General features: G+C 54.0%; 2 protein-coding genes across 4 annotated transcripts; both read right to left on the reverse strand.

Annotated features, from left to right (window-relative positions):
* Positions 1 to 1,571: 1,571 nt before the first annotated feature.
* On the reverse strand, positions 1,572 to 25,191 carry PADI3 (peptidyl arginine deiminase 3). Its single transcript, XM_036256350.1, has 16 exons — positions 25,066 to 25,191; positions 23,056 to 23,236; positions 20,531 to 20,603; positions 16,392 to 16,453; positions 15,323 to 15,440; positions 14,901 to 15,026; positions 12,707 to 12,885; positions 12,395 to 12,498; positions 12,195 to 12,306; positions 10,546 to 10,653; positions 9,056 to 9,207; positions 7,546 to 7,690; positions 7,359 to 7,461; positions 4,789 to 4,868; positions 3,426 to 3,551; positions 1,572 to 1,805 (listed from the first exon to the last, which is right to left on the reverse strand). Exons 1-16 carry the CDS (start codon positions 25,155 to 25,157, stop codon positions 1,572 to 1,574), a joined length of 1,995 nt encoding a protein of 664 aa, XP_036112243.1. The 5' UTR covers positions 25,158 to 25,191.
* A 2,261-nt stretch (positions 25,192 to 27,452) lies between these two features.
* Positions 27,453 to 62,407, reverse strand: LOC118626528 (protein-arginine deiminase type-1-like). 3 transcript variants are annotated; one of them, XM_036256348.1, is made up of 16 exons: positions 62,269 to 62,407; positions 49,225 to 49,405; positions 47,480 to 47,552; positions 46,812 to 46,873; positions 45,542 to 45,659; positions 45,288 to 45,413; positions 43,033 to 43,205; positions 42,782 to 42,885; positions 41,676 to 41,799; positions 41,177 to 41,284; positions 39,211 to 39,362; positions 34,925 to 35,069; positions 34,078 to 34,171; positions 32,493 to 32,572; positions 31,671 to 31,796; positions 27,453 to 29,181 (listed from the first exon to the last, which is right to left on the reverse strand). In XM_036256348.1, the coding sequence occupies exons 1-16, from the start codon at positions 62,358 to 62,360 to the stop codon at positions 28,948 to 28,950; spliced, it is 1,992 nt and encodes a 663-aa protein (XP_036112241.1). In that variant the 5' UTR covers positions 62,361 to 62,407; the 3' UTR covers positions 27,453 to 28,947. The 3 variants fall into 3 exon arrangements, with proteins under 3 accessions (XP_036112241.1, XP_036112240.1, XP_036112242.1); XM_036256347.1 differs by having other exon boundaries at positions 43,033 to 43,226; XM_036256349.1 differs by having other exon boundaries at positions 43,033 to 43,226; positions 49,225 to 49,323; positions 62,269 to 62,317.
* Positions 62,408 to 115,436: the final 53,029 nt, after the last annotated feature.

Raw genomic sequence — 115,436 nt, forward strand, 5'->3', positions numbered from 1 at the left:
GGGAGAAGCGGCGTTTGGAGAGCACTGCAGCATCTGCTCTAACCATCCAGAAGCAGCCTGGTCCTGGCCAGCTCACGGTTCCCGTTTTGCACTTCTGCAGAGAAGGGAGGGCTGGCCGGGTGATGAGCAGGGGAGTGACTTCCTGGGGCTCTGTAGCAAGCCCACCTGCCTTGTGTGGGGCTCCCGAGGCCTCCCCACGGGGAGAAAGGGGGTTCTGCGAAGGGCGTGCAGGAGGCCACCCCACACACATCGGCTTCCCCCATTGCCACACTCACGATGTTACCTTCCGGCCACAGCCCAGCCCCCTGCCCTGCCGTGCTCACTTGGTCCTGGCAGCCTGCATTTGACCCCTGGGCTTGCATTTATGTGCCCATGTCAGCCTGTGGCCAAGACAGAGCAACCTCACAGTCTTACCAAACTCTGGGCTCATCAGCCCCCAATTCCGGGGGGGCCAGGCAAGCACAGGCTTCAGCTGCAGGCTACTGTTCTCACTGTCATGTTCTAATCCCAGAGAAGGGCCCAAGTTAGACTCCAACCACTTGTGCTTCTGTAGGTTTATTAGCCACCGATGGACACACAGCTGGACCCACAGAGAACACATGCGTCAGTGACATCTGGAGAAGACCACCCGCTCCCTCCCTCTTCCTTGCCCCCAGAGCGTTCATTCACAAAGCTGTCCCGTTGCTGTCTCGGTGGGTTTGGCCCCTGCAGGCCCCTTCTGAGGCACAGCAGGGCTAAATCCTGCCAGGCGTGTCCCCTCCCGCAGAGGGAGGTCCCAGGGAAAACAAAGCACTTATATGTCATCGAGGATGTTTTCACCCCTGCACCCACCATCTTCCCAATCCCCAGGAATTCCCCAGATACTTTTTTGTAGAAAGCCAGATTTCTGAACGTCAGATGGTGGGGAGTTTATAAGGCTAAGGAACAACTATCATTTCTTCAACAGGCCCCCAGTGTACCTACTACGTGGAAGCTCATGCTGGGCACTGGGCGGGGTAGGGTTCAAGGTCTGGGCAGGGGCTTGGCGGTTGGAGGGATGGCCCCAGCCGAGCTACGTGGACCCCCGGCTTCCTCCCTGTGGGCGAGGCTCTGGGCGGACTCTCTCCTGTGGGGAGGGATCTGACTTTGGGGCTGTCCCCCTGCAGGGAGAGCGAGGCAATCCAACTGAAGCAGAATCATGGGTCCTTCCGCCATCAGGGCACACACAGGCAAAGGGGCAGGTGGGATACAAGGATGTTTCTAGACCTCGAAGTGAATTTGGCTCCAAATGAAGGATTTGGGGGTGAGGGTGTTTGGAGGAGCCCCCGTGAGTCATGTTGACCTGCATGAGAGGCCACAACAACAGAGGTCCTCCTTCTTGGAAGGCCAAGAGGAATCAAGCCTGAGACCCAGTGGGTTGCAGGTAAGGTGCGAACACTTGTAGGAAAAGGCTTCGGAGAGGGACGGGTCACCCTCGGCGTTCCACCTGGACACTTGGGGTCTCCTGACACTTACTCTATAGGGGCCTGTCTTAGTCTTTATTACCCAGGCTGATGTCCCACCCCAGGGGGAGAGACACCAGGGGCACAGGCTCAGGGCACCATGTGCCACCACTTGAAGGAGAAGGGCTGCCGGCGCACGTTGGTCCCGCAGTGCACCTCCCCGAGCAGCATGTGGTACGGGGTGAAGTCGTCGATGAAGGTGCAGTGGAGGCCCAGCGGCTCCAGCAGGGACCGCACCTTCTCCTCCAGGCAGCAGCGGCCGTTGATGATGGGCCCGAAGGGCTTGGGGATGCCCAGGTGCTTCCCCAGCACCAGCATGTTCACCTGCAAGGTGAGGTCCCAGGTCAGGGGCCGCACTTCGTCATCGGCTCCCACCCCGGCATCCTCACTGTACCCGGTAAGACCTGAGTTTGTCTTTCAGGCAACCTTGAAAATAGCTACTCGCCCTTTCGTGAAGTGGGAGAGGCACCTGGGCCGGTGAGAACTCCGGCCAGCTGCGCATTCCCATGGAGCATCTGCAGAGCCCACAGTACTTATTTCCCTGGCAACTGCTCCTCTCATTGGTGGAGTGTGGTGGCTGTCATACTTGTGCCACAGAATCCCGGGCCCTGGCCAAGCTGGACCAATCAGATTCTCCCTCTTGGGCACTTGAAGCTGACATGGAGGGAGAGTCTAGCCAATCTCTGCCTGGGTCTGTATCTATAATGTGTGGCCAGATTCATATCTGTCCCCAGGGACAGAGAAGCAAAGGAAGCCACGCTGGAGGAGGAAGGAGGAAGAAAGAGAGGGGATGAATGATGTAAACAGACACAGAGACCAGAGATGGTTCCAGGCGCCCCTATATTAGATCTTCCTCTCGCCGAAACGGGCTTAGGTGGCCCTCCGTGTCCTGCAAACACAAGAGTCTGAACCCACGCGCACGTTTCTGGGGGCGCGCACATCATCGCAAGGCCGCCTTAACCGTGCAGGAAGGAAGGGGAGTGATTACAGGTGGGGAAATCGAGGAAGGCAACACCGTCAGCCAGAAAGAGGAAGGAAGAAGGGGGAGGAAGCACCTTGGTGTGGACAGGCTGCTGCAAGGCTCTGATGGGAGGGTGAGTTCCTCCGGAGGACCGGAGGACGGAGGTGGGGTGGGAGGGGCCGCAGGTGGGGAGGGGAAGGGGAGGTGGAGAGGGGACCTGGGTGCTCTCCAGAGGTTCTACTCTAAGTGTGGGCCTCAGAGAGCAGCATCTGTCTCTGGGTCCTGGTTAGAGAGGTAGCAGTGTCTCGGGCCCTACCTCCGACCTGCTGAACCAGAACCCCTGGGATGGAACCCCAGTGGTCCAGGTGGTCCAGAGGCCAGTTCCAATTTTGAACCCTCGGGTCTCCATAAAAGGCTACTTCTTCCAGGAAGCCTCCTTGGATTTGCAGTCCTGCCTCTTAGGCTGGAAGTGCTTTGTCCAACCTCTGAACTGCCACATCACTTTATTAGACAAAATAGATCCCTGGGGCAGGTCCTCGGAGTGGGGACGCTTCTCCCTCCCCGGATCAGATTAGAAGCTCCTTGAGAGCAGGGAGCAGCCTTCATGCTCTCTGTGTCTCCCCCGGGCACCGTGCTATCCGGGGGATGGATGAACAGCTGTGTGCCAGGGGAAAGGGAGCGGAAAGGGCATCTCAGCTCCCCGCTGCTACCCCCACCTCATGTAACCATCCGTGCTCTCCGCAAATATCAAGGGGTCCCTGGGAGGAGGGAGGACTCTTCCCTGATGGCCCCCGAGCAAGGGGTTTGGCCAGTGACCATCTGTAGTGACCATGACAAGCAGCCAGCAGGGCTCCTCGCTTCTCTCTGCCACCCCACCAGCCACCGCAATACCAACCATGGCAGCGACCAAGCCTCTTGCCCCGCTGGAGAGGGGAGGCTTGAAGCCGGATCTGAGGAAAGCTTGTCAGCGATGGTGGACTCACCAAGTCCGGGAAGAAGGCCGCCGCCTTCTTCCTCTCCCGCTTGAAGAGCTGCGGGACGTCCACTATGTCCCGCTCCGCCAGGCCCAGCTCCCGCTTCAGCACCTCCCGGTTCCAGTCGATGCAGCTCTGGGGGAGGGAGAGGGTGGGGAGCCCCTGCCGGTGTGTGTCTGGTGAAGGAGGGGCTGCCCAGGTGCCTGGGGGTCAACCCCCACGCAAAGCTCATCTCTGCACCCCTTCGTCGAGGTACACCTGGGTCCCACTGCTCCCGGCCCCGCCCCACTAGCGGGGCTCAAAGTGAGAGCATCCCCGAGTGTTCCAGCCTCCACCCTCTCCCTTCTCTAGATCCTTCCCCCTTGGGAATCTCCTCGGATTCATGGTGAGCATCCCAGGGTCTACCTCCCAGCGGCCTGCCTTCCTCACTCAGGCGGCTCGCCACCCCCGCGCCCCGCCGGGCAGGCGCTGTCCCTGAGAAAAGCCTTGCATCTTGAATGCCACCTTGGCATTGTGCCTGCAGGACCTGGAGATTCTGTTTGTCCTTCCAGACACACCGTACGCCTTCCCTGCCCTGCGCCTGGAGGCCGAGCCCTGAGAATCGGGTCTCCCGTGCCCCTGGCTTCTGGTTGGGTTCCGCCAGTGGGGACACTGGCAGGAGGTGGGGGCTGGCCGGGGAGTGCGGAGGGGTGTTTGTTCCCCCAGCTGCCTCCCTGCCAGGTCACAGCTCCTGTCTCATATCCCTCCTTTCACGGTGACCTCTCCGGGGGTCAGTGACGGCTCCCTTGCCTTCAGGGGTGGTGGCCGCTCCCCTCTTTCTAGCCTGGGGAGAACGCACAGACATTGTTGACTTCCTCAAATGCTGCCTGTGCCTTGGTGCGTGTTCCCTCGATTAAACTTTTCTATCGTTATCCAGCTTGAGGTGTCATATGGGATCTACTGTCAGCCCCGCCCCCACCATGATGTAATGATGCGGTCTCAACACAGCCGCAGGGAGAGCCTTTCAAAGGCTAAGTCAGATCAGGCCCCTCTGCTCAAACCTGCACCCCAATCTCAGAGCCACAGCCACGTCCTAGTGATGCCCACAAGGCCTTGTGTGACCCCATCCACCTCCTGGCTCGTCCTCACACACTCTGGGCCCCATTGTTCTACTCAGGGCCACCCTCTGCGCTGTTCCTCTGCCTGGAATACTTGTCCTCCTCACATGCACATGGCTTGCTCGCTCATTTCTCTTGGTTCAAAGGTGGGGGTTGGGGTCCTCTGCCTGGGCTCGGTCCAGCCTGAGCTCCCATGAACTGTGAGCCTCTCAGACGTCCAGCCCCACCCCTGCCCCAGCCATGCCCACCTCCTGCTCATGGCCACGGCCCGGTACCTGCACAAACTTATTGTAGCTGATGAGGTTGTCATTGGAGAGGACCTGGTTGATGGAGATGGTTTTGACCTGCTCGTTACCTGTGAAGGCGAGAGGGACCTGAAGGCGGGGGCAGGGACAATCCCAGCATCGAGGGCCACCTGCTCTGGGAAGCAGCCAGGCAGGGGCCAAGTTCACAGCCACTGGTCTTGCTGAGTCAGCAGCTCCCTGACGTTTCTGGGCATTGGTAGGTATCACCCAGCAGAGCTCTGCTTGGCCACTGTGCAAGTCGGGGTGTGTGAAGGGTCGAGGGGGGAGCAGGGGACCGCAGTGCTACAAACTTGAGACCTTTATTTGAGTTCATTGGCAGTGGCAGCCCCTTTTATTGGAAATTTACTAATCCTCTCCCTCTAGGGCATTGGGTGACCGTTTCTCTTCTTTTGCCTAGTGGTGGTGGGGCTGGGTCACCCGCTGCCCATCAGCGCCAGCCCTGGGGGATGCCCATGGACCCTCTCCCTGCCCTCGGACAGGCGGAGCACGGAGCTCCCGGGAGGCCTGGCTTTCCCGCCTGCCTGGTGGGTGCCCGAGGAGACGGGACGGGACGAGCCAACAGCTCGCAATCCTCACAGCTGCCATTTATTCAGCTCTTACCAGGCGCAGGCCCTGAGGTCGGAGCTCCCCACTGGGCACCTCACTGAACCCTCACCGCAACCCCACAAGGTGTGCATTATCGGCCCCTTTGCAGGTAAGGAGGTGGAGGCTCAGACAGGCAGAGACGTGCCCAAGGTCTCACAGCTAGGAAATGGGGGGGGGGCTCATGATCAGACCCAAGCCCATGCTCACGAAGGGCCTCGAGACTCGACCAAGGGAAGAGATGGCTTCCTGGACCCAGTGCCAGCTGGGCACCCTCGCCCCCGCTGGAGCCGGGCGGCTGCGGTTCAGACCCGCTCCACGGCATTCTAGCTGAGGCCCCTGGGCCAGGCCTCCTAGGCAGTCTTGGGTGTCAGGGGGTGACAGCAACCCTCCCAGGCCCTCAGGAGGGTGCAGCATGGAGCCTGGGGCCGGGCACACAGTGGGTGAGCGCTGAGCCGCTCCGGGCTGCCCCGGTCACAGCTCGGGGAGTCAGCTCGCCAGGACAGCGTGGCGGCTGTGTGTGGCCGCACAGCTGTGAGTCCCCCTCTCCTTCTCGGCTTGGCGTTTGGAAAAACTGCTCAGCCTCTTCCTGGGCCTCGTTCCCTGCACACCTGGTAGGACTCCCGGCAATGAGTGTCGGCTCCCGCCTCCTGGTACGTAACGTCGAGACGTGAGCATTTTTAAGGTTTGGTCTGGGCTCAGAGGAGGCTAGTCACGGTCCCTCTGGGAGCATCGGGGTCCCGGGGCCGTGCTGGGAAGGTGGGACGGCAGTGAGCAGAGAGAAGGGGACCTGGGAGTTATAATTGGGAGCATTAAGTTCTGCAGAAGCAGAAATTCTGTCCAGAGCATTAGGCCAAGAAAATCTACCATCCCACCAGCCAAAGGTCTCCACTTTGAGACCCCGGGGCCCTTGTCAGAGAGGAAGGGTCCTCTAGGATCCATGCAGCCTTGGGATTTGAGAGCCATCCCGGCAAGCGTACCCGCACCTCGGCCCCAGCCAGCAGGGGAAAGGTACCGCTGAGGGTACTAAAATACAAAGCGTTTCCTCTCTTCTATGGTCTTTCTCTTGCCTTCCCTGACACGGTGTGTTTTACTTGCTAGTTGATGTCTCAGGACAGGGGGACACCTGCGGGGTGAGTGTAGATCCTCACAGCACTGGGCGCATGCGGAGCAAGTCGTGGGACCCTCGCCGAGCCGGACGTCCTCCCTTCCCACCAGCCCGAGCCATGGCAAACAGTTGATCTCCAAGGGTATTGCAGCCTCCACACTGGGACGTGCTAGGGGCCCGGATCGAGGTGGCTGAGAGGCTCACCCTGCCAAATTGCTCACCACGTGCCCCATGGAGCTGCCGGTGCAGGACAGGGACCACTGATGCAGCCCCACTCCCTGCCCAGAGGCAGAGGGGCGGGTGTGCCCAACCCTCACCACACCCAGGCTCCTGCAGGGGTCTGAGGACTGCAGCAGTCACCTGACAAAGACAGGGAGGGGGAGCCTGGGGCTGGGGCTCCGAGGGGCCGAGGAGCTGTGGCAGAAGGGACTCAACCCTGGAGGTGGCGGGAGATGGGACTGTTCATGGGGCCATTCGTGAGCCCGGGCTCCAAGCTCCCAGCAGGTGCTCCATTGACCAATCAGATTTCACTCACAAAGCACAAATCACTAAGAATTTCCAGACAGTGACACAGAGCATTAAACCTCAAGCACAGGGCCCTCCTGAGCAGAAGGCCTTATGGGACTAGGGGTCACATGCCCATGAAGCTGGCCATGTCCCCACTCTGTCCCTGCCAGCTCTGCCCAGCTGGGGCCCCGGTGGCTGGTGGAGCAACACGTCAGGTGGCAAGAGTGAGTGCGCCTGAATCGGGGGTCAGCCCTGCTTTACAATGTGCCCTCCCTCTCTCAAATCACAGTGTGCCTTGCTTTAGGGGGGGTTGAAAGATGAGATGAAGGACACTGGTACCCACCAACGACGCCCTCAAACAGGAGGGCCCTGCCGTGGCCCCATTTCCGCTTTTCCTGGAAGAGCTTGAAGCAGGCTCCGGGGCTGGCCAGGAGCATCCGGAAGCCCTGCGGGGAGACAGCAGGCTCGGCTGACCCCCTGGAGCCCACCCCGACCCGCACCCCCAACAGCCACGCCACCCGCGTCCTTACCTTCCCGTCAGGGGCAGGCACGAAGCTCAGAAACTCATCCACGTGGCCCACGGCCAGCCAGTCCACAAAGAGCTCCACGGGGGGCTGCACCCTCTGCGCGTGGAGGAAGTCCCGCACCACCTGGGTGACCCTGCGGCCTCTTGCCCTGGGCCCAAGGGGTCAAAGAAAGTAGTTTAACTAAAAAAAAATCTATGCAGAAATGGAAAGGCAAGAGTTCAAGATGTCTGCAATATCTACCCAAAAAACATGCATTGCCTTTGTAAGAAGGAAAGAATATATATACACACACACACACACACACACACACACACATATAGTCTTTATATATATAGTCTTTATATATATATAAATTCCACTCAAGGTGAGTTCTTGAAGAGGCAGACATAGGACAAGTCAATCATACCAGGTCACTCACACCAGGTCAGTGACCTACCCAGGTCTCGCCATACAGGCAAATCTTCAGACGCACCTGAGACCCCAACCTTACATTCTCCAAGAGCCTGACTTCAGCCCTGTATTCTATCCCCCATGGCTGCGTGGTCCTTCCTTGAGTTTATCTTACATCCCTCTCGCAGGGTCCTCACCCTCCTGTACATCAGTGGGGAGAGAGGTGGACGAAATCACCCCCGAGGGGCCTCATAGCCCCAGGACTTTGTGGTAGTGAATTTAAATCCCATTCTTCTTTACCTTCTGAGAAAGGATCCAATGGCATTACCCAAATGTCCTCTTTCTGTGAGATCACATGTTTGAGGGCCCTTAGGCCCCTCCAAAGCTTCTTGGGTCACCTGTTTTTATCCCAAGCCTGTTCTAACTGCTTTGCTGAATTTGGTTAGCTCTATGCGTTGGTCTATTGCACAGCAAATGACCATTACCGCAGAATTCCTTCTCTTTCCCATTGGGTTTACCGTATGATTCCTTCTCCTTTCCATCGGTACCCAGGTGTTACATGTTGAATAAGACATAATCTGTTATTCTGTGTGTGTGTGTGTGTGTGTGTGTGTGTGTGTGTTACTGTCATCCCACTTTTCATGTCCTATACCTCCCTTCTCCTGCTTGCAGGAGAAGATCTGATATTAGTCATTTACATCATAGTATAAACAAGTTGGGACTTAAATGCAATTTCTCCCAGATTTCTGTTGAAACCTAAAGCTTTTTCTTTTGCAACCGTTAATTTGTAGCAACATCTATTTATTTTCGGAATGGGAAGACCTAAGTCTAGTTATAACTTTGCATTCTGTGTTATCTTTCCAGTTAGCGCACCCTCTCTGGGCCCACTTGTAAAATAAAAGGGTTGAGTGACCTTCTGGGTTCATGCTCACACTAGCCTTCTCAAACTCCCGAGGTAATTGTGGGCAGTGTCTGATGAACAGCCCCTGCCTCCCTCCCGCCCCACCGCACCGGGACTACAACTTTATCACTCCTTTCTGGTTCTCCTTGAGGAGTGGAATAGTCCCTCACCGCCCAGCCACCATCACTACCCCCACCCTCAGCCTCCCTGCCCCTCGCTCACCCAGGCAGGTTGCCCCCAATGAGGATCCTCCCCAAGGGGTACTCTTTCCCGTTGGCCACCACTGGGGGGCTGACCTCCAGGTTTCCGAAGGAGTCCAGGCCACTCACAGAGCTGTCTCGTGGTTCCCGCGTCACGTAGCCAAAATCTGGACCCTGGTGGGGAAACTGAGTCAGGCTGGCTGAGGAGGGCGGATGGCTCACCATGAAGAGCTTGAAGCAACTTCCTGGGTTCTGAATTCCTTGAAGATGGGGCGGGAGTGGCTGCCCATTCTTCCGGTGGAAATACTGAGTCAAAGGCCGGATCCGATCTAGTCAGTATTTCATGTATGCGTGAGGACCAACATCGGGAAACACAGGCCCTTGGGCCCTGCTGCCATGTTAGAGCCTGTATTCCCCATGGTTACAGGGAGACAGCAGAGAGGCCTCTGGGTGCTCCTGTACCCCTGTTAGACACAGAGCCTGAGGCCATCACCACCCCCTTACTCTGCAGACTTTCTGCCAAGTCCAACCCAAGGGCAGGCAGCTGGCTGCTTTAGAGTGGCCTGTCCCTGGGGGGAAGGGGCTGGGGGTGGCCTTCTGAGCCTCAGTCTTCCAACTCTGGAAGAGAGAACTCTCCAGGGCCACCTCATTGAAGGATCTTAAGAGGTAAGAGCCCCTACCACCTGTGTGATCCAGTGGGGGATGGAAGGGGCCTCCCATTCTCGAGGCTCCAGCGGAGTCTCCCCCCCCTCCTCCAGGAGGTCCTAGTCAGCAACCACCATCGTCACAGTTTCTTATTACCAACAACACTAGCACGCTCCCTCTGCACAGACTCAGTGAAGCCTCGCAAACACCTGTGGGGGCGGGGAGACATCATTTTTACGGATGAGGAAATTGAGGTTCAGAGAGGCACAGTGACTCATGCAAAGTCACACAGCATGTGAGTAACAGAGCCGAGTTGTTCTGACTCCAAACCTGTGTTCTTAACAGCTGCACAGCCCTGCTTCCCCTGCCCAGTGCTGCCAGACTGAGCAAATAAAAAAGCAGAATGGTCTGGCCGGTGTGGCTCAGTGGTTGAGCATCGACCCATGCACCAAGAGGTCGCCGGTTCGATCCCCGGTCAGGACACATGCCCAGGCTGTGGGCCCGATCCCCAGTAGAGGGCCTGCAGGAGGCGGCCAGTCGATGTTCTCTCTCATCGATGTTTCTGTCTCTCCCTCTCATTTCCTCTCTCTCTAAAATCAATCAAGGAAAAAAATTTAAAAAGAAAACCAGACTCCCCAGTTAAATTTGAATCCCAGGCATACAACAAATCCATTGTAGTATAAGTATATTCCATGCCATGTTTGAGATATACCAAAAAGATACTCATTGTTTACATTAAAATTCAGCTGGGTGTCTCCTCTATTTTACCTGGCAACGCGACTCCTATTCTTAAAGATCGCGGTCCCGGTGTGGCCCTCAGGGTGATGTCCATCCACCCCAGGGCTGGGCTGCGCCCTGGACACTCACCAGGATTCTTTTGTAAGGGAAGTCCTGCAGTTCCCCGTTCCTGGGGGAGTCAAAGACCACCGGGAAGGTCTTGTGTGGCGCCTGGACATAGCCCAGCTCCATCTCGTCCTGTGAGTGAGAGAGATGCCCCGCTGTGGACAGTCGGCAACCCCCACGGCTGCTTGGCACTGAGCACTTTGGGGAAGACTGTCCACAGGAGTTCTCTGCCTCAGTGAGCTTTGCCCACAGGGGCAAATAAGGCAGGGATCACGCTGACTGATGGCTGGAGGAGTGGAGGCTCAGAGACAGGGTAGACTTGCTTAGGGTCACACAGCAAGACAGGTCGGGAATGAATGAGAACACGGACATGACCTTGAGGGTGTCCTCGTGCCGGCACACAGAGAAGGACTCAGGATGGCCTGAGTTGGACAAGTAAGCCGCTGGGCATCAGCCAACACCTCTGGCCTCCACCCGTGGTAATGAGGAGTTGACGGCTGGACAGGGCTGCGGGGACCAGAGGAGGTACAAATCTACCTCCGTGCCCAGGTCAATCCTGACCCCTCTGGTCCTGGAGGCCAAGATGGCTCAGCATAGACAAACTACATATCCAGTGAGAGGCGCACTAGCATGTGCCCTGCCCTGGGCTCTTTATGGGTAGTAACCTCATTGATTCTCATGACACGCCTATGTGGAGGCACTATTTTTACCCCATGTTGCAGATGAGGAAAGTGAGGAACAGAGAGGTCCAGTTATTTGCCCAACGGTGCACAGCTAGTCAGCAGCACAGCCAGAATACAATCCAACTTGTCTCACTCTGGGGTCCTGCGCTCAACCACCTCATTGGGTAAACCTCCAGCCATGACAGCTCCTTAGCTTGGCATTCCAGATCTCCTCCTTCAACTCTGACCCTTCACAGAAACTTGGCCCTGGGCATTTGCCCCCGAGAGCTCCTCAGGTGGGCAATGCCGGGGGGTTGTCAAGATGGAATGACACGGTGGTGATGATACCTGGCTTGCAGTGAGCACCCACTGAATGGCAGAAATCATTACGCATCCATTTGCCAAATCTGGTCCCGCTTGGATGCCCTTCCTCCTGGGGGTCATCACTGATCCTCCAGACAGAGGTGATGCCTCCTTGCAAACCTGGCTGGCAGTTTGCTGGCATCCCTGCTGTGTCTCAGACTGTAAGAGCTGGGATTTTGACCTTCCCATTGGGGGCATCAATGGCTTCTCAGCCTCAGCTCTATTGACATTTGGGCCAAACAATTCTTTTTCGTAGAGGCCAGAAGCCAGTGGTGTGCTCACCCTCAGCGGGGCAATTAAAAGTATCTGAGATGCTCAATATCCCTCTGGGGACGAGCCCACCATCCGCTGAGAACACCTGGTCCGGGCTGCCAAGGGTAGAACGTGTGTGCCCAGCCCGGTGCCGAGCCCAGATCCTGAGGGGGATGGGTGTTCAGTCCAGTGTTGGAGTGTTCCCGGGTCTCCAGGACGTTCTGGAGAATGGGGCAAGTCTGGGTCTAGAATTGGAGAAGCCGTGCCCTGGGGAGGCTGATCACAGAGCCCAGGTCCTCCTGCATGTTCCGTCAGCCTCCCTGCCCCCGGCCGGGACAGGCCAGCCTCCCCGTCCAGGACAGTGCCCCGGCTGGCACTGCCCGGTGGCTGTGTTACCTGGATCCAGCGGTCATTTCGGTTCTCGGCCTGCGGGCAGATGGTCAGCTTGCAGTCGGCCTTCCTGACCAGCTCCGCCACGGCATCCACGAAGCGTGTGTTGTTCCTCACGCTGCGGACAAGCCCGCGGAGGGAGGCTCAGGGCAGAACCGGCTGGGGCGCCACCAGGGTTGGAAGAACCCCCGGGTCCCCAGACTCACCGGCACACATACACCTCCAGGGGCGGCAGGGTGCTGGGTGTCATAATCCAGGGAGCCACACGGAACACGACCGTGTCAGTGAAGATAGGGGACTCAGAGAAATCCTGCAGGGGGAGAGCGGAGAGGACAGAGCCTGGCCTTGGGTCCAGAGGCCGGGGTGAGGCAAGAACTGGCGGCCCCGGGCAAGCCGCTTCATCACAGCTCCTGGAGAGGGACCAGCGGGCTGGCGAGCAGTCTAGGGTCTCACACCAGGAGTGCACGTCTCTCCCGGAGATGGCCCTTCTGTCACCTTCTCGGCCCAGCACCCCCTACCTCGTTGGAGTCGTCCAGCAGGGTGACATGGAAGAAGACAAGCCCTGCGAAGCCAGCGTCCGGGAAGGAGAGGCCCTCCACGAAGAAGCGCTCCTCGTTCCCGTGGAAGCGGGCCACCTCGTAGGACACCTTGTCCTGGCCAAGCACGTGCCTGTAGGCCTCACACGAGTCCTCGGGACCTGGGAGGGGACGAAGCAGCACCTGTGACTCCTGGTGGGCCTGGGGAGCTCGAGGATGGCAGGAGAGCTGTACGACCTCACCAAGAACACAGACCCGCCAATCCCTGCGTCTCACTTCCCACCAGCAAGGGGGAGAGATGCTTAAAATGCAGTGTGGGCCAGGCTGGGCTGGGGACAAGTTGGCGGCGTTTAATGAAGTCATGCATACCCCTAACCAGCAGTTCCACTTCTAGGTATCTGTCCTACAAAATACGTACACAGAGGTGTTCACTGCTTCTTTACATGTTCATTGAACAAATGTGTACTGAGCACCTACTATGTACCCATGAGGCACAGCTCTGGACTCAGGGTACAGGCATGAGCAAGGTCCCTGCCCTCAAGGAACCTACCGTAAAATCAACACACTGTCAACAACCATATGATCTAGGCAACCAGATAGGTTACAGCACCTCCGTGCTTCGGAATACTATGCAGCTGGGGAAAAGAATGAAGCAGACCAAATACACACACAGATAGAGGGGTCGAATATCTAGTTCAGTGAAAGAAACCAGTTAGAAAGCAGAATGTGTACACCACACACACACACACGGGCACATGCAGTGCATACAGAAAAGTTGGTTAGAACACATACCAAATCCCTAACAGTGAACACGTTTTAAGAGTCGGGTTTAGGGTTAGGGATAGAAAACTCTTAGTTTTTACTCTATATGCGTTTATATCGTTTGATCTTTTTTTTAAAAAAATGAGCATCTTATTACTTGTATACATTTGTATATTTAAAAGTTCTTTTAGCCCGGCCAGTGTTGCTCAGTGGATTGAGCATCATCCCATGGACTGAGAGGTGAGGTCCCGTTTCGATTCCCGGTCAGGGCATGTGCCCGGGTTTCGGGCTCAATCCCCAGTAGGGGGCGTGCAAGAGGCAGCCGATCAATGTTTTTCTCTCACATCAATGTTTCTATCTCTCTCTAAAAAAATCAATAAAAACATATTTAAAAAAATAAAAGGTCTTTTATTTTATTTTATTTTTTTTATCCTCACCTGAGGACATTTTTCCATTTTTTGTTAGAGTGGAAGGGGGAGAGAGAGAGAGAGAGAGAGAGAGAGAGAGAGAGAAACATCGACATGAAAGGGACACATCAAGTGGCTGCGACCCACACGACCCAACCAGGGCCGGGGACAAACTACAACCGAGGTACATGCCCTTAGTGGGAACCGAACCCGGGTCTCTCTCGACCACAGGCCGACGCTCTAACCGCTGAGCCAAACCAGCCAGGGCTAAAAGATCTTTTATATCGTTACTTGGACTTGCGATAATGGCACTGCAGCAATGTGAAGCAATGGACACTGAATCTGCAGGGACGATGCCCGTGGTGCCCGGGACTGGCTTAGACATACCTCAGGAAGCAGAGAGGACTAGATGAAGCAAGAGCCGAAAAGTGGTCATTGTTGAATCTGGGAGGTTGGCCTCGGGGGGTTCGTTACACTGTTCTCTCTACTTTTGTGTATATTTGAAATGTTTGAGAACAAAGATTTCTAAACATGCTCAAAATGTATTTTAGCCCTGGCCGGTTTGGCTCAGCGGTTGGAGCGTCGGCCTGCGGTACAGAGAGGCCCGGGTTCAGTTCCCGCTAAGGGCACGTGCCTCAGTTGCAGTTTGTCCCCGGCCCTGGTTGGTCGTGCGGGTGGCAGCCACTCGATGTGTCCCTTCACATCGATGTTTCTCCCTCTCTCTCTTCCTCTCTCTCCCTCCCGCTCTGTCTGAACAAAAAAAAAAATGGAAAAATGTCCTCGGGTGAGGATAAAAAAAAAAAAAGTATTTTAAACATTCATTCATTCATTCATTCATTCATTCATTCATTCATTCAATAAAACAACTTTGGGCCGCGGCTGGGCTGGAGATGCCAGCTGGCTGCTCCAGGACTCACGCATGACTGTCCCTCTGGCCGCCAGGGCAGCCTGGGAGCCTGGGCACGGCCCGCCCTGGCACAAGGCAGCGGGGAGGGCTGTGGACTCACCGCAGGCGTGGAAGACGCGCGCCCGCTTGGCGTCGTCGCTGGAGGTGTGCAGCACGAGCTTGTGGTCGTCGAAAAAGGCAGCGGGGCCCTGGGTCCGCAGGACCATGATGGACATATCTTCCAGGTCTGTGGAGCCAGACAGAGGATTTGGGGGAGGGACCTGGCCCACAGGCGCACAGTGTTAGCATCGTCCGCTCCCCTGGAGGGTGAGGAAGGTGGGCGCTTCTTCTGGCGCTGAGGATGTGGGGAGGGGCCGTTGCCACCCCGAGGCAGGTTTCCAGGGCCCTCACGGTGTGTCTGGGAGCTGGAACTCTGGCCCCAACTCTGCCTTCAGAGACATCCCTGTGGTCTGGTGTCCCTGCACGCTGGCTGAGCACTGACCCTGGACACCCAGGGACACGGGCTACCCTGGCCCCCCTCACCTTGCAGGCAGCGTATGTGCTGGTCACAGTTGTCCCGCTCATCACAGTTCAGATCGTCCCTGTCACAGTTCACCAGCAGGATGGCTCCATACCCGTCGGGCCCCCAGACCCACTGGCGCTGCCAAGGTCAAAGCAGAGCTGGTGACGGGGACTCGGACCAGACCTGCGCCTCCCTCCCCAGCAACCTCCTGGCTGGCCAACCCCACCCTCCCCCTCCCCCTAGCCTGCGAGGACAGGTGCACCTCCTGCTCGGGGAAACAGCAGTGGCTCCCGACTGCCCACATCATCGAGCCCACGCTAAGCTCTCTCGTGGCTGTCCGTGATGTGTCCCCAGCCAGTGTCCTCCTTCTCACAGGGGACTTCCTGCTTCTAAATCCATCCCTCCCTCCTGCCCTGGCTCCGGCGCCTCCTCCGCCTGGAATGCCCTCCCTCGGACATGCCTCAAGGGCCCAGCTCAAGTGGACTTTCTTCCAGAAAACCTTCCTCGCTCACCCGGCCCACCTGGACCTCCTCTGAACCCCGACTGCATGAACTCCTACTCTGATGCAGCCCAGGGTCCTTCCACAGTTCCCTTTACACCCAGATCAAGGAGTCAGCACACCAGGCCCACAGACCAATTCCAGCCCGTGGCCTGTTTCCGCAAATACAGTTTTACTGGAACACCATGATATTAATTTGTTTGTGTATTGACTATAGCTCTTTCACGCACTACAGTGGCAGAATCAAGTCGTTACAGCAGAGACTATGCCTTGCGAAACCTAAAATATTCTGTCTTTTTTTTACAGAAAAAGTCTGCTGACCGCCAACCTAGATTGAAAATCCAGAAGGACTTTTCCCCACAAAGCAAGGTCTGGCCCAGGGCTGGACACGCGTGTGCTTTATCATTCTTAGTGACGACTGTTCCCCTGGGAAAGAAGATCCTGGCCATGACTGGTTCCCGTTCGGCTCCCCTGACCGTGGCATCAGCTGGGAGGCAAAGGGGTACCGTAATGACCTCGCCTCCATCAACCCAGCCTGGAGCAGTTCCAAACTCCACACCCCTTTCTGGGCCCAGGCTAAGATGACCCACCTTGTTCACAGAGCTCCCGTTCTGCCTATCCTCACAGTTCAAGTCGCAATCCAGAGTGATGTCTGCAAGGGGAAGGCAGAGGGTAAGTCACCACAGGCTTCCCAGGAGGTCAACACAGCCCTGTGACCTTCACCTTTTACCTTTGCTCTCAGGGCTCACCCGGGGCTGGGCAAACAGAAGTCATTTCCAAGAAGACCCTGCCCAGAGGTGGGGGCATCTGGAGCCTCTTTCCCTGGGCTGGGAAAAGAAAGAGGTCTTGGGGAGGAAGCAGGGTCAGAGCAAAGGCCCAGGTCAAATGCTGCCTCCTCCAGGAAGCCTTCCCTGATCTCTCCCTCTCCCTCTTCTGTATCTCTACAGCCTTCACGGTCTGCGGCATGCCCTGCACTAAGCACAGGTTGGCCTAGACATTCTTGGTCTGTGTGAAGCTGCCTCATCTCCTTTGGATGGGGGAGTGAGCCTGGATTTGGGTCAGAAAGACGTGGATGGGAATCTGGACTCTGCCATCTGCCAGCTGCGGCCTGTCTGAGCTTCACCTTCGTCTCATTCTCTTCAAGTCCAGCCTCCATCCCACCTTCTTAACGTGTCTCCCTAGGACTGGGGAGACTGTAGAACACAAATGGGACATTTAAGGGAGAGAGGGAGGGGGAGAGGGAAGGAGGAAGAATTTGAAATCATTTTTAAATGTGAAAAGACACCCAACCACCACGCAACAAGTCATGTACCGTAATAGAATGTGGGCGAAAGAAGTCCCACCCAAAAGAATGTGGACCATATGATCCAGCCACAGGAAATTTCAAGAAAGGTAAAAATAGACGAGATTATTTGGGTCTGCATATTCAGGTGATAAAACCACTAAGAAAAGCAAGAAAATACTTGTCACAAGGTAGTGGTTACCTTGAGAGGAAAGAGGCCAGAGATCAGAGAGGGGTGTAGTTGGGGGACACTTTGGGGAGCTGGTCATGTTCTATTTCTCAACCTGGGCAAGGGCTGTTCAGGTGTGTGTTTTGTGACCATTTATTGATGTGTGCATAAAATAAAGCTTTATGTGTTTTCCTGTGTGTGTATTTTCCAGTGAACAAGGGTGTATGTGTGTGTGTGGGGGGGGGGGTTGAGGGGGGAGGCAGGGAGGTACCCAGCCTCAGTCCTAACTAAAGGAAGGCGAATTAAAGCAACAATGAGATACAACCTCTCTGATTGGCAAGGACTCCCACAGGCTGCTGGCAGGTGTATAAAATGGTACCGTCTTTTTAAAGAGCAACGTGGCAATATCTATCAAAATTGACAATCTAGCTTTGGCAGGTATGGCTCAGCAGTTAGAGTGTTGGCCTGCTGTCCAGAGAGACCCGGGTTCGGTTCCCACTAAGGGCACGTACCTCGGTTGCAGTTTGTCCCCAGCCCTGGTTGGGTCGTGCGGGTGGCGACCACTCGACGTGTCCCTTTCACGTCCATGTTTCTCTCTCTCTCTCACTCTCTCCCTCCCTCCCACTCTACCTGAACAAAATATGGAAACATGTCCTCGGGTGAGGATAAAAACAAAAAAAATTTACAATCTACATTTCTATAACTCATCAGTTCTGCTTCTAAAAGTGCCTCCTGGCCCTGTCCAGTTTGGCTCAGCAGTTAGAGCATTGGCCTAAGGACCAGAGGGTCACAGGTTCTTACCTGGATTGCAGATTCGCTCCCTGGCCCCAGTCAGGGTCGTGTGGGAGGCAACCAATCGATGTGTCTCTCTCACATCGATGTTTCTCTCTCTCTTTTCCCTCTTTCCCTTCCACTCTATCTAAAAATCAACGGAAAGATATCCTCAGGTGAGGATTAACAAAATAAATGAGTAAATAATAAAAATGCCTCCTGAAGATGGAGCATTTTCCTCTTTTTTGCAAATTGCTCTCCACGTGCTCGTACAATGCAAACTCCCACCCACCATGCAAGGAGCCCCCAGTTCCACATCCTCAGTAACACTAAGTTGAGCATCTTATCATTTGGGTTCTGATCACTGGGGCTGTCTTATGTAAATTGCTTGTTCATATTTTGCCTATTTCTATTCATTTTTATATTTAAAAAATTTTTTTAAAAGATTTTAGAGAGAGAGAGAGGAAGGGAGAGGGAGGGAGAGATAGAAACATCAATGAGAGAGAACATCGATTGGCTGCCTCCTGCATGCCCCCCACTGGGGATTTGACCCACAACCTGAGCATGTGCCCTGACCGGGAATTAAACCAGTGACCTCTTGGTGCACGGGTCGACACTCAACCACTGAGCCACACCTTCAGAGCCATTTATATTTTTTTTATTGAAGTTTTCCATAATCTCTTTACTCCAAGTAAGCCATCTACATTGCAAATTTCTTCTCCCAGTTCAGAGTTAGATGTTTTTTATTGTCCTTTGTTGTATTGACATTTTACATTTTAATACAGCCTAAGTTGCCCTGGCTGGTTTGGCTCAGCAGTTAGAGCATTGGCCCATGGACCGAAGAGTCACGGGTTTGATTCGGTAAAGGGCACATACCTTGGTTGAGGTTCATCCCCAGCCCTGGTCAGGGTCGTACAGGAGGCAACCAATCGATGTGTCTCTCACATCGGTGTTTCTCTCTCTCTCTCTCTCTCTCTCTCTCTCTCTCTCTCTCTCTCTCTCTCTCTCTCTCTCTCCCCATCCCTTCCACACTATCTGAAAATAAATAGAAAGATAGCCTCTGGTGAGGATTTTAAAAAAATGTAGCATAAGTTATCAATCTTTCTCCTTATGATCTGTGTCATTGTTTTGCCTTGTTAACAACAAACTTCACCTTGAATTTACAGATATTCTCTTCTAAAAGCCTTAACATTTTGATTTCACCTTATTTTTAACCCATCTGAAGTTTATTTTTTAGTATAGTATGAGATATGGTTCCAAGTTTATTGATTCTCATGTGATAACCCCCTGAGCAGGGGTCTATGCCCTGTTCTCTATTGATTCTATTGGTCTGTATTTAATCCTGCACCAATATCACATTGCTTCAAGTACCACAACTTGGAAGAAAGCTTTTGGTACCATGAATCCCTCCGTCTTGTTCTTCCTCAAAATTGTCTTGGCTATTTTTGCCCTTTGCTCTTCCGTATGAGATTTAGGATCAGCTCTATAAAGTTCTACTGCACAAACCATGTTGGATTTTGATGGGAATGCCATTGCGTTTAGCCTGTTTGATACTGTCCCAGAGCTGTCGAATCTCTGTTCTGTTGTTTCGTTTGTTTTGTCCTTTCTTTCTCTTTGTGTTTCAGTTTGGGTAACTGTTGCCCTGTCTTCAAGTTCAGCAATTCTTTCTTCAGCTGTGTTGAGTCTACCCATGGATCCATCAAAAGGATGTTTCATCTGATTTTTATTTCTAGCGTTTCCATTTGAATTCTTCTTATAGTTTTCATCTCTTTGCTGAAATTCCCCATCTGTTCATGCATGTCATCCACCTTCACCTCTACAGCTTTTAACATATTAATCATCATTACATTTTCTGTCTGATAGTTCCAACATCTGCATCATCTTGCATGGAGTTTATATATCAATTTGTGGGAAATTGGCACAAAAAAAATTTTTAAGTTGGAAAAAGCAAGGTCCAATTCCATGTCTATGTATGCTTCCATTTGCTTACAAAAGAGGGGAGTAGAAAGGTGTGCATGTGTCTACTTGTATAGCACAGCATGTCTCTAGAAGGATGCTGGGCCTGGGGAACTGGGAGTCCTACGTGAGGGGGAGAGAGGTTTACTTTCCAATTTACAGGTGACCCATGAACAACTTGGAAGTTAGGGGTGTTGACCTCACACATATAACTATAGTCAGCCCTCTGCAGACCCAGATTCCCAACTGTGGAGTGGACCCTTGAACAACACGGGTTTGACTTGCACAGGTTAACTAAACTATGCAGATCAAATGGGGGGAAATCCGTGTATAAATGGACTCGGGCAGTTCAAACCCACATTGTCTAAGGATCAACCATATATTCTTTTGTACTGTTTGAATTTCTTAAACGTGCATGTCTTTCTTTAATTAAAGAAATAAAACTGATTGATTTTGATAAGAAGATCCTTGTTCAGTGTCATTACCAACAATTCTCCATCCTGCCCTTGACCAAGGCCCCCGGCCATACCCTCAGCGTGGCCCCAACTTACCCACACAGGTGAGGTAGAGTACTGTGGATGCCAGGGGCAGGGGCTTGTTGCTGGAGAAGTAGGAAATCTGAACCTGTGGAGAGATGGGCCCAGGGCCATGTCAGCTGAAGCCAAGAGCCCCCCAGTCCCCAAAATACCAGCCTTGGGATAGCTGGCAAGGAGGGAAGGCGGTCTCAGAAGCCTCTGTGCACTAAACCTGTTGACTGGCTTTTCCTTTAGCCTTCTCTGTGCCATTTATTTTTTCCATGCCTCAGTTGGCCTGTTTGTAAAGTGGGAACTATTTCTTTTTAATTCTCACTCAAGGATATTTTTCTATTTATCTTCATATAGAGTGTGAGGGGGAGAGAGAGACAGACAGACAGATAGACAGACACCAATGTGAGTGAGACACACTGATTGGTTGCATGACCCCGACCAGTGCTGGGACTGAATCGCAACCGAGGTACGTGCCCTTGGCCGGAATCGAACCTGTGACTCTTTGGTCCACAGGCCAATGCTCTAACCACTGAGCCAAACCAGCCAGGGCTAAAATGGGAACTATTTCGAAGGGATTCTATGGAGACCTGCGTCCCGGTGCTGCCAACAACTACCATGTGATTTTGGCAGGCCCTTCTCCCCTTGGAGTCTCAGCCCCACCATCTGTAAAATGAGGAGTTAGACTGGGCAGGGTTTAGGGACTCTCTCCAAGCCAATGTTCTTATCTCTGGGACTCAGACAGGCCTGGACTTGAACCCAGTACCTCCGAGTTCTGTGACCTTGGTCAAAGCCCTTCAATTTTCTCAGCCACCCCAGTTTCCTCATCTGCAAAACGGGGACCACACAGATTCCTACCTCAGAGGATTATAGCGCAGCTTAAAAACAACACACGTAAAAGACTGATCTCGTCAAAAGTGCCCAAGAACTATCAGCTATTGTCCTTGGTGGGCAGGAGGCACAGCGTGAGGGCTCAGATTCCAGATGCCACACATGCAAATATCCTGGGAAGAGTTACTGTCTGCTCTGGGCCTCAATTTCCTCAGCTGGAAAGTGGGGGTAATAACAGTTCCTCCCCCGCAGGATTGATTATAGGTTGTGAGGACGAAGGAAGGAACTCATGGGACATGCTCAGCATGGAGCCTGGCCCACAGGCAGCACCCCATAACTGTCAAAGCTGGGGCTGAGGTGGTGAGGACGACAAAGCAGTTCGAGGTCAATGCATCAAAGCCACCGTCAACCCATGGGTCGCGGGACATTCTCTCCTATGGTTCCAACATCTCGGAGCCCAGATGAGGTCCTCGGAGCCAAGGAAGTTAGGGAGGGGAGGTGTCGTGTCCACACAGCCCCCAGCTCAGCAGGGTACCTCACAGGCTGCTGGGCCTCTTGCTCCGCCCTGGGGACTCCATCTTGACCATCACCAACGCTGCTACTCACCAGATACGTGATTTTAGGTAAGCCAGGCCTCTTCTTGGCCTCAGTTTCCCTTTCTGTAAAATGCTGACATCGAGTCCTGCCCCTCCTGTCTCACAGAGCTAGTGGGGAGGCTCAGCTCAGATGCATGGATGGGAACAGAGGCAGGAGCGACGGAGGGAACCTGCCCCAGGGGCCAGGCCGGTCTGTGTTGAATTCTAGCTGTCCTCCTGACTAGCCATGTGGCCCAGGACACTTTCTCTGAACCTTGGTAGCCCCCCCCTGTGAAACAGGGATCAGATCCTGCCTCTCAGGACTGTTGGGAGGGTTGGATGGGTCAGCACTCTTAAAGGGCCAGTGTTCCACATGTAAACCCGTGACTCCCATGTGCCAAGTCCTGGTTCCCATCAGCCATTTAAGGTGGCATCACCGGCGCCAAGCTCAAGGGCCACCCCATTGCTCCCACTTTCTAAATGTTGCCTGCCCTGGGGCCAGAACGTTGCCTATAGCTGGGGCTCCTTAAACTCACGCTTGTCAGCTGAGTGAGCAGAGGAGAGGGGAAGGGAAGCCATGAGCCTCTGAGAAGGGAATGAGGACAGGAAGAGTGGACGAGAGGAAGGAGAGGCAGCGGGGGGACATGTCACCTTGGGGAGGGGGTCTCCCCAGGACGCAGCATCCCTCCCCTGTCCCTGGCCCCTGCTTTGTCTCCTTCATGCAGAGTGGTGGAGATAACCTAATCAACCCTCTGCCGAAAGATGGGGAATCTGAGGTCCTACTTGCCAGAGGACACACAATTTGTGTGTTTAAAAAAACTATTTTTTTCCCTTTATTGATTTTTTTCAGAGGAAGAGAGAGATAGAAACATCCATGAGAGAGAACACTGATTGGCTGCCTCCTGCATGCCCCCCACTGGGGATGGGGCCGACAACCTGGGCATGTGTCCTGACCAGGAATTAAACCAGTGACCTCTTGGTGCGTGGGTCGGTACTCAACCACTGAGCCACACCGGCTGGACCACAATTGGTGTTTTTAAGTTGCAGACCTGGCAGGGCCTGTGCTACCCTGTGCTCCGGGGAAAGAGAGGGAGCTGGGCCCTTGTGAAGCTAGATCACTGCTCCCAGACCAGGGGACCCACTCACATGACTGTCGTTGAGGTCATTGCTGGGAGAATTCATGACCACGATGATCTCCAGTCCTGCATCACAGTGCCACCGTTTGGTGTCCGCATGTTCCCGGCCCCTCTCCAAGCTTGAAGAGACGTAGACGTCCACACCAGGAGTCCCATAGACCTCGAACATCTCTGAGCCCTCCGGCACTGACCTGGGAAAAGCAAGGAGCCATGGGAAGTGCTAGAGGGGGCAGCCCTTGTTCAGATGCTTGAGCTTTGGCTTAAACTCTTGCTTCCTCCAGGAAGCTTTCCGTGACCACCCCAGCCCTCTCAGATGCTCACAGTAAGCTCCCAGGGGTCAAGCCTGGACCCCACACGAATGTATACACAGCCTCGCATTCCAAGGCTCTGTGTTCACTCACGTTTCCCTTGTGAGTTTCCCAGGCATTACATGTAGAGTTAAGAACTCTGCAATGTCATTTGGCCCTGGGACTGTGTTTCCCCGACTCCAGCTGGTCTGAAGTCCTGTGTGAAATCAGTCTGTTCACCTTTTCATCGTCTGAGGGGTGCCCACTGCACGCACAGGCACTGCCAGGCTGAGGCAGATGCCCACAGCTCTCCCCAGAGCCTTCGATCCCACTGGGAGCTGAGGACAGAGCCCTGCTCAGGGCAGCCAGATGGGGCTCAGGGTCACAGGTCAGTGGAGTCCCGTGTCGGGAGGGCCACTAGAGCCGAAGGGACCAGAGGCGTCCTGGCGGACGCTGCGCACACACCTGGGGACGGCAGGAGCCGACAGGTTGCACTCTTGCTGTGTGCCCGTCCTGTTTGAGTGTGTTCCGTCTATTGTGTTATGTAAGCCTATCAATAACCCTAGGAGGTAGGTACTATTATTGTCCCCATTTTACAGATGGGGACACTGAGGGTAAGTAATTTGTCCAAGGTCATGGAGCTAGTAAGTGGCGGGACTGGGGTCCAAACCCAGGCCTCCTGGTTCCTGAGCCCACATTCTTACTCACCACCTCCCCAAGAAGAACAACAATAATCATAACCCCCTGCGGCCCTCATCCCCAAATGCTTATCCGGCCTATAAGTGACATGGCTCTGCCATCTCCCCTCCCAGCCCCATGATTACCTGTGTCCCAGCGCAGCCTCAGGGGCTGGGGCCCCAGAAGACTCCTCAAATGCTAAGAAGCCAGCTTCCTGGTGGTTCCCAGAGCCCCGCTCCTGAAACCCTGCCCAAACTCTCCTTTTCCTCCCGAGAGAGGGCGAAGGTGGGGCCTCATCTTCAGCCACTGGCCTTAAGGACATGGGCATACAGTAGGGGCATAATGCATGGGCACTGAGCGGCTGGAGGAAACCAGAGCCCTCCTCCTCAGTGGCAGACAGCTAAGTGCTGACCATGTGGGTTTAAATCCCGGCGTGGCCACTTAGTAGCTGTGGGGCTTGCAAATGGCTTGCCCTCTTGTGCCTCAGTTCCCTCATCTGTCACACAAGACGAAGCTAATACTGAACTTAGCTCTGAGGCTGTTGTGAAAGTGAAGTTCAAGAGTTACATTCCAGGGGCCTGTTAAGCTTTGAGAACAGTGCCTGGCACCAAGTGTTATCTAAGTAAAAGTAATTAAAACAAAAAGATTGACGCTCTGTTTTCAGGCTCACAGGCTGGGGGCGGGGGCGGGGATGGGCGGGATGTCTCGTCCTACCCTTGTGTGCTCAGCAGACCCTCAGCCCAGCCTGCAGGGTCCTCTGGGCAGAGAAAAGTGCTCAAGCCCCATGGCACCAGCACCCTCCAAGGCCTTGGCCAGAGCTCAGCCACGACAAGCCTCTCTACCCCTCTTCGGTCTCTCACTGTTCAAGTCCCTGGCTAGAGTCTTCAAGAAACCCAACTGCAAAGGCGAGGACCCAGGCTTCTGTGATTGACTGGTGTTCCAAGGCCCAGGCTCAGAAGAAGGCAGCGAGCCCTGAGGATGCCCTACCCAGCTCACAGGGAGAGCCCTGGGAGAGCAGCACCAAGGGCCTGCACACCCCGGCCTCCAGCTCTTACCCATAAATGTCCACGAGGGTCTCCACGCCAGCCACACACACGGCGCTGGTGGGATGCTCCAGGGACACACGCACGATCCTCTGCAGGGACATGCTGGCCTTGGACTGGGCTGGGGCCACAAAACCCAACACTGCCTACGCACAGGCCCCTTGGCAAGTGGTTTAAAAGGCCCTGGCCCTGCCCCTCCAGCCTGAGGTGCTAGCTTATTGGTTCAGTCCTGGAAGCCGAGCCCCTTCCCAGAACCAGGAGCTCAGGATTGGTGGGAAGAAACCTGACATTTGCATATGAACCTGTTGCTCCTACCCCAGCACTAAGGGAGTTAATTTCTTGCTGTAAAGGAGAGCAAGTCACCACAGGCACCTGACCAGGGCACCAGGGCCTGGGGGAGCGGGGTACAGATTTGTGCCCTATTGTTCTGGGTCCCTTCCTCGCTTTCCACTCTCCTCCTCCTCACCCCCCTTTCCTGCATTTTCAGAGACTGCATGCTTCAGTGGGGAGCTTCTCTTCCCTGCTGGGGGGCTGGTGGAATGCACATTCCTGAGCACAGCCCCAAGTCTGATACATCTGCATTTTTATAAGCACCCCAAAGAACTTTGATATACTTTGAGAAACACTGGCCTTTTTCTTAAGACTGTGGCTTTTAGAAGCAGGACTGGATGTCGGCCCTGCCACATCCTGGATGGGTGGCCTGGGGCAAGTCACTGAACTGCTCTGTGCCTCACTTTTCACATCTGATAAACGGTTGCTGTGCGGCTTAAAGGAGACACTGTGGGCAGAACTCTAGTACAGAGCTTGGCATTATTTCATTGTGGGTGTTGTAAGTGTTATTATTATCAGATCCCAAAGCCTCTGGAAGGGGTGAGTGATGAGGGCGAAAACCCTCTCTGACCAGGAGGAGCTTAGGATGTCAGAGGAGGAAGGTTCACTCTTCAGATGGGGACACCGAGGCCAGAGGGGCCATCTTGGCACTTGGAACAGCAGGAGCAAGGATTCTGGCGAGAGGAGTCTTGGGTTCAGACCCAGACTCCACCATGAATGGCTCTGTGGCCTTGGGGGTTTCGTCTCCTCTCTCAGGGCCTTGACTTCCTCACCTGTAGAAAATGTGGCTAATCACCAGCCCTGGCAGAGATAATGACAGGGACACACCCCGCCCACAGAGGTTTCGAAGGTGCTGAGCAGAGGTTTCCTCCCTTCTCCCTGGCTGTGCTGACAGTTTGAAGCAGGGCGGGGACCAGGATCCACTTCCGGGAGACCCCAGCTAAAGCACTAGCTGAATTCAAGGACCTCAGCAGGAATGTAAGCCTGGCAATTCTACACCCCAGTTTCTGAAGAATGAGTTCTTCTCAAGGAGGGCTGCTGGGCTGCTGGGCCCAGTGACAGCTTCACATTGTTGGCTGTAAATGTTTGTGGCTGTCTCCGCTCTGGATGAGAGTTGGAGCTCAGAGGGAAGTCCTTGTGAGCTCGTTTGGGAAATAGATACAGGAAGGGGGGGGCTCCCCCGGGCACTGGCCCACTGTGCTGGGGACAGGACCAGCCTCCTGCTCAGAGCCCCAACTCTCCCTTTGAAGCAGACCCATGCCTTTGTCTCTTCCCAGTTAATACCAGCTTTTAAGAACAGATCTGCGGTTCCTTCAGACTAAAGTGTCAATGACTGATGGCAAAAACATTTTGCCTCTTACTTCACAACAATAGCTAAAATAAAGTGAATGAGTGAGTAAGTGGATGTCAAAGGGTGCGATCCGAGGCAGCAGCAAGTGTGTCGGGTGAGAGGGGAGACAGTTCAGACCCCTGAAATCAGACCACTGAGTAACTTAGTGGCTTGAGAGGCAGAACTAAAAGGGAATCAGAGTGACATGTGGTCCCGGGCACCAGTCCTGCTGGGGACTCTCCCACCTCTGTCAACAGGCCCAGTCAGCTTGCCCTCTGAGAGATGGAGGAGATAGCCCAGGAAGGGAGAAGAAATGGAGAGGCGGGGCCCACCTCCCCTTGATAGCCATCTCAGCAGGGTAGTTGGCTCCAGGGCAATGGCATGTGCCAGCCACCCTCCTTGATGGATCAGCCTGCCCGCGGGCTGTGGTCCCGGGGTTCTCCCGGCCCGGCAGGAGCTGCTCCAAGGACCTGGTCGTATGGTGGGTAAACCGCCTGCCCTCCTCTCCACAGCCCAGCAAACAAGAGCTAAGGAGGCAGCCACTGTGAGACAAGCATGCTGACGCTTTTATTAATCAGAAAGGAGGTGAACAGTCACCTGGAACATTTCCAGAGGGGACATCAGTGTCCCCCAACATCCGCAGCAGCAATTCCAGCACTTCTCACACTCAGTGCCCCTCTAGAAGACTTGCTCCCCACCCTCCCCATCTCTCCGCCTGCCCCGTCCCCCCGCCCTTCCCTGGGGAGTTCCGACCCCGGCCACCACCCTTCACCCGTGATCTCCCTTCTCTTCTCGGCTCAGTCTAGGTTTCTTCGTGGTTATGAGCAGGCGGCGAGCAGGCTGGACCGGGGGCTTGCACACGGGGCTCCACAGAGCCTTGTGGAGGGGAGGGGAGGGTTCCCTGCCCGGGCCGCCTTAAACCAGAGCAGTTCCACGTTGATTAGTTTCCTAGTTGGGTTTCCATGGAAGCGGCTGACGACTAGGTGCTCTTAGACTCGATCTAGGTCTCACCAGGGGCCACTGAAACCCGAGGTGAAGGCCCAGGGGCTGAGGGCCCCCAGGCAGTGGGACCCTGCTGCCCATGCCTGTCTGGGCCACCTCTCACCCTGCACTGGCCAAGCCCGCCTGCCTGGCTTGTCCTGGAGACCTCACCCGGGCTGGTGTGTTAACCCCGGTGGCAGCTCCATCTCCCTTCTATCAGAGGGGACACAGGGCTGTCACGGGGGTTTACCCCCAGGTGGGACCCAAGCTACGCGCCGGGTCTCAGGGTTGCTGAGAGAGCCCGGGCGAGCCTTCCCTCCCACTGCCTGCAGAAGGAAGGGGAATAATTAGACACTATTAAAGGAAATTAAACCCCACCTTCAGAGATAACCTAATGGCCCCCCGCCCTCCTCTCACATCTGGGCCCCTCCCTGCTACATCTGGAAAGCCAGCCGCCTTGACATCCAGAGTCCAGGTCCAAGGCCCAGGAGCCCTGGGACGCAGAAGCCAGGCCCCGGCCTTTGCCCTTGCACCCCAGCCTTCTCTGCCCTCCGGCGCCACCCCTCCTGCCAGGCCCTCCTCCCTCTGATGCCCTCCCAGGCCGCACTCTGACCTCGGAGTCTTTTTGAGCCCAAAGCAACCAGCACTCATAATTAAAGTCTTTCTGAACAGATAATAAGCACCCTCTGAGGACAGAGTCGGGTACTAAAGGGTCCTGTTGCCTTTTTTCCTTTTTAGAGCAGGCTCTCTGAAGCTGCGTTCCCGTCTGTATTTGCCCGTGCAAACTCGGCTGAGGGAGGTCACAGCGCGGAGGACAGAAGGGTCGCAGGCCCCCTTCCTGGCCTTACTGGAGCCACAGGTGCCTAGATCCAGGGCCCTCACACCAGAGCCCAGGCTCCCCGGGCCCCATTCCTGGTGCAAACCCCAAGGACCTGTCAGGACAGAGGGGAGCCATTCAGAGCGGGGCGCCTGCCCAGGCCACGCGCCGCCATCCTTGAACACACTAGAGCCGCTGACCTCCAGACCCTCTGGGAGTGGTGGGCGGAGAGACGGAGAGGGAAGACCGGGGTGGCCCTTCTTGTGCGGTGTCCATGCCCGCGTCCCAGTGCCCGCGGTGGCCAGCACATTCGCAGGCACATGGGAGGTGAGCCCAGGGCTCCTCTGAGGGACGGGGGGCAGGTAGAGGTTCCTCGGTCTCACTCTGGCGGGGTTCCTGGCAGGTGGGCAGAGAGAACGGCAGGCCGGGAGCAGGCTCAGGGCACCATGTGCCACCACTTGAAGGAGAAGGGCTGCCGGCGCACGTTGGTCCCGCAGTGGATCTCCCCGAACAGCCGGTGGTAGGACAAGTAGTCATCGATGAAGGTGCAGTGGAGGCCCAGCGGCTCCAGCAGGGACCGCACCTTCTCCTCCAGGCAGCAGCGGCCGTTGATGATGGGCCCGAAGGGCTTGGGGATGCCCAGGTGCTTGCCTAAGACCACCATGTTGACCTGCAGGAGACAAGGCAAGAGGGAGGCCCAGCTGGCTGGGGACACTCTACACACGGGGGCCCCCTTGGGCCTGTGGCTCTGGCAGACTCATCCCCAGGGCCTGTCCCATCCTGGTCAGCATTCCTGGGCCACCAGGGCTGGGGCTCACTCAAGAACGAAGGTCTAGTCTGGCCAGTGTGGCTCAGTGGTTGAGTGTCAACCCATGCACCAATAGGCCGCCGGTTCGATTCCCGGTCAGGACACATGCCCAGGTTGTGGGCCAAATCCCCAGTGCGGGGCATGCAGGAGGCGGCCAATCAATGTTCTCTCTCATCGATGTTTCTATCTCTCTCTCCCTCCCCCTTCCTCTCTCTCTAAAATCAATAAAGGGAAAGAAAATGAATGAAGGTCTATGGAAGAAGAGAAGAAATAGATTCATAGTTGGTGGAAGAGAGGATTAGCAACCAGCAGGGTTATCAGAAACATACATGGGGAATTTATACAGATTAAAGACACACCTCCCTCTAACATTTTCTTCCATCTATCAGAAAATTGCCGTCGCAACTTGGTTAGGACAAGATTTTACCGTCGTCTGTCAGAAATGTGTACAACGAATATGCCATCCACACGGTCTGCAGCATGAATGCCCGTGTGTGTGTGTGTGTGTGTGTGTGTGTGTGTGTGTGTGTTGTGCACTTGTTCAAGGCACAGCTGGCTCAGATGGCCCTGGAGGCCCTGATCATTATTACCATGTTCTGAGCATCTGTTACGCGCCAGCTACACCATCACTAACCCTTGCAGCTGCTCTGAGGCTGTGGATTGGACAGGCTGCGTGACACCATCAGGGCCACAGCTGAGAAGGGGGGACTGAAATGTGGTTCAGATCTGACTCGTGCTCTTTATCCTCTGCCAGAAGGTAGCCCTTGGGCAGTGTGGGGGCTGAGAAGTTGGGGCAAGGGGCTGGGAGCCCTTGCAGCACCTGGGTTTGTCTCTGGTGGCATCTCTGCGTCCCTGTTTGGGGGCCCTGCCTGCTGCCCTAGAGGTGGGGAGGGGACGCCTCCCCAGGACAGGGTGTGGAGGTTCCTGAGAGGAAAACTCTGCCGCTGACTGATGGCCAGAGGGGCTGCCCTGGGTGTCTGAAGGGGATACGCTGGACCCGCTGTCCGGAGGGCAGTATTGGGTCCTCTCAGGGTGGGGTGGGCTGCCCTGGACTCTGTGACCTCACGTTCTCCAAGCCGGAGCCCCTCACCCTCAAGTCCTCCCTGCAGAGCCATCAGGCTGGGGCCAACACTAGGCTGGGGGGTCTCGCAGGGGCAGTCCCGTGGCCTTGGCCCTGAGCTACCTCAGTGAGCACTAATGGGCCAGAACATGCCAGGGGAGGAGGGGCAGCCGGAAGACTGGGGGGAGGGAGAAAGGCCGGATTCAGAACCAGGGCAGCACAGGTGGGCCCCCCCCAGGACGACGACCCCGGGGACTGGAGGCCCGCTGGGGACCTCAGCAAGCCAACCACTCTCCTCCGAGGACCTCAGTCCCCCATCAGACAAACGAGGGGTTACCTGAGCACCCCCTGAGGGCCCTGCCAGTGAGGACAGACTGGGATCCTTTAGCAGGTGTGGGTAAGGCCACGGCCAAAGGAGGGCTGACCAAGGTCATGGGCTCTGGCCTACGCTGGTCGGCCCTTAGAACTGCGCGCCCAATACCGTAGCCACTAGCCACACGTGACTGTTCAAATGAAATGAAATAGAAATAAAATCCCGTTGGCCACATCAGCCACGTTTCAAGTGTCAAGTAGCCACCCGGGCCCCGTGGCTCCCATGTCACATTGTGTGAATATAGAACATGTCCATCATCCCGGACACGCCTCAGAACAGTGCTTCTCAACCAGGGCTGATTTTGCCCCCCAGGGCATTTTTAGTTGAAACAAGGGGGTTGCTCCTGGCATCTGGCAGGTGGGGGACGGAGATCCCTCCATCCTTTCCCAAGGGAATAATGGGCACTTAGACCAGGACTGGCCGATAGCATCGCTCAGGCCCCGCCCAGGGGCCTCCTGGTGAGCTCACCACCTCTCACCTGCTTGTCAGCTAATGACAGCCAGGGAGGTGGCCGCGCCTGCCCCACCTGCCCGACCCAGGAGCCCCACTGGGGAGCAGAGCAGGCAGCTGAGGCCCCGAAAAGGAAGCCGGAAACATTTAGAAGCAAACCATACGTCCTTTTTCCCTTTAGGGGGGAAGACTGCCCTGCCAGGCGGGGCTGCCCTGTGCGCCGTGGGGTATTACGCAGCATCCCCGCCCCCACCCCGGTGCCCGCAGCACACCCCTCACTGTGGCAATCCAGACGCCCAGGCGCACAATGGCCCGGGGTGAGAACCGCGGATGGAGAGCCCCGGATGGAGAGCCCCGTGTCTGCTCAGCGGCCACCCGCCTCTGGGTCACCTGAACGCCTCTCTGGAAGCCCACTGACTCCCGCCAGGCCCCTGCCGGCCCCAGGACCTGGAATAACCCCGCGCTCACCATGTTGGGGAAGAAGGCTTCCGCGTACAGGCCCTTCAGGTGGAAGAGCTGCGGGACGTCCACAATGTCCCGCTCCGTCAGGCCCAGCTCCCGCTTCAGCACCTCCCGGTTCCAGTCGATGCATTTCTGCGGGAGGACCCAGGCTGGCTGAGCGCCCCCGTGTGCAGCCTCTGCGCCCTCTAGCTCCCTTGATCTTTGTGCCATTGCTACCCCCAGGTGGGGAAACTGAGGCTCGAGTACTTGCCCTAGGGCACAGGGCTCGGAAGTGGGAGAGCTGGGATTTGGAACCAGGCAATTTCTGGTTCCAGAAGCCCCTGCCACTACGCCACACGGTCCCAGGCACAGCGTGGCGTACGCCCCAGCCCACCTCAGCAGTTTAGGAGAAAGTGGGGTGAATACGGGGCAAGGAAGCCAGCCCGCACCCGGCATGGGACAGGCATTAGCCCTGCCCCCTCCTGAGACCCCCGTCCACCCAGTCTCTTCACCAGGCCTGCTGGACTCCCAGCACCCCACCCCCGCAGGGCCCTACTTTCCCACCGCATCTTCCTCATCTCACCAGGCCTCTGAGTGAGAACTCAGCGGTGCCTCCCTAGAAGCCTACTCGCTCCCCAGAGCAGGACCCGATCGCCCTGCTCAGACTGGCATGGCCGTGTCTCTCCCTCCAGACTGTGGGCTCCCAAGGGCAGAGGCCCTACCCGACCCACAGGTCTCAGCAGCCCCAGGACAGTCAGAGGCTCAGGGCGGACCCCCTCACGCCTGCCCCAGTTGTCCTCCCAGGAGGGCGGGGGACCCCCGAGAGCAGGCAGCAGGCCTGACCCTCACCTGTACAAAGAGACTGTCCCGCTGGAGGTTTTTGTCCGCCAGCATCTCATTAATGCTTCTCTTCACCTGGTGCTGTAACCCTGCAAGGAAAGAGGCCGTGCATGGGCTCGGGGGGTACTGCCTGGGGCCGCCTGGGCCTGGGCTTCCCACTCAGGGCCAGAAAACCCTCCCACTCAGTGCCAGGGTCCGAAGCAAGGATGGAGAAAGCCAGAGGCGGGGAACCCTGAAAGGATCGGGGTAAATCCGAAGGATGGGCCCTAACCCCTTGGGAGGGAACTCCTGGGCTCAGGGCCTAATAATTTCAGTACAGCCACCATTTCTGAATACCCATCATGCCCTGAGCCTCCTACTGAATTTATTTATTTATTTAGTTAGTTAGTCCTCACCTGAAGGTAGTTTTCCATTGATTTTATTTTTTAATTAAAAAAAATTTTTGTCTTTATTGATTTTAGAGAGAGGAGGGGAGAGGGAGAGATAGAAATATCGATGAGAGAGAACATCGATTGGCCGCCTCCTGCATGCTCCCACTGGGGATCGGGCCCACAACCTGGGCGTGTGCCCTGACCGGGAATCGAACTGGTGACCTCTTGGTGCAGGGTCGACGCTCAACCACTGAGCCACACCAGCTGGGCTTTCCATCGATTTTAGATAGAGTGAAAGGGAGGGAGGAAGAAAGAGAGAGAGAGAGAGAGAGAGAGAGAGAGAGAGAGAGATTGGTTGCTTCCCGCACAACCCAGACCAGGGCCAGCGATCAAATCTACAACTCAGGTACGTGCCCCCCAACTGGAAATCGAACCCGAGACCCCTCGGTCCTTGGGCCAGCCAAACCGGCCAGGGCTGAATCTGTTATTAACCTTTAAAACAGTGCTAGGTAAGGTTAATTATCCCCGCCCCCAATTCAGCAAAGAGGAAACTGAGGCACCGAGAAGTTCAGGACACACCCGTGACGTCACAGCCAGCAAATGGCAAGACCAGGGTTTGAACCGAGGTCTACCCAGGCCCCAGGCTGCTCCGCCTTCCTGCCAATGCTCCATTTCTCAGCTGAGAACACTGAGGTCCCGGTGGGGGAAGGAAGGTGCCCGAGGGGACCAGCCAGGCCCTTGGACGGGCTGTCAATTCCCAAAGGAGTGTCCACAGAGGGGCCCTGACCGCCCACCTGGCCCCTTGCCTAAGCCCCTGGCCCTGCTGCTCCCCGCGCCTCAGCCCCGGGAGAGCCACTTCTCCGAGTCAGGGTTTCCTCCTTTGTGTAAAGGGAGAGGGAGATCCGAAGGGGTGAGAGCAAGCAAGTGGTTCTTTGCTTCTCCTGGGTGTGGCCAGGAACCGCCCAGGGTATGGAGGGCGCCCCCTGTGTGTGCCTGGGGCAGAGCGCCGGCCGCTGGGCTTCCCTTCCCTGGCCCGAGAGGGAGAGCCCGGGTCCCTGGCTCCCACGGGAGACAGTCAGGAGAATTAGTGACGTCAGGCCCTGAGCTCAGAGATCTGCAGACAAAGGGCCTGTACATTGGGCGCAGTCAGGAAGGGCATCCACAGGGCCCGGGGCAACGAGAGGGCAGCGTCCGCACAGGACGCCTGGGCCGTTGGCACTCACCATCAAACTGGGCCGCCTCCCCGTACCCTTCCTCCTTCTTCTCCTGGAACAGTTTAAGGCAAACGCTGGGGCTCGCCAGCAGCAGCCGGAAACCCTGGCACAGAGGGAGAGAGGAGGGCTCAGGGCACGGGCTCCCCCTAGATGCAGGAGACCCCAAACTCGGGAGGGGCTTGAATCCAGAGGCCAGGACACAGGGGCACACGCAGGCCAGTCCTCCCCACCTCGGGGTCACCCACCGGCCACAAAGACTATCAAGTCCTCTAAGCTGGTTCACGTCTCCAGACCTTTGTCCTTGACTTTCTCCCTGCCTGGTGGCCCTTCCTCACTTTGTCCACCTGGGAACGCAGCCCCTTCCCAGGCTGCTTGCTCCCTGAAGGCTGTGCCCTTCCTGGCCATCTCTGCAAGGCAGTGGGCTGACGGGTTAACAAATTGGCCCAGAGCCCACGGTCTGGGTTTGAATCTTACCCTACCAGTTAACTGCCCTTCTGAGCCTCAGTTTCCTCATCTGCAAAATGGGGGCAACGAGAATGGTACCCACCTCATGGGGATTGAATGAATTAAAACACGAACACACAATGGGTGCTCAGTAACTGTTACCAATATTATCAGTGTGGATCAGAGGAAACACCCCGTAAATGTGAGAATGAGTGTATGAGTAGGGAGCGGCTGAAGGCCCTCCTGACCTGAGCTCTGACCTCCCTCCTCCAAGAAGCCCTCCAAGATTAATGCCCCTGGCCCCAAGGGTGCCTTGACTCAGAGTTCAGTGTGGATGCAGGTGTTGAGTTGGTTCCAAGTAGCTTTGCCCTGTATTGTCCCATCAGCACAGACAAGAGAAGAGGGGGCACACCTTTTGGTCCGAGGTAGGCACAAAAGTCAGGAACTCGTCCACGTGGCCCACGAAGAGCCAGTCCGAGTAGAGCTCCACGGGCGCCTGCACCTGCTGGGCCTTCAGGAAGTCCCGCACCACCTTGGCCATTCGCCGCCCGCCGGACCTGTCGGGGCAGAGAGTGGCCATCACCTCACGGTGACCTACGGGCATGGGAGTCAGATTCAGGGCCCCGGTGTCTTCCACACCTCGGATGTAGTTTTTGAGGAGGTAGCACGCCGGAAGGAGGTAGAATCTGCATTTTGACCAGCATCTTAGCGGATACGTGCATGAGCACCACCGCTCTGTTCATTTTGTGGCTCTTGAGAGGAAGTCCGAGCATTTTGAAACCACCCTTTATTAGCAGAGAGGGGAGGAGGAAGGGACTAAGAACCGGGAGCAGGGGAGCAGGAGCTGGAGTCCCAGAGCTGTGGGTGCACAGGGACCCTGTCCCTGCTTCATGGAGGTAGCAGCTGAGGTCTAGGAAGTTCACGGGGGTGACTTGTCCAAAGTCAGAACAATATATTATACTTTGGGTACTTTCCGTCTTTCCTTGGCACACATAACATGTGCAAACACATGCATAGAGGATTTATTTCAGTATGTTTTACAAAACAGAGATCACATTTCTTGCCCTTGCTTGTCGGTTTAAGGAGATATGGATGAACTCCAGACTGCATCCAATCTGGCGGTTCTACCTTAAACAGAACACATTCCAGCATTTCCCAGGCTCCTCTTCTGCAACCCCAGCCAGCGGCACCTCCTTCATCTACATAGTCCCAGTGGCTTGTCCCTTTCCCCATTCTCTCTACTTTCATCCTTGTTCCTCTGCAGTCTAACCAGAGGGAGGCTTTTAAATATGTCAGCTCATGTCCCTCCCCTGGACAAAACCCTCACATGACTCCCCTCTCACTAACTGTAAATGCAAAGTCTTCACAAGGACCTGCAGAGTCCCACCAATCCCAATGACCCCCCTCCCGACACTCTCCTCTTCATTCCCTCAGTTCCAGCCATGCTGGCCTCCTGCTGCCCTTCGAACATACCAGATACATTCCTGCCTCAGGGCCTTTGCATGTGCTGTTCTTTCTACTAAGAATCATTACCCACTTCCCATATCCCCGCGGCTCACTCCCTCACTTTTTTCAAGTTTAACTCAAATGTTACCTTCGTTCACTGTGAGGCCTTTGAAATTGCAGCAATACCTCAACCAGCTTTATTTTTTTCTACACCATTTGGTAGTATTTGGCACGCTTGATATCTTCTTTATTGTCTGGCTCCAGGATGCAAGCTCTAAGAAGGCTGGGATTTTTGTCTACGTTCACTCAGTGTCTCTTACATAGTAGATGCTAAAAAATATTTGTGAATGATATGAATTCTTTTGAACAGCTGTGTGATAGTCCTGGGTCTCTATAACTCGAAAACGTCACGGACAAAGACTAGAAGGAAGACCCAACAAGCAGTGACACATGACAACGTTGCTTTGATTTTAGGGAATGGGATTGGGGGGAATATTTTTCTTGTATTTCTATTATTTGAGTACAGTGCCAACAATTTTTAAAGATTTCTTTAAAAATCAGTGAGATGGTAGAGAAGAGTTAGACTTTAGAAATTGTTTATGAGCAGAAAGGAGCAGGAATCAGAAACACAGAAGGTTGAGGAAGGCAGAGTCCCTCCGAGGAATGCTCTGCAGCCATCTGCCTGGAGGCGGGGCCAGGAACCAGACAACAAACCTGGGGCGGCATCGGACCTGTCTCTGAGTTACATCAAAGCTGCCACCAGGAGGCAGAATTGCACAAAGATTGTTTTAAATGTGAGGGCAGCGTGATGAACCCAAGATAAAGAATGGGAGGGCATTTGTTGAACACCATGTGCCTGCCTGAGACTCTCACACCAACTATCCTTTTTAATTCTCATGATGACACTATGATATGCATACAAATGACAGGTTCCAGTCATGATCTGATTTCTGCCCTGCCAAGCTCTCGGATCTCATCCCTCATTATGCCCCCTTGCTCATTCTGCTCCAGCCCCACCGGCCTCCTTGCTATTCCTCTAATATCTCTGACATACTCCTGCCTCAGGGCCTTTGCACAGGCTGTTTCTACTCTCTTGCACATTCTCCTCTCAAATAACCACATCTGTAGCCTCTTCCTTTCCTTCAGGGCTTTTTAAAAAATTGAGTTCATTGAGGCGACATTGGTTAACAAAACCATATAGGTTTCAAGTGTACAACTCAACAAAACATCATCTACCTACTGTATCGTGCGCCCATTGCCCAAAGTCTCTTTCCATCCCCATGTATCCCCCCTTTAACGTCTTCCACTTCCCCCACCCCCCTTTCCCTCTGGCTATCACCACACTGTTGTCTGTGTCTATGTGTTGTGATATATATATATATTTCCTTCAGGGCTTTGAGTGTCAACTTCTCACCAAGGCTTTCTTTATCTAACATGCTAGATCATTTATTTACTTATTACGTTTGCTTATTGTCTGGTCTGCCCTGCTAGAATGTATGTAGATTGTCTGTTTTGTTTACTGCTGAGGTCAGAAGCCAAGACAGGAACACAGGACAGCACCGTGTGCTAACTTTTAGTTTGGGGCCCACAGAGGAGACCTGGATTCTGACTGTACCACTAACTGGCTGTGTGGTCCCAGGCAGTAATGGTCCATCTTTGAGCCTTAGGGCCCCATCTGTCCACCAAGGACTTTGTCCCCGGTTTTCAATACAATGGTCAATGGAGTGAGGGCTTGGTTGCACTGGAGACCCCAAGCCTTCCAATCTGGGGTCCTCACTCAGCCTGAGAGCTTCCAGAACATTTCTTTTATCCCCAGCACCGGGCTCCAGACCTGGCCTGTGCTAAGTCTCAATCACTATTTACCAAAGTGGTAAATGAATACGTGAGTCAGTACATTCACTGCTCTTCTCTGCGCCTCTACTTCCTCATCTGTAAATCGGGGAGAACAACCTCCCAACCAGGGAGAATTAAATTGTAAGAATTAAGTGAGGAAACCAGGGTAAAATGTTGTGTTCATGGCAGGTCGGTGATCAATAACTTTGTCCAGTGAGTTCCAGCATCCTTCAAAGTAAACCCACCGCTGGGGGGCCAGCTAAACAATACCTAAGTATTCAGAAGGTGGTTAATGGGAACTCTTTATCCCTGGTAATGCCAGTTATATAGCTAGGACAGGGATTTTTAATAGGCTCATTTTGAAGATAAGGAAACATGGGGTATAAAATAATTGTTCGGCCCTGGCTGGTTTGGCTCAGCGGATAGAGCATCGGCCCATGGACCAGAGAGACCCGGGTTCAGTTCCCACTGAGGGCATGTACCTCGGTTGCAGTTTGTCCCCAGCCCCAGTTGGGGTGGTGTGGGTGGCAACCAATTGATGTGTCTCTCTCACATCGATGTTTTTCTCTCTCTCTTCTTCCCTCTCTCCCTCCTGCTCTATCTGAAAATAAATGCAAAATAATGTCCTCGGGTGAGGATAAAATATAAAAATAAAATAATAAAACAATTGTTCATTTGATCATGTATCTTTTTGTGCATTGATATATCCCAGGTAACTTCAGTAGCACCTGGCACATAGTAAGCATGCTTTAAATCGTTTAAAATAAGTTAACTGAGCAGCTACTACGTACCAGGCACTATGGTAAACACTGGTTGAACAATGTACCTGAAATCATGTCACTAGTAAGCGGCAGAGTCTGGACTCGAACCCAAGTCCATCTGATTCCAAAACCTGTGCTCCTCCTTTCCAGTTCCTCCCAAAGCAGAATGGCTGCCCGGAGGCCACAAGGCCCTTCTGCCTTGTTATCCTAACCAGCAACTCACTCACCTGCAGCCCGTGCTGACCTCTGGGCCCTTTCAAGCTTCACTAGGACAGCAGACTTTTTGAGATCTATTCTGCACCAAGTCGCCCATCTCAGCGCTTCAGATTTCTCAAGAGTCTGGAAATCTGGCTTTCTATGGGAGGCCTCCTGACAGACAGATATACCTATTTAATTAAATATACGCATATTTAACTGCGCTCATGAAACACAAGGCAGGCCAAAAGACCATGAGTGCTCGTTTGTAAGTTTCCTCCTAAGATTCTGTGACCTTCCAAATCGAAGGTTCTAGGACCCCGAGTCTTTGGTCCTAGGATCCCATGCAGAAGTTAAGACCGTTTCTCAGACTGGAGAATTGTGTTTGCGGAGAGGGAGTTGGAGGGGGACGCTGCTGTCGGTGCCCCGTACCCTCTGCCACCCTCCCGCCCTGGCCTCTCACTTGGGGAAGTTGCTGCCAATGAGGATCCGGCCCAGGGGGTACTTCTTGCCACCCACGGTCACTGGTGGGCTGACGTCCAGGTTGCCAAAGGAGTCGAGGCCGGAGGCGCCAGGAAATGGGATTTTCCGGGTTACGTAGCCAAAATCAGGACCCTAGGGGAGGACCAGCAAGAACCCCCCCCCCCAGAAGGAGGGGTCAGTTCAAACAGGAAGAGACAGAAAAACTACCTCTATCCACTTTTCACAGATTCTCCCGTGGAGGTCCAACCCGGCAGGAGAGCAGTAGGAGACAACCACCAGGTGTCTGGGATCAGGCGACACACTTATGGAGAACCTTGGTCACCGACAAAATCAAAGTGGAGCCCTGGCCTGTTTGGCTCAGCGGTTAGAGCATCGGCCCGTGGACCAAAGAGTCACGGGTTCGATTCAGGTCAAGGGCACGTACCTTGGTTGCAGTTTGATCCACAGCCCTGGGTTGAGCGGGAGGCAACCACTCGATGTGTCTCTCTCGCATCCATGTTTCTTTTTTTTTTTTTTTAATCCTCACCCGAGGACACTCTCCCATTTTTTGTTCAGGTAGAGTGGGAGGGAGAGAGAGGAACAGAGAGAGAGAGAGAAACATCGACGTGAAAGGAACACATCGAGTGGCTGCCACCCGCACAACCGACCAGGGCCGGGGACAAACTGCAACCGGGGTACATGCCCTTAGCGGAAACCGAACCCCGGTCTCTCAGGACCGCAGGCCGACGCTCTAACCGCTGAGCCAAACCGGCCAGGGCTCGCATCCATGTTTCTTTCTCCCTCTGTCTCTCACCCTCCCACTCTATCTGAAGATCAATGGAGAAATATCTTCAGGTGAGGGTTAAAAACAAATCAAAGTGGAAATGAGACAATGTTTTGAACTGAAAGGTAATGAAAACACAGCACATTAAGCTCGTGCGGTGCTAGTGAGGCTGACCCTCTAGGGAACGGCTGAGCTCGAAACACACGTGGTAAGAAGAGAAAGGATCGGAAACTCTGAGCTTCCGTTCCAGCTAGGGGGAAAACAGCAAGTTAAATCCAAAGACACTAGAAGGAAGGAAATGATGAGATGATAGCAGGAACCAGGGGAAGATGCCCTGGCCAGGTCAAACCCTTGACGCAGACTCACCCTGAAGGGCTCATTGTCCCTTTGCTGGGTCTCATCCCTAAACCCACTAGGCTGGGTGACTGTCCTTACTCCGTGTGCCTGAGCTCCCAACTTCCCCATCACAGCCCCCACCCAGACATGGGTTATTCAGGCAGTGGGGCGTGGGGGCTGGTAAACAGGCAGAGACCCCGGGAGTCCGGACCAGCCTCGTTTAGCCCAGCAGTTAAGCACAGGACCCTAGGGGAGGACCTATGGAGGCAGTCTCTCTGGTTCTGCATCTTGGTGCCACCACTAACTAGCTGTGGCCCTGGCAAGTCACCTAAGCCCTCTGAGCCTCAGTAAAGAGAAAGTTTAGCTGTGCCCCCTGGGTGAAATGAGTAACCTTGCAGAGCTGGGCAGTGCCTGGAACTCAGGACACGGTTGCTCGAGTCGCTCTTGTGTGTGGGAAACAGCACATGTCCGGCACACAGTAGGTGTTCAGAACAGCTTTGTTATCTGAAGACAGGTCCCGGCTCATAAAAGCAAGAGCCTTGAGGACTCACTGACGGTGCATTCCCCTCAAAAGGCAGTTTGGGTTCCCCAGGGCTGACCCCTCTGTCGGCTCCTCCCCTTTGGGGGAGGTAGGCCTCCAAGGAGGACTTGGCTAGCCAGCCCCTCCTAGAACATGGGGCAATTTGCATGTCATTTGCATTTCGGCTCAAACCTCCGGCTGACATCCCCTTTGCTGCAGCCCACCACCTGTGTCCTTTTGACCCCTAAAGGACCAGGACCAGACGAAACTGATCAGGTCCTACAGGAGGAGCCACCCAGGGGTTTCCCACCGCCCTTTGCCACATACCAGGATCCTCTTGTAGGCGAAGCCCGTCAGGCCTCTGTCTCGGGGGGAGTCAAAAACCACCGGGAAGGATTTGTGAGGTGCCTCCACATAGCCAAATTCCATCTCGTCCTGGGAAGGGAGACAAAAAGACCACAGAGACCTCCTTGGCGTGGTTTTTCAGAACAGGGTGATTCCCCCAGGCCTGGGGCAAAGTGGGTCAGCAGAACCTCCCCAGGATCAGGGGGCTGTGGGGGAGGGGGAGGGGAGGCCCCTTGGGACTCCACCCAGGAGAGTACTCTGTCTGGGACCAGGACATTTAGAGGGAAGCCGGAGAAACTGGGGTGATGCAAGCAGAGGGAAGCATTCCCCTCCCCTGCACCCCAACCCTGAGTCCTGGAAGCCAGGAGGCATGGCTTCTGTAGAGGCAGCTAGGACCCCGTGCAGGCCCCCTTCCCCAAAGCCAGGTGGAGGACGGGCTCAGACCCCCGGCCCCTCTCCCAGGGCCTGCGCCTGCACCCACCTGGATCCAGCGGTCACCTCGATTTTCAATCGAAGGGCAGATGATCAGTTTGCAGTTGGCTTTCGACACCAGGTCAGACATGTCCTCCAGAAATTTCTCATTTGAGCCATGAGAGTCAACCACACTGCCAGACAAAGGGAGAGGGAGGGTACTAACGGCCTCCGACCACGGCCTTGTGGCCTCGATCTAGTCTGCGCTGGATTCTGGGTGGCCCCTGGATGCAGGGGGTCAGCACAGTCCCTGCCTTAAACAGGCTCACAGGCTAATGACAGAGACGGATAATGTCCCCATGTCCCATCAGGTGACAGGTGCAAGGCGAGGGTCAAGCGCAGGGCTGCAGAGCCCAGGGGTGGGGCCCTGAAGCGAGCAGGGGCAGCCTGGAGGAGGCGGCCCGAGGATTGGATCTCAGTGGCTAAGGGGGGTTGAGGGGGCGGGTAGCCCATCTACTCCTGTTCTACACAACCGACCTTAACAAAGGAGTCGGGTGGGTTAGTGAGCACAGGGGAAGAAAGAATTCCCTCTGACCACCTGCACACAGCTGGGCCCAGGTAAGCAGAGCAAACCTGTTGGCCACTCCCTTCCCTGCCTTTTGACTTATGTTCCAAGTCAACCGTGGCCCTTTCCACTGGTCTGACCCCGGATGCAGGGGCCCGCAGTGGCCTTGCCAATCGAGGCTCACCTGGCCATCAGGGGCCTGACGGGGTCCCGAGAGATGGCAGGAGGACCAGGAACCTGGGTTGGGTCAGTGGGCCCCGGAGTCTGGGTTCCCATGTTTTCTGCAGGCCCGGAAGCACCCCCACATCAGAGAGAGGCTGGGTCTCCTGCAGCCTGAACAGGGCCTGGTTCCACTGCCTAGACTGAACCCCAAATGTTTGCATGACAGGGTAGGGCGGGGCACTGTGGGTTGAGTGAGTGACCTCAACAGGGCCTTAGTTGCTCAGGGCAGATGGGCTGACAGGCCCAAGGCCACCCGCTGCCATCCTGCTCCCAGCTCGTGCCCATGGGTGCCCTCCATGAATCCATCCCGTCTGAGTAAGGGACCAATCGCAGAACAGCATTCTGTTCCTATCTCCATGACTCCAGAGACGGTAGGGGAGGCACCTCACCTGCACACATACAGCTCCAGGGGGAGCTGGGTGTTGGGGGTCATGATCCAGGGGGCCATGCGGAAGGCCACAGTGTCTGTGAAGATGGGCACCTCGGGCAGGGTCTGGGGGAAAACAAGGCATCAGTGGGCCTGCAGGGAGCCTCATTAGGCTTCAAGATCCCCTGGCCCCCAGCCTGCCCAGCCTTGGAGCCTCCAAACTGGTCCCCCAAGCCCTTCAGCCACTATCCCAGCCCCCAATGCTGTACATACCCCTGTGTCCACCAGGCTGACGCTGAGAGAGACCATCCCCGAGAAATCAACATCGGGGAAGGTGAGACCCTCTACGTAGAAGCTGATCTTCTGCTCCCCTGGCTGCCGTTCAACTTCGTAGGACAGATGCTGGGGACCCAGCACCTGCTTGTAGTCTGAGAGGGAGTTCCCACCTAGGGGAACCGGAGTGAGCACTGGGGGCCAGTATTGCGACAGCGTGTGGGGCTGTAAGGACAGAGGAGAGGAAACCAGGGGCACAGCCACCTCCGTGCTTGATTTACTGGGGCTCCTCTCCAGCTCTGCCACACACCAGCTGTGTGACCTCAGCTCAGTGACTCAACTTCTCTGAGCTTCACATCCTCATCTGTAAAATGGGCTAACGTCGTATTTCTCACGAGGTCACTATAAGCTTTAAACCCGACAAGAAAATAAAAGCAGCACAAAGGTGAAAACAGCCCCTTTGTCCATCCTCAGATGAACCGACGAACTGTAATACGTCCATACGGTGGGCCACTATCCAGGCATGAAAAAGAGATGAAGTACTGGTGGATGCTGCAACTTGGATGAACTTTGAAAGCATTAAGCCCAGTGAAAGGACTCAGACCAAAAAGGCCACACACGGTATGATGCCATGTAGATGAACAATCCAGAAGCAGCGAATCCAGAGACAGAAGCAGACTAGTGGGGGCCCGGAGCTAGGGGGCGGGGGGGGGGGTACCTGGTGGTGAGCAAAGGGTTTTATCTGGGGGGTGATGAAAATGTCTTGGAGCCCTGGCCTGTTTGGCTCAGCGGTTAGAGCGTCGGCCTGTGGTCCGGAGAGACCCGGGTTCGGTTCCTGCTAAGGGCACGTACCTCGGTTGCAGTTTGTCCCCGGCCCTGGTTGGTCGTGCGGGTGGCAGCCACTCGATGTGTCCCCTCACGTCGATGTTTCTGTTTCTCTCTCCCTTCCTCTCTCTCCCTCCCACTCTATCTGTACAAAAAAATGGAAAAATATCCTCGGGTGAGGATAAAAAAAAAAAAAAAGAAAATGTCTTGGAACTAGAGGGAGGTGTTGGTTGTACAACGTTGAGCATGTGTTCAATTCTACGGAATTGTTCACTTTAAAATGGTTAGGCTGATGTCATGGAAATTTTACCTCGCTTTTAAAAAATTGAGCAGTCGTCCTGGCTGGGTGGCTCAGTTGGTTGGAGCGTCACCCTGCACACCAAACGGTTTCGGGTTCAATCCCCGGTCAGGGCACATACCCAAGTTGTGGGTTCATTCCCCCCTGGGGTGTGTATGGGAGGCAACCGATGATCAATGTTTCTCTCTCACATGGATGTTTCTCTCTCACGAATCTATGATATTCACTCTCTCTCCCTTCCTCTCGCTCTAAAAATCAACAAAAACATATCCTTGGTGAGGATTTTTTAAAAATTGAGTAAAATAAAAAAATGTCGTTGTTCCTCCCACCTCCCTCTCTCCTCCCCTGACGGCTGGCGGGGAAATGTCGCCGGGCGCCTCCAGTCACAGCAGGAAATGCGGGCCGTCCACTCCCGAGACGCCTCTGTCCAGGTATCAGTGCTCCCAGGCCAGGCCTCTGCCTGACGTCCACCCCGACGCATTCGGGGAACATCCGGGGCCTGGCCAGGCCCACTGAGCCAGAACAACAGGTTCTGGTCTGTCTGAACAAAAACACACGACGAGGAAGAAGGAAGGAGCAGGAGAGGCCTCTTGCCATTTATAAAAATGAGTAAGGGCACTTCAGGGTTAAGGAGTGGTGTTGTTTTAAGCCACGGACTTTGATGAATTGAATCTCTGGTGGAACAGAGTTCCCAGGGCAGGCCTGGGCCTCAGCTCTGCTGGTTCCCGCCCCGCCGCACGCTGCCTGGACAGTGCTTGTCGGGGCACCGAGGACTCATTCCGTGCTCAGGGACCAGAGAAGGGAGGAGGAGAGGCAATGAGGACGGAGGGAAGAAAAGGGGGTTTGGCTCTCAAGAGACCTGGGTTTGAATGCCTGCTCCACCCCCCAAATGGTCGTGTGACCTGGAGACAGGAATTCATGCACCTGGGCCTCAGTTTGTCCCTCTGGAGGATGGGATTAGTTGCTGAACCTTCTTCTCGGGTAATGCGTTGTGTCTGGATGGAGTGGCTGTTTAAGCTGTCACGGGTTACGACAGGTGACAGAGGGAACGGAGACAGGCGGACAAGAGAAAGAAGAGTTTGGGAAGCAGAGGGTGGAGCAGGGCAGGAAGGGGCCCCCCCGGGCCACTCACCCCGAGCACAGAAGACACCCACTCTTTTGGAATCAGAAAACGGCACATGCAAGACCAGCTTGTGGTTGTCAAAGAGTCCGTTGGGGCCATCACACGTCAGCACCATTGGGGACATGTCCTTCAGGTCTGAAGAGAGCGGCACCCTTGAGACGACCCTCCCTCCACCCCGCGGACAGGCTCCCCTCCCTCCCCCCGCCCCTTTGCCGCCCCGCACCACCACCCTGGACAACAACATATGTCCCTCTGTCACTCACCATCCAGGGACGTCAGCTGGCTGTCGTCGAGGTCAAGCCCCCTGGACTCGAGACTGTCCCGGTCACAGTTCACCAGCAGGACAGCCCCGTGGCCCTCAGGGCCCCAGCGCCAGGTTTTCTGTGATAAACAAGAGACCTTGGGGTCCGTGGGACCAGGGGGCTCTGGGAGGGGGTTCAGGATGTGGCTAAGGCTGGCTGCATCCTGAGCTTGTTTAACGATGTACAGAGGGCTCGTCGCTGTGGGGACTCTAGAGCCAGCCTCTCGGCCCTCACGCGGTGAACAGCTCGTACCACGGTTCGCGGCGGCCCCAGCGCCGGTCCCGAGCTCCGGCCCTGCCCTGGGGCAGAGACTGCCTCGTCCTGACCTTGATGGGACTGGACAGTCCCGGAAGACCCTCCGCATCCCAGCACCCCCTGGGATCTGTCCACCCGCAGCCCCGCCGGCTCTGCACAAGTTGGCGGGGTTGGAGAGGAGGCGGGAGGGATGGCCGGACCCAAGTTCCTCCTGACGCACCCCTGTTTTCCCCCCACCGGACCTCACAGTGCGGGCCCTTTCCCATTTCACAGAAGAGGGGAAACGGGCTGTGGGCAGTGAGCCCCAAGTTACGTCGATGGGACTCAAGCTCAGGTCTGGGGACCGTCCGGGGCCACTGCTAGCAGCTATGACGCTGTGCTCGCCCTCTGGGTGGGGGCTGCCCGGCGCCGGGGCCCCACTCGCCACCTTGCCAAGCAGATGCGAAGTGAATGACCGCAAGGCCGTCCATGGCAGCCCTGCCCGTCATGTCCACCAGCCCTGGGACCCCGGCTTCCTCTCTGGGGCCTTCCTCTGCAAACTACATCTTCTACCTCCCGGGATGGCTTCCGGATACTTCCCGTGGGGTAATGCCTTGAGCCCGCCCGCCCCATCCTCCTCCTCACTCTTTGGGGTCCACCCAGCCTGGTCTGCCCTTTGCTTTTGTGCAGTCACTCAACAACCTTTCCTGCAGCACCTACCATGTCTGGGGTTCCAAATACAGCCTATGAAATAGAAAACACATCGAGCACAAGAACCAGTTCCAATTGTAAGGTGCATAAGAGAGACCCAGAGAGGGTAAGCTGTTTTCCAGAAGTCACACAGCACAGCCGTCACGCAGTGTAGAGATAACTCCCACTTGTGCTGATCTGACAGCCCTCAGATGGGTTCCCTACACTGCTGGATACCACAGACCCTAGGAACCCATCACCCTTCTGGATCACCCCACCACACCCCAGGACCATCCCCAGGGCTCACCTTGTCGACGTGGCTCCGCTTAGCCTTCCCCTTGCGGCCCGTGTCAACATCGAGGGAGATATCTGAAAGGGATGGAGGGGGGCTGCCAGGGGCTCGCCCCATCTCGTCTTCACGTCTATTCTATTCAGGAGGAGGAAGGCGTTGCCCCCTCCCCAGGCCCATGAGAACGAGGAAGCCCAGTTCTGAGAGGCCTTGGGACAGCCCCATGTGGTGCTGGGTGTGGGAGGGACCCATGTCTTTGTGTCTTAAATTTCTTGCTCATCTTCACGTGCTGATTTGCTAGCTCTTGGTGCCTGGACTCTGGCTGGGGCTAGGTCCGAGGCTCTGGGTGCTGGTTTTGTAGTTCTCAGAGACTGGGGCTCAGGCTGAAGGGGCGCGTGGCCGTCCAAGGCTCAGAGCTGGGCTGTGGTGTTCCAGTGGTGTGGCAGGTGGGACCCCAGATGAGAGAGGCCCATTGTGAGCCTAGCTATGGACACGTGGTAGTGCCGTTTCTAGATTCCCATGGCCTAAGTGTTGCTGGGTCTCCATCTCTGATGCTCTAGGGAGCCACACCCCTCAGTGGGGGAGGAAGCTGGCCATGGGCTTGTACTCAGGGCTCCCCTAAGACCCTCAAAAGCCAACACGGAGGAGCACAGGGATATGCGGAGCGCCGGGGAGGCGGTACATACCGACACCAGTGAGGTAGAGCACACTGTGGCCCAGGGCACTGTCCTCATACTGCCTGAAGTAGGAGACCTTCACCTGTGGGGACATGGTCAGCCCTAAGCCAGCACGACCCCTTCAGAGATGGCAGTACCAGGGGATGGGGGGGGACCCACACTCCCAACAGCCCTGCTCAGAGGCAGGGCAGGCGTGGGGGTCCCTGAAAATCCACGTCTCACAGGCCCCAGGCTTGGACTCTGAGCTGCCTTCTCTCTAGAGAGGCTGTGGTGCCTCCCTGGCTTCCCAGTCTGGGCAGAGGGGCAACGAGGGCTGAGCAGGGCGAGGGCAGACCCCAGAGGGAGCAGCAGGACCCTCAGGAACTCATGGGGGATGTCAGAGAGAAAGAACAAGAGAAGGAACATCTGTCGCCATTGACTTAGGCAAGTTACTCAAGGCCTCTGTTTTTCCGCCTATAAAATGGGAACAATGACCTCCACCCCATAATAAGAGCCAGTGGTCATGAACTCTCCTCAGGGTCCAGAACCTATGCAAGTGCTCTATCCAGGCCATTTCCACTGTCCCCCAGAATGGCCCCAGTGGACAGGGCCCATTCATAATGAGGCTGCTCAGGGCCTGGCCTGCAGGCAGGTAGCTAGTAAGCAGAGGAAGTAAGACTTGAGCCCATGGGGGGCTCCAGGGCTCTCCCTGCTTTGTCCCTGTCCAATCAGTGGGTCACTGTGTGTGTGGTGGGTGGCTGAGGGCAAGTGAGGACGGTGTCATCTGTGCAAGAGAAGCCTTCCCGATTCTTTAGGTGTGAGAGACACATGACATCCAGGTATGTACCTGTGTCTGCACAGGTGTATGTGCACAGGTGTGTGTGCACAGGTATGTGTGCACAGGTGTGTGTGCACAGGTGTGTGTGCACAGGTGTACCTGCACAGGCGTGTGTGCACAGGCATGTGTGCACAAGTGTACGTGCACAGGTGTACATGCACAGGTGTGTGTGCACAGGCATGTGTGCACATGTGTACATGCACAGGTGTGTGTGCGAAGGTGTACGTGCACAGGCGTGTGCACATAGGTGTACATGCACAGGCATGTGTGCACACAGGTATACCTGCCCGGGTATGTGTGCACAGTTGTATGTGCACAGGTATGTGTGCACAGGTGTGTGCACACAGGTGTACATGCACAGATGTGTGCACACAGGTATACCTGCCCGGGTATGTGTGCACCGGTGTATGTGCACAGGCATGTGCGCACAGGTGTACATGCACAGGTGTGTGTGCACAGGCATGTGTGCACAAGTGTACGTGCACAGGTGTACATGCACAGGCATGTGTGCACAAGTGTACGTGCACAGGTGTACATGCACAGGTGTGTGTGCAAAGGTGTACGTACACAGGCATGTGCGCACAAGTGTATGTGCACAGGTCCTGCCTACACAAGAGTGGGGGGCTTGTTTGGGGGTCTGTGTGTAGGCAAAGCACAGGGTTAGTGTGGGGATGATTGTGGATCTGAGTGAGGAGGAGGCAGACTGTGTCATTACGGGAGGATTCATTCATGTGTGTGTGTCGTGTTGGGCACTGGGGTGGGTTTACATGAGTGGGCTGTTTGTGGAATTGTGTGTATGTGTCATGTGGATGCAGGTGTCAAACCCTTTTGGGATTTGGATGAGGGGGGTAATATGTGAATGAGGTTTGCTTTGGGGGCTCTTACCTTGAATGCGGTGGGGAGATGCAGCCGTTTACTGTGGGGAAGGGCCTCTTACCTTGAGATCATTTAAGGCCTTACTGGCTGCGTTCACGGATACGGTCACTTCCACGTTGGCGTCCAGGGGCCAGGGGTCCTTGCTTACGGGCTCTGTCGCCTGCGCTGGGCCATAGACGACCAAGAGCTCTACCCCGGAGCTCCCAGAGACCCTGAAGCTCTCAGCGCCCTTGGGCACGTGGCTGACAGAGAAAGGAGGGAGGGAGGGGCCAGGGTTCAGGGGAGCGACCACAGCAGGGTAGCGGTTGGGCAGCCAGGCCACCCAAATACCACCCCAACAGCTGTCCTGACCCTCACGGGACCCACCTCGCCTCAGTGTCCCCTCCTGTAACACGAGGGCGGAGCAGAGCAGTGGTGCTGGGCTTTGTTTACGTGGCAGAGCCCTTTCAGTAGACCTCCCTGGAGCCCGAGACATCACACCAAAGGGAGCGGGGGATGGGGCCACGGTGGTCACCCCTCGAATCTCACAAAACCCCGAGACTCCAGACGGCAAAGTTCCAGATACCCCCGCTCCCACCCCCGGGTTTCCTCCCACGCTGCCAATAGGAAGCCCACTTGGCCAACCGCCCCCAAGAGCATCCCCGCTGCCCTGGACGGCTGGGCGGCCTCCTCCTGTCTCCCTAAGCCTCCAGAGCCCCCCTGTCCTGCCCTGCTTCATCTTGCACTCCCCCTGTGCTGAGCACTGTGCTAAGCCCCTGGGTCCCCCAGGCCCTGGGCCAGGTGAGCTCGTGGCCCAGAGAGGAAGTCAGACGAGGGAACACGTCGGTGTTGCTCCCTCTTGCATGTCAGGGCAGAGCCATCCGCCTCCAGCTCACCACCCAAGGTCGAGTCCACCTACAAACACCAACCTGACTGCAAAATGCCAGGCCAGAGGGTTCCTTCGATATATCTTCCTGCCTCCGTCCTTTCCTGGACCCCTGAGAACCCACCCAAATGTGAAACCCTCTGGAGAAATCAAACACCCCTCCTTAGTCCCCACCACGGCCATGCTGTCCTCACCTGACAACTCCTTCCATTGAGAGGGTGACGATGGCCACAGTTACAACAACCCCAGCCCCACGCAGTGCCTGGCTCTGGTGCTCACCATGGCCCCGCAGGCGGTATTATTTCCCTCATTTTACAGTGGAGCGGGGGTGGACAGGGGCCCCCAAGCCCCAAGGGCACCCACACTCATGGCCCACCATCTCCTGGGCCGTGATACCCTCAGGAACCCTCCACTTTCCATGACCTTCCTCACTGTTTAATCAGTTGACATGAAAACCCAATTTCCTAACTCTCACCCTCTAATCTGACCCCGGCTCCCGTCCTCCCCGACTCCCGGTCCGTCTCACGGTGGCCTGCACATCTCGGACTGTCCTTGACCTTCCCGCTCTAACAGAAACCCACCCCTTGCTGCCCGCACGGTCTCCCCGAAACCCTCTCAATGGTGGCTGTTTCTTCCTCCTTCCCTCCTACCACTGGGCCTGGAGGTGGGCAAGGGTCCGCCTTGCTCCTCACTGTCACTCCCAGGTCATCGTCACTCTGTCCTCATTTCTTGAGGGTGCCAGCTCCCGCCACTGTTTCCAGAACGGTGTCCCCCAGCCCCTGGCCTCTCTTCCAGTGATCCTGTTCTGCGCGCAGCCTCAGCCGCCCTGTCCTGGGGGCCAGCCGGACTTCGTCGTTACCGAGGGCCCACCCGCTACAAACTGCCCTACTAGCAATGCTCCTTCCCTCTCGCCCATCCAGCCCCTCGGCAAACCTTCCCCACGCCCCAGAGGTGACGACTCCCCCACCTGACACCTCGGTGCACGTGGAATTTACAACAGGCTGGTCTCCGGCTGCTCGCATCCGCCCCCAACACAGCCCCGGAGGGAGCCTCTTAAAACAGTCACCCAATGGTCCTCCTGCTCATGACCTTTCCTCGGAGCCTCTGTCCTCTGCCCCACGCTGGCTTCGGGACCTCGCGGTCCCCTCCCCTTCGGTCCCACAGACCCAGACCTTTGCTCTCCCTCCACCTTCCCAGCTCCCACCTCAGGCCCTGGGCAGTGCGGTTCTCCCTTCCCCTCGCCAATACCTGGCTGCCTCCTCATTCCTTCTAGACAGGCCTTCCCGGCTGCCTATCAAGACAGCGTGACATGCCCTGGCCGGTTTGGCTCAGCGGTTAGAGCGTCGGCCTGCGGTCCAGAGAGACCCGGGTTCGGTTCCCGCTAAGGGCATGTACCTCGGTGGCAATTTGTCCCCGGCCCTGGTTGGGTCGTGCGGGTGGCAGCCACTCAATGTGTCCCTTTCACGTCGATGTTTCTCTCTCTCTCTCTCTCTCCCTCCCACTCTATCTGAACAAAAAATGGAAAAATGTCCTTGGTTCATTTTTAAATTAAAAAAAAAAAAAAGATAGCGTGACGTGAATGACATCATGAGCCCACACTCCCAACCCTGTGACCCAGCTTCATTTGAACCCATGGCACTTGGCACCCGCCATGTTTACCTGATGCTTCTCTATTGCCCATGCCCAGCTCGGTGCTTGGCGTGGACCTGGACACCATGAACCCTTGCTTTGTGCGTGGGGACAGAGCGACCCAGAAACGGGGACCGCCCAGCTGGGAGAGGGTTGGCTCCAGTGTGCCCGGCCCCAGAGCCCTTGCCCGCACATCCCGAGAGCAAGTAGGCGAGAGCCCGTGGCAACCAGCTGGTGGAAGAGGCTTTCCAGCTCGTGGGAGACCCCTGCCCCACCCCAGCCAGGGGTGCCATCACCAGGCACAGCCTTTCAGAGGGGTGAGGGGTTTGGGGGAGCTAATCCCCAGTTTTGGGCAAAAGTTAGCATTTCCAAGTCACAGCCTTGGCCACGCAACCCCCTATTTGGAGTCTTGGTAGAAAACAGTAACAGTAGTAACAACGATGATGATGATGGAAGAAGATGGGGAAAGAACCAGTAAACTCTGGGGCTCTCGGGACCTTCCAAGCCTGGCCTGCCTTCCTGCCCCCGCCTTGCTCGGCAGCTCACCCCTCCCTGGGGTGCTGGGAGCCTGGTGTCGGCTTCCAGCTCCCTGCAGGTGCTAGGTGAGTCCCTACGAGGATGGGACGGGCCTTGGGGAAAGGTGGCTTCCTGCAGGGGGCACCTGATGGGCGGGGCTGTGGCCCAGGTCTGACCTGTCCTCTGGGGGGGCCTGAGTCCTGTCCCCCGCCTTCCAGGCCCCTGTCACCTTCATCCAGGTCACTGCCTCGCAGGGGGAAAAGGTGCAGGAGCACTGAGGCCACCCCGCAGGACCCTCTGGGACAACAAGGAAGGGGCTGTGGCTTCCCACCAGCGCCCTGGCTCCCGGGGCTCACACTGCCTCTCCTCGCTGGCTCCCAGATCTGTGGGGCACGGCCATGGCATAAGGGCTGCTCTTGGGAGTGGACCAGGCAGGCATGGGAGTTTGGGGTGAGCCCCAGGGTGCCCCCAGTGGGTATGCCTCACCAGCTCTCTGACCTTCTCCACGAGAGCTCCTAATCCATGCTGCCCCACAGATTCGCTGGTGCAGCCCCAGACACAACTAAAGCCCCTAGGGCCACCCTGGTGTGCCCCCAAACTCACAGTCAGGCCAAGTAATGGACTTGAAATACCCTTTGCATGAAAGGAACGACCACCCGGGAGGTGGAGCCGCCCTGGCAGTGTGGCCATCATGTCCATGGTGACGCTGAGCCTGTGTCCCTTCCTGCCCTCTGCACCCCAGTGCCCTTCCCCCACCTCTGTGTGAGGGGCCACCGTTTGCATTCCTGAAGACCCCTTCAAATGCCACCTTCTCTGTGGAGCCGGCTGTGGGCTCTGTGGAGTGTGGCCTCACAGCCTGTCACCCAACTGCTCGGAGCCTCGATTTCCCTTCTCTGTCACATGGATAAAATCCTAGAGAGAAACACTGATCAGCCGCCTCCTGCACGACCCCCCCCACCACCACCAGGGATTGAGGCTGCAACCGGGCATGTGCCCTGATCGGGAATCGAACCAGGACCTCTCAGTCCATGAGATGACACTCAATCCACTGAGCCACACCGGCCGGGCAGATTCCATGAATTTAAAGTGTTCGGCACACAGTAGGTGCTTAGTAAGTGTTTCACGGTTCCTATAACTTCCTCCCAGAGCCCAGCCCACGCAAGCCACAGCCCCGGGTCCTTTCCCCCGCCCCACGGCTCTGGGGCAGATCTTCCTTGGGGCCCTTCCCAGGCCACCAGAGCAGCTTCCTGCCCGACTCACCCGCCTCGTCCCTGCACCGGCGCCCAGAGCAGGCCCGTGGCCTCCGGCCAGTGAGGAGGGACAGGGAGACGGAGCCGGGTCTCAGAGCATCTCACAGGAGGAGGCGCAGAGGGTGGGACAGGGAGCTGTACATCGACAGGTGATTCTCAGCCATGCCCGCCTGCTGTGGCAAGGCAGGTGTCCGCTCACCCATGAAGGCATAAGGTTAGCACGCTTCACAGGGGATATCGGGGTGGGGTCTACTGGGGTGGTGTTTTCAAGTGTCTACTATATATGCCAGGCACAGCCTCAACTAAAAAAAATTTCTTTTTCTTTATTGATTTTAGAGAGAGAGGAAGGGAGAGGGAGAGAGAGATAGAAACATCGATGAGAGAGAACATCGATTGGCCGCCTCCTGCATCCCCCCACTGGGGATCTGCCCACAACCTGGGCATGTGCCCTGACCCGGAACCAAACTGGCGACCTCTTGGTGCATGGGTTGATGCTCAACTGCTGAGACGCACCGGCTGGGCCACATGCTCAATTTTTGATACCTGTGATCTCATCCATACATCACAACAACCCTCCCAGGTATATGTTATTGTCCTCATTTGGCCAATGAAGAAATCTCAGAGAGGTTGAGTAACTTCCTGAGGTCACACAGCTGGCAGAGGAAGGAAGAAGCAGCAGGTTTGTCTTCTCCTGTATGCTGTCCTGGCTGACATTAAAATGAGCCCGTGTGCCCTGAGCATGACCCCGGGGGACCAGAAGATGGAGGAGGAAAAAGGAAAGGGTTAACCTTTGCAGCTCAGATTCCTCCATGTGGTTCCGAGGGAGCTGGTGGGGACGGCCCAAGGCGGGATGCAGGGCACCCAGCCATGTTCCTTCCTCCCCGTCCACGCACCTGAGCCTCACAGGGGGGAGGCCAGCACAGGCCAAGAAAACAGTGCTCGTGACCTCCTGGCCCCGCCTGCCGGAAGACGATGAGGTATCTGAATAGGCCTTGGCTCAGAAAGGAGTCGGGAAGGTTGTCCTGGTCAGTCCTCTGCCCAGCACAGGACTCCATGCTTGAACACTTCCCATGACGGACAACTCACTACCTGACACCCCTCTGTGCTTTGACGACTCGGGTCATCAGAAAGCGTTTCCTTTTGCTTCCCTGGAACCTGCCTCCCAGAAGCTTCCACCACGGTGGCCCCGCAGGCCACACCTTATTTCAGGGTTACCGGCTGGTTTGTAGGGAGAGGAGAAACACACGTCATGGCAAAGCTCCTCCCGTGCCGTCCATCCGACCTGCCGCCTGGGCTTCACCCGCGCCTGGACAGAGCGTAGGGTCTGGTAGGGCCCCAGACCTCCGAACTAGAGTCTGGGCAGGGAGGGCAGAATGGCACCGACCCAGCCTCCAGATGGGTGGTGGGTAGCAAAGGACCAGTGTGCCCGGAGGGCTTCCCAGGGCACTGTGCCAGGGAGAGGCAAGGGCAGGAGGGGAGAGTAACACACACTGAGTGGAAGGCTGGCGAGCAAGCCAGTGGGCAGCGTGGCCCCCCTTCTCGTCTGGCCTGCAGGCGGCTGGCCAGGAGCCCCTGAGCCGCCACCCCCAGGTGCCCTAGACTTGAAGATTCCTGAACTGAAGCCACAAGAGAGGCCACGGGACCCGTCGGCAGGACCCAGCAGGTCCTCTGTGGTGCAGCCAGCTCTTGGGGCACTTCTGCCTGGAGCCGAGACTCACCGTAGCCGACAGTCCCGCGGAGCTGGCGGCCCCCACCCCCGACCCCCACCTGGGCCCCAGCCCTGAAGGATGGCAGCCCCCCAGAACATATTCACTGGCTGCTCTGCCTCAGCACTCATTTCCTGAGCACCTGCTGTGCATCCGGCGTGGCGCTGGGCACAGGGAAGGAGGGACGTCACCCCAGGTGACAAGCACACGGGGCGGGTACATCACAGTCTACAACACGCTTCTACTCCGTTCCAATTCCATCCCGTGGCCCCAGTATGCTGGGCGGGGGAGTTACTATTCCTCTCCCCATTTTACAGAAGTTGGACTGAAATTCAGAGGGAATTCCTCCTTCCTTGAGATAACAAGTTTGGGTACCCGTCATTGTTCAGGGAGGGCACACTCAGAGGGAGGGCCCAGGTTGGCCAGGCTTTCTTCTAAGTGGACCCCTGCCTGCCCAGGAATGGGGACTGGCGAGAAGGGGGCGGCAGCTTAGCCCCGCAGCCTGTCCAGCAGAGGAAATGGGCTGGGGACCGGAACGTCCCTGAGAGAAAGCCCTGAATGGAGTCAGAGTCCTGAATCCTTCTCCCCTCTCACCACGGTGTCCCCATCTGCACAACGATGGCACGCATGCCTGTGCTCTGTGGATCACGAAATTCCTCATCTGCCAAGCAGGGGTCAAATCCACATGTGTGAACAACAGCTGATATTTAGCACTGTCCAGCGTGGGGGGAAAAATAGGCTCAGAGAACTAAGGGCTGGCCAAGTGCACAGGTGTGCAAGGACCAGCCTGCCCCCTGCTGGTGGTTATGACTAAGCTGTCCGTTCTCAGCCTTCATCCCGTTGACTCTCACATCCTGCCAGCCCCACATCCCACCCCCACGTCTCTGAGCATCGGGACCACTTGGCAGAGCTGAGCAGCTGCTTAGAAGCCACAGAAAGGGGACCGGAAGCTTCTCTGGATGGAGCAGAGAGGACAACAGGTCACAGGGAAAGCATTCTGGGACCGAGGCGGAATCTCCATCACCGGCGAGCAACACCCGCCCCCATTCCTTACATCTGGAATCTTCTGTCAGGCTCCACCAGCTCAGGAGAGTGGCCTCGTCTCAGGCCCTCCTGCCCTGGCTGGCCCCAGCCCGTCGAGAGCGGAAGGCAGGGTCTGGGGAGGAGACAAAACTGGAGGTCGGAAGTGATGGCAACTGGAAAGGGGAAGGAGAAGGTGCAGAATCAGGGGCGATGCTGAGACCGGAAATGATGAGATGAGAAGGAGAGGGGGGCTCAGGGGAAGGGTGATGGGGCCAGAAGCAGGCAGGAGAGGGCTGGTGGAAGAAATTTTCCGCCAGCAGGTGGCAACAGAACGCGGAACGAGGGGTGGCTGGCCCCTGAGGCCCCCCGCCATGCACAGTAGTGTGTGTGTCAAGAACACACACACTCCCCCTTTCCATATCCAGAGTCCACAGCTCACGGGCCTCTCACGGCCCCATGGAATGTACAGGGGACCCCAGCCTCCTGTTTTCCACGAACACTCAAACTCCAAGGTTAACCCTTGCAATAAAGAACGTGATACCGAGCGGGATGGGCTCGGAGAGAGGAGGTCCTCGTGGGGCCTAAGCGCGTGTCCCAGCCCGACCGTCAGAACCTGTCTGTCACCGTGATTAGCGCCTGCATCAGTCCTATAATTAGATGATCACAGAGGAGCACAATTATGCCTCATTGTACTTCTGTGCACTTAAAGCATTAGTTTACTCCTGTAAATATTAAGAACATATTAACCACCAGGTTTTTTAGTGATTTTGTTGTTGTTGTTAATCCTCACCTGAGGATGTTTTCCCATTGATTTTTAGAGTGAGTGGGGGGGGGGTAAAAAGAGAAAGTGATAGAGAGAGAGAAACATCAATGCGAGAGAGACACAATGATTGGTTGCCTCCCGCATGAGGTCCCACCAGGTGCATGCCCTTGACCAGGAACTGAACCTGTGACCCTTCAATGCACAGGCTGACGCCCCAACCACTGAACCATACTGGCCATAGTAGCATTTATTTTATTTATTTGTTTATTTATTAATTTTTTTATTGATTAGAGAGAGAGAGGAAGTGAGAGGGAGAGAGAGATAGAAACATCAATGAGAGAGAACATCGATTGGCTGCCTCCTCCATGCAACTCCCTCTCCCCACTGGGGATCGGGCCCACAACCTGGGCTTGTGTCCTGACCGGGGATCGAACCGGCAACCTCTTGGTGCAGGGTCGACGCTCAGGGGCTCAGATTCTGGCCTCTGGGCAGACAGGGAGGACCAGGCTGACCACTAATGATCCCATGCTGCCCAGTCCCTCTTTTCTTGTTGTTAATCCTCACCGAGAATATTTTTCAATTGATTTTTTAGATAGAGTGGAAGGGAGGGAAGGGGGGAGAGAGAGAGAGAGAGAGAGAGAGAGAGAGAGAGAGAGAGAAACATCTATGTGAGAGAGACACATCGATTGGCTGCCTCCTGCACGACCCTGACCGGGACTGGGGATCGAAACTGCAACCCAGGTACGATGTGCCCTTGGCTGGGAATTAAATCCATGACCCTTCAGTCTGTGGGCCAATGCTCTAACCACTGTGCCACATCGGTCAAGAGAGGCCTACTTTTAAACCAGAATAAACTCCTGTTTTCTAATTTAGAAACTCTCAGTGGCCATGACCCCAGTCACCACCAACACCCGGGGGAAAGGTTCCTGCAGGGTTCTTGAGTGGAGGTCTCTCAAATTGCTCACACAGGCCCGGCTGGTGTGGCTCACTGGTTGAGCATCGACCCCTGCACCAAGAGGTTGCTGGTTCGATTCCCGGTCAGGACACATGCCCAGGTTGTAGGCCTGATCCCAGTGTGGGGCATGCAGGAGGTGGCCAATCAGTGTTCTCTCTCATCGATGTTTCTCTCTCTCTCCCCTTCCTCTCTCTCTAAAAATCAATTAAAAAAATTTTTTTAAACCACAAAAACAAAGTGCTCACACCATGCCCGAAGCAGCATCCCCTCCCTCCCAGAGTCGTGTGGAGCCCGGCAGCTACAAACAAGCCGGGCTACTTCCTCATGCCCGTCAGCTGGGGGGGCCACGCTTGAGGATGCCAAGGTGCTTGGTGATCCCAGAGATTTATAGCCAGCACCGTCCTGTGTTCCCACCACACACACCTTGTCCTCTGCTCCTCCCACCCTCTGAGGCATGTTGGGAAGGACAGGTACTGGAGAAAAGGGAACCCACAGAGCAGGCATTGCTGTGAGTACCCCCACTCCCAGGGTGCCCACCATGCATGGGGCCGTACATGGGCATGGCTCGTGTATCCCCCTCCTAAGCCATTACGACATGTGCCGTCATTTCTCCATGTGTCAGAAGGGGAAACTGAGGCTCAGAGAAGGGCAGCAGCTTTCCAGGGTCACACTGCCATGAACAGAGGGAGCCAGGATGAGAATCCAAGTCTGCCCGCTCCAGCGTCTAGGCGCCTCACCTCCGCGCTGAACTGAAGAGGGGGCTCAGCTTGTCTTGTCGGGGCTAAGAGAGGGCCAGTGACCTGGCCCAGGCCAGACAGCAAGTCAGTGGCAGAGGGGCAGCCCCCCAGAGGTCCCCATCAGACTCCCCGGCTCCTCGTCAAATGCTCTGGCCCTAGTCGGGAGCACCACGAAGGGCCTGCGGTTCTGAAATCACCTTCAGAAACAGCCAGCCCTGGGATGAGAGCAGGGGTCTGGAATGGGAAAGGTGAGGGCCCACTGGAGACCTCATCCCTTCTCTTGGTGTTAAAACAGAGTTGCCAGCCCAGCCAGTGTGGCTCAGTGGTTGAGCGTCGACCCCTGCACCAAGAGGTCACCAGTTCGATTCCTGGTCAAGGCACATGCCCAGGCTGTGGGCCTGATCCCCAGTGGGGGACATGCAGGAGGTGGCCAGTCGATGTTCTCTCTCATCGATGTTTCTATCTCTCTCTCCCTCTCCTTTCCTCTCTCTCTAAAATCAATAAAGAGAAAAAATAAATAAAACAGGGTTGCCAGAGAAAGTACAGGATGTCCAGGTAAATCTGAATTTCAGCTAGAAGAAGATTTTTAAAAAATACAAGTATGTGCCCTGGCTGGTTTGGCTCAGCGGTTAGAGCATTGGCCTGCGGTCCAGAGAGACCCGGGTTCGGTTCCCGCTAAGGGCACGTACCTCGGTTGCAGTTTGTCCCCGGCCCTGGTTGGGTTGTGTGGGTGGCAACCACTCAATGTGAACCTTTCACATCGATGTCTCTCTCTCTCTCTCTCTCTCTCTCTCTCTCTCTCTCTCTCTCTCTGTCTTCTTCCCACTCTATCTGAACCAAAAAATGGAAAAATGTCCTCAGGTGAGGATAAATTAAAAAAAAAAAATTACAAGTATGTCCCATGCAATATATTGGTCGTCCCTTATCCACAGCAGATATGTTCCAAGATCCCCAGCCTGAAACCATGGATAGTACTTATATATACCATGCTTTTTCCTGTACACGCATACCTATAATAAAGTCTAATTTATAAATTAAGCTCAGTAAGAGATGAACAACAGTAACTAATAACAAAATAGAACAATCATAACAAGATACTATAACAAAAGTTAGATGACTGGAGCCTCTCCTGTCTCGGAATATCTCATTGTGCTGATGTGAGGTGACGCGATGCCTATGGGAGGAGATGGAGTGAGGCGGCTCATGCCAAACAAAGGCATGATTCACGTCGCAGGCGGGATGGAGCAGGACGACGTGAGATACCATCACGTTGCTAAGAACAGTGCACAATTTCAAACTTATCAATTGGCCCGGCAGGTGTTGCTCAATGGCTTGGGTATTATCCTATGGACTGGGAGGTCCCTGTTTGATTCCCGGTCAGGGCACATGCCCAGGCTGTGGGCTCAATCCCCAGTAGGGGGCGTGCAGGAGGCGGCCGATCAATGTGTCTCTCACATCAATGTTTCTATCTCTCTCCCTTCCTTTCTCTCTAAAAAAATTAATAAAAATATACATATTTTTAAAACTTATGAATTGTGTATTTCTGGAATTTCCCATTTAATATTTTTGGACCACGTTTGATGACAGATAACTGAAACTGTGGAAAGCAAAACCGTGAATGAGGGGAGAATACTGCACTAAAAAAAAAAAAATTGGTGTTTATCTGAAATGCAGAGTTAACCAGGAGTCCTACATTTTCTTTTTTTTCCATTTTTTATTTATTTATTTATTATTATTATTATTATTTTTTATCCTCACCCGAGGATATTTTTCCATTTTTTGTACAGATAGAGTGGGAGGGAGAGAGAGGAAGGAGAGAGAGAGAGAAACATCGACGTGAAGGGACACATCAAGTGGCTGCCACCTGCACGACCAACCAGGGCCGGGGACAAACTGCAACTGAAGTACTTGCCCTTAGCGGGAACCGAACCCGGGTCTCTCCGTACCGCAGGCCGACGCTCTAACCGCTGAGCCAAACCGGCCAGGGCAGGAGTCCTACATTTTCATTTGCCCAAGTCTGGCAACCCTGTAAAGGGCAGGAGACGGGGGTGTGAAGTACAGCCCAGGGAATATAGTCATAATACTGTAATAACCATGTATGGTGTCAGGGGGTACTAGATTCATCGGGGTGATCACTTCCTAAGTTATATAGATGTCTAATCACTATGTCGCACACCTGGAACTAATATCATATTGCACGTCAACTGTGACTGAGCACTGGCACCCACTCCCTCCCAGGAGCTGCCCGCATCTTTCCCTCCCCCTCCTCTTCCCCACAGGCGGCACCTCCTAAACTCTCAGGGACACCCCAGACTCGCCACCAGGGGAGCAGCGGGCAGCGGCAGCTCGTCCGGGGCGAACCCCCGCACCTGTTCTCGAGGCCCCTTCTCTCGGATTTTCCCGCGAGCTGACAGCAGCCCCGCCTTGGCTACTTCTTCCCCGAAACATCTCTAGAGAGCCAAAGCCGCCCTGCCCCCTCTCCCCCCTGTTGCTTCGCTATCCTGGGCCCTTTCTTGTTTCACGGTCTTCAGCTTTAAGAAGCCTGTGCTCAAAATCAAATAAAGAAAAACAATTATTTATAAAAAGGGGGCAAGAGAAGATGAGATCTCTGCTGGCCACTTAGCTCTGAGTGAACCGACCCCACAGCAGGGCCCCCGGTACAACCTAAAGCCAAAGTCTGCCCTCCAGGCCCCTGGCTCTCCCTCCGCAGCCCTGTCCCTGGGCTCCGGGCCCTGCTGGAGAGAGCGTGGAGACGGCTTCTGGGGCAGAGGCCACCTGAGGCCAGGTGGGAAGCCGGGCCCAGCATTCACTAACCGGACTGAGAAAGTACAGGTACTGAGACCCAAGAGGGCAGTAGGACCCGGCCCTCTCTGGGAGGGGGTCCCCCCGAGCCCCACGTCTGCAGGGGTTCCAGCCCTGTGTGCACAGCGAGATGGAACGCACAGCTGGTCTGTCAGCACTGGGAAGGCTCGAGAGACCCGCAAGTCTAGCTCCATCAGTGGCCGGGTGGGGAAGCTGAGGCTGGGCCAGGTCCCTGGGCCTGCCCCCATCCGGGCAGAGCCAGGACAGGAAGGGTTTGGGCCAACAGGGGAAGCTGATGCTTCTGCTGCCCCTCACACGTCATCTCTGCCACCATTACCGCCGCCACCACCATCGTGACAAACACAAGCTCCGGTCGTCTTGCACGTTCTTTTTCTTTTTTAATTCATTGAATCATTCCCTAACCACTCCTCCTGATGCCTATCAGCCTGGTTAGTCTCCAAGGATCAAGTTGCCACACACCTCACCCCTCCACCTCACAGAGATGGGTCATTGGCAAGAAACTGAGGGACGCCCAGTCCTGCTTCCTGGCTCGAGAAACAGTTCATTGCAATGCTCCACACGAGTTCCACTCAGGCACCAGAACGCAGAGCCCAGGCCCAAAAGCCTGGCCCGGGGCTCGGAGCTGGAACCCTTATCCCGGGGCTCGAGGCCAGAGTCCTGACCCTGGAGCTCAGAAAACGGAGCCCCACGGTGGACCTGATACCCTAGTCCCTCCTTCCGAGCTCTGCAACCAACTCCATCTGCTCTGCTCTCAAAACAGGTGCCAGGCGCCCACCCCATTGCCTCGGGCCCTTCCGGTTCAGCCCTCTGCAGCCAGGGGGCGCCTCTCGGTTCTCACCTGCGAATGTCCACATACATCTTGACTCCCACCACACACACTGCATAGGTGGGCTTCTTCAGGGACAGCCGCACAGCAGTCTGTGGGGCCATGCTGTGCCCTGGCTCCCCAGGTCCTCCCCGGGCACCTCGTAGCCAGGAAGAAGCGTGAGTTCTGACGGGTCGGTGTTTTCCTCCTCCCTTTTAATTTCACCCTGAGACCTGATTAGCCAGCCTGAGCGAAGTCCCCACCTCCTGGCTCCATGCCCAGCCCTTCTCACTCAGGCCTGTCAATTCTGAGGCCCAGGGAGGAGGTCCCAAGGCCTCTGTCGGGGATGGAGAAGGGGGTTTCAGCTGGTGCCCAGGTGGGGAGCTTCCTTGCCAACAGAAGACTACCAAGCTCCCATCAGCCCCGTCCCCCTTCCCCAGCTCTGCCTCCACCCTCACTCTTGGTGACCCCACACTGCAAAGATGTCCACGTCGTCTGAGGGCTGACTGTGGACCAGGCGCCGGCTGAGCAGCGCACAGCTCTTACCCCGTGTGCTAGGAGAGCGGGCACGTATAAAGCGCTGCACACTCAGACTGCCTGCGCTCCAGAGCAACCGGAATCCCCTGCTCACAGGTCCGGGGTGCGAGGGTGGCAGAGGGAGACGGAGAAAGGAAAAACACCCCATGTCTGGGGAACTACCAGTCTGATGGAGCAGGAGGGGAACACAGCCTTTGCCCCCAGGAACCCCCAGCCGGATGCGGGAGACAAGAAATATAAAAATAGCATAAACATGCATTCGGTTACTTTGATTTTAAAGATCTTCCTGGAATGATCTTTCTTACTGCCAATATATCTGCTTACAAATATTCTTGATCTACAAAGTGTATTACCCCCAAAGGCACCCAGACAAGTCTAGGTTTGCCCATGGAAACAGAGCCCAGAGCATCAGTGCTTCAGGGATATGAGGTTCCCACCCAGCTCCACCCCCACCGACCAGGGCCAGAGTCGTTTTGTTCATATATAATGTAATGTGGAGTATAAAACCCTAATAGCACGTGGCATATTTCCATTAGAGAAAGATGGGTGGATGAGTGGATGGGTGGGTGGGTGGCTGGGTGGCTGGGTGGGTGGATGGGTGGATGGAGAGATGGAAAAGACAGGCTGGTGCATAAAGACCTGTCTGCAAAGATGATGATAATGGTGATGATGATGGCAACAATGGCATTGATGATGATGACAACGATGAGAAAATGCTAGCAGACACACATAGAGCCCTCACCACATGCCAGGCAGTGTTCTGCCCCTTCCATGTCTTGACGTATCTAATCCTCACGACACTACTAGTTGGCAGGTACGAATGGAGCCTAGAATCCCAAGTTCAAACAGCATGGGTGTGCAGGAGGTGCCTTTGCAGGTTATGGGCAGGGCAGGGGCTGGGCAGGTCATGGCGTCTTAAAAGAAATGTTCTCAGAGCCAGAGGAAGGAGGGGAGAATAGCAGAGAGTGGGCAGAGAAGCTGAGAGGAACATCAGTGCACCCCCGTTTTACAAAGGAAGACCCCCGGGCACTGAGACATTAAGGGACCTTTTCAAGATCCGAAGCATTACAGTGGCTGAGCTAGGATTTGAGCCCAGGCCACCGGGCCTTAGATGGGCTTGCAACTTTTGGCTAGATCTCTGGGAGGTAGAATATCAGTTCCTTTTACCTTCTTCTTCATGCTTTTGTGAATTGTTTGAACAGCTTTGGTGAGCAAACATTTTACTCTTGGGGAAAAAATAGTGTCCCTTTGAGGAAAAAGGAGAAGAGTTTCCTGTTCTGGTCTCCCCGCCCCCCCTTCTGCTATTTGCTCCCTGCCCCCCTTCCTCTTCCCCCCAGCTCTGAGAACATTTCTCTTAAGGCAGCATGACCTTCCCAGGCTCCTGCCCTGCTCAGAATCTGCAAAAGTCACCTCCTGCACACCCATGCTGTGGTCTACTTGAAATTCCAGACGTTATAGGTCAGATTTGGGAGGAGCGGGAGGCAGCAGAGCAGAATGACCTCATTGCCCCCTCTCCCCTGGGTAGAGCATGCTGCTGGAAGGGCCGGCCCAGATCAGCCTCAAAGGCAGCCCTGGGCAGGGGCGTGGTCTGCCAGCGGCGGGGTGACCCTGGGACTGTAGCCCGATTCCAGGATGTCCCCAGAACAACCCAGGAAAACCGCAGCGATGCTGGTGCTAACATGTCTGAGGTCTCAATCTCCCCGTTCTTCAGCAATTTGTTTAAAGGACCTCCCATGCGCCAGGCATTATTCTTGACCCCGGCGATACAATAGTGAATTTGACAAACCAAATCCTTGCCTTCAGAGGGCACACAGAGTAGCAAGAGGTGGACTAAACCACAGGGTAGAGACGAGGATGTCAGGAGGGTGAGACATGAGGAAGCAGGGGACAGGGGCTGACTGGGTGGGTGCTGCTGGAGCGGCCTAAGCAGGTCAGGCTTACCCGGAGACATGACAATGGACAAGAGATGGGAAAATAAAACCTTGGTGTTGTCACGGGTTCTCCCAACCTCAGATCACCTAGGACTCCATTAGTCTAGAGGTACCCCCTGTCTTTCTATCTACCAATGGTGGTGTTGAGCTAGATCAGAGTTTCCAAGCTCAGATGCCTTCAGGACTCAGGCAGACAGCACAGATGTGGGAAACTGTCAAATGCAAGACAATAGGGAGGAGTAAAAACTGTGGCAAAGGGCACAGAGCCTGCTTTGGCCATGCACTGAAATTTGACATTTCTTGCCCGGCCAGTGTGGCTCAGCGGTTGAGCGTCAACCCATGCACCGAGAGGTTGCCAGTTCGATTCCCGGTCAGGGCACATGCCCAGGTTGTGGGCCCGATCCCCAGTGGTGGGCATGCAGGAGGCAGCCAACTGATGTTCTCTCATCGATGTTTCTAGCTCTTTCTCCCTCTCCCTTCCTCTTTCTCTAAAATCAATAAAGAAAAAAAATTCAAAATGTTTAAAAAACAGAACACTATGGGTCAAGCAAAACCCATCTGTAAGTCAGACCCGACCCTTGGGTAGTTAGTTTCAGACCCCAGCACTGACTACGGATTGGTGGGATAGGAGGGTGACGGAGAGAATAACTGGTTGAAGTCATTTGATGCTGATGAGAAGTCACCTGGGCCCAGGTGAGCCTTGCCACCGTCAGGCATGGAACCCACCTACCTCAGGCCTTGTGAACATGATTGCTGACACCAGCTCTTGCACTCTGGGGGACCCCCGCCCCAACATATACACAGCCTGTGTCTGAGCTTGCTTGAGACAGCCACTGAGGGAGGGCGGGTCAGCAGAGCCAGCCCCGTGGCCTCGGCCCCTCCCAGGGCCTCCACAGGGACAGTGCTCTTCGGAGTTCTCGACTTCAGCTGGGAGGGCCCCTGCAGACCATCACCCAGCCCTAGTGTGCAGCGGGGTAGAGCAAGGCTCAGACGGTGGTGACACAGGAAGTCACGGGAAGCCAGGTCTGCATCCAAGGCTGCGTTCTACTGCTCCAAGGACGCGGAGCCCGGGCAGCTCCAACCGCTGCTGGTGCTCACAGGGGCCACGGGGTCTCGGCCCCTCCTCTGGCCTCAATACACCCGGAAAGGGCCAAAGTGTCCTGTCTGGCCTGCTGGCCCCGCACAGAGCCCTGAGGGCAGGAAGGCTCACGAGACACCTATTCCCAGCTGCCCCACCCCAGTAGGATCCTGTGGGCATCGGCTGCCCACCTCTGTCACTCTGGCACCTTCAAGTCCTGAGCCTCCCAGAACGTGCGCCCAGGCCACCTGCCCACTGGCATTGGCCTGGTCTGAGTTCCGGGGCTACTCTGGGGGCAGAGGCCCAGCCCAGAAAGGGGCTGGGGTGGGGCGGGGGGGAAGTAGGGGCAAATACTTTCCTAGAAAATCAAAGAAAGAGGAGGCTTTAGACATAAACCTGGAAGTCTGTGGGTTCACATTAAAGACAGATAAAAGAGCCCTGGCCAGTTTGGCTCAGCGATTAGAGCGTCGGCCTGTGGTCCAGAGAGACCCGGGTTCGGTTCCCGCTAAGGGCACGTACCTTGGTTGCAGTTTGTCCCAGGCCCTGGTTGGTCGTGCGGGTGGCAGCCACTCGATGTGTCCCTTCACGTCGATGTTTCTCTCTCTCTCTCCCACTCCATCTGAACAAAAAATGGAAAAATGTCCTCGGGTGAGGATAAAAAAACAACAACAAACAAACAGATAAAAGAGCCCTGGCCGGATACCTAAGTGGTTAGAGCATCGGCCCGCGGACCAAAGAGTAGTGGGTTCGATTCTGGTCAAGGGCACGTACCTCAGTTGTGTTTTGATCCCCAGACCTGGTTGGGGTCGTGTGGGAGGCGACCAATCGATGTGTTACTTTCACGTCGATGTCTCTCTCTCTCTTTCTCCCCCACCCCCAACTCTATCTGAAAATCAACAAAAAATATCCTCTGGTGAGGATTAAATAAATAAAATAGATAAAAGAGTAGGCACTCGGGACCAAGCAGAGGGGGGGTTCCAAGCCCATCTGCTCGCCCCCCCCCCCCAGCAGTCCCTACAGCCCTCGTGAGGGGTCTGGGGCCCACAGCTCCTCTCAGAAAGCCTGTTTGTCACCAACCATCAGCCCAGAGAGGATCAGCACTCGGGCCAAGGCCGCACAGCCCATTCTCCGAGGAGGACAGAAGGGCCACTGGGGAATAGGGGTCAGCAGCCAGGTAGGCTGTCTACAGTGGACGGAGCCCTGGCCCATCGCTTTACTGGCTGCGTGACCACAGGCAGCCACTTGACCCCCGGGACTATTTCAGCCTTCTCTGCAGAATGGGGCGTGTTGTTCTGGGCTGACTTTGCAACACACACCTTGGCACCTTCCAGGTGGGGGCCGTGCTTATCCGACCCACTCTGCAGAGGAAGAAGCTGAGGTGATGTCTGTAAAGCATCCATCATGGCCCGGCCCTCAGGGCATACTAGTCCTGTTCCTCGCAGTCCACCTCCTCCGGGAAGCCCTCCCAGGTGGCTCTGGCTCCCAAGGAGTGTCCTGTTCTCTAAGCAGCCCCCACAGGCTCTGCCCTGGGAAGCCACCTGCTTCAACCCCACTCTCCTCGTCACTCTGGCAAGACTGCATATTTCAGAGGGGCAGGGAGTGGCCAGGCCTTCAGCTCTGGGGGGTCAGGAAGCTGGTTTAAATGAGAAAATACAGACACGGTACAAGAGTGCTTGTGTGTGCTGAGCACTGGGGGCGGCGTGAAGGGAAGGGATAGTGAGAACAGGAGCCAGGGTTGACGGAGCACCTTCCCATGGCCGGCCAGCGGCCTCTGTCCGTCGGAGAGCTCAGCCCTCGGAGACCGCCTGGGCTCTCCAGCTCCATCTCCCGACCCTGGTCCTTGGCTGGGCAGCCTCAGGGAGCCCAGTGACATCTGCGATCAGAGCTCCGTCTTTCTTCCCGCAGCCGAGGGGCCTCCAGAGAGGAGCCGGAGCCGGAGAAGAGAACAGACACCATCAGAAACAAACAGACAGAGAGACCAGAAAAGCCCAAAACCTAGAACAAAGGGAGAGAGTGAGGAAGGCACAGAGAGGAGAGCAGGGACAGAGAGACCAAGGAAGATGCAGAGAACTGAGCCGGAGAGAGACAAACTGAAGGACAAAGGGAGTGACAGGAGCAAAGAGAGAAGGGAAACGCAGGGACACTGTGAGGGAGGAACGGGTAGCTCCGCGAGTCCCCAGCGCCAGTATGGTCCCCGCTCAACTGCCCGCTTCCCCCAGCGTCTCCCTTTCCCCAAGCCCCCTGCTTCCTGCAGTCAGACGTGAACTGATCACCTAGCCTGGGCGCTGGGGACACACCCCCGGCACCACCCAGATGTGGCTGCGTTTATCCCCACTGTGCAGATGAAGAAACTGAGGCTGGGGGCCATCAGGTGACTCAGCCCATGACACTGGATCCGACACGGCTAGGGTGCAGGCGGGAAGGTCACGGACAGGGAGACTGAGCCCAGAGAGGAGAGGTGACCGGGTCACGCAGTAGTCAGCTGTGGAGTGGAGGACGGAAACCAGCTCTCGACACCTCGCCTGGCTCCGAAGAAAACAAAGAAAATCTCATTAAGTCTTTGGCAAGGAGGCTCCAGGTCTTTCCAGATGCCTTATGACCAACACCCTAGAAGCTGTCAACACCCCTGCCACATCCTTCTTTCCTCCCGCCTCCTGCTGTCTTTTCTGGGAAGGGCAGCTCTGTTACCACCCCTCGGAACCCCACAGGTGGCGTCGCCACCTGCCCATCCTGCCCTCCAACCGGACTCTCATGCAGAACTGATGAGAGGCAGGGTAGCTGTTGCTACACCCCTAACTTTTGCCGACATCAGCAAAGTGTGTCCTCAGGCTCCCCGCAAAGTGTTCAGTCCCCCTCGAGGAAGGAGGGGGACACACAGCACCTGCCCTGAGACTCACGGGAGCTCACATGGTCTCTTGCATCCCAGGCAGGTACAGGTGAAGAAAGCATGGCCCAGAGAGGGGCCAACGCCACCCAGGGTCACACAGGTCATTCCGGACAGTCCTCTGACCCTGAGCCCGTGCTCCTGCCCTTACCCAGGCTCCCCAGGCTGCCGCTCTTAAGCGCTCTGCACCCATCCCTGTCCTGGCTCAAAGGGTTGGTCCCCCGGCCCTGACTGTGGGGCCTCAGACAAGTCGGAGCCCCTTCTGGGCCGTGTTTTTCCTGTCTGCATATGTCGGGGGCGGGCAGGAGAGAGTTTGACGGACTCTGAGGGCCCACAGGCTTGCCTTTCCTGACCCTCACCTTGGCCACATGCCCTCTGGGGCCGGGGTCCTCACATCCCCCCTCCAAGTGGATGTGATGCTTCACAGGTGGGCCCCAGGGTTCCCAGGCCTTCAGGAGACAGCGCCCGTGGGTTCTGGGGACAGGGGGCGTGAAGGCATGGGCGTGGCGATCTGCCTGGTCCCCCTGTCCCTACCCCCAACTCAGGAAGGCAGAGGGTCGGGGTGCAGAGTCAGCAGAGGCGGCTTGGGGGTACCCCCTCCCCTCCATAGTGTTGCCTGCTGTGCTGTGGGTCTGGCAGCTACGGGGTGGGACACCACCCACGACCTCGTGGCACTTAGGACTGGGGACATCTCACGGAGAGCCGGAGACTGCAACACAGCATGGCCACAGCAGAAAGAAAGGCCCTCAAAGTCCCTGGGCTCCCCGTCCAGCCTGGGGCTGGGAGCATTCCTGGGGGACGTGACCCTGGAGAACCCGCACGAGGCGGAAGAGCTTCCTGCTCCTGGGTCTTCAGTCGCTGGGTCAAACGTGCCCCCCGGTCCTCTGTCGGTCCTCTGGGGCCTGCTCCGAGGTGTTCGCGGGGCCTCCTTCCCAGGCCAGCTCCAGGGAGCGCCGGGCCGGCGAGGCCCCTCAGAGGTCACAGACCTGAGGCCCGAGAAGGGACCTGGTTGGCACATGGGGGCCAGGAGGGGACCAGAGCCGGGCCCTCGCTCCCTGCCCAGCACCCTTTGCCTCTGCCTACTGTCTCCCTCCTGGACTCGACGCCCCAAGCCTGCAGGCCCGGCCTCCGTGTGCTGACCGGCGGTGGGCTTCCCAGGGTCTAGGCCTTGCTCCCCAGCCGGGCCCAGCTCTGTAGCCAGTTCCCCAGGCTTGACCCCCCTCTGCGCCTCACCCTCCCGGCTGCATGACTCACCTCCCTGAGCTCAGAGAGACAGGTTCCGGGGTCAAGAACTCACGATGTCCTGGTGTGAACAGACGTAACACCCAGACTGGAGCGGGAACCAGGGGAGAGGCCAGCTGGTGAGCTCGGGGTCAGCCAGTGGGGCTGGCGGAGGGGAGGAAACCTGTAGAACAGTGCTCTCGGCAAAGGGGTAAAGAGCCAGGCCAGAAAACAAGCGCAGGGACACCTTTCTTTCCGCCCTACCTGGGTTCCGAAACAATTCTTCTCAATTAACCTTTTGTAAAGAAAATCACGCTAGTCCGGCTGGTGTGGCTCAGTGGTTGAGTGTCGACCCTGCACCAAGGGGTTGCCAGTTCGATTCCCGGTCGGGGCACATGCCCAGGTTGTGGGCCCGATCCCCAGTGGGGGGCATGCAGGAGGCGGCCAGTGGATGTTCTCTCATCGATGTTTCTGTCTCTCTCTCCCTTCCTCTCTCTCTATAAGCAATAAAGAGCCCTGGCCGATTTGGCTCAGCGGTTAGAGCGTCAGCCCACAGACGAGTGAGTTGCAGGTTTGATTCCGGGCAAGGACATGTACCTCGGTTGTGGTTGGTTCCCGGCCCTGGTCGGGTCGTGCTAGGGACAACCACTCGATGTGTCTCTATCACATTGATGTTTCTCTCTGTCTCTCTCTCTCCCCCTCCCTCCCACTCTATCTAATTATAAATAGATAAATATCCTCAGGTGAGGAATAAAACAAGAGAAGCAAAGAAAAAGAAAATCACGTTAGTGGAAGCGGCCCTGAGCAACTACCTTTATTTCTTTCTCATTCGAACTGCCTGTCTCCCCGGTCAGGGGTGAGTTCTTGGGGGGGCAGGGGCCCCATCACACGCACTTCAGGTCCCAACACCCAGCACAGGCAGGGCCTGGCCCATTCATTACTGATGTTCCTGGAATGAGCTGATGAATCAACGACTTCAATTTCCACTACGAGGAAATGTGCTCCTAATTCTTGTGTCCAACGAAGGACCGGCCCCAGAACGTGTGGGAAATGCCCACACATCAGCTGGAAAGACCAGCCACCGGCCCCACGGGGAGAATGGAAGCCAAACTCCACACGACACAGATACGAGCCAGACCTGCTGGGAGGTCTGTGCTCCCGGCGTTCGGCCCGCGACCCTGGCCCTGCCAGGGCATGTGCCCACTGTGCGTTACTGAGGGTACATTCTGAAGTCTCACAGAAGGTGCGGGGGGTGGTGAAGGGAAGGAGGGTGGATGGCAATGCGGAAGGATGAGAAACATAGGGAGTCTTCCTGGCAGGCCCCGGACCCGCCCCTGGGTGATCCGGGCTCAGTGCTAGCTGTGGGGTGGGAATTGGGGTTCTGTGCACCCTCTGATGGGAGGGAAGGCTCCCTAACAACACAAGCTGGATCTCCCCAAGAAGTAGCCACGCAGAATGCAAGGGGTACCCGGCCGGAGTCAGGAGCCCGGGGTTCCAGCCCCAACAACCAGCGGATTGGCTGGGTGACCTGGGGCACCCTCTCGACGACCTCAGTCTTTTCATCTGTACAGGAGAGGATTGGGCTACTGATCCTCAGAGAAGATCTGTACTCAGTGCGACCAGGCGAGGCAGACCGCTACCCCTCCCCCCCTCCCAGCAGCAGCCCAGTGCCCCAGCCTCAGTGACACCACCCCCAAAGTGACCCGCGGTGAGGCCAGTCAGGGTTGGGCTGAGTCTGAGAGTGAACCAGCCCCAGCCCAGGCCTGAATCACCCGGCCCGACCCTGGCCCTCTGCCCTGGGAGCTCACAGCGTGGCCGGGCAGGGCGGGCACCTCGTTCCGAGCCACTACTTTTCTTAATACCTGCTTCCTGCTGAATTTCCCAGAAGTCCATGTGCGGCCTCCTTCACCCCCTGTCCCACACGCCCCCAAGTGCCAGCCACGCACCACACCGCCTCCTGAGTGCTGGCTCTGAAGGGGAAAGACAGAGCAGGGCAGGCGGGGTGTGGGGAGTCTGAGGGGAGGCAGAGCCCATGCTCTGTGCGATCCCCAGACTAAGTGTGGATACAACGGCCTGCCCTCAGTAGCTTCCTCTCTGATGGGGGAGGCACAGTCCCTGTCCTTGGGCAGCTTCCAGTCTGACGGGACACAGATCATCCAGTCTGCTGGGACAAACACAGGTCCTACCTCATAGGAGCTAGGGTAGGCAAAGCCCCTCTCTCCCTGCTCCAGACCTTCTGCTGGACGGGGGTGGCACCGCCCCTGTCCTGGAGGAACCTCCAGTTTGACGGAGGGCCCCGGGAAGCTCTCCGGCCGGCGGAAGGACCCGCTCTCTCTCAAATGCACACTTGCTAGGTCCTGGCAAAGAGCTTGCACAGCTGTGTCCCTGGAGCCTCATCGCCGCCCGCCCGGGAGGCCAGCCGGGGGTTGGCCGCTCTGTTTGACAACTGGGGAAACTGGGCCCAGAAATAGAAGCGGCAGCGGCGAGGCCATACAAGGCAGGACTAGAGCCAAGTTTCCCTCCTGAAGGAGGGAGGGTAGCAGAGAAGAGGGATGGGTGACTCAGGGAGCTGGCGCCCCAGGCCCTCGGCCAGAAAGGCCGGTCAGCCGGGTGCCCTCTGCTCCAGAGGCCCTGGGGCAGCTTGATTCAGGGCTGCCCAGAGCAGGCCTTTCTCAATCCAGTGTGGGAAACACTTTTTATCTGAGGGAGGCCCGCTGCCCTGCCAGGCGTTTATGAGCCTGGTTTATTGATCTGGCCCAGGGAGCCTGAGGCATAGCTTTTGCACGAGCCAAGGGAAATGCCCGCTGAGGACAGCCCTCGTCCTGGCCACCACTTCTCTGAAAGCCAGGCTGGGTGGAGGCTGGAAATCTCCAATGGTCAGAGTCAGAGGAACCCCGGAGCCGAGTTGGCCAACCCCTGCCTGTTACAGAAGGGAATAGTGAGGACCAGAAAAGGGCGATAACTTGCCCAAGTTCACACAGCACATCAGCAGCAGAACTCAAACCTGCCACTCGTCCCCTAACCCTTGGTCATGGCTCTCACCAGCACTAGGCCAGGTGGAGCAGCTCCTCACCTCACGCGTGTGGGGACAACTCAGGGTGTCAGAAAGATCTTCTGTATTTGGGACACTTGGGGATTTTCCTTGGGGCTGGATCCTCAGCTCCTAGTTCTGTACTCTCTCTCCCCTTGAGCATTCCCTAAGGAGGCCGACCTAGGTCTGGCCACTGTAAGAACTTTCCGAGATGGGGACCAGGGGACATGCAGGGTTACATCACCCCCTCTGGCCCGCCCCAGCCCCATTAGCCACCAGGATCCACTAAGCAGGAGGAAGGAGAGAAACTTTCTCTTATAATACCTCATTCGAGTCTCACAACCATGGTGAGACTGGGCACCTTTATAAGAGGAAACAGAGGATCAGAGATGTTGAGACACTTTGCCCAAGACCACCAGCACCTACGTGGGGAGCTGGAATGGCAGGCAGCTCTGTCTGCTTCCATAGCCCACACTATTTCTCCACTGGACCTGCAGCCTCCAGAATACCCTCAGGGGCTGCCCACCTCCGCTGGGGGTGCCAGAGCCTCCTATCAACCTCACCCCACTGACTTGGTCCTGTGGGAGTTGGCCTCCACTCCTGGCTCTCCTGGCTCAAAGCTGGCTTTGCTGCCCCCTCCCTACAGCTGTGGCCTGTGGGGCTCCCTGAGCAATGAGGCAGGCATAGCAGACCTGGTCTTGGGGTACCTCAGGCCCTTTGATTCCCCGGGCCAGTGCAGGGCTGCAGGAGGGACCCAGGAACCCAGCTGAAGAGGGTTCATAGGCTAGGCTCAAGTTTGCATAGTTCCAAGGCTGGGGTGAGAGTTCAGAAGCTTGGATTCCAATTGAACTCTGCCACCTCCTGCTGTGTGACCGTGGGCATGTTGCTGGCCCTCTCTGAGCCTCAGTTGCCAGAAGCTGGTCACTGACAGTTTGTGATAATGAGTCTACACGTGCCTGGATAGGTCCAAAGGTTCAGGCAGGACCATTCCTCAGTAATGGTCCTCAGAAAGATAGCCGGGCAAGGAGCAGGTGTGAGTTCCCAGGCTGTCACTCTAGTGGGACAATGCTGACGTCATCCCTCACTAGGTGCAGAACCAGCGACTGCACCAGGGTGGAGTGTGGCTTGGTGGGGCCTCATTTGCAGGACAGGGCAGGTTTCCACGTCTTATGTAACAAGTCAGGGTGTGCTGAAGGGCGGCTCTGCAGAGCCAATCACGTCCCTCTGCCCCAGCCCCCGACCCCACACTCAGTGATGGCATGTTGGTAGCTTGAAAGAGATCATGGCTGGAGTATTCCCACCATGGAACTTGATAAATGCTACTAATGAGAGGTGTGTGTGTTTGGTTGGTTTGAAAACACATTGTTAAGCATTTACCAGCTCAACACTGGTTGTATGGATGTTATATTTTTCTAGAAAGTTGTCCCTTTCATCTAAATTTTCACAGTTGTTGGCATCTATTTCCTTTGCATTTAAATTTAATCTTAGCAACTAAAGAAAAACAGACAAAGTGGGCTTCATCAAAATTTAAAACTTGGTGCTTCGGAGAAAAATATCAAGACAGTGAGAAGACAATCGACAAAATGGGAGAAATTACTTGCAAATTGTATATCTGATAAGGGTCTAAAATTTGGAATCTACAAAGACTTCTTACAACTCAACAATAAAAAACAATTACCAAATGAACAGAGGATCCGAATAGACATTTCTCCAAAGAAGATGCATGGATGGTCAATAAACACAGGCAAAGGCACTCGATTCACTGATCAGCTGGGAAGTGCACATCGAAACCACAGTGAAATACCACCTCGTGCCCCTTAGGACGGCTACTGTCAAAACAACAGATAACGACAAGTGTTGGCAAGGGTGTGGAGCGATCGGAAGCTCACACGTCCCTGGTGGGGATGGGAAATGGTGCGGCCGCTTTGGAAACTAATGGTGCAGCCGGGTGGTAGTCTGATAGATCTCCCTCCCAGGAGGAGAGGGGGCAGGAGGGGTGTGAGACGAAGGGCTGCTGGGGCCTCACCTCCCTGGAGGTCTGGGCTTCTGTGTGTTTGCAGGTAGGACAGTGATGCTCCCTGAGGCATGCACTTGGGTCCCCAAACAGATCACGCAGGTAGGTGTCCCCCTTCTTGGGATTATTTTAAGACCAACAGACCTGCAATGGTACCTGTCCCCCTCTGGCACCGGGGCGCCTTCCTTGGTTTCCTACTGTACCTCTTCACACTCTCCTGTGCCTCTCTCTCTCTTTTTTAAAAATTTTATCTTTATTGTCGAAAGGATTACAGATGCCCCCCCCTTTTCTCCCATTGACCCCTCCACCCCAGTCCCACCCACCCCCAGTGTGCCTCTCTCTTTAAGAGCCTTTATTTACGCCTTTCTCTTTCTCCCCCATGAAACAGGTCAGACGTTTACCCCTTTAATTAATCTTTTCCAAGAACCAACCTCTGGATTTTTAAAAGTCCTATGTTTTTCACCAACTTCCACTTTTATATTTATCTTTCCTTTCTTTGGGTTATTTTTCTAACTTCTCAAATAGGGGGGTTTAATTCATTAATTTTCTGCCTTTCTTATTTTCTACCATAAACCTTTAACACTGCGCACTTTGGCGGAGTCCGCGGGTTTTCGTGTGTGGTCCTTTGACCGATGAGTTATTTAAAAGACTCTTGGTAGCATCTCCTAACAAAGGGGTTTCGCTTATGACCGTGGCGGAGTTCTCAGTGAATTGCATTAGAGCTCGAGGATGTGGTCTGGATGACGCTATTTACTTGGATTTTTTTGAGATTTGCTCTATGGCCAGGTTCTACACAGTCAGTTTTCATCTATGTTCCCTGTGCTCGAGAAGAACTTGTGTTTGTCCATGGTTAGTACCCAGGAATGTGTATGTTGATTGCTGGGAGCTTGTTATTTGTGCTTGTCAAATCTTTTTGGTCTGCTTTATCAGTTACTGAGACGTGTTAAAATCGCTCACTCTAGTCAGTTTGCCCGAGAGTCAGAGTTCAATCCATTTGAGCTTTCTGTGTTTTGATATCGGGGGTAATGCTGGCTTCATAAAATGAACTGAGAAATGACCTGTTGATGGACATGGGCGTTCTTCCCAGTTTCTGGCTATTATAAACTGGTATGAGCTGTTATGAACACTCACATATACGTCTTTTTCAGGACATATGCTTCCATTTCTCTTTGGCAAATACCTAGGTGTGGAATTGCTGGCTCACATGGCAAATACCTGTTTAATTTTATAAGAAATGGTGCCTGGTCATTTTTAATAGTCTCCTGGTTCATGCTCATACTTTCAGTACTTTCTTCTATTTGTTCACATTGTTGAGCACCCTAACTTCCTCATTCGAATGCTCTCATTCCAATACCAGGAGTCTTTGCAGGCCTGATTCTGCTGTTTCTTGTTCTACTAAAACTTGTTCACGGGCCCTGGCCAGTTTGACTCAGCAATCAGAATGTCGGCCTGAAGACCAAGGGATCTCGGGTTTGATTCCCAGCCAAGGGCACATACCTGAGTTGCAGGTTTGATCCCTGGCCCAGTCAATGTGTCTCTCTCATATCGATATTTCTTTCTCCCCGCTTCCTCCCTTCCATTCTGTCTAAAAATCAATGGAAAAAGATCCTCAGGTGAGGATTAACCAAATAAAAACAACTTGTTCACGGAATCTTGGTTTTTGCGTTTTTTAATTTTGTATTGTAAGCTCATGACCATTAGGATTCTATCTGTGGGAACATTATGAGGCTTCGATTGCTATGTTTTCCTCCAGAAAGGATTTCAGTTTGTTTGGTGCTGGACACCTGGGAGCGTTACCTACCAAGAACAACTTGCAACCAAATTCTCAGCTTGAGGTTTCTGGACTGAGCAAGAAGCAGGAATCTGGGCTCTGATCTCAGCGAGGGACTCAGGGAAGAGTTTATTTCCCCACCATCCTGGGTCAAAGCCACGACCCACCATTTCTCTTGCCATCTCCTTTGGAAGACAGACCTTTTTCGAGCTTGCCCCTTCACTAAAGACGTTGCCTGCAGACATGCTGACACTGCAGGAACCTCAGATCCCATTCTGTACCTGGTCAGGTCTCGGGCTGTCTCCCGACTCGTGCACATCTGTGCAAAGCACAGCTCCACAATGCGGATCGGGGAGGGGGATACAAAAGGGCACACACAGCCTCTTTGGAAAACAGTCTGGCAGTTTCTCTAAAGTGAAGCATGCACTTACCATACGACCCAACAAGCTCACTCCCAGCTGTTTACCCAAGTGAATGAAACCTACATGCACACCATAACCTGTACACGGATGTTTATAACAGCGTTATTCATAATCACTGGAGACTGCAAACAACCCCGCCGTCCTTTAACTAGTGAGTGGATATACAAGCCGTGGCACACCCATACCATAGCGTAAACTACTGACCCACGCAAGGACAACTCTGAATTTCTAATGTGCTCTGCTAAGTAAGAAGAGTCAGACACAGAAGGTGACCTCCTGCATGATCCCATTTCTACGATCTTCTGGCAAGGGCAGAACTAGATCAGGACAGAAAACAGATCAGTGACTCAAGGAACTTTATCCTAAAAGGGGCAAATGTCAATCTCTGTAAATTCTGCCTCAATTTCAAACCCAACATAGGCCTGGTTTCCAGGAACCTGTTAGGGGAGTTGCCAGTTCAAGGCTCACTGGCCTCTCTTGATTTGCTTGCACATTCGTCTTCATTTACTATTTTCATGATTACTCGTTTGCTTTTAAGTGCTTCATCGACTTTCTTGCCAGCTCAATCGTGCGTTTTAAAACATTCTTTTAGCTCTGTTGCCCCCAGCTCCAGCCTAATGATGGAGACACCATCTCTATCCTTAAAGGGCTCTTAGTCCAATGGAGGAAGAGAGAGCAGGCCAGCAGGGAACGGCCTCCTCCCAGGCTTTCGCAGGTAGCAGCTCCCCCGGGGCGTTCCGGGGCTGCCAGGGCCTCGGAGATCACATAACTTTTTTGTAATGACAATAATGGTTGTAATTAACTGGCTGGGCTCCAGCCAGGGAGGCAGTGCCTATGACTCACGGCCCTGCTGCTGGTACCAGCCAGGCATCGAGGGGCGGGCGGCCTGACCAGGCTCCAGGGGCGGATGGGCAGCGGGCATCGAGGTACGGGACTCGGAGGGTGGGCCTGGTTCCGTCCTGTCAGTGTCCAGGGGGTGCCAGGGCCTGTGCTCCCTGAGACCAGAGGCTTAGGGCGGCCGACTTCAGAGGGTACTGGTTTCCCTCAGTTTCCTTAGTGCCCTCGGCCTGGCTTCGCAGATGACAGAGCCTCTAGTCCTGGCTGCTCCCACGTGGATGCCAGCCCAGCACTTCCCCCGATGCCCACTCCGCCCCTGGGGCTGCTCCTGACGACTCTCCCTCCAGAAACCTCACTCCCGGCTGTCCTCCCCTCAGCACCCTGGCCAGGGCCCCGCTTCCTTCATTCCCTCCTGAAACACTGAGCACCTCCTGTGTGCCTGTTCTGAGCTGGGGATCAAAGCGGACCCAGGACAAGCTGTGCCTCAGGGGTTCGGTGTGGGACAGGTAGATGGGCAAACTGATGATGATGGTGGTGGTGACCATGGTGACAATGGGGATGATGGGTTCCAGGTGTTGAGGGCTCACTATGTGCCCAGCGCCGGGCTCAGCACTTGACACTCATTAACTCATAATCTTCATAATAGCCCTATGAAGACACAGTAATTATTTTAATAGTGGGTAACATTTACTACTTACTAAGTGCCAGGCACGACTCTAAATGCTCTACAAGGGTTAACCCATTCAAGGTGGGTACTATTACTGCCTCTGTTTTGACAGGTGAGGAAACTGAGTTACGGAGATATTTAATAACCTGCCTGAGGTCACAGAGCCAGTAACTGGCAGAGCAAACTGCGTTTACCCCGATGGTGAAGGCAGGGGGCGCTGTGGGACACTGGGAAGAAGAGTGCATTCCTCCCGGGCAGGTTAAGGAAGACTTCAGAGGCGGTGATGTAAACCAGGTCTTAAGGGATCAGTAGGGCTTTGAGAAGAGTGGAGCAAAGGCCCAGAAGCACGTTTAGGAACAGGACGCAATTCAGCATGGCTAGAGGATTGGGTGGGGTGCTCAATTTGAGGAGGTGGTAAGAAGCGAGGTAGCAAGGTCCTTGAGGGGAGGCTGAGGGACTTGGGCTGATCCAGAAGGCAAAGGGAGGCTGCATTCCCCTCATCTCTTCCCTAAGCTGCTAAAACAAACTCTCATCCCTGCTGGGTGCAGAACAGATAAACCCTCCTTAAACCAGGCCCCTCAGCAAACTCCACCTACCCCCCCCGGAAGACTGTGGACCCTGCCCTCGGGATCACCCCCTGCCTCTCCCTAACACTGTTCCCAAGTCAGCGTATGGGTGCCATCCTACCACGCCCCTTACACCTTGTTCCCCTAACCAAATGCCCTCCATTCTCCCATGCACCTGTCCACAGCCTGTTCTTCCTCTGGAGTTGGCTCAGGGACCCCCTCCTCCAGAAAGCCCTCCCAGATCACTCCAAGCCAGGTGAATTTCCATCTCAACTCGTCCCTGTTGCATAGCACTTGGGACCCACATCATGGCTGGAATAAGGACTCCCAGGCTGCTTCTCATCAGTCCTGTCCCCTCGGCTGGAAGGGAAGGTCCTAAGGGCTAAGACCACACCGTCACATTAATGTAGAAGGTAGGCTGCCGTGTACTGTGCCATGTGCTGTGCCCACAGCATGACTGTGAGCCTGTGTTCTATACTCACTCAGTCACTTGCCACTTGAGGAAACGGAGGCTCAGAGAAGTGAAGGGATTCCTCCATGGTCTCCCCATTAGGATCTGACCCCCAGTCTGCCCGACTCCGAGTTCCGTAGAAGCAGCTGCTGCTCACATCTTACGCAGATCCCACCGCCCCAGGCGGAGGCACACCGCAGGTGCGCAGGAGGGAGACTGACCCAACGCACGTCCAACCCCAGAGGTCAGCCTCTGTGCGGGGCCCTGCCTCGCCTCTGTTCTTTCAGGTGGGGTCCGCCTGAAGGCTCGCTGGCTGCCCTCCCAGTCACTGCTGTGGGCACCCCCCAACAACGCTGGGGTCTGGGTGGCCCTGTTCCTAGGAGCTGGAGGCTGAAACTCGGAGATGCTGAGCCCCTCCATCAGACGCTGGCCTGGACTCGCTCCAAAAGGCCGTGGGCGGGGATCTGAATGGAGGCCCCGAAGAAACCGGCAGGGTGATATGTGCAAGCTGACACCACTCTGCCCTTGCCAAACCGCATTCAGAGAGTCACAGTCACAGTCGACATGCTCTGGGCACCTACTGTGCGCCAAGCACTGTGCTGAACCCTCACAGGCATTTCTCATTTCTCCTCCCAACAACTTGAAGAAGTCGAGACTATCCCCATTGTATGCAGGACACGTTCATGCATTTGTTCCTCCATCCAGTCACCCATATTTATTTTACTAACAAAAATTTATTGAACACCTACTATGTGCCGGGTCTGGAGTCCAGAAACGGGGTATAAGAATGTGCAACACGTACACGACCCCATCTCTATAGAGCACACCACCCCAGGGGCGCCTGGCTTTGGGTCCCACCTGCAACCCCCCGGGTGGGGGCATGCAAAGGCCTCACTAATCAGTGACTGAGTGTGGGGGAGGGAATGATAACGGAGCACGTCCAGAACAGAGCATGGGGGGCTGCAGTGAGCGCCACAGTCATTTGTCCTGTCGGGTTGCACTGGGGACACCCCAGAGGGAAAACCCCACAAGCAGCTGGACATGCACCCTAGGACTTGCTCTCGCGGAGGGACAGCTGAGTCTTGCTGAGTGTCCCCCATCCCTGGCACCCTGCTAAGGGCACAGGAAAGGAGTTGACAGAGCAAGAGGGAGAAGAACTGGGAAGACGCCATGTCACCCATCCCAAGGAGGGAGTAGGTCATAAAGTCAAGGCCACTGTGCGGGTCAAGGACTGACCTTTGGCTTTGACAGAAAGGACTCCCTCAAAGGGGCTCTTTGAGGGTGCTGAGAACTGAGAAGGTGTGAGGAGTGGAGTGGGCGACACAGGACCAGGGGAGGGGTCTTCAGAACCACACTGCCCAGACTGAGGACTCCTGCGGCCTAGCATGACTGAGCCATGGAGGGACAGAGCTGTCCAGGGCCATTCACCTCCATTGGCAGAGAGGTAAACTGAGAGCCACACAGCAAGTGGGGGAGGGGAACAGCCAGGGGAGAGGGTGGAGCTGGCCCCGGCATGACCCCATGGAGAAGCTCCTGAGTCACCAGGTCCCACACACCTGGCTGTGTGGCTTCCTCATGAGGCCCCATCATGTCCTCGTGACTGGCAGCCCAGCCACCGGGCGGTTACTCACAGGCTTGTTCAGAGGCCGAACAGACCGAGGAGGAGAAGCAGGAGAGATTGGCCTTCCTGCTCCAGCTTCTCCCCTTCTGTGACCCCTTCTCACCACGGTTTTCTTCTCTCCTGGGGCCTCTGAGCCTGCCCATCAACAGGAGGCTTCTCCAGGGGGCGCCTGTGTCTCCCCACCTGGGAGCTCCCTGGACCCTGGCTCTGGGAGACTGGCCAGCCCTGGTAAACGAGTCCTCTCTGCTTGGGGTCTGTTTGAAGGCAGCCCCTCCAGGCCTCATCCTGCCGCAGGCCTCAGGCTGGGGGACACCCTCCGGACGCACACTGACCTGGGTTTCTGTCCAGCATCGCCACCTCCCAGCCCTGGGACCTGCGGCCATTGACTGAACCTCCCCGAGCCCCTATCTCTTCATCTATAAAACAGAGATGGTAACAGCCACCTGCCTCGCAGGGTTGATGAGAAGTAAATGAAATCATGTTTGTCAAGTGTTTAACGCAGGGCCTGGCACATGGCGAGTGCGCCATAGGGACACGATTATCGCTGTTATGAGAAGACTCACAAGAGATGACTACAGCTCAGAGGTACCCGGAGCAGTGCAGTTTACAAAGCACGTCCTTCCAGGTCTCACGGGAGACGCTGTGAGGTGACAGGGTGGAGGTCCCAGCAGAGGCTCCAAAGGTCCAGGCTCCTTGCCGGAAACTTTGAACCCGTCCTCCTGACTCCAGCTTCGTAATCCTGACCCCCCAGTGGACAGGAATCTGTGCTGCATCTAAGTATGTACAAGCTGGTGCCTGGAGCACATTACTTAAACTCCCTGGGCCTCAGTTTCATCATCTGTAAAATGGGGATAATAGTAGTACCTCTCTCATGGGCTTGTTGTGAAGAGTAAATGGCATTATGCATGGACAGGGCGTGGAACGCGTTCCAGCAGCCATGCTACCTATTTAAGTGCTCGATAATGTCCTTATTTACTGAGCAGCTACTATGTACTTAAAATATCCCATTTGACCCTCATAACAATAGTGTTTCAATTTGACAAAATGAGGGAAGTGGTTTGAGTGCCCTACGTTCAGAGATTTCCCATATGGGCTGCCCCATGTGGACTGGGGCAGGGCCTCGGGCAAGGCAGAGCAACCTCTGGAGGGCAATTCCTGGAGAGGGACTCACCTGAGAGCCGTCAGCCCTCATATTTCCCCAAGCTGGAAAACGCTTCAGGAATGTTTTCTCGGTGGGGGAGCAGCTGGGTGGCACCCAGCAACATCCACCAGAGTTGACAGATCCAGAATTTAAACCCCACCTCACAGCTTTATTCTTCCTTCTACTTCGATCTGCCTCCCATCAGACAGGGAAGGAAAAAAATACATAGAAATGGAATCAGCAATTACAGGGTAGGATGATTTCGGCAGCCATGGAAGTATGAAAAAATAGATGAAAGCCATCTATGTTAGATGCCCCTCCCCCAGATCCACTCTCTGCCCCTCCATTTTTAAAATATATTTTTATTGATTTTTTAGAGAGAGAGAGAGAAACATTGATCAGCTGCCTCCTGCAAGCCCCCAGCCGGGGATCAAGCCTGAAATCCGGGCATGTGCCCTGACCCAGAATCAAACTGGGACATCTCAGTCCATGGGACGATGCTCAATCCACTGAGCCTCACCGGCCAGGCTCCCCTTCTTTAATAGTAAAAACTTTAGCTAGGCACACATGACCACACAGCTTAAGACTCCATTTCCCAGCATCCCTTGCAGCTGATGTGACCATGTGACCACAATATGTCCAAGTCATATAATAGGAAATGATAAATGCAACTTTTAGATTGTGCCCTTAAAAAACAAAAGAAAGACGCCCGGCCAGTGTGGCACAGTAGATTGAGTGTTGTCCCATGGACTAAGAGGTCCCAGTTTGATTCCTGGTCAGGGCACATGCCTGGGGTTGTGGGCTCGATCCCCAGTAGGGGGCATGCAGGAGGCGGCTGATCAATGTTTCTCTCTCACATTGATGTTTCTATCTCTCTCCCTTCCTCTCTCTCTAAAAAATCAATAAAATTTAGAAAAGATCAATAAAAAAGAAAGAAATCTGCCCTCCTTTTCCCCCTTCTCCCTTCTTAACAGATGTAATGGAGGGACCTGGGACAGCCAGATTAGATCATGAGGTGGGCAAGTATTGAGGAGGGCAGAGCAACAAGACAGAAGGAGCCTGGGACCCAACATGTCAGTCAATTTCCACTTCACTCCTAGACTGTGTATGTTCTGTCTGTTCCTCTCCTCTCTTGTGAAAGCCACTGCTTTTCTGGCCTTTGTTATGACTGCAAAACCTGTGTGCCAACTGAATACAAACCAGAGTAACCCCATCAAAAGGGAACCTTTGTCAATATCTGGTGCCTCTCCTTTCATTCTTTTTCCTACTTATGTCCACACGTGCATGAATGCCCATCTATTTACATGGGCACATGTATTGAAATACAGAGTAGGGTGAAAGTAGGTTTACAGTTGTGAGTATGGAAAATAATTAATCAAGAATGATACAAAAATAAACTCTGTGTTTCACATATTCACAACTGTCGACCTACTTTTACCCCACCCTGAACACAGTGGGTGTGGATTTCCCAGGCCACAAACTCAGTTATGAAAGAAATACTTTCTTTTTTTGCAACTGAACATAGTTTATGATTCAAGCTCCTTTATGTTTCCTGGTGGCGGAAACCTAACCTGGCCAATGGGTCATTTCAGATTGGTCATTTCAGATTAATTTCAGCTGATTAGGATTTGTTTGCCTTCGACAAATCCAAGTGAGTTCCATAAATTTAAGGTTCATCCTCCCCATCTCTCACCCCTTCCTCTTTTCTCGATTGCATTTAAGTTGTTGTTAATAAGTTAAGTGTACCATCATAATATCACGGACCGGAGCTTGGCCACCTGGCATTCGGGTGGAATCAGAGATGGACACTGTCCCATGTGGCTCAGGGCCACCCTGAGGTATTTGCATCCCTGTCTGGTTTCTAGCTGTGGAGTCTTGGCTGCCTTGCTTGGCCTGGTGTCACCCTGTCCGGACCCCACAGTGCCGTCGCACCCCATCTGCACCTCATCTGAGGTCAGAAAACTCAGGACCCTGCCTGGCAAGCCCTCCTGTTGTCACTGTTTCCCAGGTTCCAGACTCATGTTCTCTCTGTTTTGGGATCCCCAAACTTCTGTGGTTTCATCCTCTGCCCTCTGACCTCCCCTCAAGGGTGTGGGGGTGGGGGTTGCAATCTGTCGGTTTTCGTCCGAATCTCTGCCTTTTACAGGGGCTCCATTTTGCTGCTTTGGGCGCTAGTGGCCTCCTGAATGCAGGGCAGTCAGGAGTTTGAAAGGCATGTAGGTCAAAGTCTCTTTTACAAGATGTTACCAACCCCTCCCCACACACTCCTTCTGGCATAGCGGACTAACCATGGGAAAAGTTGGTCCCCAGCAAGTCTGAGTTGAACAGTGATTCAGAAAAGTCAGACTCTGTGAAGATGTTTGAGAAATATCTTAACCAATTCACTTACAATTTCATTTAGCATTTAGACTGGTTTCATGATAAAGAATGTTGCCTGAAAGAGCTCTTTCGGTAAGGACAATTTTAAAATCCTAATGATAAGGAAGCACTGTGTCTTAGTTTAATTGGTGGCCTCTTTTCTTTATTTATGGTACATAGAATATTGATGTTGGACAGTTCGATGGAAATCTTAGATTTGATGAACTTTGGTCAATTCTAGTATTCTCATTTGCAAATGAGGACACCGAGGTCCAGAGTCGTGAATTCACGTAGGTAATACAGGGAGGAGATGGGACTTGAACAGAGCAGTCTGTGCCCTAACCACAGGTCGCTCTGCCTCTGTGAGATGTCCTTCCCTTCCCCCGCCCTCCAGTTTTGTCCTTGTGGTCAAACATCTTCTAGGGAAGACAAGGACCACTGTAAGGATTATGCATATTTTATAGTTGAAAGTGTTAGTAATCTATTTTTTTGGTACGTGCCTCTAGCAGGAACCGAGCCCGAGACTCTCTGGTCCATAGGCCGACGCTCCAACTGCTGAGCCAAACCAGCCAGGGCAAAAGTGTTAGTAACCTTTTAAAGGGTAAAGGTAAAAGCTTGCAAAAGGCGGAAATTGTGAAAAATATGTTGCTTGCATGACCTTTGCTCAGCCTTCTGTTGAGTACAAATTATCTGGATCATCCGCAAGACAATGAATCACCCAGCAGATGCAGGACGACATACCAGACCAGTCCAACTGCAAAGTGGACAATGGGCCAGGCCGTATGTCAGCAGGAACAGCCGGAAACTAGAAGCAGAGTAAATAACCTACACCCTAACTGTTATTCGGGGCTGACTTCCCTTTTCTGGGCTCCCCTCACCTGCACCCAGCTGCATGCAGTAAAGCCATTTGCTCTACAGTGGCCTTGCATCGTGGAGGTGATCTGCCGCCGGCTCAGACCTTTTAATATTTGAAGAAACTGAGACGAAGAGGGGAGAGGTGACTTGGCCCTAGTGACCCAGCTAGGGAACAATGGAACAAGGTTTAGGACCAGGCCTCCTGTGGGGAGGGTCCCCACACTGCCCAGAGATACCACTTGCACACGCACACACACACACGCCATGCACGCTCAACTGTGCATGAGCTCCCAGACACACGTACACAGAGCAGAGCTGGCCTGACCTCCCCGTGGCTTCCTCCCAGAACACAGAAAATCATTACCTGGCACTCACGCTCTGCTTCCCTCTCTGGGCAGCACTGCCAGGCTGCCAGAGGGCAAAGTGGAACCGGAAAGCCCTGACTAACTCTCCACCACAAATAGCAGCATGAATTTCGGGAAGGCCTGTCTGCTCCCGGAACCAGGAAGAGCAACGTCAGACTCAGCTGGACCATTTACCAGGAGGTGGTCACCGTGTGGGATGGGGAGAGGTGTGGGTGGCGGTAAAGAGAGCTGAAGGTTCCAGGTTCAAGTCCCAGCTCCACCACTGTGTGCCCTCGGAGATGTCACTACCCATTCATGACTAGTTGGGGAGGCCCCTCTGATGTTAGCGTCAACTTTGGGTCAGGAAATCACATCTGTCTTGTTCATCATTAGATACTGTAAAGATTAGTATCCCCACTTTATAGGAGGGGAAACTAAGGCTCAGAGAGGCTGAGACAATGTATAAGCTTGTGACATTAACTTCTATGTGCTAATTCTCCCTGGCTTTATCCTATCTGACCTTTATTATATTTGCCCCCAAGTTTCTTTTTCATTTGAAACCCCTCCCCCACATACACACACATATTAGGTGTCATGGTACCCAAAGGTACAAACATGCCTATTGCTCTGAAAGAGCAAAGCTGTGTGCCCTCACAAAGGCGACATGATGATGACAGGAGCCATATCATAGACTTTCCAGTATCCATTCTCCCTTCCTACTGGGACCTCGAATTAATTTGCCAACCTAGTGCTTTGGGAAGAGTTGACCACACCCCTAGCTTTAGAGGCAGGTGCCAATTGGCTTAAGTCATTCAACATGCCCTCCTTCCGGCCACAGTTATTGATTGGGCGATGGACAGATGACCCAAGACAGGCCAATCAGGGCCAACAAATCCCATTCCAGAACTTCTTTGAGCTACCAGGGAAGTGAACATTACCTTTTATACTGCACTTGTAGCTAGAAACAGAATCCCCTCAACTTCTTGAGCCATCTTAGGAACACAAGGGTAAAGACTGATTGAGAATGGAGCCAATATTAAGTCTACAGAACTGAGCACTAATGAGCTGCTGGATCAAGCTGTACCTGAAGGTTAACCTACCTCTGGTTTTTCACTTCCATGAACCAATAAATCCCCTTTATTAGCTGAGTTCGGTTTTCGACAACTTGTACCTACTGAAAAATAGCCTAACAAGTATAAACAGTTTCAACAATATCCCCATAATAAACACAGGACTGTTTTTATAGGACTCTCATGACCCGAAATGTTATTGAGGTAGATTATAAGAAAGCAAGAAGCGAGAGAATTACTACTCATTCTCCAGCTCCACTCACACTGCCATTTAATCTCCACAGTTTTTGCTAAATAATGACCTCAAGGTTATACCCCCAAATGTAAATCCAGGGTGAAGCCCTGGAGGCTGCTGGGTTAAATCTGGAGGCAGACTTAAAGAGCCCACAGTGGAAGAAACTGGCCAGGACCAGGCCAGTCTCCTAGTTCCACCTTAAAGGAGCCACATCTCACAAACAAGTTCCTGTTTCTAAGCAGCCTTGGCAGAAAGACTGCCTTTCCCTGGACAGAAGTGAGACCTAAGCAGTCCAACTCCTCCATCCTGCCTTTGGCATTTCCATCCTCCAACTAATCATATCTGCTGAGCACCTACCTTAGTTTATAAAATGTTTTATTAGTTTAGAAGGCTCCTGAAACCTTCGAGGGAACCTCACCCAGGCAACAGAGGTTACAGCCAGAGCGGCAGAGGAGCATGGTGGGAGAGATCACTGGGATTTGGGATCTGGAGTTTAGGTTCAAGTCCTGGCCCTGCTGCTTCTGGGCTGTGTCATTTGAACACATCACTTAACCCCTCTGTGCTAAGCAAAACAATGGTCCCCCAAAGATGTCCATGTCCTAATCCCACAACCTGTGATCACGGCAAAAGGGATTTTGCAGATGTAATTAAAATTAGGGATCTTGAGATAGGGAGATTATCCTGGACTGTCCCGGAGGGTCCAGTCTCATCACATGAATCCTTAAAAGTGGACATCTTTCCCAGCTACGGTCAGAGGGAGACATGGCCACGGAGAAGGGTCGGGAGATGCAACTGTGCTGACCGAAGCAGGAGGCTGGAGGCTGTAAGCCAACAACTGTGGGCGGCCTCTAGAAACTGGAAAAAGCCAGGACACAGACTCACCCCAGTGTCCTGGGAGGAACGCAGCTCTGTTGACACTTTGATTTTTGCCCAAGGAGACTTAGATGGGCATTCTGACCCCCCAGAACTAGAAGATAATACATCTGTATTATCCAGCCACCAATGTTGTGGTCATTTGTTACAACAGCCATAGGAAATGAATGCAGACACCAAGCTTCGGTTTCCCCATTTGGCAACCAACCTCCACAGCTGCGGGAGAACTAGAAGCTCTGAAATCACAAAGTCCAGGATTCAAATGTAGACTCGAGGGGAGCCCAGTGCTCTCCAGCCAGGCCTGCAAGGGGCTCAGCCCTCTGCTTGCCCCCTGCAGAGGCCTGTTCCCACCTCAGTGAGGTATCTTGGCCTAGCACCAATCTTCTCGGTCCTTTGATCTTGCCTTTGATCTTGAGCCGTGGCTCTTGCCCAGGCCGACGCGGTAAGGATTAAGGGAAAGTCCTGGGAGGGGCCGCAAAACACAGGGGCAGGGCCCAGGTGCTGGTCCCAATACCAGGTGCAGCCTGCATGTTGGGGACGGAAGCAGGCCATCAACTTCTGATGTGGGATTCGCAGTCACCCCACCTGGAAAATGGGGGAGAGGAGTTGTAAAAATTGCTAGCTCCCATGCACATGCTCTGGGAAGCGCGGATATCCTGGGGGCCAAGGCATGGGAATCCGGCTCTCGCTGGTCCCGGGGAGGGGGCGGGGCCTCCTCATAACTGGCAATGTGGCACCGCCACCAATAGGCTTTGGCAGCAGGGTTGAGACCGGGCCTCTGATTGGAGGAGGGCACTGCCAGTCCCTCTGAGCTCCGGCGCCTGGGGCGCAGCCGTAGCTGCGAAGCCAGTTTAGTCACTAATCGGCTCACCGCCCGCCCTAGTCCCTGGCTCCTGCGTCTCCAAACCTTTGCTGCGGGCTCACTCCCAGCCGGGGCCCGGCAGGGCCGTCAAGGGTCTGGGCCCCGGTCATACGCCTCTTATCCTGGCCCTCGACGTTTGGTTCACCCCTTCGCGCACCCCAGCCCCTCAACAGCACCAGCCAACCCCGGCCCCACCCCCACCACATAGGCCAGAGCTAGACGGGTCCCCGAAGCTCTGGTCCAGGCCTACATCCTTCTCACAGATGGGGAAACTGAGTCCCGGCAGGAAGGAACTTGCCCAGGACCAGCAGAGCAGGATTTCCCTGGGGAAGCCCTGGTCACCCCACTGTCACGGACTGTTCCTGTCTAGACTGAGGCCAGGGCCTGGCACATAGGAGGTGTTGAGTGAACAAGACAGAACTCCACACAAAACTGGTGACAAGGACAAGACTGTGCCCTGAAGACGTAGTGGGAGGAGCGAGGGGATGGAATGTGCTGGAAGATGTGAACGGATATCTGCTAGAAATATGGACACTCGTGTCTTTGGAACCAGGATTTGCCTGTTTTTCTTTGTTTTTCTTTGACTTTGTGAAATGGAAGCTCCAGTTTTCAGAGCCCAGCACTGGGCTGCCGGCAGCTTGCTTGCGTATTTCAATTCACCCTTTGAACTGGGGATGCTGTCCTCCTTGTTTTACAGGTGAGGAAATTGAATGGAACAGACAGGGTCGGTCACTTGCCTGAAGTCACACCATCAGAAAGAGGTAGAGCTGAGATTTGAACCCAGGTCTGTGCCTTTTTTCCAGCGGAACTGAACTAAAAGTCTGTCGAGGGCACTCAGATTTGAGGGCCTGTGTCTCTGCTGCTGTATTTAATATACTTTCATTGGTTTTTTAAAAAATGGCAGTGTCGCCCTGGCCGGTTTGGCTCAGCGGTTAGAGCATCCGCCTGCGGTCCGGAGAGACCCGGGTTCGGTTCCCGCTAAGGGCACGTACCTCAGTTGCAGTTTGTCCCCGGCCCTGGTTGGTCGTGCGGGTGGCAGCCACTCGATGTGTCCCTTCCACATCGATGTTTCCCTCTCTCTCTCTTCCTCTCTCTCCCTCCCACTCTATCTGTACAAAAAAATGGAAAAATGTCCTCGGGTGAGGATAAAAAAATAAAAAAAATGCCAGCTCTCCTGCATCCTGGTGCCTGAGTCTGTCCCCAGCCTCTCTGCCCAGGTCAGCCTGCAGCTGCCGGGAGGATGCACCACTCTGATTCCCCAGCCTCCTCTGGGGGCTGATCCTCTGCAGAAAAGTTCCCAGGAAACATGCATGATTTCATGCACCAAACAGCCACTTCTCCAGGGGGGGGTATGGGGCAGGCCGTGTGTGGTGGGACTGGGGTCAGGAGGCACTGAGGGCGGAGAAAGAGGCTACCGCTGGGGTGCTGCTGTCCAGATGGGGTTTGCACTGAGGGACACGGAGAATGTAGTGAACCCTTTCTTCTTTTATTTTAAAGAGAGATGATTTTTTTTTTCTTTATCGATTTTAGAGAGAGGAAGTGAAAGGGAGAGAGAACATCAATTGGCCGCCTCCTGCACGCCCCCCACTGGGGATCGGGCCCACCACCTGGGCCTGTGCCCTGACCGGGAATCGAACCGGCAACCTCTTGATGCCTGGGTCGACGCTCAACCTCTCTTCTTTTGAAGGGCTTCACTCATTATCTCTGCTGCCTTCGGCATCCCCCATTTCTCTCCCTTTTCTAAACTGTCCTCATAAGAAACACAGGAATGCCATGCTCCTGGCCCCACCTACCCCTAGCCCCCCAATTCTCTGCTCCACGTCCTAGCAGCATTCCTGAAAGAGTGGGTATGGTCTCTCTCTTCAAAATGCCACCTCCCAGTCTCCTCCACCCACTGATTGGTTTTCATCCCAACATGCCACTAAGACCGTCACCCCCATGCCACCAAACCCGGGTCACTCTTCTGTCCTCATCACACGGGCCCTCTCAGCAGCCCTGGACACAACTGCCCCCCTCCCTCTTGAAGTGCTTTCTCTCCTTCGCTTCGCACCACCACGCCACCTCTGCGGTCCTCAGCTTCTCCGTCCTCCTCCAAGTGCTGAAGGGCTGGTCCTGAGGACCCTCATCTCGCTGGTACACAGAAGAGAAAATGTAGACGGAAAATACACAAAGGAAAAGGAGCTCGGCCTCAGTGATAAGATAAGAAATGCCCAATAAAACAAATGAGGTATATTTTTCATCTATCCCAATGTTGAAGATGCGGAAGATTTGTGATACCAGTGTAGACACGGGGACAAGCGCTCTTTTGGTGAGAAGGTGAAACGGCATTGTCTTCTTCTGGAAGGTAACTTCTCAATATCTATCGCTAGATAAAATCAAATGGAATGGTCAATTCTATATTTAGATCTAAGCTTTTTGAATTGACACCATTTCAGATTAAATAACAAAAAATTTCAAGAATAATACAAAGAATTCCAAGATACCGTCCATCTAGATCACTTGGATTCCTCAAATATATTAATCTTACGACAGACATTCCTCAAATATATTAATCTATGACATAGTGTTCTCTTTCTCTCTCAGTATATGTGTGTGTGTGTATAATATTTATATTTTTATACTATATTTTTACTATGTATTTTTTCCCAAACCACATAGTAGTAAGTTGCAGGCATGATGTCCTTTACCCTAAATCCTTAAGTATGTATTTCCTAAAAGCATGGAGATCTCTTACACCACCACAGGACAATGACCAAAGGCAGGAAATTAACACTGGTACACTGGTATCATCTAATCAACAGATTTTATTGGGGTTTCAACAATTGTCAAAATAATGTCTCTTAGAGTGAAAGAAAATCCAAGCTCTTCGGTTGCATTCCGTCGCCACGTCTCTTTAGTGTCCTTTCATCTGGGATGGTTCCTCGGACTTTCTCTGTGGTTCATGACATCGACAACTTTGAAGATTTTTCATAGAATGTCCCTTAGTTTGGGTCCCTGTGGTGCTGCCTCATGATTAGGCTCAGGTGACACACTTTGGTATAAACACATGTGTGTTTCTCTTCCCTCCGCCTACAGGTTTCCTGGCTTTTTAGATACTTTCTTTTCCTCCTTTGAGCCTCACTTCAAACATCACCTCTTCCGAGGAGCCTTCCCTGGTCACCCCTTGTAAATAGGTGTCTTCTGTTTCTCTACGATAGCATCCTGTTTATTTCCTTCACAGCATTTCTGGTAACCCCTAGTTATTTTAGTTATGTATTTGCTCATTTATCATCTGTCTCTTTGCATAAAGTAATTCTATCTGGGCAAAAACCTTGCCTGACCTGTTCTTTGCTTTTTTTTTATTTGTTGATTTCAGAGAGAGTGAAAGGAAGAGGGAGAGAGAGAGACAGGAACATCAATGAGAGAGAACATGGATTGGCCGTCTCCTGCATGCCCCCCACTGGGGATCGGACCACAACCTGGGCATGTGCCCCAACCAGGAATCAAACCAGTAAACTCTTGGTGCATGGGTCAGTGCTCAACCACTGAGCCACACTGGCTGGGCTGTTCTTTGCTTTTTTTATTCCAGAGCCTAACACTGTACCTGGCTACACAGTAGGTTCTCAATAAATATTTGCCGAACAAAGAAATAGTGATAGTGAACAAAAGCACGTTGGAGAGCAAGATACGCGCTATCAGTATGATCCTGTTTTTCCTGGGAAAATTTCACTCAGAATGATACATACATTAGGCATGCTCTAGAAAGGGCTAGAAGGGGTCCCCTCTGGGGAAAAAGATTGTGGAGGAGGGTGAACTTCCACTTTTTTTACTTTATACAATTCTGTATTGTTTGATTTTTTTTTTTTTTTTTTTTACAGCAAACATGTATTATGTTTGCAATGATTTTGAAATGTTTCTTAAAATACAACGATGCGCTCCTCTGGGAAGTGTTCTCCCAACAGTTCCCCTCCTCCGGGCCCTCCCTGGGAGCAGTCACAGAGCCTGTGTGTGGTCAAGGCCACCCAGCCTCTCTCCCTAGTGCTCTCCTGCCCCTCCCTCCGCAGACGCCGCCGTGGGCATGAGCACGTGGCCGAACGAGCAGGACTCGGATCCGGGGCCACCCTCTGCCAGCAGCCCCCTGCTGCGCCTTCTGCCTGGCAGACCCCTGCTTGCCCTCAGGACCCCGGTCAAGCACCACCTCCTCCGGGAAGCCATCCCAGACTGCCACTTTTGCTCCTCCTCGGCACTCCTCCCTGCTCTAGCCATTGGGACCCGTGTCCGTGACCCCGTAGGAGCTCCTTGAAGGCATAGCTGCCCCTATTTATGTCTGGATCTCGGGGTCCAGCATCACAGGGGTCTCGGGTCTTCTGCCAGCATCCATGAAACTGTGACAGGTCGCACATCAGCTTAAAGGGAGAGTAAGGTCTCTGCCCCTTCACAGGGTCCACACAGTGGCCAGTACAGTACCCGGCACACAGTGCCCATCAGAGTGGTAACCGAATGAACAGTGTGTTTGGTCATGCTGATTCGGTGTATCCTCAGAGGACTGAGGAGTGGAGCCACCCCGAGACAGCAGCGTGACATTCTCCCGTAGCTCAAGGGCAAGACGAGGTTCCCTCGCGGGAAAAGCCTGTCCCCTCTTCCCTTCCCAGGCAGGTCTGCACCCGTAGGCGTCCTCGTCCCTCGGGAGAGGCGGTTTGCCAAGGGCGCTGAGCGCCTCCCTGCATCTTTGCTGGGCTGCCTAAATCGCCAAGTCCCAGCTGCCCTTTCCGGGAGCCTCTTCTCAGAGCTGTTTCAGGACAGCACCCTGGAGGGCCGAGGTCATGGCGAGCAGGCTTGCTTCTGCTGGTTGTGAAAGCAGGGGCCCCTCAGACTCGGTGTGGGTCCACCCAGGTGTGTGCCCCTCCCACATCCTCCAGGGCCCCTTCTCCAGCCCTCCTACCCCGCACGCCCCACCTAACTGCTCCTCCGACCACCCACCTCCCCCTGCCCTTCATCCGAGCGTCTCTCACTGGGAAGGAACCGATAACAGCATTTTCTCCTGGGCACCCAGCTCCGATAATACTTTCAGAATAACCTAGCCCTGGAGTTACGGACCCGTGACGGGCAGGCCAGGGGCTGACTCCCCTGTTCAGCAACGTGTGAAACGCCCCCAGCGGGACCCAGGTGCCTTTCAGCTGGGGCGGCTTGGAGCAAGGTGTTCCTTCCCCAGTGCCTTCACTCCTTCCGAGTCCCTCCGCGAGGAAGTCTCCCGTGGGTGCTGGTCCTTTCCTGAGCACGTGCCCATCTCCCCTTCTAGTGAAGGGAGACCAGGCTCAGGCTCTCAGACCCTCCGCCGGGCGAGTAGTACCTGGGGTGGCTCTGATAATGACACTTCACTTTCCTTGTGTGTGTTTTACAGGACTCTGTTGAAGACACTGGGTTCCCATGTATGGCAGTGATAAGAACTTTCCTTCTTAAATAACCTAAAGACTAAAAAGTGAGTTCAGCCCTGGCCGGTTTGGCTCAGTGGCTGGAGGGTCCAAAGAGTCACAGGTTCGATTCCGGCCAAGGACACGTACTCGGTCGGGGTGCGGTCCCTGGTCCTGGTTGGAGTCATGTAGGAGGCAGCCAGTCGATATCTCTCTCTCACAACAGCATTTCTCTCTCCCTCCCACTCTATCTGAAGATAAAAGGAAAAATATCCTCGGGTGATGATTAAAGAGAAAAAAAAAGTAAGTTCATGTAAAGACAAGATATTACGTAAATAACAGCGCAAGTAGAACATGGACAGTCAAAGGTTGGAACGTTGGGAAATTCCCACAGTGGAGGGGGGCGTATCACGAACGGCGGGATTGTAGGTTGACAGGGGTGTGGGTGGGAGCTCTTTTTTTTAATCCTGACCCGAGGATATTTTTCCATTTATCTTCAGATAGAGTGGGAGGGAGGGAGACATCCACATGAGAGACACATCGACTGGCTGCCTCCCACACTGCCCCGACCTGACCAGGGCCAGGGACGGAACCACAGCCAAGGTACGTGCCCTTGACCGGAATCGAACCCACAACTCCGTGGTCTGCAGGCCGACGCTCTAGCAGCGGAGCCAAACTGGCCAGGGCTAGGTGGGAGCTATTTGGGCAGCGACGCTCCAGCTCCTCGGATCTGTCCCAACTGGCCCTCAACCTGATGATGAACCCAAGCCCAGGAAGAGGGCGTATGCACCTGGCGCATGCACGAGTCACAGCGGCTCAGCTGTACGTCGACAGCATGCATATCACGTATATCACGTAGTGCAGCCTTTTGTTTTTTTATACCAGTGCACATCCATCACGGCCAACAAGAAAAGTGGACTTCAAATGCTGCCATGTTTATTGTGGTGAAACATACCGAGCATAGAGGTTACCACCTCAACCATTTGAAGTGCAGAGTTCGGGGGCACCTACCACCTTCACCCTGGTGTGAGCCATCGCCACCACCCGTCTCCACAACTGTTCATCTTGCGAAGCGGAAGCTCTGTCCCCATGCAACAGTAACTCCCCCGCTCCCCTCCGCCAGCCCCTGGCAACCGCCGTTCTGCCTTCTGCGTCTCTGGACCTGACTCTTCCGGGGGCCTCAGAGAAGTGGAATCAGACACTTATCCTTTGGTGACTAGCTTGTTACTCTTAGCATAAGGTCCTCAAGGGTCACCCATGTTGTAACATGCGTCAGAATTTCCTTCTTTTCAAGGCTAAATAATATCCCATTGTATGTACACGCTACAATTTGTTTATCCCTTCAGCCATTGATGGTCCAATATTGCACTTTTTAAAATATGTTTTTATTGCTTGGCTGGTGTGGCTCAGTGGTTGAGCGTCAACCCCATGCACCAAGAGGTTGCCGGTTCAATTCCCAGTTAGGGCACATGCCCAGGTTGTGGGCCAAATCCCCAGTAGGGGGCGTGCAGGAGGCAGCCAATTGATGTTTCTATCTCTCTCTCTTTCTCCCTTCCTCTCTCTCTAACACCAATAAAAAAAAGAAAAACAATTTTTTTAATGTTTTATTGATTTTTAGAGAGAGAGGAAAGGAGAGAGAGAGAACATTGATGTGAGAGAGAAACAGCAATCCGCTGCCTCCCACATGCACTCTGACCAAGGATCGAGCCCGAGACCCAGGCATGTGCCCTGACCGGGAATTGAACCGGAGACATTTCGGTGCATGGGTGATGCTCAGTCAACTGAGCCACACCAGCCAGGGCAAATGTTGCACTTTTAAGGTACAGTGGAATGTGGATTATCTTGTTATCGAATGAGATGGCAAAGCGTTTTGCTTATATTACAATGACATATCTGTGCTAAAAGAATACCATATATGTGTTGGTCCACAGCACCTACAATATTTGCTGTCTGGTCAGCGATAGAAAAGGTTGACCCTTGGTTTTGATTCATCCTGGCTTCACAGCAGCCAGGGGCCTGGACTGCAAGTCTGAATTCACTGCCTGCCCATGTCGGCATGGTTTCCGTTTCAAATTCAAGTTCCGCCCGGCCGGTGTGGCTCAGTGGTTGAGCGTCGACCCAGGCACCAAGAGGCCGCCGGTTCAATTCCCGGACAGGGCACATGCCCAGGTTGTGGGCCTGATCCCCAGTGGGGGGCTTGCAGGAGAAGGCCAGTCGATGTTCTCTCTCATCTATGTGTCTATCTCTCCTTCTCCCTTCTTCCCTCTCTCTAAAATGAGTAAAGGAAAAAAAATTCAAATACAAGTTCCAACGCTCAACCTTTTCTCTGCAACTTTGTGTGGACTTCCCACAAGTGCACCGACTTTCCTCTCAACTCTGCCAGAGCCTTGCGCTGGCCCAGGGCCACCCTGGCCCCACCCCCACCCCCAGCCAGCCCTGTCCTTTCTTGTCCAGTCAGTCACTCTGCAAATATTTTCTGATTCCTCACCTGTACTCAGCCCTCGGGAAGTTGACATTCAAGGGGGACAGGGGTGATGCTTCTGCCCAGACCTGCCCCGCCTTCCCCACCCACACACCCAGCATCTTCCTGACATTGATCACGGACTCTTCCAGTCACAGGGTCTGAGACCCACAGGCTCCTCAGCAGGTGTGAATTACAGAACCTCTGAGCTTCGAAGCCCTGGGTTAGCAGAAGCTTAGAATGGAAGAAGTGCAGGAGATGGGACCATTCACATGTTAGGATTCAGAAATCTCAGGACGTTGAATTGTTAAGCATGAAAACGTTGAAATGGTGGGCTTGTTGCGCCTGGGTTTGTCGGAACTGCAGATTCTTAGGACAATGGAGGTCAGCGTGCTCAGGTGGAAGACACCCCCCGGGTGGCCAGGAACCCACTTGGGGCAGGAATCCCTGACCCACCCAGCAGCCTTCCTCGCTTTGCCTGACTCCCGTCCCAGGGTCACACTGCCCAGTCACATCCCTGCCTTCTACCACCCCCCCCCCCATTCACTCCCTGAGGACACCCAGAGCTGTCCAAGTCTCCATGCCTTGATGACATGGTCCCCTCTGCCCGGCTCATCCTTCCCCTCTCTGCTCGTCTCCCTGCCTCTCGCCCTCTTAAAGACTTGCCACCTATCCAGGGTCTCCCCAAACGTCCCCTCCACCAGGATATGCCCCTTCATTCCCCTGGTCAAGGGTCACAGCCCCCCTACCCTCAGATTCACCTCAAGCCTATAAATCACTTTAATTCTCAGCGCTTTAGTCTCAACGTCTGCAAAGTGGGAATGATATTCGAGAACTCGGAAAACACTCCGGCCAGTGCCCCACACCTGCTGGCTGAGGGTCCCGGGTGGACACCTGGGCTCCAGAGCCCTTGCTGGGTGCTCCGGGCACACACCTCCATGGGCGAGTGCGGAACCAATTGAGCACGGTGTTGAACCCGAGCCCAGGAAGCAGGGGAGGGTGCACCTGGCAGGGAGGCGCCCTTCCTTCCAAGAAGACTCTCTGGCAGAGGATGGCTTGCCTGTGCCAGGAACCCTTAGGTGGTGGTGGCAGATGAAGGTCAGGTGTGGGAGAAGGCTACAAGGTGATTTCACGCCAGCAGGGATAGGGACAGGAGTGTTTTGAGCTGGTCTGGCTAGAAATGCCTGGAGTCCTCACCGGGCCCCTGTGAGCTTCCCACGGACACCTCCCCTTTCTAAGCCAATGTCACAGTACCCTCAGCTCCCTTTCCCGGCACAGAGAACATGACTTTGCATCCCGGAGTCTGGGGGTGAATATGCGCATGTGTACACAGCCGTGTGAGGATGCTGCCTCATGGTGAGCCTGTGTGTGACATGTGCGTTTCTCCTGCGTGTGACATGCGTGTCTGCGTGTAGTTGTGGAGCTATGTAGGGTGTACGGGGTTACGGTGGCAAATCTGGGGCGTGGCTTCGGGAGCAGTGGGCCTGGGTCTGAACCCTGACTCCGCCACTTGCCAGCTCTGTCATCTTGGGCAGCTTGCTGTCACGTGAAACCCAACAATCCCGGCGTGGAAGGAGAGAGGGTGTCAGGTGGACAGCTGCAGGGGCTGGGGGACTGCGGCGCAGCGAGAGCTCTCTGGGGGAAGGTCTGCACACCCCGAGCCGAGCCGGCAACGCGGGTTTGCTTTTATCGAGGGGAGTAACCAGGCTAGACGAGCCGGGTGGGGAAGTGCGGTGAAAGGGATCGTGATCCGAAGGTAGATGTGAAACGTTTTACCCTGCGGTGCCCCTATTTTCAGGGGGGCTGTCTGCTGGCCCAGGCTAAGGGGGTCCTGGAGCTCAGGGGCCTGGAGGAAGGAAAGAAGCATGTTTGGTTAACGAGCCTTTTGTTCTGATGGACCCGTGAGGACAACTGTTCAGCTAATCATTGACCAGGCAGAGCTCAGAGCGTCCCTGTCTGGCCTTGTCATGGGGAAGCCAGGGGGCACCCGGGAGTCTTAGCTCCCCAGGGAGGGGGTTTCTTAAACTTCACTGTCAGGCTCCCAGGGCTCAGGTAAATCCACCCCTGGCCTCACTTACCTCTCTGTGCCTCAGTTTCCTCTGCAGCAACAGGAGGGTCACAGTCATCCCTGCCTCATAAGCTTCTCGAGAGCACTGAGTGAGTCCGCACCCGTGAGGAGTGTAGAGCGGTGCCTGGCACAAAGCAGGTGCTTACTACTTCCTTGGTCGCTGTGTGGGGCAAGGTCTCTGAGCTCACCCTGCATGCGACGCTTACTGAGGGTTCCAAGCCCCGTGCCAGGTGCTGGGGACAGAGATGAATCAGATGTTCTGAACCTGAGGAACTCACACTGTCAGAGGGGGGCAGACCCTGCCATTCACACACACACACACACACACACACAAACACATACACGCACGCACATACATGCACATGTGCACGTGCACACACACACACATGCACGCACACATGCACACGCACACGCACACGCACATACTCTCCCCTCTCACACAGGTTCTCATGCACCAGCCTAGCCCGCCTCAAACCCATGAATCTGTGGCAGCTCCCCAGAAGCTTACTTGTGCCCCTCCCCCCAGGTCCCAGCACCCAGCACCCTTCTTGGAAGGCATGCCTCACCCCGAATGGCAGTGAGGGGCTAGGAAGGTCCCAGGTGGGACCAGAGGGGGGCTCCTCCCTTCCTCTGGGCTCGGGGTGTACTCAGCCCTGCTCTGAGTGGCCAGCTCCTGACCTCCGGATGGAGTAGACAGAATGTCAGGGCTCAGAAGCTCCTGGGCCAGCGCCCCCCGCTGGTCCCAACAATGAGAAATATCAAAAATACCAACATTCTGAACCCTGAATTCCATCTCAATACAAATGTGTCGAGGATGTACCTCTGGGGGTCAAACCTAGCCAGGGCCCAGGTGGCCCCAAGAAGAACACTTGATGTTAAACTCAGCCTCAGGGTCTCATTCTGATTTCTTAGGAGATCATCAAAGGCTATCTCCACAGAGAAGAAAGGCCCCGGCCCGAGTCCGGCAGCCACATGGCTTCCAGAGACAGCCAGCTCCTCAGTCACCCCCTGAAGAGAGAACTCTTCTTGGGAAAGTCCAAAACCCACCTCCCCAAAATTCTCTCCCCACTTTGGCCCTGGCTCTGCCCTCATTCGTTCATTCAGTCAGTCAGTTAGTACCTCCCAGGAGCTGGGCCCTGGGCTGGGCACCAGGAATATAGTGAACCCCACAGCCTCACAGCATAGTTGGGGGGAGGGTGCAGGACAGGAAATTATCAACACAAATATGTAGGTTTGTCAGATAAACTACAAGATACCAGTTAAATTAGAATTCCAGACACACTGAATAATTGTCTTTGTCCCAAGCAATGTGTAGCACCCAGGGTCATTATTTGTTGTCTGATTCAAATTTGATTGGCCTTGCGTTTCTGTTGAATTTATAATTATAATACATTGAATGTGAATGTTTAAAAACCAAAAGAAACTCTGAATAATCTTCTTTAGACAAAAAAAAAAGCCACCCTCATGGGCACCGAAAACTCACGCTGATGCTCACGTAACAATAGCTGGGAACGTGAACTCAGATCACCCACTCCCACTTTTCCAACAACTTGAGGTCTCCCTGGAGTCACCGGACTGACCAATGGCCTGAGCGTCCTCGGGCAAGGCCCCGGGTCTCTGGACTGCTCATGACACCTCCTCCGGACAGCCCAGCCCCTTGGTGTTAGCCTCTTGGCTTTACCCTTGTGGGTACTGACTGTTTCCAGACCCTGCCCATCAGTAACAACAACACCACCTACCATTTTCTGAGCACCTACTATGTGCCAGGGCTCTGTGTGCTTTATCTCATTTCATTCCTACAACAATCCCACATTTTACAGGTGGGACCATCAAAAGGAGAAGACACAGAAAGGTAAAGGCAGCTCTAAGATTCAATCCAGGCTCACCAAACTCCAGGGTTCTCCTGGCTGCATCAGCTCCAGAGCTAGATCTCAAGCTCTCCCCAAAAGAAAGGAACCCGCGCATTAACTGGCTGTCGCTCAGGCCAGCCCCTTCTTTCTCTGAGCGCGAAGACGGGCTGTGAGCATTCCTTGTGTCCTTGGCACCCCCTGCTGGAAGCTGAGCACATTGCACAGCCATGCACAGCCACTCGGGAGCTCACCTGAGGTTTCTGCCCAGGGGAGGAACAGAAAGGGCTCCAAGCTCCAGGATTTCTAGGACCCACCCCAAAAAGTCATTTAACCTCCACTTTATCTTTGTCTAAGGTGAGTCCCACTGTCTCATCTGGGCCCTCATCACTTGCCACCTGGAGCACAGCCTCGCTGCTCTCAGGAGTCCTCCCTCCTTCCCACCTTCCATATGGCTCCCTACTGCCCAAAGAATCAGCCACAACGCTCTCTGGCCTGGCACTCCAGGCCTCCCCGACTTAGCCCCGTTTTCTTGGCCCTGTCCCCCAAATACCCCCCACATTTTACCTGCCTTTCCTGCGTTTCCACATTCCTGTTGCTTGGTTCTGCTCTGCCTCCTGCCAAGAATGCCCTCCCACCTCTGCTTGTCAAACCCCTAGCCATCCTTCAAAGGTCAGCCCAAAGGCCACCTCTTCCATGAAGCCTTCCCTTCTTTCCTTAGCTTGAATTAACGTTTCCCTCCCCTGCTGGAGCAGAGGTTGTGCGTCGCTGCCAGACTTCCAACGGCATCTGCATCTCTTTGCCTGAAGGCTTTCTCTACAGCAGGCAATACACCTGGAGTGCTAGAGAAGCACCCCAGTTTCCACCACGCACAACCCTCAGTTGGAGGGTGGAGGATGAGCACCCAGCTTCCTTGCCCCTGGGCTGAGGTGACTCTGAGTTCGTGCTCCACGCTGCCTCTCGTGGGATCAGTTGCCCACAGCCCTAGTGACTTGATACGCCTTATGGGCTCCCTGCCTCAGTTCCTCACTTCCTGCTGGTGTTTCCTGGACTGCCTCTCAAACAAACAACTTGCGCTGAATTCCTGCTGCAGGGTCTGCTTCCAGGGGAGCTCACCCTAAGCCATGGAGTCCCTCCATGGTGTCTGGCTGACACCTTCACTGCAGCACCGGGCAGCAGAGGCCTTGAGTGAGGGCCATTAACACCGGGGGCAAGATGAATCGAGCACTTTCTGCATGCCTGGCCCTTTCTATTTACATCTCGTTTCCGTCTCGTGACACCCTGGGAAGTAGATGCCATAGATACCCCCATTTTACAGGTGAGAAAACCAAGACTTGAGTTAAACGAGTTATCCAAGGTATGGGGTTTAAAACCAAGAGGACTGATTCTAGAGGTGGAAAATTCAACCATCGTGTGGGCGTGGTAGGAATAATTATAGTGCCTGCCTCCCGGGTAGTTGTAAATGCCTGAGAGGTATTCTTCTTAGAAAAGGGGTTCTGTGTGTGTGTGTGACCCCTGCTAGATTGCTCGTAAGGATGGACCATATTTTATGGATTTCCGCCCCTCCCGCTGCCCAGCCCAATACCCTGCACATGCTGTGTGCCAGGTACATGCTTGTTAGAATAAATCAACTCGGGCTCACAGGACCAAGGCATTAAGGGAACAGGACAGGCATGAAGGACGAGGCCCAAAGACCCCAGCTCTGCCACCGACAGGCTGTGTGTCCTTGGGCAGGTCACTGTCCCCTTCTGGATGTCACTCCTCTTTCTCTGGGCCTCAGTTGCCCCTCTGTCCAGGGAGAGGGTTCCCCTTTAAGTGACTTGACCTCCCACAAGTCAAGTCCCTGAACCCCGACCCCACTCCCTTGGCGGGGGAGGTCTCAGAAGCTAAAAGAAGGTGCTAAGTGAGGTTAAGCAGAGACAGAAGTCATCCTTGATTTCCCAGGATCATGTGGGCTAGTACCTTCTCAGGTGAGAAAAGCCTCCAGCCTCCTTGTTTTTAAGATGGGTATCTGGCGCCACCTTGTGGTCACCACCTCTTCCATCATCCACCACCTTTTCTTTTGTCTCTTCTTGCCATTGACCCCACTGGTGCCCTCTGAGAACTCCAGAGCAACTCCACTGTCTTCAGCAGATATTTACCTGCTCTGCCCCACACCAAGGCGCAGCCCAGGAGAGACTACTGTGAGCAAGGCGGCCACATCCCTGCCTAACAGTGTGGAAGAGTCTGGACAAGCTCTTCCAATAGAAATATAACGCAAGCCACAGATGCTCGCCTTGTGTGCTTTCAAATTTCCTAGTAGCCTCATTTTTTAATTAAAATAAATAGGTAAAATGAATTTGAACACATTTTAATTCAACCCAATAAATCTAAAATATTATCATTTCAACCTGTATTCAATATTTTTTCAATTACTTTTTTTTTTTTTGCATACTAAATCTTCAAAGTCTGAGTGTGTTTCACACTTACCGCACATCTCGGCTTGGACCAGCCTCATTCTGAGTGCTCAGGAGCCTGGGTGGCAGGCAGCAGCTACCTTGCTGGTGAGCACAGTTCTAGACAGACTTACTCTGGCCCCTTGACAGCCCTTCAGACATATGGCCCATCATGAGATTCACCTTTGCAGCTGTGCTTTGGGGGGTGGAGTAGTTAAGAATCCAAGTTTTAGCCCGGCCGGTGTGGCTCAGTGGTTGAGCATCGACCCATGCACCAAGAGGTCACCAGTTCGATTCCCGGTCAGGGCACATGCCCAGGTTGTGGGCCCGATCCCCAGTGAGGGGCATGCAGGAGGCGGCCAATTGATATTATCTCTCATCGATGTTTCTATCTCTCGCTCCCTCTCCCTTCCTCTCTCTCTAAAATCAATAAAGAGCCCTGGCCAGTTTGGCTCAGCGGTTAGAGTGTCGGCCTGCGGTCCGGAGAGACCCGGGTTCGGTTCCCGCTAAGGGCACGTACTTCGGTTGCAGTTTGTCCCCGGCTCTGGTTGGTCGTGCGAGTGGCAGCCACTCGATGTGTCCCTTCACATGGATGTTTCTCTCTCTCTCTCCTTCCTCTCTCTCCCTCCCACTCTATCTGTACAAAAAATGGAAAAATATCCTCGGGTGAGGATAAAAAAATAAAATAAAATAAAATCAATAAAGAAAAACAATTTTTTTAAAAATCCAAGTTTTATCCTCCCACAAAGCTGGGTTTGAATTTCAGCAAGGAAGGCTAAGAAGCTGGGCAAGTCATTTTACTCTGTGAAATGTAAAATGAGGATAATAGACGTACTTATCTCTGGGGGTGTAGCAAGAAGCCTGGCAGGAAGTAAATGCTCCGTAAATGGTGACCTGATGAACCAAAGCCTTAACGCACTTTTTGGCACTGTGATGGTTAATTTTCCATGTCAGCCGGTCTAGACTATGGCACCCAGTTGTTTAGCCAAATACCAGACTAGATGTTGCTGTGAAGGGGTTTTTCTAGAGGTGATTCACATTTGAATCAGCAGACGCTGAATAAAACAGGTCACCCTCCATACCGTGGGTGGGCCTTGTCCAATCAGTTGAAGACCTGATGAGCAAAGACTAAGGTTTCCGGAAGAAGAAATTCTGCCTCAAGAATGCAACAGCCCCTGCTTGAGTTTCCAGCCTACAGAGATTTCAGGCTTAAGACTGTAACATCAACTCTTCCCTAATCTCCTGCCAGATATTGAGATGAGAGAGAGATCCATTTCCAATGGTGATGGTAGCCCTGAAGCCTTGGAAGGGAGAGGGCGGAGAGGACACAGCCCTCATACTGAACACCTATGATTTAACTCGGTACAACCACACTGCTCACCCTGCATAAATGTAATAGGCAGGCCTCCCCTTCCCTCGATGAAATTGTTGCAAGACAGAGGGCTGAGGCAGAAGTGGAATTAATTAAAACAATCCAAAAAAATGGACTTACTGCCCCCATCCCGGAGCCCCTCCATCACCAGCTGGCCGGAGACCCCAGGGATCAGAGGGTGGGCTATGCTGGGGAAGGGGCCTGGGAGGAAGCAAGGGAGAGCCAGGGTGTGGGAGCTGCTCTTGAGGGCAGGCCCGCCAGGGTTGCTGGGACTGCAGAGTCAGGATGTGGGGAGGCCCCTGGGCACACAGTGGCTGCTTTGGGGATGAATGGCCCAGGTCCCCACCACCTCACCAGTCTGGCCTCCTATGAGAATTCTGTCAAGGTGAGCGGCACATGGCAGCTGGAGTGATTTCCCCAAAGCACGTGGATGCAAAGGGGCCACATACTCACCCTGAAAAGCTCAGGGGAGGCCAGCATGGTGGGCCCTGCAAACTCAGAGACCTACAGCAATCACATAGAGTGGTCTGAGCTCAAAAGTTCCTAACTAAAAGCGGGTCGCGGCTGGTAGTCACACCCGAGGCCCGTAGCTTCCTTGACAAAGGTCGTTCTTTACCCTAAGTGAGCCTATCTATTGTCTTTTTGCATCTAAGATAACACACTTTTGAAAGGTCAGAGTGATCCCCTTTTCCAGACCCTCAGGCACAGAGCAGAGACCACAGACCCCTCATTGTTATCTTGTTCCCACCTAGCATCTCCATGTGTGTGAATGTCAATTATTAACTATCCTGTACCCGCCAATGTAAAAGAAGCGTGTGTCTCCCCATTTTACTTCGTGTCCAGTCCCAGAGGTTTCCTCGCTCTGCTTTCTCCCACCTCCCTAATCGACCACCCCTGGATTTCATGTAACCCTGCTTCCGTCTCCTCCTTTTATGTCAATGTATAAAATAAGCTGCAAAACTGTCATTCCCCAGAGCATTTTCTTGATCCATTAAGACTTTGCTTCCTGGCATAGGTCATCAGTTTGGCTCAAATAAACTCACAAAAAGTTCTCTACAAGTTTGGAGGTTTCTTACATTAACATTTACTTTGCATCGTTGGCAGGATTCCAAAGAAGCCCACCTGGGACCACCCTGCAGCCCGGACCTGATGCTAGGTACCCACAGGGGCCCACTGTGCCCATGGGATCCCCGCTTTCATTGGGTGAACTTGGGTGCATTCTTCTTGGAAGTCCAGACCCCCTGTTTTAACGTAGGAGGCCTTGACTTTATTTGAGCTGTTCTTAATAAATAAAAAAAAATCCTCAAGGTGGCACTAAAGGTTAAGGGTTGAGATAACCCAGGCTAAGACTAAGAGTTGAGATAACTCAGGGACAAGAGAAAAAATGGGTGGCTGATTTTTATTTTGGCTTTTTGATTGGAATTGCTTACTACATCTGAACAAAACCTTTTGCTGGATACATGAGAGTCTGAACCCAAGCAGCTCCAAAGATAAGGAGCCCTTAATTCCTTCAGCTCATATCAGGTATTCTTTTTTTTCCCCTTTATTGATTTTAGAGAGAGAGGAAGGCAGAGGGAAAGAGAGATAGAAACATCAATGAGAGAGAGCATCTATTGGCCGCCTCCTGATGCCCCCCACTGGGGATTGGGCCCACAACCTGAGCATGTGTCCTGGCCGGGAATTGAACCAGTGACCTCTTGGTGCATGGGTTGTCATTCAACCGCTAAGCCACACAGGCTGGATTCTAACCGGGTATTCTTAGTCAACTAAGAATCTATGTGGAGGTGTCAGAGGGTACCCCTCAAAACAAACACGGCCCCACAGGGAATTTCAACACAACTGTAATTAAATTGATGCATCCAGGGACACACACATAAAGGTTGGTTACCTGGTGCTCCAAATCCTCACAGTTGTATTGGACAGCCGAGGAGAGAAACTGAGGTACTTAAGAGAGTTGAAGTAATTTGAGAGGTAACAGCTCCTTGGAACTCAACCCATAAGCAGCACACTTCAGCCCACTACACAATGTCCCTAGAAATTGGTTCAGACTTTTGCAGATCTCAAAATAAAACTAAAATTAACATAGGAAATTGTGCCTCCAAGGCCAACAAGCCCCCAGATCCCAGGCCCCATTAATACTTCTGCAGATGTGCAATTCATAGGAAGCCTTTACTTATAAGTACTTACAGAAATGGAAAGATTTAACTAGAAATGATATCAACTTAAGATGGCCAAAATGGAGCTCATTTGACACTTAAATCATTTTTGCACGTGCCATGGGGGAGTGGGGAAGCCAGCTCTAACATCAAACAGAATGGCCCGACGGGTGTGGCTCAGTGGTTGAGTGTCGACCCATGCACCAGGAGGTTGCTGGTTTGATTCCCAGTCAGGGCACATGCCCAGGTTGTGGGCCTGATCCCCAGTGGGAGGCATGCAGGAGGCGGCCAGTCGATGATCTCTCTCATTGATGTTTCCATCACTCTCTCCCTCTCCCTTCCTTTCTCTAAAAATCAATAAAGAAAAATTTTTTTTTAAAAAAAAGTTTTCCAAAGCTGCTCAGTGCTAACACCCCACTTCACCCTCTTCTCCAACTGCCCCTGTACGCTTACTTCAGTGTCTGGACTTACTCTCCTTTCCTCCCCCGCCTTCTTTGTCTCTCTCTCTCTCCTCTACCATAGCTCCCTGCTGACCGAGGGGAGATTCAGAATACAAAACCAGACCAGGTTGACCAGGGGAGGAAAAGAAGGAATCCTGGCGGCTCCCTTTAGGGAACAGTGTCAGGACAAGCAGAACCAGCCAGGACCTACTCTCCTGTGCTAGGACCACACTGAGGACTCTGACAAAACACTTCCTGACTCTCTCCAGGACCCTGACAGCCTCACAGCAGAGCGAGATGTAACTGTTAGAACATATGACCCTGGCTATTCTTATCCCTTCCAACTAATACACCTACTGGTTTCCGAGAGCAACAGAATTATTAAGCAGGGTTCGCCGGGAGATTCCGGTAGAAGGGTCTGCTTGCATTGTGAAAAGCCAGGTCACCTGAAGAAGGATTGTGGAACACTGAAATGGGATTTTAAAAAAAAGAGAAACAGTAGCAAGCGTAGGGCTGCTTCAAGGACTGTGAGAGAGTGTTTCCCCTTCTTCTTACTAATTCTTTTGGAGAAATTACCAGTTCAACAGGCGAGACTTTCTTGAACTCAATGATGCCCACGTCTTCTCTTCCCAGAAGGGTGACATGTACTTAGAACTAAATGTATCAGATACTGAACCAGTTGGGAAATAATTATTTCAAAGGAACCTCCACAAGAGGAAACTGCTCTTGAGACTGACTGAACGTTTGTTATAAGATGTTCCAATGCAATGTTGGACCATTTTCAGTCCAGATATTGGCAAGATTAGGTCAGCCAACTCCTATTACAGTAACTATTGACAATACTTTGCCTCTACCTGATATTTATCAGTATCCTTTAAGACCTGATGCTCTAGCTGGAATTAAGCCCATTATACAAGATTGCTTGAAAAGGGGGCTTATCATTCCATGTACGAGAACCTGTAATTCTCCTGTCCTTCTAATAAAGAAACCCAGTGGGACCTGGACAGTGTGGCTCAGTGGATTGAGCATTGTCCCATGGACTGAGAGGTCCCGGTTCAATTCCCGGTCAGGGCATATGCCTGGGTTTCGGGTTCGATCCCCAGTAGGGAGCAAGCAGAAGGCAGCCGATTGATGTTTCTCATATCGATGTTTCTATTTCTCTCTCCCTTTGTCTCTCTCTAAAATTTCAATAAAAAACATATTAAAAAAAAACAAAAAACTGAGAAAGTATGGAGATTTTCACAGATCTCATAGCTATAAAGAAATCATGCGGCCCTGGCTGGTTTGGCTCAGTGGTTGGAGCATTGGCCCGCGGACCAGAGAGACCCGGGTTTGGTTCCCGCTAAGGGCACGTACCTCGGTTGCAGTTTGTTCCCAGCCCTGGTTAGGTCATGTGAGTGGCAACCACTCAATGTGTCTCTCACACGTCGATGTCTCTCTCTCTCTCTCTCTCTCTCTCTCTCTCTCTCTCTCTCTCAAGATAAATGCAAAAAAATGTCCTCAGGTGAGGATAAAAAAAAAAAATCATGTGATTCCAAATTCACATACCCCATTATCAGTTATTCCTGTGGACTGCCAATATTTTTTTTCTTGTTAATCCTCCCTCAAGGATATTTTTCCATTGATTTTTAGATAGAGAGGAAAGGAGGGAGGGAGGGAGAGAAAGAAACATCGATGTGAGAGAGACACACATCAGTTGGTTGCCTCAACCAGGGCCAGGGATCCATCGAACCTGCAACCCAGACATGTGCCCTTCACTGGAAATCAAACCCAAGACCCTTTGGTCCATGGGCCAATGCTCTAACCACTTAGCAAAATCTATTTTTTCAGTGACAGATTTATGTAGTGCCTTTTTCAGTATTCCTGTAAAAAAACAGTGGTGGGTGGGGGACAGGTAATACCTCTTTGCTTTCACCTGGGAAGATCACAGGTTTACTTGGATAGTCATGCCCCAGGGATATACAAAGAGTCCCACCTATTTCTCTCAGATACTAAAAGCTGATTTGAATGATGCTGAATTTCCCAGAAATTTCACTCTAATCCAATATATGGATGGTTTACTTTTAGGCTCGGGGACGTATTTGACTTCCGAGAGGACACAAACTCCCATTGCAACACTGGTCACCCAACACATCTGGATGAAGGGACACAGAAACCAACCTTACTAAAAGGAGACAGTCTGCATCATTATCAAGAACTTAATAACCAGCTCAGAGAAACTGATCAATTAGTAACCAATTCATTTCACAGTGTGCTCCCAGGAGACAAAGACAAAAATTAACATGGGAAATTACAACCAGGAGATTTTGTCCATTGGAAAAGACATCAATTAAAGACTCTCCAAATTCATTAGAAGGGACTTTGACTGGACATCCAACCCTGACTCGGACACTCACCTTCACTTAAGGGCACATCAAAGACTCCTCGAGGATGAGAAGCCACCAACATCAGAGGTGGACAACTATCCCAAGACATCAAGAAGGTCTGTACACCTACACACTGATGTTGAGCTTAAAAACAAAATTTGTATTATCTTCACCTGTCTGCTAAGAATATTAATTGTAAGAGTTATAGTCAGTCTTTGGGCTGTTCTAAAACCTTGTTCTTTTTTTTTTTTTTTTATCCTCACCCGAGGACATTTTTCCTTTTTTGTTCAGATAGAGGGAGAGGGAGAGAGAGGAAGAGAGAGAGAGAGAAATCAACATGAAAGGGACACATCAAGTGGCTGCCACCCGCTCGACCAACCAGGGCAAGGGACAAACTGCAACCAAGGTACACGCACGCCCTTAGCGGGAACCGAACCCGGGTCTCTCTGGACCACAGGCCGGCGCTCTAACTGTTGTGCCAAACTGGCCAGGGCTCTTTTTTTTTTTTAAATCTTCACCCGAGGATGTTTTTCCATTTATATTCAGACAGAGTGGGGGGGGGGTAGAGAGAGAGAGAGAGAGAGAGACATTAATGTGAGAGAGACACATAGATCGGCCGCCTCCTGCACAACCCCGACCAGGGCAGGGGACAAACCACACCCAAGGTACATGCCCTTAACCGAGGTAGGTGCCCTTGACCAGAATCAAACCCGAGACTCATTGGTCTGCAGGCCAATGCTCTAACCACTGAGCAACCAGCCAGCGCTCAACTCTTGTTCTTATATAGCCCAACTGTTAATAATTGCTGAAGGTATATGAGGTAGCTTTTGCATTGTCAATAACACTCTTCTTAGGGTTTCTCTTGAAATTTAGGAGTGTTACTGCAGAAGGAAGAAAAGGGGTGTGTGCGTGGATTCGAGAAACCTTAAAAGGAAGTAGTTTTCCTCAGAAGTCGGTTATTTCTGAACGAGTAAGAAGAGACAACTGGGAAAGACAAGGGAAGTTGTAGAAGGCTGGTGGAAACAGAATCCTGAGAAAGGACTCTATGTATAAACGCCAGAAGCCCGTTATGGGAAGGTGCTCACCCCCAGCCCAACCAGGACCACTGACGATGTCACTCAGATGAAGCTGCAGTGACAGAGAAGAAACGGCCTCTGTGACGCTGCTGAGGCCCAGGTCATGTGCTCACGGAATCTCCGGGCCTGGCCTCCGGAAAATGTTGATGGTAATTACAATCTACACCATTGTGTTCTTACAGCGGTGGGCCGATTATACCTTCAAGTTACAGCTCCCGGGTATACAACTAACAGGAATCAGACAAATAATGAACAACACTTGAGTGCTTCCCATGGGAAGGAGATGGGCCATAGTAAAATAATAACAAGAACAACCACCACGACAGAAAAAGGGAGCTCATCTCAGGGTCAGATTGCAAAAGCCACAGAGACACATGCTTGTGCCCTCAAACTCTAATGCTGTAGTAGATGCAAAATATAGAAAAGGGAGTCAGCGCCCTGGCCTGTTTGGCTCAGCGATTAGAGCGTCGGCCTGCAGTCCAGAGAGACCCGGGTTCGGCTCCCGCTAAGGGCACGTACTTCGGTTGCAGTTTGTCCCCGGCCCTGGTTGGTCGTGCGGGTGGCGGCCACTCGATGTGTCCCTTTCACGTCGATGTTTCTCTCTCTCTCTCTCTCTCTCTCTCTCTCCCTCCTGCTCTATCTGAATAAAAAATGGAAAAAATGTCCTCGGGTGAGGATAAAAAAAAAAAGAAAGAAAAGGGAGTCAGCAAAATTCGGATGCTGATAGCTCACAGGTTAGAAATAATACAGAATGGCTTTTGTCTTCCTTCACAAAGGCCCATAAGACCCGACTGCCAACCATTTACCTCCCTTTCCCTTTTGAGAAACATTTGACCTTGACTTCCATCCAAGGTTACAGTCTTGCCCCACCCGCGATGGTCCACCATTTCAGCAAGACAAATGCCAACACTAAGACTTGCTAGGAAGGGGCCTTCCGAGCACCGTGGGACCCCATTATCCAACCAAGTGGTAGGTCATCGATGTATCCTTTTTAATGATTTATGACCAAAAAGGGGAATTGACCAAAAAAAGGGACCACCTACTAACCCTGACAAGCTCAGGGGAGGCCAGCATGGTATGGGCCTTACAAATTCAGAGGCTGAAAGTCGCCACACAGGATGGTCTGAACAAAATTGTTTCCAACGAAACGCAGGTCACGGCTGATAATCACACCCGAGGCCAGTAGCTTCCTTGACAAAGGCCAGTCTTTACCCTAAGTGAGCCTGTCTATTGTCTTTTTGCATCTAAGATAACACACCTTTGAAAGGTCAGAGTAATCTCCTTTTCCGACCCCTCAGGGTACAATTTCCCCACAGAGCAGAGACCACAGACCCCTCATTGTTATCTTGCTCCCACCTATCATCTCCATGTGTGTGAATGACAATTTTTAAAAAAAATTTTTCTTTTTCGATTTTTAGAGAGAGAAGGGAAAGGAAGAGAAGTAGAAACATCAGTGAGAGAGAACATCGATTGGCCGCCTCCTGCATGCCCCCCACTGGGAACTGAGCCACAACCTGGGCATGTGCCCTGACCAGGAATCGAACCGGCAACCCCCTAGTACATGGGTCGACATTCAACCACTGAGCCGCACCGGCCGGGCTGTATGTCAATCATTAACTATCCTATACCCAGCAATGAAAAGTGTGTGTCTCTCCACTTTACTTCGTGTCCAGTCCCAGAGGTTTCCTCGCTCTGCTTTCTCCCACCTCCCTAATCGACCACCCCTGGATTTCATGTAACCCTGCTTCCGTCTCCTCCTTTTATTTTAATGTATAAAATAAGCTGCAAAACTGTCATTCCCCAGAGCATTTTCTTGATCCATTAAGATTTTGCTTCCTGGCATAGGTCCATCAGTTTGGCTCAAAGAAACTCATAAAAAGTCTCTACAGGTTGGGACGTGTCTTACCTCAATCCACACATCACAGGCGCCATCGCCATGTTTCCAGGTTATTCCGGGGCTTTCCTGTGACCTTAAGATAAAGCCAAAAGTCGTTCACATGATGTACAAGGCATTGTGGGACCTGAGCGTGGCCAGGCCAGCCTCTCCCCACCCCACTCCCTCACGGCTTTCCACTCTGCTCCCCGACTGCCACCCTCACACCGCTGCCCTCTCCCCTGGCCTTTGCACACGCCCTACCCTCTGTCTGGAACACTGTCCTCTCCCCTCCCACACTCAGCCCCTCTTCCGGGTCTCACCTTCGCCACCGGCTCCCTCCCTCATTCTACTCGGCACCTGGTCCCCTCCTTGGGGCCCCCAGCCCCGGCCGCTCCACCACTTCTATACAGGAGGGCCTTACACATGACCAGAATCATGCGGGTGGCTTTGGGTGCCTGATGGGGATCACAGGGCACTCCCCTGAGCCTACCCCCCCTCCCAAAATGACCATAGCTTTACTGAGGCTGCCTGTTTTCTTAATTAAAAAAAAATTTTTATTCATTTTAGAGAGAGAGAAAGGAAGAAAGAGAGAGAGAAACATTGATGAGAGAGCACATCAGTTGGCCGCCTCCTGCATGCCCCCTACTGGGAATCTGGCCTACAACCTGGGCATGTGCCCTGACTAGGAATCGAACCGGCGACCTCTTGGTGCAGGGGTCGACGCTCAGCCACTGAGCCACACTGGCTGGACTCTGTCCCATTATTAAAGATGACCCAGCAAACATTTGTGTACCAAACACATGCCTCGATGTGAATTGCCTTCCTGTCCTTTGAAGTCCCAAACTATTACCCCTCCCTCCTTTCTCCTTAGATTAAGATGGGGCCCCACATTCCTATGGAATCTCCATATGTACATACATAATTAAATTTGGTTATTTTCTCCTGTTAATCTGTCTCATGTCAATTTGATAGTTAGACCAGCCAGAAGAACTAAGAGGGAAAAGGGGGAAATTTTTCCTGCCCACAGCAGCGTGATGGAATCTCACGCCATCCGCTCCGCCCCGTCTGGGACGGGAATCATCCCTCGGTCCATGGGGTCCATGCTGGACACGCTACCTGCCCACTAGTCACTGAGTAGTCATCTCCATTATCAGACTGACTGTCACACTATCACAGTGCATATGTTTAAGTCATCCTTATTTTACTAAAAAGGCCATATTCACGTAACTTTTATTACAGTATATTGTTATGATCATTCTATTTTATTAGTTATTGTTGATCTCTTACTGTGCCTAATTTATACATTAAACTTTATCATAAGTATAGATGTATAGGAAAAATCATAGTATATATAGGGTTTAGTACCATGTTTTCAGGTGTCCACCGGGGGTCTTGGAACGTGCACCCCATGGATAAGAGGGTACTACTGTATCTCCCAAACAGAAAAAAGCCGAGGCCCAGCAAGGTCCCCCAGCCAGGGAGGAGCAGAGCTAGACTTGACCCCAGGTTTACCAAGTCCAAAGGCCATGTAAGCTCTTCACCACCAGGCTGGCGGGTGCCTTTGTGTGAATTGAGGATAATAATAGCTCCCATCTCATAGGGTTTGGGGAGGATTAAATGAGCTAAGAGGTGTGAAGCCCTTAGATCAGCTCCTGGCACAGCCTAAGGGCTCAGTGTGTGGTCACTCACAGCCCCATCAGACTGCCTCTGGGTGGCCCCTGTGAGGTCATACTCAAAAATGTTAGCAGTGACCATCTCTGGTCCTGGGGTCACGGGTGATGAGATTTTTAAATTTTTTCCCAAATGATCAGGTATTACTTGTGTATTCATTTCTGTTTAAATTCCTGCTCTTGTGATGCCCTCATTGAGCTGGTGTGCTCCCAAGGCAGGCCCATGAGATGTCTGAATCACCTTCCAGGGTCCCCCAAGGCCTGGCACAGAGAGACCCCAGGAAAGGATCAGAGCTGGGAACAGCTCAGAGCAGCTCCTCCCGGCCCAGTTTCTCTAGTCACATGCTTGGCAAGAGCCAGAGCCGGGGTTTCGGGTGCGGGTCAGTGCCTGGAGCCTGCCCGAGCTAAGCCTGCCCTTTGCTGGCATCCCCCCAAAAGGCACAATGAGATGCCTCAGGGCTCTTCTGGGCCCCAAGGGAGCCTGAGACCTCCGGCCCTGAATCCACCAACAGCTGTGACCACTTCAACTATTTTAAACCCCTGATCATCAGGAGGCTCCTGTCACACCAACGAAGCCCTGTGGCCCAACATCACGGGACCCGAGTCAGGGACAGGAAACCGAGTGTGGGTCTGCAGGTTCAGGTTGGATTGTAAAAGAGCGGGAATTTCTTCTCTTTCTTTGTATGAGCTCTCGCTTTGCAGCAGACACTGCACTAGTATTTTCGTACACCGTCTTGTTTAATGTCACCCTTCCTTCGAGGCTGAGGGCTCAGCTGTTCGCAGGTGAGGAAAGTGAGGCTGCGAACGGGAGGTGAACTGTCCGAGGCTCCACAGAGGCGGGGCTGGACTAGAACTTCCTCATCTACAAGCAAGAGACAACATTCCTCCTCTGCTCTCACCCACTCTGACCCCCCTCTGGCCCTCCCCGCATGGCCTGCCAGTTCCGACCCTGGCTCCGCCACTTAGGAGCTATGGGGCCAAGGGCACATTACTGAACCTTTCTGCAGCTCACTGTCTTCGTCTGTGAAGTGGCAGGGTTACTGGGACAGCATGATGCTCTCATTCTAATACATGAAACGTGTCCCTGAAACAGTGCATGGTACCCAGAAAGAACGCAGTAAGGCTTACTTTTACTCCTTCCCTCCTGGCACCCACCTGTGGTTATCACTACCCTGCTCCTGTTGTGACCTGCCTGGGCCTCGGTGGGGGTGCAGTGTTCCTTCCCACTCTGGGCCCCACTTTCCCAGTGGGTGAAATAAGGATGTCATGCTCTCT

The sequence above is a fragment of the Molossus molossus genome, unplaced genomic scaffold (genome assembly GCF_014108415.1).
Source record: "Molossus molossus isolate mMolMol1 unplaced genomic scaffold, mMolMol1.p scaffold_m16_p_12, whole genome shotgun sequence".
Lineage (NCBI taxonomy): Eukaryota > Metazoa > Chordata > Mammalia > Chiroptera > Molossidae > Molossus > Molossus molossus.

Bases quoted from the DNA above. Each gene is read 5' to 3' on its own strand.
- PADI3 (XM_036256350.1), bottom strand. From the start codon at position 25,157: ATGTCCCTGCAGAGGATCGTGCGTGTGTCCCTGGAGCATCCCACCAGC. The intron at 16,454-20,530 runs GTAAGTTGGGGC...TTCCCCTTGCAG, and splicing joins ACTCTACCTCACCTGTGTGG to ACATCACTCTGGATTGCGAC. The intron at 12,499-12,706 runs GTAGGGGGTGCT...CTCCCCCTGCAG, and splicing joins TGCTGGACGACTCCAACGAG to GATTTCTCTGAGTCCCCTAT.
- LOC118626528 (XM_036256347.1), bottom strand. From the start codon at position 62,360: ATGGCCCCACAGACTGCTGTGCGGCTGTCCCTGAAGAAGCCCACCTAT. The intron at 45,660-46,811 runs GTGAGCCCTGGG...TGTTTATCACAG, and splicing joins AGCGGAGCCACGTCGACAAG to AAAACCTGGCGCTGGGGCCC. The intron at 43,227-45,287 runs GTGAGTGGCCCG...ACTGGCCCCCAG, and splicing joins GGGTGTCTTCTGTGCTCGGG to TGCTCACTCCGGTTCCCCTA.